The 122,016-nt window shown below is 40.3% G+C and overlaps 6 protein-coding genes and 1 long non-coding RNA gene across 7 annotated transcripts; 3 read left to right on the forward strand and 4 right to left on the reverse strand.

Moving 5' to 3' along the window:
• The first annotated feature begins 4,533 nt into the window (after positions 1-4,533).
• On the forward strand, positions 4,534-19,618 carry LOC119496152 (NACHT, LRR and PYD domains-containing protein 12-like). The gene is made up of 7 exons (XM_037783263.1): positions 4,534-6,084; positions 7,821-7,994; positions 10,504-10,677; positions 11,453-11,626; positions 12,505-12,678; positions 16,395-16,568; positions 17,886-19,618. Exons 1-7 carry the CDS (start codon positions 4,733-4,735, stop codon positions 17,893-17,895), a joined length of 2,232 nt encoding a protein of 743 aa, XP_037639191.1. The 5' UTR covers positions 4,534-4,732; the 3' UTR covers positions 17,896-19,618.
• Positions 19,619-22,831: 3,213 nt separating this feature from the next.
• On the reverse strand, positions 22,832-26,920 carry LOC119496153. The gene is made up of 4 exons (XR_005208657.1): positions 26,909-26,920; positions 26,508-26,681; positions 25,114-25,122; positions 22,832-22,842 (listed from the first exon to the last, which is right to left on the reverse strand). It is a non-coding gene; the product is annotated as an uncharacterized LOC119496153 (long non-coding RNA).
• On the reverse strand, positions 26,917-45,335 carry LOC119496151 (NLR family CARD domain-containing protein 3-like; the record flags this gene model as incomplete). The annotated part of the gene is made up of 8 exons (XM_037783262.1): positions 45,300-45,335; positions 44,814-44,963; positions 42,534-42,625; positions 36,423-38,214; positions 34,390-34,566; positions 28,775-28,948; positions 27,734-27,907; positions 26,917-27,082 (listed from the first exon to the last, which is right to left on the reverse strand). Coding segments are annotated over exons 2-8 (2,706 nt in total), but the record flags the coding sequence as incomplete, so codon positions are not given.
• A 4,965-nt stretch (positions 45,336-50,300) lies between these two features.
• LOC119495909 (zinc finger protein SNAI2-like) lies at positions 50,301-56,684 on the forward strand. The gene is made up of 3 exons (XM_037782823.1): positions 50,301-50,494; positions 54,589-55,281; positions 56,236-56,684. Exons 1-3 carry the CDS (start codon positions 50,416-50,418, stop codon positions 56,412-56,414), a joined length of 951 nt encoding a protein of 316 aa, XP_037638751.1. The 5' UTR covers positions 50,301-50,415; the 3' UTR covers positions 56,415-56,684.
• Positions 56,685-71,225: 14,541 nt separating this feature from the next.
• On the reverse strand, positions 71,226-80,048 carry LOC119495864 (E3 ubiquitin-protein ligase RNF166). Its single transcript, XM_037782756.1, has 6 exons — positions 79,264-80,048; positions 77,728-77,884; positions 76,620-76,732; positions 76,259-76,373; positions 73,310-73,417; positions 71,226-72,631 (listed from the first exon to the last, which is right to left on the reverse strand). Exons 1-6 carry the CDS (start codon positions 79,467-79,469, stop codon positions 72,566-72,568), a joined length of 765 nt encoding a protein of 254 aa, XP_037638684.1. The 5' UTR covers positions 79,470-80,048; the 3' UTR covers positions 71,226-72,565.
• A 2,979-nt stretch (positions 80,049-83,027) lies between these two features.
• ctu2 (cytosolic thiouridylase subunit 2 homolog (S. pombe)) lies at positions 83,028-99,952 on the forward strand. Its single transcript, XM_037782755.1, has 16 exons — positions 83,028-83,419; positions 84,976-85,050; positions 86,099-86,177; positions 86,340-86,399; positions 87,455-87,515; positions 87,628-87,737; positions 88,566-88,807; positions 90,831-90,966; positions 91,158-91,289; positions 92,561-92,652; positions 92,864-92,952; positions 94,666-94,764; positions 95,109-95,217; positions 97,370-97,436; positions 97,699-97,757; positions 98,912-99,952. The coding sequence occupies exons 1-16, from the start codon at positions 83,364-83,366 to the stop codon at positions 98,970-98,972; spliced, it is 1,527 nt and encodes a 508-aa protein (XP_037638683.1). The 5' UTR covers positions 83,028-83,363; the 3' UTR covers positions 98,973-99,952.
• A 2,646-nt stretch (positions 99,953-102,598) lies between these two features.
• On the reverse strand, positions 102,599-116,299 carry kcnk18 (potassium channel, subfamily K, member 18). Its single transcript, XM_037781356.1, has 3 exons — positions 115,853-116,299; positions 114,867-115,010; positions 102,599-103,844 (listed from the first exon to the last, which is right to left on the reverse strand). Exons 1-3 carry the CDS (start codon positions 116,076-116,078, stop codon positions 103,012-103,014), a joined length of 1,203 nt encoding a protein of 400 aa, XP_037637284.1. The 5' UTR covers positions 116,079-116,299; the 3' UTR covers positions 102,599-103,011.
• Between the last annotated feature and the right edge of the window lie 5,717 nt (positions 116,300-122,016).

The raw sequence follows: 122,016 nt of genomic DNA on the forward strand, positions 1-122,016 counted from the left end.
TGTAAAAGAAAACAGAACAGAAAAAATACTTAAGTTTTATACTAAATAGATTTATTTTCATAATTTAAACATAAAGCTGAGATCTCTCCATTCCTACACCACCATGTTCTTGTTTGGTTGGCTTCGGCTATGTTTCTAGATTAGGTTTTACACTCTTCATTCACCACACAACCACTCATCCATCAGCTGACAAACTGATAACACTGATTCACACACCTCATCACCTCACTATGGTTTTTTGGTTATTGTATGTTTAATAATAAACTTGTACACCTTTCAGTTTAAATCCGTGTCTCTGCCGTCTCTTGTCATGGCTCATGAGCCGGGTCATGACACTCATAAACACATCACACACACACACACACACAGACACACAGATAAACTCAACTGACTTCCTGTAAAAGGAGAGGGGAGGAGCAACACTGACAAGGTGATCCAGGTACATGAGAACAGGGAGGAAACATTTTGAGTCAACAAAGCAGAAGGATGAAGACTGAAGACTGAAGCAGGTTGAGTGTTAATCCAACATTTTATTATTTTACTGTCAAAGTCTCTAAGTCAGTTTTCTCCCTGTGGACTGAAATGTTAGAATGAATAGTTTGATTCATCTGTGAACACAAAGTCATGACTGGCTGAATAATATTCATTAAACCTGCTGTAACCCAAGAAAACAAGCAGAGATTTAAACTGACAACTGACTGTTATACTCTAAACTGTGTGTGTGTGTGTGTGTGTGTGTGTGTGTGTGTTTGTTAAGTTCTGTTATCTCAGTCTTGCATGTGACTCTTGAACAAACTTGTTTGTCTTGATTCTTGTGTTCTGACTTCAGATCAGAAGATAAGTGATTGTGTGGAGGAAGAGGAGGACAGAGCAGAGTCTCTAGTCTCTGAAAGCAATATCAAGACTACATGGAAAATTATTAATCAGTTGCTTCAAAGAAAAAAGACCTCCCTAAAATTTCCTTCAACCTTTACAGATGTAAAATCCAGAAGAAGATGAGTGATTGTATGGAGGAAGAGGAGGACAGAGCAGAGTCTCCAGTCTCTGGCTGTCTGTCTGTGAAGAGTGACCGGTCTAAAAAATATTTTCTGGACTTCAGTAATGAACCTGGCCCCTCCGACACAAAGTAAGAGCCTGTTTTTACTGTAAGCTGACTTCGTGGACGATGATGCATTGAGACTAAAAGATTTATATTCCTGATGCAGAACTATTAGTGCAGATACTCTTTCAACCTAAGATGGATCACAAACAGACGCACAAATCATTTCACGTGAGATTTTTAATGACACTTGCCTTACATGATAAATCATGTAACAATGTCTATTTATTATGTATTTCTCTTTTTATCTATTTTATTGCTATTTATTATTTTTGTATTAACGTATCTGCTGTCCTTTAACAACCTCTGTTTGTCAATTTTACTGATCTGTGCTTGACATAACATTTTGGATGTTGTCTGTGTGTTTGTGATGGGGTAAGCTGTGAATGAATTGCCCTTCTTGAGATCAATAAAGTTGTCTGAATCTGAATCTGAATCTGAATCTACTGATGGTATTTCTGGAGCAAAATACCTGAGAACCTCCATTTTACAATTTACACTTAAAGAAAACATTCATATAAGTCTTACTTACTTGTTTTAATAATAGTCTCAGTAACACTTTAGAGCTTATAAATAAGGAAAACAAAACGTGCAATATTCTTGGGGATTTCAATATTAACCTCTTTAAAAGTGAAACACATTCTCCAACAGAAGATTTTCTAAACAATTTATATGCCAGTTATTTTTATCCCACTATTAGCAAACCTACCAGGGTAACAGACAAACCTGCTACTCTAATTGATAACATATTATGTAATACTCTTAATTATGAAATTAAGTCAGGAATTTTATTCACAGATATATCCGATCATTTTCCAATTTTTCCAATTGTTTCTTTAGATAGACACAAGTCAAAAAACAAGAACTCTGTGGTCACTTGTAGAAATTTCAACCAAAGTAAAAATCCAAAGAAATGTTGGAGAAAGTTTCCTTTGAAAAGGTATATAGGGAGAGCAATGCAAACTCAGCTTATCAAGAGTTTATGGAAATATTTAATTCAATATTCACTAAAAGTGTTCCACTGGTTACATGCTCTGTTGATACCGGAAAAAAATATAATAACCCTTGGTTTTCTACTGGATTGAAAAAGTCCTCCATATTCAAAAACAAACTCTACAGAAAATATATCTCATCGCCAACTCCATTAAATTTAACTACTTAGAAATCTTATAAAAAACAAATACATTCATATCCTTAGAGCAGACAAGAAAAGGTTCTTCAGTGAACAGTTTACAAAATCTGAAAGCAATATCAAGACTACATGGAAAATTATTAATCAGTTGCTTCAAAGAAAAAAGACCTCCCTAAAATTTCCTTCAACCTTTACAGATGTAAAATCCAGAAGAAGATGAGTGATTGTGTGGAGGAAGAGGAGGACAGAGCAGAGTCTCCAGTCTCTGGCTGTCTGTCTGTGAAGAGTGACCGCTCTAAAAAATATTTTCTGGACCTCAATAATGAACCTGGCCCCTCCGACACAAAGTAAGAGACTGTTTTTACTGTAAGCTGACTTCGATTCTCTGCACCACATATTGTTTCTGAAGGTCGAGAACAAACTTCTCTGGTGAAAAAGTGAAAAAATCTGCTGAGAAAAGAAATTGCATGAAATGGTCAAATGTAGATTTGTACAACTTCTGTTACATACAGAAGGTTACTTCATACCTTCATTTGATAGTTGACAGTAGGAAGTGGCAGAAAACATTGACATTAAAAAGAGGAACACCAAGGACACCACTGTTACATGCTGTGTGTCTTAGACTGCTGGTTTACCACAATATTTAGACCATTACAGTTACAGTTTACAGTTAAAATAAAGGAAAATGTTCATTACAGACTGAATGCTGAATTCAAACAGAAAAGTAACAACACTTTAATTCTTCCCTGTGACCATCTGAGCTTCAGTGTCGGCCAAGTCTTGATATTTTTCAAGAACAATCAACAAATCATTTTAGTTATAAAGTAATGTCTCCACAGAGAGAAGAAGAGGAGTCATGCTTCTGTGGAGGAGCTGATGTCCAGATCCAGAACAAGACCTGGACTTCAGAGAGCCAGTCAGACCAACACTGTACAAAGTAAGACTGTAGATTTGTCTGATGATGTTTTCATGTCTGGAAACAGGACTTATTGTTTTAATACACTGACTATTGTTATGACAACCATTTAAGATCTTCTCCATCATACATATCTGCTCTGTATCACTTGTACTTTAGTCTCCTTTGAGAGAAAATCGGAACCCAAAAGAAATAATTATATGTTTTTATGTTTTGTTTTTATGATAGCACTCCGTCTTTGCATTAACTAATCAGAATGATGTTTGTTTTCCATCTGCATAGATTAAGGTGGAGAATTATTAAACTCTGTGTAAAGCAACAACATCACTGTTCTATCATAGACAGACAGTCACACTGACTAACAGCCAGACAGCAGCGTGAGACACAAAAAGAGCCACAGACTTTGAACAACAGCCCACATTAGCTTTCCTACTAAAGTCTCCTTGTCTAACTTACAAACACACGTCTTGTCCTGCAGAGCGACATGTTGAACAAGCGACCAAACAAACACCCACTGAGGAAAGGTGCACTGCTATGAAGCCCTGAATACATACACTTCCACTACAGGAAAAACCGAGCTGAGCTGTAGTCACATCAGAGGTTGATTTAGTTAGTGATGAAAACTCAACATTTCCTTCTGCTTCAAATAATAGTCCTCCACCAGCGGGGGGCTTTTATTTTGAAGCAGCTATAGGAAACACAGTGTATTCTTCAACGAGATTCACGGTTCTTTGTTAGAGGTGCTACTCAGTAAATACAGTTCTACACAACAAGACATGAACATATTCTGCATTATTTGATCAGTTTTGTATTACAGGGAGGATGGAACAGCCACAGTGAGCTGTTTAGATGAAGAGCTGCTGGCGAGCATCTGAGGCTCTACCTCCTCTGCTGTCAGTCAAACATGTACACCAACACACAGTCAGAGGCTGAGAGAAAAATGAGCATTTCTGATGTTTCTCTTAAAAAATAATAACTATTAACAATAAATCTAAAAATCACGTTGACGTTAGTTCTGACTTCAAGAAGGGAAGATGACTTTGTAACCTTTACTTCTTTATAGGTTGTTATATTGATGATTTTCATATTGGCAATGGAAATAACAAGTTTCTGTGTTTTGTCTCAAACTTGTCTCTCTCTTTCAGCAGATAGTGGTCTGCAGGAGGTTTTAGATGAACATAAGATCAGTCTGAGGAGGAGATGTGAAAGTGTGACTGAAGGAACTGATGCAACAGGAAGTGGAACCCTCCTCAACAGGATCTACACTGAGCTCTACATCACAGAGGGACAGAGTGAAGAGGTTAATACCCAACATGAGGTGTGGCAGCTTGAGACAGCTTCCAAGAAGAAGACCCTCCATGACACTCCAATCAAGTGCCACGACATCTTTAAAGCCTTACCTGACCAACAGGGACACATCAGAGTCGTTCTGACGAACGGTGTCGCTGGCATTGGAAAAACCTTCTCAGTGCAGAAGTTCACTCTGGACTGGGCAGAGAGGAAGGAAAACCAAGATGTAAGTCTGGTGATTCTGCTTTCGTTCAGGGAGCTGAACTTGATCAGAGATGAGCAGTACAGTCTTCTCATGCTGCTCCATGTTTTCCATCCAACATTACAGAAGGTCACAGCAGAGAAGCTTGCTGTGTGTAAAGTTCTGTTCATCTTTGACGGCCTGGATGAAAGCAGACTTTCACTGGATTTCCACAACAACGAGGTTGTGTCTGATGTCACCCAGAAGTCATCAGTCAACGTGCTGTTGACAAACCTCATCCAGGGGAATCTGCTTCCCTCAGCTCTCGTCTGGATAACTTCCCGACCTGCAGCAGCCAATCAGATTCCTCCTGCATGTGTTGACAGGGTAACAGAAGTACGAGGCTTCACTGACGCCCAGAAGGAGGAGTACTTCAGGAGGAGAGTCAGTGATGAAAAGCTGTCCAGCAGAATCATCTCACACATTAAGACATCCAGGAGCCTCCACATCATGTGTCTAATCCCAGTCTTCTGCTGGATCACTGCTACAGTTCTGGACCACATGTTGACTACAGACCAGAGAGGAGAGCTGCCCAAGACCCTGACCGACATGTACTCACACTTCCTCTTGGTTCAGACAAAAAGGAAGAAGCAGAAGTACGGTGAGGGACATGAGACGAGTCCACAGGAACTGACGGAGGCTGACAGAGAAGTTCTTCTGAAGCTGGGGAGGCTGGCGTTTGAACATCTGGAAAAAGGAGACATCATGTTCTACCAAGAAGACCTGGAGCGGTGTGGTCTTGATGTCACAGAGGCCTTGGTGTACTCAGGAGTTTGTACAGAGATCTCCAAAAGAGAGTGTGTGATCTTCCAGAAAACAGTCTACTGCTTTGTTCATCTGAGCATTCAGGAGTTTCTGGCTGCAGTCTACATGTTCAACTGTTACACAAACAGCAACACAGAGGTACTGGAGGACTTCCTGGGTAAAAAATATGTTCATTCAACCCTGGATGTCTTCCTGATGGGAGCCATGATGAAATCCCTTGAAAGTAAAAACGGCCACCTGGACCTGTTTTTTCGCTTCCTTCATGGCCTCTCTCTGGAGTCCAACCAGAGGCTCTTAGGAGGTCTGCTGGGTCAGACAGACAACAGTCCAGAAATCATCCAGAGAGCCATCAACAACCTGAAGGAGATGAACGTGTATAAAACCTCTCCTGACAGAAGCATCAACATCTTCCACTGTCTGATGGAAATGAACGACCACTCAGTACATCAGGAGATCCAAGAGTTCCTGAAGTCAGAGAACAGATCAGAGAAGAAACTCTCTGAGATCCACTGCTCAGCTCTGGCCTACATGCTGCAGATGTCAGAGGAGGTTCTGGATGAGTTGGACCTGAAGAAGTACAACACAACAGACGAGGGACGACGTAGACTGATTCCAGCTGTGAGGAACTGCAGAAAAGCTCTGTAAGTCCAGTTGTGATTAACTTTATAGATCAGTGTAGATTACTAGTTTGGTTCTTCAAATATACACATTATAAATTATTCTTAAAATGTAATATTCTTATAAGTGTTCCACGTGTTTATTACATAAATATGTCAGTTGTATTTTGTCACAGAGGTTTTTGAGCTGTTTCAAATGCTGAGTGCAAAAATGTTTCAGTAGGTTGTGTTTCTAGCTGTCAAGTTAATGAACACACTTATTCTATTTATTTCTAACAATTGCTACATTTTACAGTTTTTTCTTATTTATCTTTTGTGGTGATGGAGACGACATGTGAACCTGGTAAAACAAATGAAAAAAACAAAAGATCAGCTGGCTGGTGGAGTGCTCGGTCTAACCGTAGTAACGGCAGAAGAACATTTTGCTGATCCGGCGGGGAGTCGGGGCGGTCCTGGGATCAGAACCCTGGTGCTGGGGTTTGCTTTCAATAGGCCTTGCACCACATTACACGTTACCTTGTGTGTTTTTGGGATCATCTTGCGTTGGCTTCAAATGAAAAATGTTGCCACATTGCCGCTGTTTTAGTTTTCTTTGAGACCAGCTCTGCCATGTCTCGTCTCGTCACCCCAAAAAACACATGAACTTCCTAGTAAACAAACCTCTTCTTGTTTATCAACCAACATAATATCATAATATTACGTTAATCACGTTGTCATATTGCTTATTAGAAATGCAATACAGGCTGGATTTAACACTGTGACTCTGTCAGCACAGGTTGTTGATGTAGGCTACTTTTTAATTTAATTAGAACGTGTCATAATGACAAATGTGGGTTCTGCCGCTTAGCATAAATCAAACCGGTTTAAGCTCATACACCGGACCGGACCGGCAAAACCGAAAATCAACCCAACTCTAGCATAAGCCACCGTAAACTACCGGTCATACGAGACAAATATTGTCGTTGTAAAACCCCTGAGTGTGTTGAATCGAGCAATGGTACATTTTATTGCTTTCCTTTTATTCTGTTACTCACAGAATGACACTCAAGGGTTTCTCTCTCTTGTTGGTAAAGAGAAGAGTAGTAGCAGGAAATACACAGCTTCCACCAATAACAGCGGTCTGATGAATATATAACAGCAGAATGGTAAAATTCCGACTTTTTAAGAGATCTTATACACACCAAAGATCAATGTTATGTTTTCAATGCTGATACACTGATAACATCTTTCTGATGACATTATGTTGAAAATTATGCAACCTTATTGGTTCGTTAATTGTGTTTGTGAGCTGAATACATTTGATGCTCAGAAAAGAGCGTTAATGACAAAACACCATGCAGTCATCAGAATATCTAATTGTATGAATGTTTAATTATGTACAGGTCTAATATTACTATGCAATTTGTTTAATTTCTCTACCATGTGGCAGCAGTCACTGAATTTTCCCATTTATGGATGTGAACCTGACAGCAGCAGGAAGCTAGCAAAGAGAGGTCAGTTTTAATGTGCTTTTCTAATCAAGAAGGCCTCATGCTAACTTTGTGGAGACAGACCTGGGACCAGATCACACTGACAGACTGGATATTAGGGAAGCCTCAATATAACTCCATTTTCTCTCTCTTCATCTGCAAGATTAAAGAAAAACAAAGATTAAAAGTCTGTATCAATCTGCAAATCAAAAGTGTTTAGTCATGAGATTAAGTAAATATAAACTGTCCTCTTTCATCATAACATATTTTGTAATTTTTGTGTCATGACAGACTTTCTGGCTGTGGACTCTCAGATACTCACTGTGAAGTTGTGGCCTCAGCTCTGAAGTCCAACCCCTCCCATCTGAGAGAGCTGGACCTGAGTTCCAACTACCTGCAGGATTCAGGAGTGAAGCTGCTATCTTCTGGACTGGAGAGTCCAAACTGTAGACTGGAGACTCTGAGGTCAGTTCACCGACTGTAGCTTATGTAGTTTGTACACACACTCTCTATGCACTGGCTCTGATCCAGATGGCTCTAGAAAAGGACATTCACGTTTTCACGTCGGCCACCATAGCTCTCCAACACACTTGGCACACAAGAGAGGCTTCAGTTGGTTGCAATCTCCTTATGTCACTGCTATATATTGCCAGATCCTACACACTGGACCTTTAACCACAGACCTTATTTCAGGCATCTACCTAAAAACCCATTCAAAAAACCCATTGACTTCCAGATGAGGGAATAGGAAGTGCTAAAATGCTAACTCATTTCTGGGTTTTAGGACTCATTCCTGTAGTGCTCTATTTGAACATGTCTAAAGGTGCAGCACTCTTCAACAAACACGTATTGCACCAACTAAAAATGGCAGTAGGCAGTATATTTTTGGCATCATTGGGCAAAAAAATCCTTAATAACCTTTCAGCATATAGTAATTCAAGTGTTCTGAGAGATAACTAGACTTCTGCACCTCCTCATGGTTCTGTTTTCAGGCTTTAAAAAATCTAGATTAGATCAGATTTTACAATGGCTGCCGTGTCACAAACTTTCTCATTCTGAAAACATTTGAGGAGAGGAATAGGCATTACAGTAACAGAATATTGATTCATATTTGATCAACGCTGCCTATTTTGACCGTTTGGTCGGAGTTCGCGAGTGATTGATAGCCGGCTCTCATAGACACCAGCTGGACAGCAGACCTCAGTTCAGATCTGACTGCTTGCTTTCCTCCGGTCTGTGAAATCTTGCAGATGCCGGAGGACACCGGAGGACACAGAGGCACATGATTTTTTTCAGGTTACCTGTTTCATGTACTACTGTCACGATATAGCAACCGTTTTATAAAAATAAATATACATATTTGTTTCAATCTCGCCTACTTCAGCTTTAAAGGCACATAAGTGATGCTTATGAACGACACCATCAAATTAGAGGTTTCTATGGTTATAAGTTATTCCCACATTCTGTTTGACAGCAGATCTAACTGGGCTCTGTTTTCATGTCAGCATTGTCCTTTTCGTTATTGTCACATTTAGATTGCAACAAAAAACAAATAAATATTATGCATCAGAAACATCTTTGCGGGTTAATATTATTTTCAAGTCTATCTGAGTACAATACTCACATGTTCATACTGTACTTACATTCAAAGAGTTATTGATGTCTGTCATCATTCCTTCTGTCCGTGAAGCAATCCCTGTATAACCTGAGTGTTAGGAGATGAGTATTTAATCCACAGTCTTGTTCTGTGTAAAATGACCTGGAAAGTTGATCTTAAACTAATCGGAGGCTTCAGCAGTCTGAGTTATATGCATTATTATTATGATATGAATTAATATTAATATTACGATATGTTTTTACCAAATATCTCGATATCGATATGCGACAGTATTATAGGATTGACCATTGGTGCTTTCAGAAAATATTTACACAATGACATTTTTGATAAATAATCATCAGTAATGTGAATATAATGACTAAGTGTAAATGACAAATAATAGAACAACTAGAACAGTCTGGTAAGTTCAGAAAATTACATCACTTTACTGTAATGTAGCCTTTAAAACCAGGACGGGACGACCCTTATGCCATATCACAATATTCATTCATATATCCAGAAGATCAATTGCGTTAATGCATTAAAGAAATTAGTGGTGTTAAAGCGATTTTGCGTTAACGCGTTATTAAGGCATTAACTTTGACAGCCCTAGATATTCCGATATCCAAAATCTTAGACAATATATAGTCTCATATCACGATATCAATATAATAAGGATATATTGCCCAGCCCTAGTACAGTATGTATCCAGTAAGTATGTTGTGTTTCCTTGTTGAGCTGCAGGAGGAATAGTAACTCAAAGAGGGAATTTGGTACTAAACAGTCTGTAACTTTGGTTAACACTCACTTGATTTGTCTGACTCAGACTGCTGAATATTCATATTAGTTTGAGTTGAACTTATGAAGTCATTTCTCACAGTGTAGTTGTGTTATGAAGGGACCACTTCACAGGAGGAATGATTACTGCCACCAATAACTCTTTTGATGTACATAAAACATGTGGCTGTTGTTTTAAGACACACTTGAACGAATGTGGACCTTTCCTGTAAATGACATAAACCTACTAAGCTACCAGATAGAGTAAGAAGAAGGCCATGTAATGAATGAAATAATGAAGTCCAACAAATCTGATTTGATATTGATCCTCTAATTCCAGACTTGACAGAGATCAGCAGCATGTAATTGATGTGTGTTGACATGAATAGGTGTATGAATGTTGTGGTGACATTTGAATGATGTCTGTAGAAAGCTGACATTATGATGATCCATAATAACACAATGACAAAGTCACTCTACTAATTTTAGGGAAAAGATCATTGATTAGGACATAGTAATGTTGAGCTACACATTTAAAACCTGAACACATCTGACTGGATTATAAAGTGATTTTATCTTCATCATTTATTCTTTATTCAGATTGAGTTACTGCAGTTTGTCAGAGATCAGCTGTGCTTCTCTGGCCTCAGCTCTGAAGTCCAACCCCTCCCAACTGAGAGAGCTGGATCTGAGTGACAACAACCTGCAGGATTCAGGAGTGAAGCTCCTGTGTGGTTTTCTGGAGAGTCCACACTGTAAACTGGAGACTCTGAGGTCAGTTCACTGACTCTCTGTTACTATTATAGATCTTATATGGTTAATGAACAATTGAACCTAATTGATTTACAAACATAACTTACATCCATAAAGTTGTTAATATCCTTTTCGTTATATTTTCATGTTTCTTGAACTAAATTTAGTCTGCAGTCACAAAAGACTTGTGTTTCTTAAATAAACTGTAGAAAATGTCCACTGTTAGTTGTTAAAGTAAATTAATGTTGATCATTTTTGGTATATGGTCACATCTGGATACAGAAGATCCTCTGAACTAATACTTGTTTTAAATTAATCAAGTTCACTTCACGAACTAGAAATATTTCTTTGGTTTCTGTTAATTGCATTGTGTTTTCCAAAATAATGTCTGCTCAATGATATTGATCCTTCAGAAAACACACACACACACACACACACACACACACACACACAAACACACAAACACACACACACACACACACAGAAAATGCAGCTGTTTAAAGGATCAATATAGTATTGATCCTCTAATTCTTGACTTGACTGAGATCAGCAGCATGTAATTGATGTGAGTTGACATGAATTGGTGTATGAATGTTGTGGTGACATTTGGAAGATGTCTGTAGAAGGCTGACATGATGATCCTCCACAATAACACAAAGACAAAGTCACTCTACTCATTTTAGGGAAAAGCTCACTGATCAGGACATAGTAATGTTGAGCTACACATTTAAAACCTGAACACATCTGATTGGATTATAAAGTGATTTTTAATCTTCATCATTTATTCTTTATTCAGATTGAGGGGCTGCAGTTTGTCAGATATCAGCTGTGCTTCTCTGGCCTCAGCTCTGAAGTCCAACCCCTCCCATCTGAGAGAGCTGGAGCTGAGGGGAAACAAGTTGCAGGATTCAGGAGTGAAGTTGCTGTGTGGTTTTCTGGAGAGTCCACACTGTAGACTGGAGACTCTGAGGTTAGACACCATTTTTCACTTCTGTACTGATATTAATATGATGTGAAAGTTGTGGTGACACTAAAGTGCAGACATAAGGCTGATATTATACTGATCCACACTGAGTATCTTAAGGCTTAAGTACATTTTCTTCTTCAGTGGTTTAGACCATTGACTGTGGCAGAGCAATGTTGAGCTACACATTTAAAACCTTAATATGTCACAACACTTGACTTTCATCATGTTTCTTTTTTTTTTTTTTTTTTTTTTTATGAAATTAGGAAAATAAATAAGTATGAAGAATAAATAAATAATCTCTATTTCAGCTATCAGACAATAACAAATATATTCAGTATTTGTTTTTTTCTATAAATTTTATGACGCTATATGATGTTTATACTGACTGAATAGTTTAAACTGAAAATGCTTTGATTTTATGACTCCACTATTCCTAAAATATATATTGTAGATGTCTTATCTCATATATCTTTTGTTCACATTTCTCCAAAATCCACCCTGACATATTTGACATCTTTAGAAACTTTGAGATCTTGAGTTGAATCTTGAATCAATTTCTGTGGGTTTTTATTTGTGTTCAGCTGCACAACATGAGTTTGTATAGATGGATCCACTGGTGGGGGCTGTCAGAGTTTAAGAGGTGAAGTCACGTCTTTATTGAAGTAGCAGCATGTTGTCATTAGTATTAGTGAGAGCTCTGTTTCACTTTTTGTATTTTACAGTTTTTAACCTGCATCCTGTTGGCTTCAGATGTTTGGAGTTTACATTTTCTAAACTTCTACGTTCTAAACCTTCTTCAGCTCTGAACAGATTATTAAACATTGAATGATTTGAAGCAGGAACGTTGTCTTCTAAAGTTACATCATTTATTCTTTATTCAGATTGAGGAGCTGCAGTTTGTCAGAGATCAGCTGCGCTTCTCTGGCCTCAGCTCTGAAGTCCAACCCCTCCCAACTGAGAGAGCTGGATCTGAGTGACAACAACCTACAGGATTCAGGAGTAAAGCTCCTGTGTGGTTTTCTGGAGAGTCCACACTGTAGACTGGAGACTCTGAGGTCAGTTCACTGACTCTCTGTTACTATTATAGATCTTATATGTTTAATGAATAATTGAACCTAATTGATTTACAAACATAACTTACATCCATAAAGTTGTTAATATCCTTTTCGTTATATTTTCATGTTTCTTGAACTAAATTTAGTCTGCAGTCACAAAAGACTTGTGTTTCTTAAAGAAACTGTAGAAAATGTTCACTGTTAGTTGCTAAAGTAAATTAATGTTGATCATTGTTGGTAAATGATCACATCTGGATACAGAAGATCCTTTGAACTAATATTCAGGGTTCCTACGCAGTATGGAGAAGTATGGAGAAGTATGGAATTTGATTTTAGTAATTTCCAGGTCTGGATAAGTATGGAAAAAAGAAAAGAGAGAATGGAAAAACATTTCTGTTTCCTGACTGTTGCCCCTATTCTGTTTTCTAAAATATAAAATTCAGAATTTCTAAAAAGAAATAGATCATACAAGCAGAGTGTTTTTCATGGTGTTTGGAGCAGCCAGTGCAGCCACAATGTTTACTACTGAGTGAGAGAGCTTGGGCCAGAGTGAGCTTGATGTCGTTGAAAGCAAACACAAGAAGTAGGCTATGACTGAACGCACACTCCTACAGAGCTGCCTCTACGCCTGTACGTCACAGTCAGGGCCGGCCCCTCCATATAGGCCAACTAGGCAACTGCCTAGGGCGGACCTTTGGCAGCGAAATGTGGGCCAACTATTCATCATGAGCTAAATAATAATATAATAATAAAAAGTAACCGGTAACTGCAGGCAGACGGCACAGAGCAGAACTCTGCCTGTCAGACTGTGACAATCTAATACTTTACATATTGAGGGGGGGTACGAGCGGCCCCTGCTAATTTGGGCTTATCCTCGTTTTGGCTGAAATCTGACTGGCTCAGTCATTTACATCATGAACGTGATGAACTGTGACCAGTGTTCCAGCTGGCCTGGCCTGGCTTGGGGGCGAAGCACTGTAGTCTTGTCACAGCGTCCTCTGAACCCCGAATCACAAAGTCAAATATGGTCAAAGAAATCTACAGAGAAGTCTTGAAATTTGAGTCAGGAAAAGTCTGGAATTTTTAAATGGAAAATGTGTAGGAACCCTGAATATTTGTTCTAAATTGATCAAGTTTACTTCATGAAGTAGAAATATTTCTCTGGTTTCTGTTTGTTTCAACGTGCTCCACAAATAATATCTGATCATTGATATTCATCCTTCAGCACACACACATAGATGAACACAGAGATCAGCAGCATGTTATTGATGTGTGTTGACATGAACAGGTGTATGAATGTTGGGGTGACATTTGGATGATGTCTGTAGAAGGCTGACATTATGATGATCCACAATAACACAATGATAAAGTCACTCTACTCATTTTAGGGAAAAGCTCACTGATTAGGAAATAGTAATGTTGAGCTACAGATTTGAAACCTGAATACATCTGATTGGATTATAAAGTGATTTATATCTTCATCATTTATTCTTTATTCAGATTGAGGGGCTGCAGTTTGTCAGAGATCAGCTGTGCTTCTCTGGTCTCAGCTCTGAAGTCCAACCCCTCCCATCTGAGAGAGCTGGAGCTGAGTTACAACAGCCTGAAGGATTCAGGAGTGAAGCTGCTGTCTGGTTTTCAGGAGAGTCCACACTGTAGACTGGAGACTCTGAGGTCAGACACCATTTTTACCTCCACCAAGGCCAAAGGCCTTTGAAGGAGGTTATGTTTTCACCGGCATTAGTTTGTTGGTTTGTCCGTTTGGAGGATTACTCCAAAAGTCCAATATGGATTTGAATGACATGTTTTGGAGGGGTGGGATGTGGCATAATGAACAATCCATTTGATTTTGGTGGCGATCCAGGTCATGATCCGGCTTCGGGAATTTATTTTATTAACTCCGCTCAGCCTGTGCATTAACACCACAGGCTTTAAGATATGTGCAGTGTAACTGATGACGCGACGTACATGAACCCTGCCTTGGCGGAGGTCTGCGCTCTCCGAATGCACTTCTAGTTTACTTTTGTTTTGAGATTAATATGATGTGAAAGTTGTGGTGACACTAAACTGCAGACATAAGGCTGATATTATACTGATCCACACTGAGTATCTTAATGCTAAAGTACATTTTATTCTTCAGTGGTTTAGTCCAATGACTGTGGCAGAGCAATGTTGAGCTACACATTTAAAACTTCAATATATCACAACTCTTGACTTTCATCATGTTTCTTTTTTTTTTTTGAAGAAGAAGAAATTAGGAAAATAAATAAGTATGAAGAATAAATAAATAATCACTATTTAAGCTATCAGACAATAAAAAATATATTCAGTATTTTTTTTTTTTTTAAATGTTATGATGCTATGTGATGCTTTTACTGACTGAATAGTTTAAACTGAAGATGCTTTGATGTTATGACTCCACTATTGCTAAAATATATATTTTTGATATCTTATCTTATATATCTTTTGTTCACATTTCTCCAAAATCCATCCTGACATATTTGACATCTTCGGAAACTTTGAGATCTTAAGTTGAATCTTGAATCAATTTCTGTGGGTTTTTATTTATGTTTGGCTGCACAACATGAGTTTGTGTAAATGGAACCGCTGGTTGAGCTGTCAGAGTTTAAGAGGTGAAGTCACTACATCTTTATTGAAGTAGCAGCACGTTTTCATTAATATTATTGAGAGCTCTGTTTCACTTTTTGTATTTTGCAGTTTTTAACCTGCATCCTGTTGGCTTCAGGTGTTTGGAGTTTGCATTTTCTGAACTTCTACGTTCTAAACCTTCTTCAGCTCTGAACAGATTATTAATCATTGAATGATTTCAAGCAGGAACATTGTTTACTAAAGTTACATCATTTATTCTTTATTCAGATTGAGGAGCTGCAGTTTGACAGAGATCAGCTGCGCTTCTCTGGCCTCAGCTCTGAAGTCCAACCCTTCCCATCTGAGAGAGCTGGAGCTGAGTGGAAACAAGCTGCAGGATTCAGGAGTGAAGCTCCTGTGTGGTTTTCTGGAGAGTCCACACTGTAGACTGGAGACTCTGAGGTCAGTTCACTGACTCTCTGTTACTATTATAGATCTTATATATTTAATGAACAATTGAACCTGTTTTATGTACAAACATAACTTACATCCATAAAGTTGTTGATTTCCTTTTCTTCATATTTTCGTGTTTCTTTAACTAAATTTAGTCTGCAGTCACAAAAGACTTGTGTTTCTTAAAGAAACTGTAGAAAACGTCCACTGTTAGTTGATAAAGTAAATTAATGTTGATCATTTTTGGTATATGGTCACATCTGGATACAGAAGATCCTCTGAACTAATATCTGTTTTACATTGATCAAGTTTACTTCATGAAGTAGAAATATTTCTCTGGTTTCTGTTCGTTTCAACCTGTTCCACAAGTAATGTCTGATCATTGATATTGATCCTTCAGCACACACACATAGATGAACACAGAGATCAGCAGCATGTTATTGATGTGTGTTGACAAGAATAGGTGTATGAATGTTGTGGTGACATTTGTACTGATATGTAGAAGGCTGACATTATGATGATCCACAATAACACAATGACAAAGTCACTCTACTCATTTTAGGGAAACGCTCATTGATTAGGACATAGTAATGTTGAGCTACACATTTAAAACTTGAACACATCTGATTGGGTTATAAAGTGATTTTTATCTTCATCATTTATTCTTTTTTCAGATTAAGTTACTGCAGTTTGTCAGAGATCAGCTGTGCTTCTCTGGCCTCAGCTCTGATGTCCAACCCATCCCATCTGGGAGAGCTGGAGCTGAGAGTAAACGACCTGAAGGATTCAGGTGTGAAGCTGCTGTCTGATCTTGAGGACAGTCCAAACTGTAGACTGGAGACTCTGGAGTAAGTAGACAGTCGGAGTCAGTCCATGCTGGTTTCAGCGGTATTATTGTGATGTGTTTCCTCAGTTAAGCTGTGAGAGGAGAACGGTGACACAGAGAGAGAGAACAGTCAGCCAATCAGATCAGCCAGAAGCTTGTTATGATCATGTGTTAGAGTTGATGTGAAGAAGATGTTGTTGTTGTGTCCATGTCTCCAGGAAATAAAGCTGGAATACAGCTGACAGCATCACAACATGTAAACAGACAGTGGTCCTCACCCATCAAACTGTCGTACAATCAAATCTGATCAGAAAGTCTTTGTTCTCTCATTGATCAGTTCATCTTTGTCACAGCTCTGAGATCAGTCTGACTGAAGCCTCAAATCACTGGCTGTTATTTCATAGAAACATGGTTACATTTAGTAACCATAGTGTGGTCTTTATACAGACCAGAACCTCTGCTGAGGTTTGTAATTCAAATGTCACTGAGACACTGCTTTTTTAACATCGTTGAACCCTAACAGTAATAAATCCATCATAAAAGTGAGCAGTGAATATCTCTCTGATTCTGCAGTAATGATGCGTTTAGGACTCTCAGCAGTTTATTTCCACTGTGTACTTCAGTGAAATCTAGCTCTAGCTCAGTGTGTTTACTCCAATACGTTAACATGAGAGGTGAAAGGAAGCTGGCTATGCTACACAGACTGAAGTCCCTGCTGCTCTTTATACTGGATGTTTTATTTCTATTTTACCTTTATTTAACCAGATAAGTCAACTGAGAACCAATTCTCATTTACAATGATGACCTGGCCAAGAGGCAGTGACAGAAGGCAAGGCCATACAAGATATTAGATCATAGAACATAACAATTAGTGCAATAAAACATTAGACAAAATTAAAACATGAAAACATCACAATATGTACGGTATATACAACAATAGAAATATATATATGTGCTGTGTTCCAGAGAGGCAAATTCAGAAGGTACAGTGATCAAAAACTATCTCTTGTAATGAGTTTGTAAAGGAGGGTAATGGGATGAGGGTGTGGAGTTTTAGCGTCTTTTGTAACTCGTTCCAGTCACTAGGAGCAGCAAACTGGAATGAGTGATGACCAAAAGAGGTGAGGACTTTAGGAGGTACCATACTGAGGAATTTTCTAGAACATAAATTGCGGTTACTGTTGGAGATATTAAGTAGTGAGCGGAGATATGGAGGTTGGTTTTGCCAATGATAGTTTTATAAATGAACTGTGTGCTGCATCACTGACTGACGGCTGATGAAGGGAGTCTCTGTAAACACTGATTCATGACTTCTGTTCTCTTCTTCTTCTCTCATCAGATGGAGGTGATCTCTGTCAGAGTCTGAGTAATCAGAAAAGTGGATGTGTTGAGAGGATCAGCTGTGTCCTGATGATCCATAGAGGTTCACCACCTAGACCTGCATTTTATTTTGTCTTTTTTTTTATTCATTCATATATTCTGAACCCAAAATGCCTCTGCAGATCAGATCAGTTCAGTTCGTGACAACATAACTGTAGATTAACACATTTAAATAGATCTTTCTGCTTTGCTTTGTCATGCAGCTCCACCCTTTGGAACGGTGGAGTTTTGCTGTTTATTTCCACATATTTTTAAATAACAGTGGAAGTTAATAAAGTTACCCTATTATAACCAAGCCCTCGGGAAGTGCGCCAGGCTTTGATGCCTATTTTCGTAGTGGCCAAATGGTGGATAATCATGTACATACAGGAAAATTCCAGTTTTATGTGTGACTCTGCTAGTTTTCACGTTACATGACTGAACATAAAGTCACCCGTGGAGCTTTTTTCCCCTCAGAAATCAATGTTGAAGCGGTCGATATCACCACCATTCATGTTCTGTTGTTCCTGCTGGAGCTGCTTTCTGCCAGCAGATGTCACCATTCCCTCTGTTTTACCACAAAGGTGGTTTATCTGAATGGATGCAGTGATCACTGAACTGATGATGTGAATGCTTTCTTTCTGACTGACTTGGTTTTGTAAAGGTTAAGTGTCATCATAATGTAGTTAAACATGATTTAAAATGATGGAACTGGATTTGAAATTAAACTTGGGCTCAAGGATGAACTGATTAGAGTTTGGTGGTCAAAGGTTAGAGGTCATTGTGACCTCACAAAACACATTTCTGGCCATAACTCAGGAATTCATATGCTAATTATGACAATTTCACACAAATGTTTATTATGATAAAAATGATGAAGTGATGACATTTTGGACATAAATGGATGTAAACTGCAACTTGACTGGTTAGCGGAGGCAGACAACTGTGAGGCAGTAATTGTAGTTTTTTCTTTTTGAAGAGAAGATAAGTTTATTTATTTCATCTATGTTTAAGTATTTTGAGGTAACTCATTTTAAAATAAGTTAGCTAACTGCGATATTAACAAAGAAATGTAGCTAACGTTAGTGTTAACGGTCACTATTCAACAACTGTTTTGGACAGAACCTCTTTAACATCTCACACAATAAATAAAAGTTCACAGTGATCCTCAGCAGGGAGAGAAAACTGCATGTTCACATGTTATAATAATTGCAGGATTATATTCTAGTATACTTTACAGTTCCAGTAGCTACAGTTTGTTCCTCTCATGTCTTACCTTTAAACTCAAGTCACAGAGCTAAGCAGACTATTTTCTGATAAAGTCCTTCATCACCAACACTTGGAACTGTTTTGAAGACTCCACAAAGACTCTTCTGAACATCTGTTACAAAATAAAAACTGATTTAAATCAGTTTACCAAGTTGTGATTGTATTTCCAAATCCAGGTTACTGGAAACGGCACGTCCTTGCTCTTTTTTGTAAAACACAAGCAAATCTTTCACACCTTTTGTATGATATTGGAATTGTGTATTGGAAGAAACATCAATATAAACAAATGTAACTCATATGATAATATAATACATTTTAAAATTGTGCTTTACATTGTACTAATTGAGCAATAAATATGTGTAATTTCTGGCTACCATCTGTGTTTGGATCATGAAAAAGAGTTGCACAGTTGCAACTCAGGAAAATGGCTGAAATTATTTTTTTTTATTGTGCAACAGACAGAATTATTTTTCATCCAGATATTCAGAATAATTTGATTTGTATAAGTCTGTAAAAGAAAACAGATCAGAAAAAATACTTAAGTTTTAAACTAAATAGATTTATTTACATAATTTAAACATAAAGCTGAGATCTCTCCATTCCAACACAACTTTCAGTTTAAATCCGTGTCTCTGTCGTCTCTTGTCATGGCTCATGAGCCGGGTCATGGCACTCATAAACACATCACACACACACACGACCGCACACAAACACGCACACACGCACACACGCACACACACACACACACACACACACACACACACACACTGACGCATGCACGCACGCACGCACGCACGCACACACGCACGCACGCACACACACACACACGCACACGCACACGCACACGCACGCACGCACACACACACACACACACACACACACACACACACACACACACTCGACTTGCTGTAAAAGGAGAGGTGGAGGAGCAACACTTAGCAGGTGAACCCCGACTCTTAAAGTGTTAAATGACTCCATTTCGAGTCGACAGAGCAGAAGGAGGCTGAAGCAGGGTGAGTATTAATCCAACATTTTATTATTTTACTGTCAAAGTCTCTAAGTCAGTTTTCTCCCTGTGGACTGTAGAAGAAAGAAATGTTAGAATGAACTCAACTCAAACCATCCAGCAATCACCTGGTTAGTTGTCTTTAAATCTCTGCTTGTTTTCTTGGGTTACGGTAGGTTTAATGAATATTATTCAGCCAGTCATGATTTTGTGTTCACAGATGAATCAAACTGTTGAGTTCATTCCAACATTTCTCTCCTCTACAGTCCACAGGGAGAAAACTGCGTAGAGACTTTCATAGTAAAATAATAAAATGTTGGATTTACACTCACTCTGCTTCAGTCTTCAGTCTTCAGGTTTCCTCCTTCTGCTTTGTTGACTCCAAATGGATTTTGAACTAACTGAACACTTTCGCTTTCAGGGTTTCCTCCCTGTTCTCATGTGCTTGCATAACATGTCAGTGTGGCTCCTCCCCTCTCCATTTACAGGAAATCTTTGACCTTAGAGTTTATCTACGAGAGTTTGTGTGTGTGTTGCTCACACAAATCATGTTTTTAACACGGTGTGTTTTGGAATCTCTTTTTGCTTGAACAGAAATATGAGTTTTGGTCAAATGTTATCTAATTTTTATGTTTAAATTATGTCAATATATCAGTCTAGTTAAATGTGCTTTTATATCTTTTTTTTTCCAGAATTATATGACTAAGATTTTTCTGAACATCTAAGATAAGATAAGATATTCCTTTATTAGTCCCACAGTGGGGAAATGTGCAGTGTACAGCAGCAAAGGGGATAGTGCAAAAACAGGAAGCATCAGTAAAAACAAAAAGCAAGATGCAACACAGTAAAAAATAAACAAAACAAAAGTGAAACAAAATATGAACAATTTAAATAGAAGGAAATACAAAAATATGAACGATATAAACAGTATTGATTATTGCATAACTGAGAAATGTAATTTCCCCTGAAAATATTGCACAGTCGGTGTACAGTATAGTGCAGTTATTGTCAGTTTTTAGTGTGTATGTGGTCTACTGGGAGCAGTGCTGGTTGTGGAGTCTGACAGCTGCAAATAGGAAGGACCGGGGATAGCGCTCCTTCACACACTTCGGGTGGAGCAGCTTGTCCCTGAAGGAGCTCTCCAGTGCTGAGATGGTGTCCTGCATGGGGTGGAGTCGTTACCCATCATGGATGACAGCTCAGCCATCATCCTCCTCTCTCCCATCACCTCCACTGGGTCCAGGGGGCATCCCAGGACAGAGCTGGCCTTCCTGATCACTCTATCCAGTCTCTTCCTGTCCGCAGCTGAGACGCTGCTGCCCCAGCAGACCAGTGTTTAGCAATGCAGACGAACTGCAATGCTAAACACAAAAAAGAGACAGACAAACAGATAGAGTAGTATTTGGGTGAAATAAAACTAACAGTTGTTAGACATAAAGTAGTATTTGGGTGGAATAAACCTTTAAAACTACAAGTCGTTAGACATAAAGCAGTATTTTGGTGGAATAAACCTTTAAAACTTCAGGTCTAGAGAGAGCTCCATCAGGCATAAGGTTTAAGGAGACCTGGCAGGTAAGAAGGGGGCGTGTCCATTTACAGTTTAAAGTGAAAGTCAATGAAGGGAAGCTAAAACTGGCGTAATATGCCTTTTTTACAGCAGCCATTTTGACATGTCATTGGAGAGTAATCACAGATGTAATTAATAACATTATTATGGCCCTGATCCATTGAAGCCCTGCAGTAGAGCATGCTGGCTCACTGAAACGGCTGTGACACAGTAAATAGTGTGTGTGTGTGTGTGTGTGTGTGTACTCACACGGATCAGCCCCTTAACTTGATGTGTTTATGAGTGTCATGACCCGGCTCATGAGCCATGACAAGAGACGGCAGTGACACGGATTTAAACTGAAAGGTGTACAAGTTTATTATTAAACATACAATAACCAAAAAACCATAGTGAGGTGATGAGGTGTGTGAATCAGTGTTATCAGTTTGTCAGCAGATGGATGAGTGGTTGTGTGGTGAATGAAGGGTGTAAAACCTAATCTAGAAACATAGCTGAAGCCAACCAAACAAGAATATGTAAATAAATCTATTTAGTATAAAGCTTGATTTTTTTCTGTTCTGTTTTCTTTTACAGACTTATACAAATAAAATTATTCTAAAGATCTGGATGAAAAATAATTCTGTCTGTTGCACAATAAAAAAATATTTCAGCCATTTTCCTGAGTTGCAACTGTGCAACTCTTTTTCATAATCAAAACACAGATAGAAGCCAGAAATGACACATATTTATTGCTCAATTAGTACAATGTGAAGCACAATTTTAAAATGTATTATATTATCATTTGAGTTACATTTGTTTATATTGATATTTCTTCCAATACACAATTCCAATATCATACAAAAGGTGTGAACGCAGCTTGTGTTTTACAAAAACGAGCAAGGACATGCCGTTTCCAGCAACCTGGATTTGGAAATACAATCACAACTTGGTAAACTGATTAAAATTTGTTTTGTTTTGCAACAGATGTTCAGAAGATTCTTTATGGAGTCTTCAAAACAGCTCCAAGTGTTGCTGAAGAAGGATTTTATCTGAAGATAGTCTGCGTAGCTCTGTGACTTGAGTTTAAAGGTAAGACATGAGAGGCACAAACTGAAGCTACCGGGACTGTAAAGTATACTAGAATATACTCCTGCTCTTATTATAACATGTGGACATGCAGTTTTCTCTCCCTGCGTAGGAACACTGTGGACTTTTATTTATTGTGTGAGATGTTAAAGAGGTTCTGTCAAAGACAGTTGCTGAATACTAATATGACAAAATACCTGCAGTCTCATGTTTACTACAATGATGAGTTCACTGTCCAGTGCAGTAACAGATATTTGTTCATCTTAAAATGTGGACAGAAAACCACAGAAACATGTTTAAGTTTTAAACAATGCAAGTGACCGTTAACGTTATTTCTTTGTTAATATCGCTTAGTTAGCTAAATCATTTTAAAATTAGTTAACTCACAATACTTAAACATAGATGAAATAAATAAAATTGTTTTCTCTTCAAAAAGAAAAAAAAACAAGAATTACCGCCTCACAGTTTCATGCCTCCCCGAACCAGTCAAGCTACAGTTTACATCCATGTCTGTCCAAAATGTCATCACTTCATCATCTTATCATAATAAACATTTGTGTGATTGTCATAATTAGCATATTAATTCTTGAGTTATGGCCAAAAATGTGTTTTGTGAGGTCGCAGTGACCTATGACCACCAAACTCTAATCACTTTATCCTTAACTCCAAGCGGGTGATTCCATCATTTTAAATCAAGTTTAACTACATTATGATGACACTTAACCTTTACAAAACCAAGTCAGTCAGAAAGAAAGCATTCACATCATCAGTTCAGTGATCACTGCATCCATTCAGATGAACCACCTTTATGATAAAACAGAGGAAATGGTGACATCTGCTGGCAGAAAGCAGCTCCTGCAGGAACAACAGAACATGAACGGTGTTGATGATAACCGCTTCAACACTGATTTCTGAGGGGAAAAAGCTCCACGGGCGACTTTATGTGTCTGTGTTCAGTCATGTAATGTTAAAACTAGCAGAGTCAACCATGAAACTGGAATTTTCCTGTATGTACATGATTAGTGAATATAAAATCTAGAGTATGCATGTTAATCAGTTCTGTTTGTTTATTTTACACCAAACATTATATAAAATATGAAAGTGCTGACTTTCCACCAAAATCCAGACGTAATCTGTTTTTAGTCAGTTGAGAAACTTAAGTGAAGCCTCGACTGAATTAAGATTTTAGCTAATTATTTCTGTTTGTTACAAGCAAATATTTATCTTTGATAATATGAGAAATGGCACGTATTAGTCTTATGAGAGTTGCTCAGTGGAGCATGAAACCAAAATGGCTCGACTGCCGAGTGATGAAGTACCCGGATCATCCGGTGATCTTCCTCATCCATTGGGCCCATAGAGCAGGCGCAAAAGTGTTTCCTATAACTCCGCCTCCCAGCCTTCATTCCAGCCTTGGTCTGGGTCTCATTCACACATTCACATTCAGCTATTAGTGCATTTTCAACTTTTAGGACCTAATGATTTAAATAAGGGCTATTAGAGTGTTCACACTGGGAAGTTGATTTACCTAAAAAAGAAAATATCCACTGAGTTACAGACGTCTCTTTCCCACTGTCAGTCTATGGGAAAAAGTATTTTTGGGCCCAATAGCATCAAGTGACGGACACAGAAGTTGTAGTACCGCCGTTTGACCACTATGAAAATGGGCATCAAAGCCCGGCGCTCTTCCTGGGGGCTTGGTTTTAAAAGGGTAACTTCATTACCTTCTACTGTTATTTAGAAATATGTGGAAATAAACAGCAAAACTCCACCGTTCCACAGGGTGGAGCTGCAACACAAAGCAAAGCAGAAAGATCTATTTAAATGTGTTAATCTACAGTTATGTTGTCATAAACTGAACTGATCTGAGGTGGCTGTTGCTCAGAGGGTAGAGCAGGTTGTCCACGAATCGGAAGGTTTGTGGTTTGATCCCCGACTGCTCCGAGTCACATGTTGAGTGTGTGAATGAGTATTTAGATTAGATTAAATCCTGATGGGCAAAGTTGGCACTTTAGCAGCCTCTGCCATCAGTGTATGAATGTGTGTGTGAATGGGTGAATTCTGACATGTAGTGTGAAGAGCTTTGAGCAGTCGGAAGACTAGAAAAGCGCTATATAAATGCAAGTCCGTTTACCATTTACCATCTGCAGAGGCATTTTGGGTTCAGAATATATGAATGAATAAAAAAAAAAAAGACAAAATAAAATCCAGGTCCAGGTGGTGAACCTCTGTGGATCATCAGGACACAGCTGATCCTCTCAACACATCCACTTTTCTGATCACTCAGACTCTGACAGAGACCACCTTAATCTGAAGAGAGAAGAAGACAACAGAAGTCATGAATCAGTGTTTACAGAGACTCCCTTCATCAGCTGTCAGTCAGTGATACAGCACACAGTTCATTTATAAAACTATCATTAGAAAAAAAACCTCCATATCTCCGCTGACTACTCAATATCTGCAACAGTAACAGCAATTTATGTTCTAGCAAATTCATCAGTATGGTCGTTTCTAAAGTCCTCACCTCCTTTGGTCGTCACTCATTCCAGTTTGCTGCTCCTAGTGACTGGAACAAGTTACAAAAGACGCTAAAACTCCACACCCTCATCCCGTTACCCTCCTTTAATAACTTATTACAAGCGATAGTTTCTGATCACTGAATTGGTGAATCACTGAATCACTGATTTCTGAATTTGCCTCCCTGGAACACAGCACATATATATATTTCTATTGTTGTATACTGTATATATTGTGATGTTTTCATGTTTTAATTTTGTCTAATGTTTTATTTCACTAATCGTTATGTTCTATGATCTAATATCTTGTATGGCCTTGCCTTCTGTTGCTGCCTCTTGGCCAGGTCGTCATTGTAAATGAGAATTGGTCCTCAGTTGACATATCTGGTTAAATAAAGGTAAAATAGAAATAAAACATCCAGTATAAAGAGCAGCAGGGACTTCAGTCTGTGTAGCGTAGCCTTAGAGCTTCCTTTCAGCTCTCATGTTAATATATTGGCGTGAACACACTGAGCTCAGCACTCACAGACCTGTGGAGATTTTGAGCATCAAGTCTGTAGATTTCACTGAATTACCCAGTGGAAATAAACTGCTGAGAGTGCTGAATGCATCATTACTGAAGAATCAGAGAGATATTCACTGCTCACTTTAATGATGGATTTATTGCTGTTAGGGTTCAAAGATGTTAAAAAACAGTGTCTCAGTGACATTTAAATTACAAATGATTCCTGGTCTTCAACAGAGGTTCTGGTCTGTATAAAGACAACATCATGGTTACTAAATGTAACGATGGTTCTATGAAATAAGAGCCAGTGATTTGAGGCTTGAGTCAGACTGATCTCAGAGCTGTGACAAAGATGAACTGATCAATGAGAGAACAAAGACTTTCTGATCAGATTTGATGGTACGACAGTTTGATGTATGAGGACCACTGTCTCTATACATGTTGTGATGCTGTCAGCTGTAATCCAGCTTTATTTCCTGGAGACTTGAACACAACAACAACATCTTCTTCACATCAACTCTAACACATGATCACAACAAGCTTCTGGCTGATGTGATTGGCTGACTGTTCTCTCTCTCTCTGTGTCACCGTTCTCCTCTCACAGCTTAACTGAGGAAACACATCACAACAATACTGCTGAAACCAGCATGGACCTACTCTGACTGTTTACTGACCTCAGAGTCTCCAGTCCACAGTGTCGACTTTCCAGAAAACCAGACAGCAGCTGTACTCCTGAATCCTTCAGCTTGTTTCCTCTCAGATCCAGCTCTCTCAGATGGGAGGGGTTGGAATTCAGAGCTGAGGCCAGAGAAGCACAGCTGATCTCTGACAACCAGCAGTAACTCAATCTGAATAAAGAATAAATTATGTAACTTAAGAAGACAACGTTACTGCTTGAAATCATTCAATGATTAATGATCTGTTCAGAGCTGAAGAAGGTTAAGAAGGTAGAAGTTTAGAAAATGTAAGCTCCAAACAACTGAAGCCAACAGGATGCCTTATGTCTGTAGTTAAGTGTCACCACAAATTTCACATCATATTAATTTCAGTACAGAATTAAAAAATGGTGTCTGACCTCAGAGTCTCCATTCTACAGTGTGGACTCTCCAGAAAACCACACAGGAGCTTCACTCCTGAATCCTGCAGCTTGTTGAGGCTCAGCTCCAGCTCTCTCAGATGGGAGGGGTTGGACTTCAGAGCTGAGGCCAGAGAAGCACAGCTGATCTCTGACAAACTGCAGCTCCACAATCTGAATAAAGATGAATGAAGATAAAAATCACTTTATAATCCAGTCAGATGTGTTCAAATTTTAAATGTGTAGCTCAACATTACTATGTCCTAATCAGTGATCTTTTCCCCAAAATGAATAGAGTGACTTTGTCATTGTGTTATTGTGGATCATCATAATGTCAGCCTTCTACAGACATCCTCCAAATGTCACCACAACATTCATACACCTATTCATGTCAACACACATCAATAACATGCTGCTAATCTCTGTGTGTGTGCTGAAGGATCAATATCAATGATCAGACATTATTTGTGGAACACGTTGAAACAAACAGAAACCAGAGAAATATTTCTACTTCATGAAGTAAACTTGATCAATATAAAACCAATATTAGTTCAGAGGATCTTCTGTATCCAGATGTGAACATTTACCAAAAATGATATATATTAATTTACTTTAACAACCTAACAGTGGACATTTTCTACAGTTTCTTTAAGAAACACAAGTCTTTTGTGACTGCAGAGTAAATTTAGTTCAAGAAACATGAAAATATGAAGAAAAGGACATTAACAACTTTATGGATGTAAGTTATGTTTGTACTTAAATTAGGTTAAATTGTTCATTAAACATATATGATCCATAATAGTAACAGAGAATCAGTGAACTGACCTCAGAGTTTCCAGTCTACAGTGTTGACTCTCCAGAAAACCACACAGGAGCTTCAATCCTGAATCCTGCAGGTTGTTGTCATTCAGATCCAGCTCTGTCAAATGGGAGGGGTTGGACTTCAGAGCTGAGGCCAGAGAAGCACAGCTGATCTCTGACAAACTGCATCGCCACAATCTGAATATGAATAAATTATGTAACTTTAGAAGACAACGTTCCTGCTTGAAATCATTCAATGATTAACAATCTGTTCAGAGCTGAAGAAGGTTTAGAACATAGACGTTTAGAAAATGTAAACTCCAAACACCTGAAGCCAACAGGATGCAGGTTAAAAACTGTAAAATACAAAAAGTGAAGCAGAGCTCTTATTAATATTAATGACAACGTGCTGCTACTTCAATAAAGACGTAGTGACTTCACCTCTTAAACTCTGACAGCTCCACCACTGGATCCATCTATACAAACTCATGTTGTGCAGCCAAACACAAATAAAAACCACAGAAATTGATTCAAGATTCAACTCAAGATCTCAAAGTTTCCAAAGATGTCAAATATGTCAGGATAGATTTTGGGGAAATGTGAACAAAAGACATATAAGATAAGATATCTACAACATATATTTTAGCAATAGTGGAGTCATAAAATCAAAGCATCTTCAGTTTAAACTATTCAGTAAGTACAAGCATCATATATCTTCATAAAATGTATATATTAAACAACTACTGAATATATTTGTTATTGTGTGATAGCTGAAATAGAGATTATTTATTTATTCTTCATACTTATGTATTTTTTACTATCATTTCTTGGAAAAAAAGAAACATGATGAAAGTCAAGAGTTTTGATATATTAAGGTTTTAAATGTGTAGCTCAACATTGCTCTGCCACAGTCAATGGACTAAACCACTGAAGAAGAAAATGTACTTCAGCATTAACATACTCAGTGTGGATCAGTATAATATCAGCCTTATGTCTGCAGTTTAGTGTGACCACAACTTTCACATCATATTAATCTCAGTACAGAAGTAGAATATCGTGTCTGACCTCAGAGTCTCCAGTCTACAGTGTGGACTCTCCAGAAAACCACACAGGAGCTTCACTCCTGAATCCTGCAGCTTGTTGTCAGTCAGCTCCAGCTCTCTCAGATGGGAGGGGTTGGACTTCAGAGCTGAGGCCAGAGAAGCACAGCTGATCTCTGACAAACTGCAGTCCCTCAATCTGAATAAAGAATAAATGATGAAGATAAAAATCACTTTATAATCCAGTCAGATGTGTTCAGGTTTTAAATGTTTAGCTCAACATTACTATATCCTAATCAATGAGCTTTTCCCTAAAATGAGTAGAGTGACTTTGTCATTGTGTTATTGTTGATCATCATAAGGTCAGCCTTCTACAGATTTCATCCAAATGTCACCACAACATTCTTACACCTATTCATGTCAACACACATCAATAACATGCTGCTGATCTCAGTCAAGTCTGGATTTAGAGGATCAATATTATATTGATCCTATACACAGCTGCATTTGGTGTGTGTGTGTGTGTGTGTGTGTGTGTGTGTGTCTTCTGGAGGATCAATATTAATGATCAGACATTATTTGTGAATACACATTGAAATTAACCAAAACCTAAAAAAATTCTACTTCATGAAGTAAACTTGATCAATGTAAAACAAATATTAAGTCTTTTGTGACTGCAGACTAAATTTAGTTCAAGAAACATGAACATATGAAGATAAGGACATTAACAACTTTATCAGTGTAAGTTATGTTTGTACATAAATTAGGTTCAATTGTTAATTAAACATATACGATCTATAATAGTAACAGAGAGTCAGTGAACTGACCTCAGAGTCTCCAGTCTACAGTGTGGACTCTCCAGAAAACCACACAGGAGCTTCACATCTGAAACCTGCAGCTTGTTTCCTCTCAGATCCAGCTCTCTCAGATGGGAAGGGTTAGACTTCAGAGCTGAGGCCAGAGAAGCACAGCTGATCTCTGACAAACTGCAGCCATACAATCTGAATAAAGAATAAATTATGTAACTTTAGAAGACAATGTTCCTGCTTGAAATCATTCAATGTTTAATAATCTGTTCAGAGTTGAAGAAGGTTTAGAACGTAGAAGTTTAGAAAATGTAAACTCCAAACACCTGAAGCCAACAGGATGCAGGTTAAAAACTGTAAAATACAAAAAGTGAAACAGAGCTCTCATTAATATGACAACGTGCTGCTACTTCAATAAAGACGTAGTGACTTCACCTCTTAAACTCTGACAGCTCCACCAGAGGATCCATCTATACAAATCATGTTCCCTATCGTATCGAGACTTTCTCTCCAGCCTACATATTCCATATGTATGGGGAGTGACCCCTCCGGGGTCAGGTGACATGGATACTGATATGTTACTGTTGTGTGAGAGTGCACATAAAGGAGGCAGCGATTCGGCTTAACGATGTAGTAACATAGTCTGTTTATTTCTCAGAACGGAGTTCACACATACTAGGGTCCATGTAACATCCTCTGCTGTAACCTCACTATAATTCCACTTTACAGAACAGATACTTATTTAAGACACAACGGCATTGCCGGCCACGCCTAGACGCGAGTCTATAAACGCATGCGTTGGCGTGGGATCATTGCCATTTTGATCTCCACGGAGCACGTAAGCTGTGTCTACACGCTGTAGTAGCAGAAAGCAGAGATTGTTAAGAGAGGTTTCGAATCCCTCTCCCGAAAGCAAGCCCAGCACACAGGGCCAGGCGGCCAGCCTTCTGCCGCCTCTTCTTCGGAGCGAGCAGGCGGAGAACAGGAGAGTGATTCTGGTGGCCCCAAACTGGCCCCACATGACATGGTTTTCCGACATTCCACCTCTCCTGCACGGAGCTTCATGGGAGCTTTCAGTCAGGAGAAACCTGCTGTCTCGGGCAGGGAGGTCACTGTTCCACCCCTTCCCCCAGGGTCTCAAGCTCTGGGGGCTGCTATTAAGGCTGCTCGGGTTGGGGAACTCAGACTCCCAGAGAGCTGGTGTGTTCTGATCTCACAGTTCCTCAAGGGGGCTCATAGGCTTACAGCTCGTAGTAGAGGGCCAGCTTTGCCCCTCTGGGATTTGGATCGTGTCCTGGGGTCATTGCAGCGCCCCCCTTTTGAGCCTATTGCATCTGCAGAGCTGAAATTGCTGTCACTTAAAACAGCCTTCCTTCTGGTAGTGACCTCTGTGAAGAGAGTAGGGGAGCTGCAGGCTCTATCTATTCATCATAGCTGCTGCAGGTTTCTGCCAGATGGTGCGGGGGTGATCCTTCGCCCTAATCCGGCTTTCCTCACTAAAATACTCTCGGAAATGCACATGAGCCAGTCAGTTGAGCTTCGTCCTTTCTACTCCCCTCAAGAGTGGGAGGGAGCCGACCGACAACAGTCGACACTATGCCCGGTTAGGACCCCGGCGATGTACGTAAAACGAACGCAGGTGTTTAGACAAACGGACAAGTTGTTTATTTATTTCAAACCGGAGTGCTTGGGTAGGCCACCATCGAAGTCAAGGTTGTCACGCTGGGTTGTTGAGACAATCCAACAGGCTTATTAGGAGACGGATGGGCCGTTGCCACCAGAGGTGCATGCGCACTTGACACGAGGTGTAGCGACCTCACGGGCACTGTGGCAGGGTGCCTCTCTAGACGAGATTTGCACGGCAGCCACATAGTCAGTTCCATCAACCTTCACCAGATTGTACCGCTTCAATGTTGCAGTCGGAACCTCCTTTGGTGAGTTGGTGCTAGGTGCAACCCGGATGTGACTTGATCTTACCTGCCCATAGGGCTGGGCCTCTTTATCAGGTCCCCATTTTGGGGTGATAAGTGTCTCCCCTCAGTCAGCGTTTTGGCAGAGCATTTTGGCAAATTTTTCTTGGGCACAACCCACATAATCAGTTGTGCTGCTCATCCCACAAATGCATGATCCTTACAAGTTGGACATCATTGCGAAGGTAAATAAACAGGCTTTCCAATGATGTAAAATACAATGCCAATTAGCATTGTAACAACAGAGAAATAATCAACCAAACACAAGTTTCCGAACTTTTGTTTTTCCAGTATATTTGTTATTGTCTGTTAGCTGAAATAGAGATTATTTATTTATTCTTCATACTTACATTTTTCTTATTATCATTTCTTGGAAAAAAAGAAACATGATGAAAGTCAAGTATTGTGATATATTATGGTTTTAAATGTGTAGCTCAACATTGCTCTGCCACAGTCAATGGACTGTAATAATATCAGCCTTATGTCTGCGGTTTAGTGTCACCACAACTTTCACATCATTTTAATCTCAGCACAGAAGTAAAGAATGGTGTCTGACCTCAGAGTCTCCAGTCTACAGTGTGGACTCTCCAGAAAACCACACAGGAGCTTCACTCCTGAATCCTGCAGGTTGTTTCCACTCAGCTCCAGCTCTCTCAGATGGGAGGGGTTGGACTTCAGAGCTGAGGCCAGAGAAGCACAGCTGATCTCTGACAAACTGCAGCGCCATAATCTGAATAAAGAATAAATGATGAAGATAAAAATCACTTTATAATCCAATCAGATGTGTTCAGGTTTTAAATGTGTAGCTCAACATTACTATGTCCTAACCAATGATCTTTTCCCTAAAATGAGTAGAATGACTTTGTCATTGTGTTATTGTGGATCATCATAATGTCAGCCTTCTACAGATACCATCCAAATGTCACCACAGCATTCATACACCTATTCATGTCAACACACATCAATTACATGCTGCTGATCTCAGTCAAGTCGGGAATTAAAGGATCAATATCAAATCAGACTTGTTGGACTTTTCATTTATTACGTGGCCTTCTTCTGACTCTATCTGGTAGCTTAGTAGGTTTATGCAATTTACAGGAAAGGTCCATATTCGTTCAAGTGTGTCTGTACATTAAAAGTTATTGGTGGCAGTAATCATTCCTCCTTTGAAGTGGTCCCTTCATAACACAACTACACTCTAAGAAATTACTTCATAAGTTCAACTCAAACTAATATGAAGATTCAGCAGTCTGAGTCAGACAAATCAAGTGAGTGTTTACCAAAGTTACAGACTGTTTAGTACCAAATACCTTCTTTGAGTTACTATTTCTCCTGCAGCTCAACAAGGAAACTGTCAAACACAACATACTTATTGGATACATACTAGGGCTGGGCAATATATCCATATTATATCGATATGAGACTAGATATCGTCCTAGATTTTGGATAAGGTAATATCTATGTCTGTCAAAGTTAATGCTTGTCAGGAAGGAGGTTAAATACTTCTGACCTCAAGATATGTGAATGAAATTCGGTTCTATGTGTACCTACGAGTCTCCCCTTTACAGACATGCCCACTTTATGATAATCACATGCAGATTGGGGCAAGTCATAGTCAAGTCAGCACACTAACACACTGACAGCTGTTGTTGCCTGTTGGGCTACAGTTTGCCATGTTATGATTTGAGCATATTTGTTATGCTAAATAAAGTACCTGTGAGGGTTTTTGGACAATATTTGTCATTGTTTGGTGTTGTTGATTGATTTCCAATAATAAATATATACATACATTTGCATAAAGCAGCATATTTGCCCACTCCCATGTTAATAAGAGGACTTGAGAAAACTCCGTTTAAGGTACATTTTGAACAGATAAAAAAAATGTGTGATTAATTTGAGATTAATCATGGACAATCATGCGATTAATTGTGATTAAATATTTTAATTGATTGACAGCCCTAGTAATATCATGATATGGCATAAGTGTTGTTTTCTCCTGGTTTTAAAGGCTACATTACAGTAAAGTGTAGCTGTTGTATCTGTTTTATTATTTGTCATTATTGGACGGCAGCCACATGTAGACTCGCTTTAGTCATTACATCTTTATCACTTTAAAAGAAAATGTTACACAGAACAAGACTGTGGATTTAGTCCTCATCTTGTAACACTCAGGTTATACAGGGATTGCTTCACAGACAGAAGGAATGATGACAGACATCAATAACTCTTTGAATGTAAATATGAACATGTGAGTATTGTATTGAGATAGACTTGAAAAAAATATGAACCTGCAAAGATGTTTCTGATGCAGAATATTTATTTGTTTTTTGTTGCAATCTAAATGTCTGTGGCATCAAATGATTTGACAATGCTGACATGAAAACAGAGCACAGTTAAATCTGCTGTCAAAAAGGCCGATGGAATAACTTAGAACCGTAGAAACCTCTAATTTGATGGTGTCGTTCATAATCATCACTTATGTGGTTTTAAGTTGGTGCAATACGTGTTTGTTGAAGAGTGCTGCACTTTTAGACATGTTCAAATAGAGCACTACAGGAATGAGTCCTAAAACCCAGAAATGAGTCAGCATTTTAGCACTTCCGGTTCCCTCGTCTGGAAGTCAATAGATTTTTTTAATGGGTTTTTAGTTAGATGCCAGGTCCAGTGTGTAGGATCTGGCGGTATATAGCGGTGACGTAAAGAGATTGCAAACAACTGAAGCCTCTCCTGTGTGCAGAGCGTGTTGGAGAGCTACAGTGGCCGACACGAAAACGTGTCCCTTTCTAAAGCCATCTGGAGCAGAGCCAGTACATAGAGAGTGTGTGTACACACTACTATACATAAGCTACAGTCAGTGAACTGACCTCAGAGTCTCCAGTCTACAGTTTGGACTCTCCAGTCCAGCAGACAGCAGCTTCATTGCTGAATCCTGCAGGTCATAGTTTTCACTCATGTCCAGCTCTCTCAGATGGGAGGGGTTGGACTTCAGAGCTGAGGCCACAACTTCACAGAGAGTATCTGAGATCCGACAGCCAGAAAGTCTGTCATGACACAAAAATTACAAAATATGTTATTATGAAAGAGGACAGTTCATATTTACTTCATGCATTTGATGACTAAACAGTTTGATACATACTTCTTTGATTAACATTTACTCTTCACATAAGTGGTTCATCTAATCTCATCTCACTGTTTGACATAAAACAATAATTCTCATCACTCTCTCTCAACCCGCAAGACTTTTAATCTTTGTTTTTCTATAATCTTGCAGATGAAGAGAGAGAAAATTTAGTTATATTGAGGCTTCCATAATGTCCAGTCTGTCAGTGTGATCTGATCCCAGGTCTGTCTCCACAAAGTTAGCATGAGGCCTTTTTGATTAGAAAAACACATTAAAACTCAGTGAATAAGTAATAATAATAATACAGTTGAGAAAGATGACCTCTCTTTGCTAGCTACCTGCTGCTGTCAGGTTCACGTCCATAAATGGGAAAATTCAGTGACTGCTGCCAAACGGTAGAGAAATTAAACAAATCGCATAATAATATTAGACCTGTACATAATTAAACATTCATATAATTAGATATTTTGATGACTGCATGGCGTTTTGTCATTAACACTCTTTTCTGAGCATCAAACGTATTCAGCTCACAAACACAATTAACGAACCAATAGGGTTGCATTATTTTCAACATAATATCATCAGAAAGATGTTATCAGTGTATCAGCATTAAAAACATAACATTGATCTTTGGTGTGTATGAGATCTCTTAAAAAGTCTGAATTCTACCATTCTGCTGTTATATATGCATCAGACCTCTGTTATTGGCGGAAGCTGTGTATTTCCTGCAACTACTCTTCTCTACACCAACAAGAGAGAGAAACACTTGAGTTTCCTTCTGTGAGTAACAGAATAAAAGGAAAAGGAAAAAAAGGAAAGCAATAAAATGCACCATTGCTTGATTCAACACACTCGACAATCTTTGTCTCGTATGACGAGTAGTTTATGGTGGCTAATGCTAGAGTTGGGTCGATTTTTGGTTTTGCCGGTCCGGTCCGGTGTACGAGCTTAAACCGGTTTGATTTTATGCTAACCGGCAGAACCGACATTTGTCATTATGACACGTTCTGGCAAATTAAAAGCAGCCTACATCAACAACCTGTGCCGACAGAATCACAGTGCTAAATCCAGCCTGTATTGCATTACTAATAAGCAATATGGCAACATGATTAACGTAATATTATGATATTATGTTGGTTTATAAACAAGAAGAGGTTTGTTTCTTAGGAAGTTCATGTGTTTTTTGGGGTGACGAGATGAGACATGGCAGAGCTGGTCTCAAAGAAAACTAAAACTGCGGCAATGTGGCAACATATTGGATTTGAAGCCAATGAAAGAGATGAGCCCAAAAACACACAAGGTAACGTGTAATGTGGTGCAAGGCCTATTGAAAGCAATACCCAGCACCAGGGCTCTGATCCCAGGACCGCCCCGACTCCCTGCTGGATCAGCAAACGTTCTGTTAGACCCAGCGCTCCACCAGCCAGCTGATCTTTTGTTTTTTTCATTTGTTTTACCAGGTTCACATGTCGTCTCCATCACCCAAAAAGATAAATAAGAAAAAACTGTAAAATGTAACAATTATTAGAAATAAATAGTATATGTATGTTTATTAACTTGACAGCTAGAAACAGAACCAACTGAAACATTTTTTAACTCAACATTTGAAACAGCTCAAAAACATCTGTGACAAAATACAACTGACATATTTATGTAATAAACATGTGGAACACTTATAAGAATATTATATTTTAAGAATAATTTATAGTTTGTATATTTGAAGAACTAAACTAGTAAACTACACTGATCTATAAAGTTAATCACAACTGGACTTACAGAGCTTTTCTGCAGTTCCTCACAGCTGGAATCAGTCTCCTTCGTCCCTCGTCTGTTGTGTTGTACTTTTTCAGGTCCAACTCATCCAGAACCTCCTCTGACATCTGCAGCATGTAGGCCAGAGCTGAGCAGTGGATCTCAGAGAGTTTCTTCTCTGATCTGTTCTCTGACTTCAGGAACTCATGGATCTCCTGATGTACTGAGTGGTCGTTCATCTCCATCAGACAGTGGAAGATGTTGATGCTTCTGTCAGGAGAGGTTTTATATATGTTCATTTCCTTCAGGTTGTTGATGGCTCTATGGATGATTTTTGGACTGTTGTCTGTCTGACCTAGCAGACCTCCTAATAGACTCTGGTTGGACTCCAGAGAGAGGCCATGAAGGAAGCGAACAAACAGGTCCAGGTGGCCATTTTTACTTTCAAAGGATTTCATCATGGCTCTCCTCAGGAAGACATCCAGGGTTGAATGAACATATTCTTCTCCAAGGAAGTCCTCGAGTACCTCTGTGTTGCTGTTTGTGTAACAGTTGAACATGTAGACTGCAGCCAGAAACTCCTGAATGCTCAGGTGAACAAAGCAGTAGACTGTTTTCTGGAAGATCACACACTCTCTTTTGAAGATCTCTGTACAAACTCCTGAGTACACCAAGGCCTCTGTGACATCAAGACCACACCGCTCCAGGTCTTCTTGGTAGAACGTGATGTTTCCTTTCTCCAGATGTTCAAACGCCAGCCTCCCCAGCTTCAGAAGAACTTCCCTGTCATCCTTCATCAGCTCCTGTGGACTCGTCTCATGTCCCTCACCATACTTCTGCTTCTTCCTCTTTGTCTGAACCACCAGGAAGTGTGAGTACATGTCGGTCAGGGTCTTGGGCAGCTCTCCTCTCTGGTCTGTAGTCAACATGTGGTCCAGAACTGTAGCAGTGATCCAGCAGAAGACTGGGATTAGACACATGATGTGGAGGCTCCTGGATGTCTTGATGTGTGAAATGATTCTGCTGGACAGCTTTTCATCACTGACTCTCCACCTGAAGTACTCCTCCTTCTGGGCGTCAGTGAAGCCTCGTACTTCTGTTAACCTGTCAACACATGCAAGAGGGATCTGATTGGCCGCTGCAGGTCGGGAAGTTATCCAGACGAGAGCTGAGGGAAGCAGATTCCCCTGGATGAGGTTTGTCAACAGCACGTTGACTGATGACTTCTGGGTGACATCAGACACAACCTCGTTGTTGTGGAAATCCAGTGAAAGTCTGCTTTCATCCAGGCCATCAAAGATGAACAGAACTTTACAGTCAGCGAGCTTCTCTGCTGTGACCTTCTGTAATGTTGGATGGAAAACATGGAGCAGCATGAGAAGACTGTACTGCTCATCTCTGATCAAGTTCAGCTCCCTGAACGAAAGCAGAATCACCAGAATGACATCTTGGTTTTCCAAGCCTTCTGCCCAGTCCAGAGTGAACTTCTGCACTGAGAAGGTTTTTCCAATGCCAGCGACGCCGTTCGTCAGAACGACTCTGATGTGTCCCTGTTGGTCAGGTAATGCTTTAAAGATGTCGTTGCACTTGATTGGAGTGTCATGGAGGGTCTTCTTCTTGGAAGCTGTCTCAAGCTGCCACACCTCATGTTGGGTATTAACCTCTTCACTCTGTCCCTCTGTGATGTAGAGCTCAGTGTAGATCCTGTTGAGGAGGGTTCTACTTCCTGTTTCATCAGTTTCTCCAGTCACACATTCACATATCCTCCTCAGACTGATCTTATGTTCATCTACAACCTCCTGCAGACCACTATCTGCTGAAAGAGAGAGACAAGTTTGAGACAAAACACAGAAACTTATTATTTTCATTGCCAATATGAAAATAATCAATATAACAACCTATAAAGAAGTAAAGGTTATAAAGTCATCATCCCTTCTTGAAGTCAAAACTAACGTCAACGTGATTTTTACATTTATTGTTTATAGTTATTATTTTTTAAGAGAAACTTCAGAAATGCTAATTTTCTCTCAGCCTCTGACTGTGTCTTGGTGCACATGTTTGATTGACAGCAGAGGAGGCGGAACCTCAGCTGCTTGCCAGCAGCTCTTCATCTAAACAGCTCACTGTGGCTGTTCCTACCTCCCTGTAAAATTTAAAACTGATCACATAATGCAGAATATGTGTCTTGTTGACAAATATACTGTATTTCCTATAGCTCCTTCAAAATAAAAGCCCCTTACTGGTGGAGGACTATTATGTGAAACAGAAGGAAATGTTGAGTTTTCAGCAGTAAATAAATTCGTTTTTTTCCTGCAGTAGAAGTGCTTGTATTCATGGCGTGGCACAACGCCGAACAGAAAACAGGAAAAGACAAAGTAAACAAATGTGCTGAAATCTGAAACTTACAAACTGAGTGCAGACAGTGTTTTTTTAGCAGAGGAACGTAAGCTATGTCCATAACTATGGATCTATGAGACCGAACGAAGACCGTCACCACGGTTTTCACCTTTAATGAAGCCATCCTTCTTCCTATCTGTGAGACCATAATATCAACAAAGTCATGGGACTCACCTTAAGAGGCTGGCCCGTAAGCTAAAAAGCATCCGGAAACCGGGCCTCTTCTTCCTGCCTCGAACGCCTCAGCCCATTCCAAGGGACAAGAGATGGTGACGGTCATCGTTCGGTCTCATTGATCCATAGTTATGGACATAACTTACAATCTATTTCGACCTCACTCTCTGACCGTCACCATGGTCTTCACCTTGGATGAGTAATATCAACATTGTCGCAAGGAACCGAAGATTCCACCACCTCGCTAACATGCTCGGCAGCCGACATACGAACTGTGGAGCCGATTGCCGCGGATGTCACATTGCCCCTATAAAACCTTGCAAAAGTGCATGGAGTACGCCCCACTACATAACTCAAATCTATTTATTTATTTCAGTTCATCTAAATCACCACTCCTGTATGCGCATGTACGAGGGGAAAAAGAAAACTTAACTTGCAAAACAGCTGAAAGAACTAAATATGTAATTGCTTTCCATAATGTTCCAAGAGGAAAATAATACTGCCACAGGCTACTCATCCAAATGCCAACAGGCTATGGGAGTAATCAACAGCAGGTGATATCACTTATCTTACCTGCAACAAACAGAAAGTTACTTACAGGTATCACAACAGCAGCGGGGATAACTCTAAAGCACCCCGCTGACAAAAACGACAAAATACAGAAATCACAGGAAAAACCACACAAATCCTCAGGGACACAAGGTTCCTCTACAATAAAGTGACGGATTATTGGCTTCTTGACATACCTACCGGTCTCAGATGAGGCGAGAAAGGCAAAGAGGAAGAGGCATGGTTTCCGGATGCTTTATAGCCTACGGGCAAGCCTCTTAAGGTCAGTCACATGACTTTGTTGATATTATGGTCTCGCAGATAGGAAGACAGATGGCTTCATTCAAGGTGAAGACCGTGGTGACGGTCAGAGTGAGGTCGAAATAGATTTGAAGTGACAGGACCCTGTTAAACATCTAATCTAACCAATGTTGATATTAGTTTTTTTATCACAACACTTTTTAAGATGTTTAAAGTGCTGCAACTGACTAGCTAATTAGCACTCTACTGTAGCCTGAAAACTGATGTTAGCAGTGCAACTTTCCTCAGTGGATGTTTTTTTGGTCGCTTGTTCAACATGTCGCTCTGCAGGACAAGACGTGTGTTTGTAAGTTAGAGAAGGAGACTTTAGCAGGAAATAATGTGGGCTGTTGTTCAAGTCTTTGGCTCTTGTAGCGAATGATGACTGAAAGATGAAGAATATGAAATGTGATAATGAAAACAATGACCATCTATATCTTAATTCTTAAACTTCTTCCAGAAACTGCTTACATGACCCCTAAGGCCCTCATGGAGTTGACAAACCCTCAATTTATGACCCAAGCTGTGTTTTTCTCTGAGTTACGGGTCAAAGGTCAAGCTGGGTTTTTCCCTGAAACTCAGAGAAGCGATGAAGACACCAGATACATTGAATATAAAAAAGTAGGCTGTTGATCAAGTTTTATTCAGTGGTTTATGTATATCCTGAGTGTTTGATGTCTATTTGTAGCAGATGAAGCCCAGACGTCAAATATGGAAGAATTGATTGTGTGAAACAAATTAACTAGTATTAATCCTGCGAAATAAGTTTAACTGAAAGAATCCGTATAGTTGTCAGATGGGAGGAGAATGCTCTTTCCTGTCAACTAAACGCTGCACCCCTTTCTTAACTGAGAAGAAGAAGAAGTCAGCTAGTCTTGGTGGGTCTTCCGCTCTGGGAGCTGTGTCCCTAAGCCTTTCCCCCCCTCCCTTGAGCATCTCATGCCAGGGAAGGAGGGGGGTGAATGAGAAAAGAACACGACCAGGGACACACGCTGCCCGCCGTCCTGAGGACCGGAGGCCCAGCCTCTCAGGCCAGGCTGAGATCGGCATCCTGAAAAGAGAATCTGGACCTTCTCACATGCTCCAATATGGCTAAAGAACTTTGAATCCTGCCATGCCGAACCATCTCTTTTGCTGCTCTATTGCCGAGCTGCTATGCCCTGAGGACTGAAACAGCCAGCTGCTGAGACCTGAAGCAGCCCTACTGTATCCACGATGTATTGGTGGTACCAGCCAGTGTGAAGAAAAGAGACTTTAAAGAAAGACCTTAAGAGATGCTGCACCAGACAGAGAGAGACGGAGAAGGAAAAATGCATCAAGGTAACGTGCCAGCCGACCATATCCGAGGATGCCCGAGGACGCCAAAGAGAGCCACTGAAGAACAGAAACGAATCAATCCGGGTCGCACAAATTGGATCCAAAAGATCCAAAGTGCCGTGTTCCTGACAGAATCTGCCAATGCTCTACTCCAAACAGCACAACCCTCATCCACCAGCCTTCTCAGTGAGGTTGATGTATAGATGCATTTTCAGAGGACAAACAGTTTGATGACTGGACTAATAAACAACTTTATAGTCAATTAATAAATAAGGTCAGTTTACAAAAATGGATAATCAATGTTAAACGCAAGAAGAATTAGGAAATCCATCTGTAAATTTTAAACTTGAATTAGACCACGCCTACATTTACAGGATGAAACTGCTTCTCAGTCTTCCCTGGTGCTTCTTAAACTCTCTGCTGCTGAATGGTACATTAATATCAAAACAAAATTTAGTTGATAAGCAAATGTCAAAATCCAATCAGAGGGATATTATTCACTGAATTGACCTGGTCACATTTAATTTGTTTCTATCCGTGAATGTTCATCATTGTATTCCCTGTATTCCTTTAATTATCCTTTATTCATTTTATTCCTTTTTCCATTTGTTTTATCATTTATTCAATTATATTCTGTTAGTAGTTTAGTCATGTAATTAGTCAAATAAACACTTCATCTGATAAAGAACGTGGTTACTTGATTTTGTGTGAGTATGTAAACAATTCAAATCACTGTTCACTATGCCCAAGAACTCTGTAGCAACCCTGAGATTATGAGACTCAATTGATTGATATCAAATTGTGAATATTTCCCTGTTTTTATAAAACTGGGTAAAGTATGATATTAAAAGTAATTGTGTGTGATATTTGAAGCTGAGTGTCACCACTCTCATTCACCTTTTATGACAATTCATGGGTTAATGATTAATCATTTTGGGTTATTAATTATGGATACATATTTTGATATCGATTAATGATTGATTATTAATCTGCTCTATGCAATAACGCTACAAAACGCTACACTCTTGTTGTGTCTCAGGCTGCTGTCTGGCTGTTAGTCAGTGTGTCTGTCTGTCTGTGATAGAACAGTGATGTTGTTGCTTTACACAGAGTTTAATAGTTCTCCATTTTCATCTATGCAGATGGAAAACAAACATCATTCTGATTGTTGGTTAATGCAAAGATGGAGTGCTATCATAGAAACAAAACATAGAAATATAAAATTATTTCTTTTGGGTTCAGATTTTCTCTCAAAGGAGACTAAAGTACAAGTGATACAGAGCAGATATGTATGATGGAGAAGATCTTAAACAGTTGTCACAACAATAGTCAGTGTATTCAAATAACAAGTCCTGTTTCCAGACATGAAGACATCATCAGACCGATCTACAGTCTTACTTTGTACAGCGCTGGTCTGGCTGGCTGTCTGCAGTCCAGGTCTTGTTCTGGACATCAGCTCCTCCACAGAAGCATGACTCCTCTTCTTCTCTCTGTGGAGACATTACTTTATAACTAAAATGATTTGTTGATTGTTGTTGAAAAATATCAAGACTTGGCCGACACTGAAGCTCAGATGGTCACAGGGAAGAGTTAAAGTGTTGTTACTTTTCTGTTTGAATTCAGCATTCAGTCTGTAATGAGTGATCTGGCTGAACTTTGTGTATTAAAGAAGAATAACGGCCATTTATAAAACATTAATATTATTTTGGAGGCTAAATAACTATATAAACTATATAACTATATAAACAAACTGCAACTTGCTCATGTACGCACATATTGAGAGGATGCCCCGGGAAACCACAAGGTGGCAGCGTCATCACGGTAAACAGTGACTGCCTGTCAGTGATGATATGAATGGAGTATAGAATTTAAACAACATTTGCAATATAAATAAACATGCTGTCACTTTCTGAATCTATTTTATGTGTTAACAATAAACACTTATAAGACAGGGAAACTGCGCCATACCTTTCTGACTGCTTTAGTTTTCTAGTAGTTATAGTTAATGTAAGTGCTGTCCATTGGAACGGAGTAATCCATGACAGGATTTGGGCAGCAGCTAGCTTGTAGTTTCCACAGTGATGAACAGGTCACCAGTAAGGTATCTCGGACTTTTCCCATCTGCGCTCTACTTGGTCAACAAAAGTCTAGGACTGTATCTATGGAATTAGTTATAGCTAATGTTATTTTACTATCTAACTAGTTATAGCTACCAATATGCCGTGCCTGTTACTAGCATGGTCACTATCCGCAGGATGACCGTCACAACATGCAGTGGACGTTTCAATGGACAGCACTTGCATAAACTATAATTACTGGAAGACGAAAGGTAAGTCAGAAAGGTAAGAGACAGTTTCCCTGTTTTATATGTGTTTATTGTTAACACAGAAAATAAATTCAGAAAGAGACAGCCTCCATTATATTGCAAATGTTCAGCAGATGGATTTATTAGTAGTTTAGCTTTTGAAATCATGCTTAAATCATCTGCTGGTGGTTGGTTCGCTTGCTTTCACACCAGAAACGAAACGCATCAGAGTTTGGTTGGAAGCGGACCGAGACCCACCTTTTAAGGTGGACCAGAGTTTGGTTGTTTGGTCTTCACCAGAGTTTGAATGAGTTTTCACACCAGCCCAAACACACCGTACTAACCGGGCAAACGGACCTGAGTTCGTTTTAACCAGACCAAATGGGTTATGAGTGAAAGCAACCTTAGCGACCTGTTTCGCTAGCAACAGAGTAAATAGAGAGATAGGAAAAAAAGCATAACAAACTGTAATCCACTCACGGGAGCAATCGATGATGATTTCCTCCTTTAGTTGGTCATATATCATGGCTAGTTAGCAATACAACCCAAAGTTCTACCAAAGTTCAGTTTGACTTTTAACTGTGATTAGAAGTTACTGGTGACCCAGACCTTTGTCCAGCGATATCTCTGTCAATTTTACTGCTAATGAAAGTATTCTGCAACATTTTGGAATATTTAGCGTCTATTTTGCGGCCATTTTGAAAAATGTCTGGCAAATTTGCAGTGCCCCGATACCTACATCTTTTCATAACATATAAACCTACATCTGTACCAAATTTGTTGCTTCTATCGCAAAATGCACGATTGTTACAAATATTTCAGCTTATCTGCCCCGCTATCACCCTGCCTCAGTCTACAGTTTTCCTCCTTCTGCTCTGTTATTCATTTACAGGAAAACTTTGACCTTAGAGTTTATCTATGAGGGCGTGTGTGTGTTGCACACACAAATCAGCTTTTTAACACGGTGTGTTCATGAGAATCTCTTTTGGCTTGAACAGGTTGAATTAAAATGAGTTTTGGTCAAATGTTATCTAATTTTTCTGTTTAAATCAATTTGGCTAAAAGCTAATGTGCTTTATTTCTGTTTGTTTGTTTTTTTCAGACTTATATGACTAAGATTCTTCTCAACATCTGAAAGAAAAAACTATTGTCTGTTGCATAATGAAAAATAATTTAAGCTATTTTCCTGAGTTGCAACTCTTTTTAATAATCCAAATATAGATGGTAGCCAGAAATGACACATGTTCTTGCTCAATTAGTACAACATGAAGCTGCATTTTTGAGGAATATAAATCTTTTAGCAGAACGTTTTGTCTTCATCCTCAATGCATCATCGTCCACAAGGTCAGCTTACAGTAAAAACAGTCTCTTACTTTGACTCTGAGGGTCGAGGTTCATTACTGAGGAATGGAGGATGATCTTTGGACTCGTCACTCTTCATAGACAGACAGCTAGAGACTGGAGACTCTGCTCTGTCCTCCTCTTCCTCCACACAATCACTCATCTTCTGATCTGAAGTCAGTTTGAGAGGTAAAACAGGAACATTGATTGTGAGTTCAGATCATTTAAAGGAAACAAGTTTGTTCAACAGTCACAGGCAAGACTGAGAAAACAGGAAGTAACACACAGTATAATAAAACCATCCAGCATTCACCTGGTCAGTTGTCTTTAAATCTCTGCTTGTTTTCTTGGGTTACGGCAGGTTTAATGAATATTATTCAGCCAATCATGACTTTGTGTTCACAGATGAATCAAACTGTTAAGTTCATTCTAACATTTCTTTCTTCTACAGTCCACAGGGAGAAAACTGACTCAGAGACTTTGACAGTGAAATAATGAAATGTTGGATTAACACTCACCCTGCGTCAGTCTTCAGTCTTCATCCTTCTGCTTTGTCGACTCCAAATGGAGTCATTGAACACGTAAAGGGTCAGGGTTCCCTTCCTGTTCATGTACCTTGATCACCTGGTCAGTGAGGCTCCTCCCCTCTCCATTTACAGGAAGTCAGAGGAGTTTATCTGTGTGTGTGTGTGTGTGTGTGTGTGTGTGTGTGCGTGTGTGTTTGTGTGTATGTGTCTGTGCTCACACGGATCAGTTTTTTAACTTGATGTGTTTATGAGTATCATGACCCGGCTCATGAGCCATGACAAGAGACGGCAGAGACACGGATTTAAACTGAAAGGTGTACAAATTTATTATTAAACATACAATAACCAAAAAACCATAGTGAGGTGATGAGGTGTGTGAATCAGTGTTATCAGTTTGTCAGCAGATGGATGAGTGGTTGTGTGGTGAATGAAGGGTATAAAACCTAATCTAGTAATATAGCCGAAGCAAACCAAACAAGAACATGGTGGTGTAGGATCTCAACTTCATGTTTAAATTATGTAAATAAATCTATTTAGTATAAAACTTGATTTTTTTCTGTTCTGTTTTCTTTTAAAGACTTATACAAATAAAATTCTTCTGAAGATCTGGATGAAAAATTGTCTGTTGCACAATAAAAAACAATTTCAGCCATCTTACTGAGTTGCAACTGTGCAACTCTTTTTCATAATCCAAACACAGATGGTAGCCAGAAATGACACACCTTCATTGCTCAATTAGAACAATGTGAAGCACAATTTTAAAATGTATTATATTATCATGTGAGTTATATTTGTTTATATTGATGTTTATTCCAATGTACAATTCCAATATCATACAAAAGGTGTGAACGTTTTGCTTGTGTTTTACAAAAAAAAGCAAAGGCGAGCCGTTTCCAGCAACCTGGATTTGGAAATACAATCACAACTTCGTAAACTGATTGAAATCATTTTTTTTTTTTTTACCTTTATTTATTCAGGGGGAGGTTCACTGAGAGCAATGCTCTCAGTTTCAGGAACACCCTGATCACATTCACACAGTGACAAATACCACCTGGAAGCTGCCCAATACACCCCGCAGTCAAAACAGTTCCAAGTGTTGCTGAAGAAGGATTATATCTGAAGATAGTCAGCTCAGCTCTGTGACTTGAGTTTAAAGGTAAGACATGAAAGGTACAAACTGTAGCTACTGGGACTGTAAAGTATACTAGAATATACTCCTGCAATTATTATAACATGTGAACATGCAGTTTTCTCTCCCTGCTGAGGATCACTGTGAACCTTTATTTATTGTGTGAGATGTTAAAGAGGTTCTGTCAAAGACAGTTGTTGAATACTAATATGACAAAATACCTGCAGTCTCATGTTTACTACAATGATGAGTTCACTGTCCAGTGCAGTAACAGATATTTGTTCATCTTAAAATGTGGACAGAAAACCACAGAAACATGTTTATGTTTTAAAAAATGCAAGTGACCGTTAACACTAACGTTAGCTGCATTTCTTTGTTGATATCGCAAAGTTAGCTTACTTATTTTAAAATTAGTTACCTCAAAATACTTAAAGATAGATGAAATAAATAAATAAATAAACTTGTTTTCTCTTCAAAAAGAAAAAACGAGAATTACCGCCTCACAGTTTTATGCCTCCCGAACCAGTCAAGTTGCAGTTTACATCCATGTCTGTCCAAAATGTCATCACTTCATAATTTTATCATAATAAACATTTGTGTGAAATTGTCATAATTAGCTATACATTCTTGTGTCATGGCCAAAATTGTGCTGTGTGAGGTCACAGTGACCTTTGACCTTTGACCACCAAACTCTAATCAGGTCATACTTGAGTTAATTTCAAATCCAGTTCCATAATTTTAAATCAAGTTTAACTACATTATGATGACACTTAACCTTTACAAAACCAAGTCAGTCAGAAAGAAAGCATTCACATCATCAGTTCAGTGTTCACTGCATCCATTCAGATGAACCACCTTTGTGGTAAAATAGAGGGAATGGTGACACCTGCTGGCAGAAAGCAGCTCCAGCAGGAACAACAGAACATGAATGGTGGTGATAACGACCGCTTCAACACTGATTTCTGAGGGGAAAAAGCTCCAACAGGTGACTTTATGTGTCTGTGTTCAGTCATGGAATGTGAAAACTAGCAGAGTCACACATAAAACTGGAATTGTCCTGTATGTACATGATTAGTGGATATACAATCTAGAGTATGCATGTTAATCAGTTCTGTTTGTTTATTTTACATCAAACATTATATAAAATATGAAGGTGCTGACTTTCCACCAAAATCCAGACGTAATCTGTTTGTAGTCAATTGAGAAACTTAAGTGAAGCCTCGACTGAATTCAGTTTTTATCTAATTATTTCTGTTGTTACAAGCAAATATTTATCTTTGATAATATGATTTACCTAAAAAAAATAATCCTCTGAGTTACAGACGTCTCTTTCCCGATGTAAGTCTATGGGAAAAAGTCTTTTTGGGCCCAATGGCATCACATGACCGACACGGATGTTGTAGTACCGCCATTTGGCCACTACGAAAATGGGCATCAAAGCCCTGCGCACTTCCTGGGGGCTTGGTTTTAACAGGGTAACTTTATAAACTTCCACTGTTATTTAGAAACATGTGGAAATAAACAGCAAAACTCCATCGTTCCACAGGGGGGAGCCGCAACAGAAAGCAAAGCAGAAAGATCTATTTAAATGTGTTAATCTACAGTTATGTTGTCATAAACTGAACTGATCTGCAGAGGCGTTTTGGGTTCAGAATATATGAATGAATAAAAAAAAAAAGACAAAATAAAATCCAGGTCCAGGTGGTGAACCTCTATGGATCATCAGGACTGATACTGTCAACACATCCACTTTTCTGATCACTCACTCTGACAGAGACCACTTCCATCTGATGAAAGAAGAAGAAGACAACAGAAGTCATGAATCAGTGTTTACAGAGACTCCCTTCATCCGCTGTCAGTCAGTGATGCAGCACACAGTTCATTTATAAAACTATCATTGGCAAAACCGACCTCCATATCTCCGCTCACTACTCAATATCTGCAACAGTAACCTCAATTTATGTTCTAGAAAATTCATTAGTATGGTTGTTCCTAAAGTCCTCATCTCTTTTGGTCGTCACTCATTCCAGTTTGCTGCTCCTAGTGACTGGAACGAGTTACCAAAGGCGCTAAATCTCCACACCCTCATCCCGTTATCCCGATCAAATACACTTATAAAATGGGTGGAATTAGAAATAAAGACCTGTTTCCACTCTAAGTATAGGTATGACTTTTTGATGACATACTATACTATGACCTTTTTATGACATTTTTAAGGCATACTATACTATGATTTTTTATGACATACTATACTTTGACATTTTTATGGCATACTCTATTTGATTTTTTATGACATTTTTATGACATACTATACTATGATTTTTTTATGACATACTTTACTATGACTTCTTATGACTTTTCTATGACATACTATACTTTGATTTTTTTATGATCTACTATACGATGACTTTTAGGACCCTTTTATGACATACTATATTACGACTTTTTATGACTTTTTTATGACATAAAATAAATGGAAACATAAAATAAAAAGTTATAGTATAGTCTGTCAATAAAAATGTCGTAGCATATTGTAAATTTCATAGTTTGGTTCTGTTTGTGGTTATAGGCTACTGTTTGAAAAGTTAAGCCGTGGACACACATGGAACATCAGTAGCATGTGGCGGCTGCGTTACCTGTTGTTTTTTATTTCGGCGTCCGTGTTAACAGGTTAGAGCATCCACACTGCCCGCGTCTCAGCTGCGTCTCTTCTAGAGAGTAGAGGTCTCGCCTATTTTTGACGCGTGCCGTGCGCGTCTCACAGCAGCAACAGACAGTGAAGGTGATCTATTGACTGTATATTGACATCATATCAGCTACATTACTACAGTTTCAATGTCTAGACATCTGTAGAATATATCACAGACAGTGAAGGTGATCTAGTGACTGTATATTGACATCATACCAGCAAGACTTTACTACTGTTTTGATGTCTATCCGGAGAATATGTTACGGAGATGAAAAAAAGTAAAGACTTATTTTTAAATCACTTCCTGCTTTCATTTCGAAATAAAAGCTCTCAAGCGTTTTTTCTGTGGACAGAATTCCTTCATTCGTTTACACAAGGCTTTTATTCTGAAATATGTGCCGGACAGTGTTCTAGAACATAGAGTGACTTGGAGAGCTCCATGAATGAATATAGTACGGAGTTTTAATTGTGGATTATTACTATTATTTACAAATTACCACACGTTTCATTACCTTTCTCTGTCTAAAATAAATATAAATTATATTTATAATGAAATGAAATGGCCATTAAAAGGCAAACTCTATGTAGAAAGAAAGGGCTGACAGCAGCAGCAGACACGCAGCAGACATGCAGCTGGTGTGAACACCCACAGCATGTATCACGCAGCCACCACGCGCTCTTGACGTTCCATGTGTGTCCCGGGCTTTATGCTGATTTTAGGCCTATAGCCAAACTACTTATTTTTCTCATTCATATTAAAGGCAGAAATACAAGATCATCTTTGGTAATCTGTCTCTCTGATTCATTCATGAAATCATTTTGTGCTGTTGTGTTTTATGTTGAGACTGTGCAGAGATGGTAAGACCTCTAGGCTTATCAGCTGAGGCGCTGCTGGGTGAGTGTGTGCCTCAAGCCCCCCAGTAGTGTGAAGTGTTTCCGTCCCTGTATAGTGGGCTGCTGTCACCATTCATACACCTGTTTTGTAGGGGTATGTTGATTGACACGCAGAGCCCGCCCCCTGCACTTATCCTTTCACTGGAATTGGTTTGACACTGGTGTGTATGGAAATTCCCCCGCGCAACCCTTGGCTCGCACCTGACTAGCGGGAGAATGCGCGAGGCCACAGCGCTCTCTCTCTCTGTCTCTGTCTCTCTCTCTCTCTCTCTCTCTCTCTCTCTCTCTCTCTCTCTCTCTCTCTCTCTCTCACCAGCCCGACCCGCCGTCAGCGTCTTCCGTTCGGACCCCGTCTCTCCACAGCAGCTCCCGTAGAGAGGAGAGAGGGCGACAACATGCCGCGGTCCTTCTTGGTGAAGAAACATCACAGCGCTAAGAGAGCAAACTATGGCAGACTGAAGTCCCAGCCTGAGGGTAAGACTCTTTCTACTGGCCACATTGACCTGCATGAAAAATAATTAGAGGGGAAAGTAACAAAGTAGTCCATTACAAGTGAACTTTAGAGGCACGGACTGCAGTATAATTACAAAATAGAAACATTCAAATAGTCTCAAGTGGCCTACTAGAAGGGAAATAATGACTGTTTGTTCTGTTCTTAACAGGAGATAGACAGTTACCTAGAAGCTGACATAGAAACTGATATAAACAGTAGCCCACATTATGGAGGACCAGAAGAGTCACATAAATAGTAATCAAGCATTTAATTGATTAATAACTAATTGTACAATAAAAATAGGTATTAATGAATTTGTTTACAAATGTATTAATTAATCTATGACAAAAAATATTATTATTATGATTATCATTATTATTATTAGTAGTAGCAGTAGCAGTAGAATTAGTATTATTATTATTTTTTGGCATTGCAAATAGGGGGAAACAATAAAATGCTTAACTTGAAACATATTAAGTAAAGTCCAGTCACTAAAATGTACTTAAATATTAAAATTAAATTACTCATTTTGGAGCTGGGCATGTTCAATTATTGACATATTATTTATAAAGAGTCTCTTCTTGTAGTATGGAGGACCACGAGAGTCACGTAAATAGTAATAAAGCATTTAATTGATTAATAACTAATTGTACAATAACAACAAAATAATTAATTATTTGACATTTTAAAGGACAATAGAAAGACGAATTATAAAAAATAATTTACAAATGAAATATTAATCCATCAATAAATAGTTCAAACTAAAAAGGGATTTACAAAAATACCATAAAACAGTCAATAATATACATAATTTAAAAATACATTAATTAAATCATAAATAAATAATGGAATTTAAAATTCTATTTAAAAAGAGAAATAAATAATTGGATGCACAAATTAAATTCAGATTCAGAATAAAATTCAATTCACAGGTTTTATTCAGACATTTAAAAGGGCAACTTCTTTTCCCATTTGCATTAGTATTTCTCTCAATTTCATTATTTATTTATGAATTCATTTTAATGTATTTTTAAAGGATGTACTTATTGACTGTTATATGGTGTTTTTGTAAATCCCATTTTAATTTGAACTATTTATTGATGGATTAATATATCATTTGTAAATTATTTTTATAACTCTTCTTTTTATTGCTCATTAAAATGTCAAATTATTAATGACTTTGTAATTTAGTCTATTTATTCATAGATTAATAAATAAATTTGTAAACAAACTTATTAATGCCTATTTCTATTGTACAATTAGTTATTATTCAATTAAATGCTTTATTACTATTTATGTGACTTTCGTGGTCCTCCGTACTACATAAAGAGATAATATGTCAATTATTGAACACGCCCAGCTCCAGACTGAGTAATTTAATTTTGATATTTAAGTACATTTTAGTGATTGGACTTTACTTAATATGTTTCAAGTAAAGCATTTTAATGTTTCCCCCTATTTGCAATGCCAAAATATAATAATAATAGTAATTATACTACTACTACTACTACTACTAATAATAATAATAATAATAATAATAGTAATACTAATAATATTGTTTTAGCCTAACATAGATGTTATATAGAGTAGCACTTTTTTGTTGTCCTAGATGTTCAATGAATGACAATCATTAGAGATTAAAAACATCCTCTTCTTGACCAAAATGTTTGAGGTTAGAAGTTTATGTTTTACAGTATTTAAAGACTTTGGAGAGGTCATATTTATCCTTCTAAATTTAAACCAGCACAACCTTTCTGTTTTAGCTCTTTACAATATGATGTAAGGAAAATAACGCTGCATAAAGGGACACAGCAGTTTTGTCTGGCCACAAACAAAAATGTAGTTTTGTGTTTAGCAGGTGCAAAATCCCCAGGTCCTTGAGAGACCAGAAGGGCCCCATTAAGCAGCCTCAAGAGCCTATGTAGCGGCCATCCAGGCTCCTCCTGACAAATCCCTCCTTAAACCTTTGTATTTGTTCCAATATAGCCCTTAAAGCAAGCTCGAGCCTACTCCCCTCCCTATCCCACTGTATTGATGAATTTCCATTACTGCCATCAGAATTGTGCCAAGGAAGAAGAGCTGGTAATGAGACTGAAATCCTATTTAATTTAAAGGAAAATATACAGCGATGTAAGCTGTACAAACTTGGCACACTTGGTTTATTTTTTGGCTTGAAAGCACCACAGACGGTGACTTCCTGCACGTTGTCAAAGACTGTATCACAGTGATTGTATTATGGCATGTGCGTGTTCTTAAACTCCCTATTTGTATGAAAAATAGTCTTGTTTTGAGTATAGATACAATCATCAATAGTATCCATACTGGATTATACCTTGAGACCGCCCGGCTATAAAACAGAAGCCGCTTTTCATCCGTCAGCAGACTAATTTGCCTAATCTCCGTCGCAATGGGCTGAAGGAACTTTTTGAGTTCCTTGAAAAGTTAGTTCCTGGGACTAAAAGTCCCAAATGAACTTTGGGTGCAAACTCGGCGTTAGTGTTGCAGTCTTTGCTTCTCTGCTGCTGGTGTGTGCAGTGATCACCTTATTGGTTCAGAGGATTGAAACGTTTTGGTATCTCCCACCTCAGTAATATTTACTAAAAGTTCTATACTCAGCTAACATGCTTCATCAGTACAGGTTTAATCAGATTTGATTGACAGCGGCCTGACTATGTGAGGAAATACAGAAATCTCCCATGTGAAGTCACCCTAAATTGTTCTAACTTTTCCAAGAAATGTGTTCATTTAGGAAGCTGATTGAGGAAATAGGTCGTCAGGGCCTTTAAGATTAAATCCAGTTTAGGGTTAAGGACAATTCATATTTACTCTATTTTATATAGACACTGCCTGTAGGAATGTGTGCACTCAAATAATTTTATGATTTAAAAGGGGAATTATGAATTATTATTGTGCACAGCTCAAAAAAATAATTATTTGTCCAGCAACATAACTCACATTAGAGTATGTAAAATAATAGTTAATCAGTCCTCGTTATGGGTCACACAAGAGAGGTCAATTAGAATTATGATTATTCATCTTAATTATGATTTTTCAAGGGTAAAGGTCCACCAGCCTCTCAGTCCCACTATAACCAGTCCTCTCTGTCTCTCTGTCCCATTATAACCAGTTCACTTAGCCTCTCTGTCCCACTATAGCCAGTCCACTCAGCCTCTCTGTCCCACTATAACCAGTCCACTCAGCCTTCAGCCTCTTTGTCCCACTATAACCAGTCCACTAAGCCTCTATGTCCCACTATAACCAGTCCACTAAGCCTCTCTGTCCCACTGTAACCAGTCCACTCAGTCTCTCTATCCCACTATAACCAGTCCACTCAGTCTCTCTGTCCCACTATAACCAGTCCACTCAGCCTCTCTGTCCCACTATAACCAGTCCACTCAGCCTCTCTGTCCCAGTATAACCAGTCCACTCAGTCTCTCTGTCCCAGTATAACCAGTCCACTCAGTCTCTCTGTCCCACTATAACCAGTCCACTCAGCCTCTCTGTCCCACTATTACCAGTCCACTCAGTCTCTCTGTCCCAGTACAACCAGTCCACTCAGTCTCTCTGTCCCACTATAACCAGTCCACTCAGCCTCTCTGTCCCACTATTACCAGTCCACTCAGTCTCTCTGTCCCACTATAACCAGTCCACTCAGCCTCTCTGTCCCACTATTACCAGTCCACTCAGTCTCTCTGTCCCAGTATAACCAGTCCACTCAGTCTCTCTGTCCCACTATAACCAGTCCACTCAGCCTCTCTGTCCCACTATTACCAGTCCACTCAGTCTCTCTGTCCCAGTACAACCAGTCCACTCAGTCTCTCTGTCCCACTATAACCAGTCCACTCAGCCTCTCTGTCCCACTATTACCAGTCCACTCAGCCTCTCTGTCCCACTATTACCAGTCCACTCAGCCTCTCGGTCCCACTATAACCATTTTTCATGTATTGCATGGAAGCTTTAGAAAGGAAAAACATCTTAATCCACACTTTAACTGTAGAAATATCACCACGGTAAACTGTAGCATTAATGATATAGGGGATAATAAGCCAGATGTGTGGATGTGTCTGTTCCACAGAGGCCCCCTGCAGCAACCATGAAGACTCTGTGCTGCACAACGGCTTCCCCCCTCACCATCATTGTCCTGGCCCAAGCCCATGGCTGCAGCAGAGAGCCCAGTCGCTCTTCTCCTCCTGTCCTCTTTCTTCCAGAGCAGACCGACTGCTTCTTCCATTTTCTCCATACACCTCCCCTCTGTCCTTTCTGGGCCACTCTTCAGAGGCTCGCAGTAGATGCTCCGCAGTTGCCTACAAACCAGCTGAATCCTGTACCAAAGTGAACCTGGGAATCCAGTGTGTCACAGGAGACCACAGGAGGAGACAGAGCCTCGTCCCTTCATCCCTCCCTATCCTGGCCCTCTTTCCAGCCATTCCTCCGGGCAGCAGCAGCAGCAGCAGCAGCAGTAGCAGCAGCAGCAGTAGCAGTAGCAGCAGCAGCAGTAGCAGCAGCAGCAGCAGCCAGGAGAGCTTTGAGTGTTTGGACTGTCATAAAGAGTACTTAAGCTATTCTGGCCTGACCAAACACAAGCAGCTCCGGTGTGAGTGGAGCAGTAAGAAGTACTTCAGCTGCAAGTACTGTGAGAAGGAGTACGTCAGCCTGGGAGCGCTCAAGATGCACATCAGGACACACACACTGCCCTGTGTGTGTAAGCTCTGTGGCAAGGCATTCTCCAGACCCTGGCTGCTTCAGGGACATATACGAACACACACAGGTCAGTGAAACACACACATTCACAACTTAATGGTGCAATGTGTAACAAATAGGGCGCAGCATTTCACATCTACTGCTGGGTCCTTACAATCCAAATTTACAGTCATTGGTTATTTAAAAAACTACTAACTAACAGCAGGGCAAGAATACGCAAACTGCTGAAACTCTGAGAGATGGTCAAAATAACGCTGCTATCTTAAAAACCTTTTTTAAATTTTGCGAATAGTCGTTAAATTATGGAAAAATTGAATAGTTTACGCGAACATTTGTCCCATCTTAAAAAATATATATTTCCCTTGTATTAACCGTTACAGGCGCTGCCTGGTAGTAACGTTACTACCGGTAAAACGTGTGTGGCACATTCAGTTTGGCTCTTTTCTGTCAGCGCAGGGGTGTGTGTGTGTGTGTGTGTGTGTGTGTGTGTGTGTGTGTGCCGCACAAACCCCGTGAAGGAGTGAAGGATTTCTCTTACCTCAAAGGCAGGTTGGTGTCTGGGTAGGTGGTGGAGAAGATGGGGTAGAAGAGTCCGATGTTCGGCTTCTCTTGGATCTGTGTTTTTTTTTGCCGGTCATTGTGCAGATGTTTTCGAAGCAGTCGTCAATGTAGGTTTCCAGTTGGTTCTGTGAGAGGGGTTAGTGGTTTGAATGTCTCTCTACGAGCTGGTTAAATGATGTTTAAACATTGAAATAATTTCCGTTCCTGGTAGCAATAGATCACTGAAATTGGGGCAGCCTCAAATCTGAATCCGGTCGGGAGGAGGGTCGTGATGGAGGGTCGGCTGACACGCGTTGACCCATTCATACAGACCCCCGGCACAGGTTTGACCCGCGTCACTGTGTCTATCTGAATGGGGTTAATGTTCTCGTTATGATTGGTTAGAGGGTTCATGGATTACCAGAATCTAGAAACTACAACCCCGTCATCACTGACGTGAATTTCTGTGTTCCTTCTGCAGGAGAGAAACCATTCTCGTGCCTCCACTGCAGCAGAGCCTTTGCTGACCGATCCAACCTGCGAGCTCATCTCCAAACCCACTCTGAAGTAAAAAAGTACCAGTGTGCGAGCTGCTTCAAGACCTTCTCCAGGATCTCACTGCTAGCCAAGCACCAAGAGGCTGGCTGCCCGCTGTCCTGACAGCCTGTGAACTTTAACCTGCTCCAAAATATTCTTCTGTAGAGTCTCACTGTTGGCGGAACAACAGTGTCATTGGAACAGTCTCGGGAGGTGTGCACAACAAAGCTGTCATGTGATGAAACTTTTATTTGAAGCCTTTTTTTTTTTTCTTCATCAAAACAATTATTTTACAGATGTTTGAAAAAATAGTGTATTGCTACTAACATGTATTTTAAGTGTTCACACTGTTGCACAGATTGAGTCATCATAAATGGAACAGCCACAAATGGATATCAAAGTTCTTTTTGCTCTTATTGTCTGGTAACAGTGATGTTAGAACTGCTCTCAGTGCCCCATGCTACTGACCTCATCTGAGACACACTGATTGTTATCCAACATGCTTGATATTTTGAGTTAGAATTATACTGTGTCTCATCGTTGTCTCCAGCATAGGTTTTGATTTATAGTTAGGTGTCGAATTTGTCTAATTTCTTTAATGCACTAACGCAATCGAACACAATCTTTCAGAGGTTGTAGTGGGCTTAGTTTTAAACTAGAGTGAAGATACTGGCATCATATGAAACTAGAAAACCCAAGGAATGGTATCAACCATGTCATACCAGCTTGTCGCAAAGGCGGTTAAATAACGCTACAAAGTTGCGCCACATTTTGGCGAGCAAAAACTGTCATGGCCAATTTCAAAGGCCAATTTGTCCATTAAAGCTTCGGTAGGCAACAATTTTTTGGCATTATTGGGCAAAAATTCCATAATAACCTTTCAGCATATTGTAATTCAAGAGTTCTGAGAGATGACTAGACTTCTGCACCTCCTCATGGCTCATAAACATATGTACATAGACGCCACATTGGACGCTTCAGCCCATAGCAGCGATTCGTCAACGTGGGCGCCATATTGGACCTGGCAAGACTGGCCTGTAACCCTATACAAGTGAACAGGGCCATTTTTCTGGATAAAAAGCACTATAATGTCGACATTTCTCAACCAATTTCAACGAGTCATTATTATATTAAAGGGTTTATGATCTACGAGGAGTAGAAAAATAAAGTTTTGTCTCCAGTTACTTAGAATCTGGTAGTTGAGCTATAATCGATGCTAGACGCTCAGGAGACGAGTATGTACCGTCGGCTGACATGAATTGAATTACTGACTTGATAGAAAATAATTCATATATCATAAGGAATTGTTAAAACTCACGTTCGTCAAGTATGACTTTGACTTATTTTCCTTGTGTAAGGTTAATACTTGTAGAGAGGTCCCTGTGTAATATAATATAATATAATATAATTAAGTGAAATAATGGTGATAATACAGCAATTATAAAAAACTAAATAATCTAATAACATAATTGTTAACCAAGACATGCCATCAGCTTTATTGTTTGCAATGTTAGACACTTATCGTTTTTAATACATATCGTACATTTCACGTTTCAAACGCGATATCATGTCAGATATGAACATCAATAAGCTAACATTAACTGATATCAAACTGCACAGGTTATCCTTTTTCCCAAGAGTGCGCCACCTAGTCCCGCCCTACTATGCTGTGATTGGCTGGTACTAATTCTAATTCAAAGGAGCTTTATTGGCATGACAGAGCAAAGCAGAATTATTAACATTGACAGATGATTAGCATTAAATATACAATAATGTGCAAATATCAACAATCTTATCAAAATACAATATAATAAAGGCATCAAATAACTTTTTTTTATTGGTGAAGTAACATGACGAAATATAATACATACAGAAAATAACATCTAGCAGGTACAATGATGTATGTGATGATATGGTAAAAGTCCGGGAGTAGAGATTAGATGGGATTAAGTAGGTTATGTTTGGGCATGTGTGTGTGTGTGCATGTTTAGATGTTTGTACAGACAGTGATGTGTATGTACAGTATATGTGGCAGCAATGTCGGGCAACAAAGGGCAACAATATGCAGTTTACTGAAATGATGATCCAAGCTTGGTACTTCAATGCTTACACCTGTAGCATGAGTCTGAGCACCTGTTGTTTGCCCACCAGAATGGCTCTGTTATGATGTAATGGAATGCTATGAACAGTAACTGTCTGTGGAACAAGATCTAAATATTCCCCAACCAGTCAGCCAGGTTCATTTTCGATACACACAGATGCTATTCTGACTCCCTGCAGGCCTATAAATACATGGAACGCTCTTATATTAGGCATGAGAGCAGCTCTCCATCTCAGTGTGTCAGTAATACAAGACAGTGCCGCCGGATTTAGCTGCTGTCAAGACATGAAGCCTATTTTTAGGCTATAATATTAGGCCAACGGATACAGTAAAAAAACGTGTGAGATTATGTTGGTATTTTCCACAGTGAATATGTGAGTGTTTCCATAAAGTCTCCCACCACAGGCCTCTGATGTCCTGCAAATGACACCGCGCTACACTTGCTACCAAGTGATCTGCCAGTGTGTGGAATAGGGTGTGTAGAAGTGTTTGTGTGTGCTAATTAGCTCTGAAGGATGAAGAAGGTCAGAGGCTGTGGTGAAGTCAAACGAGGGGAAGCAGAGGGAACATTTAAGGTTGTGTTTAAGGCTTTATGAGTCAAGGTGACATGAATGCTAACCAATTAAAATTACATTTGCTTTGAATGCAAATTCAAGGTGTGTGGCTATGCAAGGCCATGGCTGGCATTTATTTCTTTTTTAATGATCGTTGATTTTTGCCAGGTCAAAAAAATGTTTTTGCCACGTTGAGATCTGACGAGGAAATACCAAGCACCGCCCACCAGCCGGAGCACAGCCAATCGGAACGCTTTTTCTCTCTGAAATGACCTGTGATTGGTCAAAGTCTACCCGTCACAGGCTAGATTTTTGAAAAACAGAGCCGTAGGAGGTGCAGAAGTCTAGTTATCCATCAGAACACTTGAATTACAATATGCTGAAAGGTTATTATGGAATTTTTGCCCAATTATGCCAAAAACCTTCTGCCTACTGAAGCTAGAAAAAGCGCAATCTGCTCTGATTGGTCAGCGTTTTCTGGTCTTTTGCATCTGCGCTGTGGCTGTCTTCGCAGCGTCACTGCAGCCAGGGATTCATTGGATGTGCCAACAACACAGAGTTTAGCAGCACTTCTACCAGTGACTGTATAGGTGTGACATCACAACCTTACGGCTCGTTTAAAAGCACAGTTCCTGAATACGGGCTGTGTGCATTTTTCCGTGGATTGAGCATTTTTATACTTTCACAGTATTAGTATTTACAGTATTTATAAAGCACCTGGACCTGCTTGATGTCCTAATGCTTCACATAAAATATGATCCCAACTGGCCTGATGGTGGCGCTATAACTTTACACCGTAAGTCCGATTGACTTGAAATTTGACTCACATGTCCGACTCCAGATGTGCTCTACAAAAAAGCCTGAAGAACCGCTAAAATCTGCCTGACTAGATTTTCCTCCATTTTTAATTTTCTGAAAAACACATTTATGACAACTCCTCTTAAACCGTATGTCCGATTGCTTTCAAATTTTCTGGGGTTCATTACTGGACTAAGCTTATCAAAATGTATTAAAAGCTTGTTCATATCTCATTGTGATTTAAGGATGAACTTCAAAAGGGCGTGGTTTAGCACATAAATAGACCAAAGTCAGCAAACTTCGGGCCAATCATCACAAAACTGGCAGGATATGTCCACAAGAGTACCTGAAACATACCCTGAAAGTTTCATTAAAATCGACCAGAATGGGCGTGGCATAACACAAATCAGACTATAAATCAGAAATTGTTTGTCCAATCAATACAAAACTCGCAGGATATGTGAAACAATGTTGAACCATGTGTGTAAATCAGTTTGAAACAGCAAAGTTGGTCATAAATCAATGACAGTTTGCCCAAACATCATCGAGCTTGCTGGATATGTTTAATTAAGCTGCTGAAACTACCCAAAATTCCAAGAAATATGACCGGCAGGACTTTGAGTATGCAATTACTGAACGGCTGCATACATTGTAATGATGAAACAAGAGTGTGATTGGAACCGCAAGGGTTGCGAGTGTCCGCACTGCCAATTTTTCTCCACACATCTACTGTAGCATCACGTTCCTGTCACTTTCACACTCACTGTGTTTGGAGTTAAAAAGATATAGGTACACTTTTTAATCCTCCAGGTACACACAAAATATGCAACAGCTCAGCCATTTATCTAAGCATACATATGGTAAAAATATAGTATCACATGACATCTTATTGTATTCCACACGGTGCATATCCCACAATGCTATCATCAGTGCGTGACATCATAAATTTATATGAGTAATACATGAGAAGAGAATGAGTGGTTTGTTATGGTGGTGGAGAGCTGGATATATCTGTGCACTTGCTGTGGAAAAGCAGCTCAGTGAGATGCTAACATTTCCAACTATGCCAAACCAAGTCATTACACCCCCGCCTCTTTTTCCACCACGACTGGAAGAGTGTTTGTGTGTGTGTGTGTGCGTGTGTGTGTGTGTGTGTGTGTGTGTGTTTGTGTTTGCAGTCATCTCTGTAGATATTGTGAGCACCTCAGACAGATATCCCAAATCCTGGACAAATAGAACCAAAGCTATACCTGCATAGAGATAGACCACTAGATGTGTGAAACCAACCCATTAAAGCTGCATTATCTGATTTTTGGCCACTTGGGGGAAGCTGAACAAGATGATAACACATAACTTATTAACATAACTTTGTTATAAAAGCAAAGTCTTGTACCGTACATTAAAGCTTCAGTAGGCAGAATTTTTTTTGGCATCATTGGGCGAAAATTCCATAATAACCTTTCAGCATATTGTAATTCAAGAGTTCTGAGAGAAAACTAGACTTCTGCACCTCCTCATGGCTCTGTTTACAGGCTTTAAAAAATCTAGCCCGTGACGGGAGACTTTGGCCAATCACAGGTCATTTCAGAGAGAGAGCATTCCTATTGAGCGTCTCTATTGGCTGTGCTCCGGCTGGTGGGCGGTGCTTTGTATTTCCTCATCTGATCTCAACATGGCTGCCGGGTCACAAACTTTCTTATTTTACAGCTAAACAGTACACTACAAGATGATTCTGAAAACATTTGAGGAGAGAAATAAGCATTACAGTAACAGAATATTGATTCATATTTTATCAGCGCGGCCTAGTTTGACTGTTTGGTCGGAGTTTGCGAGTGATTAACAGCCGGCTCTCATTGACTGCTTGTTTTCCTCTGGTCTGTGAAATCCTGCAGATACCGTTAGGAACACCGGAGGATACCGGAGGAATCAGAATACCTGTCTCATGCACAACTGTCAGGATATAGTGACCGTTTTATAAAAACATACTTTTCAATCTGTCAGTGTTGCTGACTTGGCGCCTTTCTCACTAGATATAGGAACTTTTTTTATTTATTTAAAAAAAGATCCCCATTAGCTGATGCCAATGGCACCAGCTAGTCTTCTGAGTTCCGAAATCCAGTACATCATATTTATCATACACATACTTTATACAACATCACATTTGTGTTTCCCTATGTTCAACATATAATCACCTCTAACTACATTATATTAAGAAAGCGGTCATTCAAATTTCCTCAACATTCATTAATTTACATCTTTTATGACTAAGGAGCCTCAAGGTCCATTATCAGGGAAAAAGAACCAAAAACAAATATGACCAACACTGGACTATTGATCAGCAGCTTAAGTAATGTATTCTTAGATGGTATTTGAATGAGGATTTGTTAGAGGATTGACGGATGTAAAGAGGGCAGCTATTCCAGTGATAGATGGCACGATAAATGTCTTTTTTAAGGCATTCGATTTTGGGCGAGGTAACATGATTTGGCCATCACCTGCTGTTCTAGTGGCTGTGAAAGTCACTACATCTGGTAATCTGGGGTTTAGTGGAATAAATGCCGTTACTAAAGAATGTAACTGTGTTTAAGGCGAGTCTCTGCTCTACTGGTAACCATGAGAGTTTACGATGCTAACTGTCTGTGTTTGTTCTTATGGGGCAATGTAAGACTAGTCTTGCAGCTCTATTTTGGGTAATTTGCAATTTCCTCAGTACACTTTTTGATGACGAAGACCATACAAGTGAGCAATAGTACAGGTGGCTTATATTTAAAGATTTAACTACTTGCCCCAGAATGTGTGCTGGATCATAAGGAAGGCGTTTTCTTGCCATGGAGATGCCATTTCACATTTTCCTAACAATCGTGTCAGTGTGCTCTACCCATGAACATTGACTATTATTAATCCCAGTGACCTTACCCACCTGTTGTATAGGTTATTTAGTTTTATCCAATCAAAGACGAAGACTTTGCGGGAACTCCAAGGAGCTCCTTCGCAGGGCTTCCGTACGGCAGGTTTTCGGCTGTCTGTGCACATCCAACATTTTCTAACTATGCAGATGGGTGGAGAACTTGGAGGAGCCTTGAGAATGTTGGTTTACCACAAGGAGAAACCTACACAGAGTATAAAAGAGCCAAACGTTTTATATTTAACTTCCAATAAACTTGCATGTTTGCCGTGTAGCGGATTGCTTTTAGGCCCAGTATGGAAAGGAGGAATGATGTCAGCGACTTATGAGTCTTTCAACGTACATATACAGTATATTGCATGTGAGTATTGTTTTGAGATAGTCTGGTGGCCTTTGCATCAGGTGTGGTTAAGAATGTCTGTGATCCATGTAGAAAGCCTCTGCCTTTAAAGATCATCAGTTACAGTTTCACAAAATATTAAATGCAACAACACAAAAACAAGAATTAAAAGGAGATTATTTACAATTCTTGGGGAAACATGTTCAACTGAAGAGTTGAGAAAGAAGCAGAAAAACAGGGAGTACACAAAATAAGAATCTACAAATCTGGCTACAGAGGTAAGAAGGTAACAAACATTTATAAAAGATTGCTATTATAACATGAATATAAAAACAATGAACAAAACAAACAATTGTGTTTGTGGGGAGCTGAAATCTATACTCAAATATAAAAGAATGGCTTTCATTTATTTGAAAGATTTCCATTTTTATATTTTAAGCAAGATTTACAATTTTATTAAGAGGAATACTGACACAAGAACAAATATTTGAGTTTAGAGAATAATCGTTTTACAGTTCATATTTGTTTTTCTCAACTTTTCAATAATTGGCCAGATTAAAAATAAAAAATCGGAATCCTGAAATTGAAGACAGAATTCTTATTTTCTTAAGAATTCCTCTAAAGGTGTGTTCAGACTGAACCTGATGCTAATTTTAGAGGTGGTGCATGCAAAGATGTGAGAATGCACAGAAAGATTCAATTTCATGATTTATAATCATGAATGTACAGAGACAAGGAACATGTCTGGTGAAAAATTACAGAAAGAATTGAATCCTAGTGAATTTTCATCACAAAATATGTCTCTAATTTTAAGACCGCATAGGGGGACATCTGGGTGGATGGATTGGTAAAAAAAAACAACACAGGACTTTTGCCCAGGAGACCGCTGTTCGTGTCCTGTGTGAAACCACAAGTCAACGTTGACTTATTTTATTTTAGGTCCATAATGTAAATAATGTAGGCCTAATAAATATTCTTATTTTAAGCCAAAGCATGATGTTTTACTAAACCTAACCAAGTAGTTTTGGTGCATTTTTGTTTTGTTTCAATTAACAATGTTAAAGCTCCAGTAGGCAGTGTATTTTTGGCATCATTGGGCAAAAATTCCATAATAACTTTTCAGCATTTTGTAATTCAAGTTTTCTGAGAGAAAACTAGACTTCTGATCCTCCTCATAGCTCTGTTTTCAGCCTTTAAAAAAATCAAGCCCGTGACGGGCCTGGTGGGCGGTGCTTGGTATTTCTTCAACAGCTCTCAACATGGCTGCCGGGTTACAGACCTTCTCATTTTACGGATAAACAGATAGACGGAAGCTGGACGGCAGACTCCAGATCAGCTCTGACTGCTTGTTTTCCACCGGTCTGTGAAATCTTGCATATGCCGTTAGGAGCACCTGAGGACACTGGAGGACACCGGAGGACACAGAGGCACATGAGTTTTCTTTCAGATTACCTGTCTCATGCACGACTGTCAGGATATAGTGACCGTTTAATAAAAATAACTTATTTTTAATCATATTTGCTCCATTTCTACCCACTGCCGCTTTAACTTGTTTAAAACTGCGACCGTAATCCGGGCGAAAATACGTTTCCCTCGAAACATAATTGAGAATGCAGTTTAACTGTATTGGGAACGTAATTCTGATGGATTTTTTTGACATTAAACAGAAGCTAAATCATCACACAAACACAGCACAGGCATGCTGCCATGCTAGCTAGTTACAGCTAATGTCAGCAAAATAAAGTGTGCAAAAACAATTTGGGACAATAATGTGAAGAAAAATCAGCTTCATGTCCAGTCGAACACACCTTTAATTCTACTTTCATTCGGACAGAACTTTGAGATAACGCTGCGTTTGTCACAATAACCAGTTTCAGCAATGACATCAACATCTACACTCTTTTTCTATAAGTTCACATTCTATGTATAATTTGGATTGTCTATACTGTAGTTTTATTTTGTTGGTTATCCTGTACACACAACATCTATTTCCTGTCTGTCCTTCCAGGGAGAGGAATCCCTCCTCTGTTGTTCTTCCTGAGCTTTCTTCCATTTTTTCCCCGTTAAATGTTTGTTGGGGAGTTTTTCCTTCATCTGAATCGAGGGTCGAAGGACAGAGGGTGTCGTATGCTGTACCGATTGAAAAGTCCCCTTGAGGGAAATGTGTGATCGTGATATTGCTAATAAAATTGACTTGACTGTAAGTTCTGATATATCTGACACGGCACTTAAAAAAATAAAGTAAAACCAAACCAACATGGACCCCTCATGTCGTTTCAAGGTAATTAAACCCAATTTTATTTAGCTAAATCTATATCGTTGTCAATGCAAAGTATTTTTAACCCTTACACGACATCAGTTGACGTGGATAAACACGGGAATCTTTCCCATCATTCATCACACAAGTTCTTTTTCTTCACATGGACTCAGTAGAACTGGTCCTTTACACTGTTTTTTTTAATGGTGGGTGCATGTCAGTGTCTGGTGTTGCATAAAGAGCATTCTCAGTCAATTCAAATGATTTTGACCACAAAAAACATTATTGGAATTAAAAAAAATGGCACATGCTATCCATTTAAAGGAAGTCACCAAATATTTGAATGTTTTGTCACTAACAAAACTACTGGTACATTTTCTATCAAATAAGTCTGAACCCCTGACACCGTTTACAATTTACAAAACCTTTGTCTTTTAACAAAACACTTATTCTGCAAACTCAATTGCAAAATCATTAAACAACAGTTAAGATTATACAAATAAAACTTCCAACTATTGTTCAAAATCTGGAAAAAGAAATTAAAGTGCAAATGATGAACGCATCCTTCTGTGGTAACATTACCCAACTTCCCTCTTCTGTTTCCTCCACAACCTGCCTCCTTAGAAAGCATGTGTATATGTGTATATGTGTGTTGGTTTCAGTATGGCTCTCTATGCTCAGCATGTCTGGAGAAGGACTGCCATCTATTGGTTACACGATGGCAAACATCTGTGTTCACCAGTCCCATTCTCTTCTGTCCTGTACACATTTCCTGTGTGTGCATGAGTGTTAACAGCAATTCGAGTTTGTAAATCAACTCCATTGTCCCTGAAAGCTTGCAGACACATATCTGATGATGAGTCCAATAGTTTGAAACGGAAACATTTTCCAAAAATATATCTTTTTATACTCGTCTATATCTTGGCCGATGGATCGTAAAAATATTCTTTGTGTTGAGAGTTGAAGAAGCAGATAGCAATAAAATTCAGAGGTTTGACCTCCATCCAGCACTTTCATCCTTTCTAGTTTGTTTCCAACTAATATCTGTGGATCATTGTGGAAGAAAAAAAATGTTGATAAGTGCAAATATTCACATGAAAAAAAAAACCTTGCTTTGAGGGGTGATTTGGTGTTAATGTCAACATTAATATACTATGAAGCTCACAATGGGGTTGTTGGCATTGTGAGCTGTTATTATGGATGTTCCGAAGTGTGTGGTCTCTTTAGGTCTCTCCTGTTGCCTTCAGTGCAACGGGGATGGACAGTGATAGATAAGCTACGGCTAATGTTGTTTCAGACGTCAGCCTGGAGAGCTTCCGTTTTGGTGTTACCATGTCAGATTTATGACTATAATACCAATTTATCATCGAAATATTTGGAAGAAGTTCAACATCACAGTAAACAGGCACCCGATTCGAATGTTATCAGTCCATTACATAGGCAATATCAGTCACTATAAGCACCATACATATGGGTCAATTGGGGCCTATTTGTTTTTTCATCATTAAATTCATTTCTGGAAATGCGATAAATCAAATGTGTAGATTTCAAATATTGTCAGTTTAGAAGCTCCACAGACCAAACCCCGCCGACCTCCCTCTGGTTGTCTGGCGGAGGAGCAGAGCACAGTGGGGCTTGCTGGAGGCTGCTTAGCGGCTGTGGGATGGAGCCAGGCAGCTGAGAGTCAAGCAAGGGCCCACACAGCATGTTGGAGAACCAGAGGGAAGAGCGGAGGACCGTGTCAGCCAATTACACTGTTATCAGGATATTAAATAGGCGTTATCAGTCGTAATAGGCCCCATAGATGTGGGTCAATAAGGACCTACTAAACCCACTAGTAGGTTTTATCATCTGTTCACATGGTAGATCACTGAAAGAAGGTATAAAAGAACACGACAGCGACCTCTTGCGACTGTAGTAATTATGACAGTAGCATAAGGGTTGGAGGTCGGGAACAATGGATGGTACACAAAACACAGGTTTTTCACCCATGACACCGAAGTTTGCATCCTGTGTGAAACCAACAATGTGTAGTTGTCTTCATAGTTATTTTAACAAAACACAAACTTAACTAAGTTAACTTACTTTTGTTGCCTAAATCTAATGAAGTTGTAGTTTTATTGCCTAAACCTAAAGAAGTTGTAGTTTTGTTGCCTAAACCTAAACGAGCCTTTTTGTTTGTGTTCAAAACGTGACGTTTCATTCCGTTTTAAATGTTAAAACATGTTGCCTTTTAGTTTCACTTTCACAATGTAGTAGGCGCCTAAGTCACCTAATGACCCACATCTATGGAGCTTATCGCGACTAATAACGCCTATTTAATGACCTGATAACAATCGAATCAGGTGACCATGTCCACGACTGAGTGCCCGCTATAGGCTGTCCTCCAGTGTCCACGCACCCCTGGATGTGGAGCCTCTGACATGCTTTGCAGACCCTGCCTCTCCAGCACCGGTAAAGTCTCCAAATAAAACATACACAAAGAGTTTATTTTAGACTTATCTATCAGACACAGATTTAATAATAATTTTGCCAAATACGCCTAAATACGTTAATATGGGAATTTGTAATAATAATAATCAAACTTATTATTATACTTATTTTTATTATATATTTACAAATACTTTTAAATACATATATTTGTGGGTATCTATTACATGTACTTAAAACAATAAATATTTGTGTGTGCATCAGAAATGTATTTGTGAACGATATTTTTCTACATATAGATTTCTATACAATGATAACTATTTCTGGGTGATTTGAAAAATATTTTTGTGGAGAAAGTCATTTATTTATAAATCACAAAATACATTTGTGAATTCTTCCGTGTGCATTCATCAATACTGAGACTGATCTGACTCCATAAAGAGCGAGTGAGCGAGACAGGCGGCTGACGGACGGACGCCTTTAGTTTCGCATTAAAAATAGTGAGCGAGGTGGGTTGTCCCTCTAACAGCCAACGCAGCTACGGATATCATTAACCTCATCACAGTTCAGTTCACTTTAATACACATTTTTAATACACATTTTTAATACACATTTTCTCAGAAATGTGTATTTTGTTTCTGAAGTGGTTTATTTAACAAATTCCATTTTGGTGTGCATACAAAATAACAATAAATTAAAAGAAGATTGAATAAATTTAAATACGAAATCTCTAGCTTATAGGAATTCAAAGCCCTGTATAATATATTCCTATTCATACTGTATATGGTAGTTGAGTAACTAAACAGTGATCTTATTTTAGATTAACATTGCTGTATAATATTTTTAAAAATACTGCTATGATCTTTCTGTCAGTATCATATTTATACCTCATTATCTTCAAATGTATCATAATATGTAACATACATTCTGTTGTAGCTACTCAACACTGCATTTATATTTTTCTCAGTATATTACAGGGACAACTGTCAGTCTGTGCGTCTTGTCTAAATAATAGAGAATGTCTGCCAGGTGTCTTGTCTGTCGCATGTGTAGTGTCAAACTTGAACAGTGCAGGCAGAATATTCATAACACAGCAGCCAGTGTGGCAGTGTGGAGCAGCACAAACACGTTCTGCAGGTTACTGCAGTTAAACTAGAAGGCCAGATAATGGGAGGAGAATGTTAAATTGGAGTTTCAGTAGCATCCCAGCGCAGAGCTCCAGGCTCAAGCACCTCCGGCACTGGGACCAATTTCCATCGCCAGGACCCAACATGTGGTGGCTGCTCCTCTTCTATTTTTGAGAGGCAAGAGGTAAATCAAAATATATATATAAAAAAATGGGTAATTGGTTGAAATAAACCATTACAAAATCTCAATATCATTGATACAAATATTTTTTTCTCTTCATTGGAAAAAATCCATTATTTAAATTATGATTTCAATGCTTCTACAGCGACACCTGAAAGCGGTGGTTGGGGCAAGGGAGGCCGGGGTCCTGCTGTCCTCCCTTGAGGCCGGACCCCCATTTTTTTCATGCTAATCTGTGATTGGCCAAAATATGTAAAATGACGCTCCAAGGGAGGACATCCTCCCTTAGGTCATTACCAATCAACAAACAGAAGAATGCATTATTGATGTTGCGTTGGTCCAATGATGAGTCCAAAGTTTCCCTTTTTTTTCGGGTCGCTGCACGCCACTGTAGCTCCGCCGTGAGTCAGCCTGGACAGCCACGTGAGGGTCGAGGCGCTGCCTGTCTGTGCAGCAGCTGCAGGAACCCGCCGGTGAGTGGATGGAGAGCTTCGCCCTACCAGGGCAGAGCCTTGTGCCACGTCGTCAGCTATGCGGGCTGGACCCACAGCGGGACTCAATTCGCGAGACCACGGCAGCGTGCAGCAGCGGCCCGACGCACTGCTGCACTCCGCTCAACCGGGACTGGATCCCGGTGAAGGCAACGGACTGTTACAGGCAGCAGTTTACAGACAGGCTTCTAGCGACCCGTTACGCCCACGAGTTTCATTCTCATCCTGAGACCGCAGTGATTGTTTATAAGAAATCTTGTAAGCCATCGTTTTACTGCTTAGTTTTTTTTGTTTTACATAAAAAAGTAGAGATAAGCAGCCAACTAGTGTAGAAATAATAGTAATAATAATAGTAATCATTTTATTCATATAGCACTTGTCAAACAAAAGTGCAAAGTGCTTTTCAGATTAAAACATTTACAGAATAGAAATTTTAAAATCGGAATCCTATGTAAGCCGCCTCTATAACATGACAAAAATTAGGAACATGAGAGCACATCAAGCAGCACTGAGTCCATCCATTAAATTAAGGTGTAGGTGCAAAATACGAGAAATTACTAAATAACATAATACCACGACGTTGTGTGGGCTGGTTTTCTTCCCGTCCACCACTGGTTATCACATACAGTATGTTAACATGGAATACTGCGTGCGTTTATCACGCTTCCTTCTCAATAAATAATGTTTACCCGACACTGAATTATATTGCGCAATGTATTGTTTGGTTATTGGTGGCTTATTCAAACTAATGAACACACGCTAACGCATCCTGATGATCGTACACAATTTCAGACGTCACTTCCTTCTCCAAGCTCAGGACAGGAAAGGGTCTGACGTAGGAGGTGGGCCTGAGCCTGGAGCTCTGCAGCTGGACCCTTCTCTGTAATTTTAGCCTCTCCGTGCATGATGTTCTGGCACCGTCTAGGGGGGGATCCTTACCTCTAACCGAAGAACCATGAACGATAGGGGAGGCTGTGGCTCTGGGGTTAGATCGGGTCGTTCTTTAATCACAAGGTTGGTGGTTCGATCCCCGGCTCCTCCTGTCCGCATGTCAAAGTATCTTTGAATCGAGACACTGAACCCCAAGTTGCTCCCCGGGCGCTTTACAGCAGCCCACTGCTCCTAATATAATGCTTAGGATGGGTTAAATGCAGAGGTCGAATTTTACTACATTGTGTATATATAATTGTATGTGACGATATAAATAAAGTTTCCTAGTTTTTTAGTTTAGTTTACGTCAGAGGATGTCAAGGACAGTACCATTGAAAGTATTTCTTTTTTGTCTGCCACTCAGAAATTGTATCTGCCGCTTTTGAAATCTCTGCACTAAATGAAGGAATAACATTTTAGATCTGGTGTCATTCAATGTTCGATATATTTTGCCTAAAAAAAACACTGTATGCATGGAGTTTGAATTACACCGTAGCCTCCGGGGGAGCCCTATTTTTCGGGGGTGGGAAGGTACTGTACACAGTACTGTACTTTGTTATTGTCATTTATAGTGTTTTTTTTTGCATAAAAACACACAATTCAAATGATTATGATTATTTAAATAGTTGCTATTTAAAATATATCTTGGCATCAGTAGTTTTAATTATGTATTATAAGCCGCTTAGAGTTAGTGTTTCTTGCCAAAAACTACATTTTACGAGATTATATTTCAACAAATCATGATAACGTTGTAATTCACCTTCGCCCAATTTCATTCGCTCATTTTGTGGAACCTCCGTTAACGTTAGTAGCTCTGTTATTTAACCAAGCAGGACTGTGCTGCCCACCGGCTCCTAACAGCTAACGTTACTAACTCTTCTCCTGCGGATTTCAACACGGATTTGTTGTTTACAGTGAACCATTATCAGGGGAAATATGAGGTGCGTCCCCTCAGGTTTAGTAGTGCGGTGCTGTTGAGTGCTTTTTTCCTCTCTCTTTTTTTCCAAACAAACTGAAACATGATACAGTGTGCGTATACGTCATTGTGTATGCATAACTGTCGGAAAGCATCAGTAAGAGGAATCTATATGTCACGGAGGCATGAGATGCCAAGGAATCAGACAACTAGGAACCCGTTCTCCACTCCCATCTACTCCTTTTCCCTGCCTGCCAAAGTGGCGGATGACCTGACGATTCCACCCGCCGCTGCCAACAATTCACATTTGGCGGGTGCTAAATTTCAGACCCTGATCGCAGGTGTAATCGTGCAACCGCACTTCAAACAGCTCAGTCAACAAGTCATCTTGAACTTCGCACAGAGCAAGAGCGACAGGATGAACTCTTCTGTTGTGTGTATGGTCAACAAGCCCGTGTTTCTAACTCGTGTGATTTTGTTTGTCTAGCAAGTGCAAAATACGACACACCGACTCCGGAGCAGTTTTGTGGAGATGAATAGAGGAGCTGTTTATCTTTGCAAAATTCGTCCTAATCAGCTCTTGTGTGCTAGCCGCTGCTACTGTTAACTCATCCAATAAGTGAATTTGCCCGTTCGCCACAGACCAACCTGTAGAATAAGTTACTCACAGTGAGTACCAGCAATCGGGATTTCCTAGCAAGTGACAAGTGGCCACTGATGAGGTTTTTTAGAGTTAGCAGGCTTCAGGATGTTTCACACTCACACACACAAAGACATGTTTCCATGGAGGTAGCCCTTCATGCTGTGGTGGTCCAGATGGCAGCTGTCAGGTGAACTGAAGCTGTGAGTGGATGGACTGTTTCTAAGCTGGTGAAACAGTTGGTGTTTTTACCGTTTCAGCTCATCTTGATACAGTCCCTGGATCCATTTCAATCCGAACCGGATGTTTTGTCTTTAAATCATCAAATCAAATGAAGCAGTGAAAATACATCCAAATTGCTTTCATTTTGTAGTGTAGCAAACTGTCCTGCTACACCAGGGGAAAAAAGAAAAGAAAAAGGAAGTGAGGTCATCACCGAAGCTGGCTGGACTTCTCCGTGGTGTGAATCTCCGTGGAGACTGCGTGAACCCGGCTGGGTCGGGTGGATGATACCTTCTGAGAAACAGCAGCAGTGCAGACGGACGAGGGGCGACCGCGGTCATGGTGGAGTCGGTGCTAACGGTGAGAGGGTGGTTGTGGTGTGTCAGTTTTCAGCCAGTGACAGAGCCAGAGCTGCCTGCAGTGCTGCTTCTTCATCAATGCTGTAGTCCTGACAAAAAAACAACAACAGCTACTAGTCACTGCAAACCACACAATGCAACCCTAGTCTAGTAAAACCATCCATTATTTCATATTTATTTGAGTCATTTCCTGACTATGTTGATTAGCCACAGTTTGACAAATTTTATTAAGTTTATAAATAACTTAATTTTGTGAAAAAAAAGAAACAAGGTTGTTGCTAAAACAGGAATATAACGTATGTCTATAGTAGAAGCTGCAGGTCAAAGGTCATCCTTCAAGCTGCAGAGAGGGGGGCTTTAAGGAGGCTGATCCATGGGAAATGTATATTTATTTGTCCAAAATAAATGTAATTTTACCATGAACCATAGGAGCACTTTTTACTGAAGCCTGTGGTCAACAACCCTCAACTCCCCCAATTCAGGGTCTGTTGTGAAGTGGGTTGACTCACAATGAAAGATCTGAATGATGTGCCACCCTGGTAGCATAATGGTTATCTCAGTATCACGATAGAATCCGTCTCGTCAGGCTTCAAATAACATGCTTGTGACCAATCCTTGTCCTGTGAGCAGCTACTGGCAGCTACGGGTGGTATGTGGTTAGCTTTAGGTGTGTGTGTGTAACAACATGGAGAGGCGACTGTTCGTTCTGAACAAATACAACGAATAATATTTAAAAAGACAAAACATCAGGACGGCACTGGACTTACAACAAAGGTGTCATAAGAGAACTTGTGTCTGTGAAGGAGATGCTGGAGGAAGTTGGAGCTCTTGTAGCTGGGGTCTCCCCACGGCATGGCTGAACATACCGGACACACCTGGAGATACACAAACACACGGCTTAGTTTAAGTCAGGTTACTATCACGTGCATCATGTGTGTACAGACTCTGAACTGAAGAGAACAGCGGCGCTTTGACATTACTGTTGAAAGATAAAAACCTCCATCACAGCCGTGTTAACCCCTGTGGGCCTCGTTTGGTCCTGCACCTCATGGATCCATACTCACTACTACCGTGCATGTAGTATCTGTAAAGTATGCTGCTGAACTCTTTCAGACAGTCACAGTCTAGTTGTACACAGTCACTGAGCTTCATCTACTGGCAGAACGAGAGGGTTAAAGTGCACAGTGACATGAGTAAGAAGTAAATGTTCTCTCATTTTTCTACTCTCCCTCTTATTTCTCTCCACCTTTTAAAGTTAATTTTTACTCGTGTGCGCCTTCGCTGGAGAGCAGATTTTGTTAATTATTATAGCTCTACCATTTATATTGAAAATGATAACAGAAGCAGCAGGTTAAACCACTGTTCATTTAACTTGGTTGAATTTTATCTTTCGTTAAATATTGCACTGCCTTGTATCTTGAGAACTGAAGCAGCGGGTTCTGAAGTTGCAATTTTTATTACTTTCTAATAAAAGGTGGATGTATTTGCCATTAATCGTTGTGTTTACTTGTTTAAATCCATAATTAATTCATCCCTTCATTCCCTTACAAGAACATTTTTGAGGAATCCTGACCTGCACTGTCCAGTATCAGCTATTTATTTCACAGTCACACTGATTGAATTTTTGGTAAAAAAAAAAAAGTTACTGTATCAATTTCAAATCATTGAATCGTATCATATTGTACCGCTCTAGATGAGCCAAATATCGTCCTTGAATCGTATCTGAACCATGCAAAGTGATACGTATCGTATCGTTGTAGAAACATATAGTTACACCCCTTCGTAGGGCCCAATGAAATCCATTTTAATTATTGTCCAGATTCCGATTTATGTTTTTTCCCATTTTAATTTTGTGCTGTAATGTTAAAAAAAAACGTTATTTTCCTCATACTATCTGCCTGAATATACCTGTTTTCACCCTCTGTCTGAAACACTCCGTTTTAGCGCATTTCAACGGAATTGCAATAGAATTGCGTTGCTAGGCAACAGCTTGGGTCCATGTCTACTTCCTGTCAGCTGATGTTAGTTACATACACAGCAACAGGAAATAAACTGGGACACATTTAGAATGTCTATATTTAAAACCGTGTAATGGTCTAAATATTGTAGATTTGTGACATCACAAAGGGACAGAAATCCTAACGGCTCGTTTTAAAAACAAAATTTCTGAGTACGGGCTGTGTGTATTTCTCCGTATTTTGAGCGTTTTCATAGTTTAACAGTATTTATATATCACTTAAACCGGCTTTATAATATAAAGACATGAAAATCTCACTTTTTACAATATGGGACCTTTAAGAACATTTAGTCATCAGAAAGAGTGTTTAATCATGTGGTGGATGAATACAATTTCAACAATTCAAGAAAATATTTAAAATTCCATGAACATCAATGAACTTGATGTAACACCTACATTGCTCTATTTTTTATAAAAGAAAGTGCTTTAATACTCTTACAAAGTAGCAGTCGTTTTGATTATCGCTCTGCTCTAAATTTAGCTGTTAGTATTGAATTCCTGTGTTTTGGATGACTTAGCCGTCTCAGAGGGCCTCTTCAGCACGACGTGTGTGTTCGGTGAAACACCAACACAGAGAGCAGAGGACAGAAGCAGCGTGCCTGTAAATAACACCAAAACAAAGCAGCATAGTTTGTTTTCTCTTCATTCGCCTTAGGCTCTGTGAAAACAATGCTTATGATGGTAGAGAAAACCCTGATTTTTATAAATTGCATCCACATTTTCGGCAAATTCCTTAGATATTACGCGTTTTACGGTTGATTACATTTTTATTACCAAATTCCACAATTCCATCCGTGTTTTTTCCGCATCGCGGAAATCATAGGGCCCCCAAACAAAGGTCCGGGTTCGGACTCAAACTAGTGGTCAGCACCTTAAAGCTGCAGTGGGTAGAAATGGAGCAAATATGATTAAAAAAAGTTATTTTTATAAAACGGTCACTATATCCTGACAGTAGTGCATGAGACAGGTAATGGTAATGTGTCCTCCGGTGCTCCTAATAGAGAGCCTAAGTCCCGCCCCTTCCGGTTGACCCCATGGGACCTTATTTTGGAAAAAATATGAACGGCAGTCAACGGAGAGGGAAAAATAATTTTTTGATCCTGTTTGAATTGCGCCATGAATCTCTATGGCATCTGCAGGATTGCACAGACTGGAGGAAAACAACCAGTCAGAGCTGATCTGAAGTCTGCCGCCCAGCTGCTGTCTATGAGAGCCGGCTGTCAATCACTCGCAAACTCCGACCAAACGGTCAAACTAGGCAGCGCTGATCAAATATGAATCAATATTCTGTTACTGTAATGCCTATATTTCTCTCCTGAAATGTTATCAGAAACATCTTGTAGTGTTCTGTTTAGCTGTAAAATGAAAGAAAGTTTGTGACCCGGCAGCCATGTTGAGATCTCTTGAGGAAATACCAAGCACCGCCCACCAGCCGGAGCACTTCTCCGCCAAAAATATACTGCCTACTGCAACTTTAAACCCCACCAGGGTAGCCCTCTTCACCTTTTCTTGGATTTGTGGGAAGTCGGCTGCATACCGCACTGTTGTTTGAACATCAATAACATTAGATTACAATGTTACAGTTCTTGAGAACCTCAAATGGGCTTCTTAAAATGTTCATGCAGTACAAAATGCTCTTTCTTGGAAGCACTCGGTGGTGATTTAGGATCACCTGTAGACAATGTAATCTCTCACTTACCACTTTATTAGGGTCATTACGGTGGTTGTCCATACAGTGCTTCACCAGTTCCTGCTGGTCCAGGTTTCTGGCCCCACAGAACGGACACGCAAATGTTGACCGGTTTGGAATATTGCTGCATAAGGAAGGACACACATACACATAGAGACACGTACACATAGAGACATGGATTATCACAAGCTTGTAGTAACTAATTCAATCCTGCCAACAACCAAGAACAAACAATAATCATTTTGTTTGAATACAACAGCGTACAGCTCCAATGATGTCTATGAAAATAATTGGAAAGTGCTATGTGAACATACATTGTTTCTGCATGGAAACTGCATTAAGTCAGAGGACGTGGTCAGAGTGTGTGTACCTTGGTATAGGTTGGGAGGTGGGTACCACAGGGACAAACTTAGGACAGTTGGCTATCTGCTCCTGTACTTTAGAACAGGAAGCAATGTGGGACCTCATCTTTAACAGAGCCACCTGGGAACACACACAGACAGACAGACAGACAGACAGACAGACAGACAGACAGAGACACACACACACACACACACACACACACACACACAATGTTAGGACTGTATATCAATAACAACTAGATGATTGCATTGCTTGCAGAAAATGCATGTGGATGCTGACAGTTGAAATTAATTACAAAAGCATTGCTGGAAATACAGAAATCTCAAAGTGCAAATGTGGAATAGACTTCCAGAAAGTAGTTTTGGGTGGAATAAACCTTTAACACTATAAGTTGTTAGACAGAGACTAGTCTTTGGGAAGAATGAACTTTTATTTTGAAAAATTAGGTCCATCCCTAGTTTCCTGTTAACATACAGTGAGAGTTTGGGGGCTTTTATTTTTTTTAAAACAAGCCTCACTCTTTACAGACATGCCCACTTTCATAGTCAAGACAGCACACTGACAGCTGTTGTTGCCTGTTATGATTTGAGCATATTTTTTAATGCTAAATGCAGTACCTGTGAGGGTTTCTGGACAATATTTGTCATTGTTTTGTGTTTGTTAATTGATTTCCAATAAGAAATATAAATGTAAATTTGCATAAAGCTGCATATTTGCTCACTCCCATGTTGATAAATACTTGACAATACCTTCTGTTACTTTATGTCAATCAGTAATATGTGTTTATATTTGGTAAATTTGTTTTGTCAATAACTTCTTCTTGAGATGTAATGTTATGTTATTATTTGGTTACGTTTATTTTCTGTTTAGTGCTTTTTGCTATTAATTTGTTTCCTTAAATGTTTTGCACTTCAGGGCACACAGCGCTGTAAAATAAATAACTTCACTGTATATGCTGCAAAAATAAAAGGTATCTTCATATGAATGCATTTCACTTGTACCAGACAGTCACAATATGATGATTTACATATGTACCAAATAATAAACATACACCCATTATGGAAAGTTGCACCTCTGATTTTCTAACACGAGTAATGAGTGTGGTCAGTATCTACCTTCTTGTTACAGCCCCTGCAGGGTGCTTTGTAAGAGGCCAGCTGCTTCTCCACACTGGAGGAGCGCTCCACCTTCTTGGGGTCAAAGGGCACACGACAGAGAGGGCAGAGGGGCGAGGTCACCTGAAGACACGGCTGCAGACACTCCCCACAGAACCTGAAACAGCAGACAACAGTTGACAGGGGAGAAAAGGTTCAGTCGTTGCTCAAGGGAACCACAGTGATGGTAAGAAGAAGACGAAGAAGAAGAAGAAGAAGAAGAAGAAGAAGAAGTAGAAGAAGAAGAAGAAGAAGAAGAAGAAGAAGAAGAAGAAGAAGAAGAAGAAGAAGAAGAAGAAGAAGAAGAAGAAGAAGAAAGGCACTTTATTAATCCCCGAGGGGAAATTAAATTTTTTCACTCTGTTATATTTTACATATTACATAGTACACACAGGCCCGAAATACACACACATGCACAAACAGGACCTACATGCATTAATGGAGAGATGTCAGAGTTGGGGGTTTGGTTCCTTGCTCAAGGGCACCTCGGCAGTGCCCAAGAGGCAAACTGGCATCTCACCAACGACCAGTTCACACTCAGTACTTCGTTCATGCGGGGACTTGAACCGGAGACCCTCTGGTTCCCAAGCCAAATCCCCCAAATGAGGTAGTGGTACACAGTATTAACATAACTACCACAGTGGTAGTTATGTTAATGTTGTGTTCGTCAGTGGTATGTAGTAGGCGGTTTCGAATACAGCCTTTGCTTCCATACTCTTTGTAAAAATGGCCGCCGCTCTGACCATCCTGCTGTTGATTTGAATGGGAGTGTCTGTTCTACTCCTATGCTAATTCTACTGTTTCATCATACAGAATAATAAATTATGAAAATTTGATTTTGAAATTATAAATCAGTTAAAAAAAAAAAAAGCTGCAGTGACTGGTGCACTTATGGAGAAGTTATGAACAGTTCTGAAAGATAGAGTCTGAGTGAAAACCATGAAGAGAACAACTAATAATCTATGTGTAAAGCTGAACACCTACTGGAAACGTGTAGCCACACCAATACTGGCTTCTTGAGGTCGATATTGATAATTGAAAGTTTTTTTTTTTTTTTTTTTTTAAATAAACATTGTTTAGAAACAGTGTTCACATAAATTCACATATCAACGAATTCTGTAAAAACGTGTCCTCTCTGATGGACAAACCAGGATATTGGGACACTGTCTCTAAACTACCTCAAACCCAGTTTGGCATTTTTTTTTTGTAAACTGTTTTCATAACCTGAGTATCAATATCATAATGATGGATGGATTGAGTCAGTCAACGTGTGTGATGATGACAGTATCATCGCCCAGTGATGCTGCTGACAGATGTTTTAACTTAATGCTGCTGATCCAGGTTGGCTGTTACAAACAGAAAACACATGATATGTAAACCGAGGCTGTCTGCTTCTATACAACACCGTCTGTTAACGCTACTGCACACACACACGCACACACACACACACACACACACACAATAACATCCTCAAACAACAACAAGGAGCTACTTTACGTGTGAGCACAGCTGGCGATGCTGACGGGTTTATGGTAGACCTCCAGGCAGATGGGACAAGAGAACTGGCTCTCGATGCCCTCCGCCGGGGCTGTCAGCGAGCCGCTGCCGGACCCGGACCCGGAGCCGGGCTGCTGCTGCTGCTGCTGCTGCTGCTGGCGGAGCTGCGTGCTCGCCGAGACAAAGCTCCGAAACATCGCCATCATGGAGCCGGAGAGAATCCGCTATTGTCGACAATGAGCTCTCCGCCAGAGAGAGAGAGAGGAAGCTGTCCCTAACTGTTGTCAACTAGTGCGTCAGCCGCACAGCAGTGTGAATATAAAGCCGTACAACCATAGCGGCTGTCCAGACTCAGCACAACAACAATATGTTCAGTAAACAGAAGCAGTACTTTCCCTCCCGTCTGGAGGAGACATGCCGGAGAAGTAAACATTGGGAACAGCGCCCGTCAGCGGGAGTCACAGCGCCGTGCTGCCGGGATGACCTGGATAAAAACAGCGATCTATAGACTGCTGGAGGACCGGTAGACCGGGAGGAGGACGGCTACACCGGGAGACAGTCGGTTGTCAGATCAGCGCTGTTTGGGACGATGCCTGCGCGCTTTGCATTGTGGACGTTGCAGTCCGTCTTTTCACTGGACGTGCTGCTCTCTGCGTTCCTTCAGAACTGCAATCCCCAGAGAGGCCGGTCCAGAGGTGTAGGCCACCACAGATATAGAGTTCAACTACCCCAGGGCCAGGGCTCAGCAACCTTTACTATCAAAACAGACATTTTAGGCAAAAAACTAAATAAAAAATCTGTCTAGAGCCACAAAACATTTGAGCATTGTGATGAAGGTGACACAGTTTATAGTCTTAGTATATAGTATATAAGTCTAATGCAGTGAGGGCCAAAATGCAAATGTACTACAGAGTATTAGGGCCACATTGAGGGGAAAAAACATCTGAGATTTCCAGAATAAAGTCATATCTTTACAAGAAAAAAGTAGTAATATTACGAGAATAAAGTCATAACTTTATGAGAAAAAAGTAGTAATATTACGAGAATAAAGTCATAACTTTACGAAAAAAAGTCGTAATATTACAAGAATAAAGCATAACATTACGAGAAAAAAGTCGTAATATAACAAGAATCAAGTCATAACTTTACGAGAAAAAATTAAATAATACGTAAAATTACTACTTTATAATATTATGACTTTATTCTCGTAATATTATGACTTTATTCTCAAAATCCCTTCGTACATTAGACCTACAACAATGATAAATAAAAATGAAAATGTAAATAAAAAACAGTTATCCATTTCCATTTTTAAAAATCCACAGGGAACCCCTGGAGAGGAGCTAAAGAGCCGCATGTGGCTCCGGAGTCACAACATTGATTGAAACACCATAAGTCAAATGATACATCTGCCCCCAGGTGAAGGAGCGATTGTAACAGCATATGGGGCAACTGAAACAATACAAGTAATACCTTCATATAAATACCAAGGACCACAATAAACTACCAAGAATATGTATAGATTGATAGATAGATAGATAGATAGATAGATAGATAAAACAATTTATTACACAGCTGTGTTGAATACTCGATTCTGATTGGTCAATCACGGCGTTCTGCAGTCTGTTATTTCTTTATAACAGACCGTTGCTATGTATAACAGACCGTTGCTATGGGCGCAGTTCTGATGTCAGACTCTGGCGGACCATTATTGTGTCAAAATATTGATTTCTTCAGTAAGTAGCCATGTAATAAGTAAGGGATAATGTACAGCTAGCCGGTCATTGTTGTGAAAGAATCCCCTTCAGGGCGATGAGAGACAGCAGCATCGCCCTGTCCGGGATTCTTTCACAACAATGACCGGCTAACTGTACATTATCCCTTACTTATTACACGGCTGTGTTGAATACTTGATTCTGATTGGTCAATTACAGCGTTCTGCGGGGTCTGTAATTTCTGTATAGCAAACCGTTGCTATGTATAACAGACCGTTGCTATGGGCACAGCTCTGATGTCGGTCTCTGGCGGACCGTTATTGTGTCAAAATGTTGATTTCTTCAGTAAGTAGCTGTGTAATAAGCGGGATAATGTACAGCTAGCGGGTCATCGTTGTGAAAGAATCTTCTTTTACAACAATGACCAGCTCGCTGTACATTATCACTTACTTAATATCCATTGGAAAACCAAATAATTTCATACCTCAAACAAAAAAAAGTCTTGGCAGAAAAACTTTGATACCAGTTTGTCCTTTGGCAGGAATCATCACAGAGAATGCTCGTAATGCATTTCATGGTTCTGTCTTGTTTCTGATTGGTGCAATTTGAGATGTTTGAGATTAATATTATTATTTTAATCATTCTTATTTGGTATGTCTTGTGTTGATAGAGGCTCTGGTTTTTAATCCCGCTCCATACCAGCTGGTGGCGGTGACGCACCTAAAACATCAGGAAGAAGAGCGTCTAAATCATCAAGCACTCACAAGCATATGGATCTGGTAGCTCATCAGTCAGAACAGATATCATCAATGAAATACTCCTCATAATGTATAGGATGGAAATGAAAGGCACATTTAAACGATTCCTCTGGGTTCCTGCTCATGTTGGTGTGGAGGGAAATGATCAAGTAGATAAGATCTGGCCAAACAAACACTCAGAATTAAGAATATAGATTTACAAGTTCCATTAAGTAAAGCTGAGGCTAATTTAATCAGGACATTTGCTCAAACAGTATGGCAGCAGTACTGGGATGATCAGGAAACTGGAAGGCATCTGTACAATATACAAAAACATGTCGGGGTAGGGAGAAAGGTGGGAAGAAGATGTCATTACTTGACTAAGAATAGGACATACAGGTCTCAACCACACATTATATAGAATAGGCAAGCACCCAACTGGGAAATGCACACACTGTAACCAACCAGAAACTGTTGAACTTGTACTGCTACACTGCAGGAATAACACTATCCAGAGGAATCACCTTTTTCAGTCACTAAGGAAGGCAAAACATCCGGGCTTTTCATTGTCAGGTCTCTTGGGGAATACTATGACGGAGAATTAGGGCCACATTGAGGAGGGGGGGGGGGAATCTGAGATTTCGAGAATAAAGTCATAATATTACGAGAATAAAGTCGTAATTTAATGAGAATAAAAGTCGTAATAGTACGAGAATAAAATCACAACTTTACGAGAATAAAATCACAACTTTACGAGAAAAAAAGTCGTAATATTACGAGAATAAAGTCATAACTTTACGAGAAAAAAAATCGTAATATTATGAGAACTAAAAGTTCACTCGGAGAGTGCAGACCTCCGTCAAGGGAGGTTTCACGTACCAAAGTATAACTTCACAAGATGCTCGACGTTCCTCATTTTCACATAGGCGGCACGCTGCTCTGTTTCCCCTCTAAAATAACACATAAAATTACTACTTTATAATATTATGACTTTATTCTCACAATACTACGACTTTGTTTCTTGTAAACTTATGACTTTATTCTCATAATATTATGATTTTACTTTTTTCTCGTAAACTTGTGACTTTATTCTCGTAATATTATGACTTTACTCCGTTGTAGAATACAGCAGCTAACATATACTGTGAAATTATTAAGTTTTAAAGAGAAACTGATTTATTTAAACGAATCTAGTTTTCCTCTTTAGTTTGTTGTTGTTCTTGTTGTTTCTGCACAATCTCGTGCTCCATACTCCAGTAGTCCAGCTGGTGGCAGTAATGCACCTATAAGCTGGTTTGTCCACCGCCAATAAACACCAAAGAAGAAGAAGAAGTTACGTCATTAAAAAGAGACACATGCCTGTCTTGCCTCCTGCTCACAGTTGTTACTAAAATAAAGTTAATAGAGTAATTAAATATATAAAACTGCATCATAGTGTAACATATAGTAAGAACGCGATCTCACCGCTGCTTCCAGTGAGTTAGTGAAGACCTGCTGCGAGTACAAAGATCTGATGTTGTAGAAGTTCAAAGTTAGACTCAAGTCCTGCTGACAGATCATCATCTCTGCTCAACTCCTCACTGCCATTAGAGTCACGTTAGATTCACGTTAGACCGCCTTGAATTAGCTCGTTAGTCATCTGTTCCCGATGTGCCAGGTGGATGAAGACTACCATGGTCCTCTGCAGCGGGTGGAGGTGCCCAGGTAGGTTTATGGTGCTGCTGTATATTGATAATGTGCTGGCACGTTGCGCCATATTTCAGTCTGTCCCAGTTAAATGCATCATCTCGTTAGCTAATCGTCTTCACAGAGAGTCTCGTGTTTATCAGCAGCAGTGCAAAAATGTCAAAGATAATTTCAAAGATTTAGTTGTCAACACTGCTCTGTTAGTAACGTTAGCTGGTAGTTAGTATTTCACTCAGTTAAAGGGGACATATCAGGCTCATCTTCAGGTTCATACTTGTATTTTGGGCTTCTACTAGAACATGTTTATATGCTTTAAAGGTCGCATATTGTAAAAAGTGAGATTTCCATATCTCTTATATTATAAAGCAGGTTTAAGTGATTATATAAATACTGTGAAAGTATCAAAACACTCAATCCATGTAGAAATACACACAGCAAGTATTCAGAAACTGTGCGTTTGAAACAAGCCGTTAGGATTTCTGTACATTTGTGATGTCACAAATATACAATATTTAGACCATTACATGGTTTTAAACGGAAACATTCTAAGTGTGTCCCATTTTATTTCCTGTTGCAGTGAATGTGAATGACATCAGCTGACAGGATGTAAACATGGACCCAAACTGTTTCCTGGGAACGCAATTCCATTGCCATTCCGTTGAAATGTGCTAAAACAGAGTGTTTCAGACAGAGGGTAAATACAGGTATATTCAGACAGACAGTATGAGAAAAATAATATGTTTTTTGAACATTACAGCATGTAAACATGTTCTAGTAGAAACACAAAATACAAACATGAACCTGAAAATGAGCATGATATGTCCCCTTTAAGGTTCAAACAACACATTATTTTTCTCATGAGAAATGCTCCGTTTCAGCGCATTTCAATGGAATGGCAACGGAACTGCGTTGCTAGGAAACAGCTTGGGTCTATGTTTACTTCCTGTCAACTGATGTCATTCACATCCACTGCAACAGGAAATAAACTGGGATACATTTAGAATGTTTACGTTTAATACCGTGTAATGGACTAAATATTGTATATTTGTGACATCACAAATGTACAGAAATCCTAACGGCTTGTTTCAAACGCACAGTTTCTGAATACTTGCTGTGTGTATTTCTACATGGATTGAGTGTTTTGATACTTTCACAGTATTTATATAATCACTTAAGCCTGCTTTATAATATAAGAGATATGGAAATCTCACTTTTTACAATATGGGACCTTTAAGAACAGCCATGCCTTGTTGGTTTATAACACTGGCTATGTTTGCTAGTAGGTATCTGGGCTCAACCAGACTAGCTGTCATTACAGCTGGATTAGCAACCAGGTAAAATGTGCAACTGCCCCAGGAACCAAGACCCCCAAGTTCTGTTCACTCATGGACTGTATATAGGGGAGAACGGGGACAATTGTAACATCTCAAATATCTCTAATCAGAAATTAGACGAAACCATAAAACTCATTATGCACATGATCTGTGATCTGTGACAGCACATACATGTGTCGTAAAATATGAATCCATGCACACTGTCAGTTTAAAATGTTTATTGTTCCTCCTTTTTATTAGTGTTTCTAAGAAATGTGTGAAATGCAAAGAAGGGACTGCCGCTGTGGTCATCAGAGCAGGAGACACATACTGCAGGTAAGACACGTCAAATTCTCAGAATTTTGTCTCGAAAACTGAATTTTTGACACTAGCTTGAAATCTGCCTCTACATGCAACCCTGGCGATAAGTGATGGTGTGATGTCGTAGTGTGACGTCATAGTAGTAGTTTCCGCTGGGCAGTAAGATCACCAAGATAGTGACTTGTCTTTGGTGTCTAAGGTTGGGAGTTCGAGACCCGGTTGTGGCAGAATGAACATGCTAACGCTTTAAAGGATTAAGGATGATGGACCGTCCCGTACTTCTGATCTGTCTTCCTCCTCTTCCTTTTTCCTTCCTCCTCAGAGACCCACAGCTGCACAGCATCTATAATTATTATTATTTAATAATAAACATCTTGATTGTACCACATGCAATCCCACATATGACTGTATTGTAAGATTACTTGTAAAGTTCCAATTAAAGGAACTTTGAAAGAACCAATCAACGTTGTGTGGAACGCGTCGAGTTGCGCCTACATTTATTAAACAACAACACGGAGGCTCCGTAGTCCGAACCAAGATGGCAAATTGTATTACTTCTTTCAACCTTGATAAAGGCAGCACATACCAGATCCACAGGGGTGTGAAAAACGGTATTATATTGATTCTTTGGACAATGATGCGATATTTGCTGATGTCATTATCACAAAGTCTGCTACGATACGATTTTGGGCCTACGATCGATATGAGATGATATCATATGCACATTTACCACGATTGGTTACATTTATAGTAACTCACAAAAAGCAACTTAATTATGATTTTGAGCTCTTCCGAATATTTAAATGGAAAACAATGTATTCTTTTTAATTAATAGAATAAATATAAAGTGGGAATTTCAAAATAAAGGTTTGTCTTAAAGATGACGATATGTATTGATATTTTCACCTTGCCATCGATGATATTGGATCGTTGATCATTGAATCGTTAGCACTCCTAAGCCACACCTTCCATTCTTACCTTTCACAATAAAAGCCCTGGATATTCGCAGGCAAGTATTTCACATTTTCATGTTGTTCATTCATCATGTCTCTGTCTGTGTCAGGGGCTGTTTCAAGGAATACTTCATCCATAAGTTCAGGGCCGTGCTGGGCAAAAACAGGGTCATTTTCCCTGGAGAGAAGGTAAGCTGTGTGCTTTATTATCTGAATAATAACTTGATTAACAAAATTGCAAAATGAATTTGACTGCAGTTCATCTTCTGAATTTGTTAAACACACATATAATAATCAGCGTGAAGTGAAAAAGGTGTGATGCATATTTTTGAGTGACTTCTGTGGTTGTAGGTGCTGCTGGCTGTATCTGGAGGTCCTTCTTCCTGCTCAATGCTCAGTCAAGTCCAAGAGGTTTGTCTTTCAGTCCATCTGTCTCTACTCTAAAGTGCTACTATCATATAATGTTACTATCAAACAAATGATCCCAGTGTGTTGGTAGGTTGCCCTGCTGCGTTCACACGGGATCAGGCGTTGGTAGTGATTCGTCGCAGGGTTGTGCGGAGGTCTGGGGTCCGAGTCACTTTAATGTCCCATTAACTGCGACGATTAATGTCTTTTGTTCCCTCATGGCCGGGTTGTACAGCTCCGGATCGCCGGTGACATGATTGGCCACCGCAGCATGACGTCGGCTTGCGTTTCTCCAAAAAAGTTGATTCTGTTTCTACTTTTCTGACGCAGGCAGCTGCGGGTTTTTTTTCGGCACCCCCTTTTGGCAACCGCAGCCCAAACACACTACCCTAACTTTCGCTGCACTGATCTGATCTGGTGTGAATGCAACCAAAACCCAACACCGCCCACTGGCTGGAGCAAACTTTCTCATTTTACAGCTAAACGGTACAAAATAATATATTTCTGAAAACAATTTGAGGCAAGAAATAGGCATTAAAGTATCAGTCTTGATTCGTATTTGATCAGCGCTGCCTAGTTTCACAGTTTGAAAGGAGTTTGTGAGTTTCACGAGCAGTGATTGACAGCTGCTCTAGAGACTCCTTGGCTCTGAGGGTTGTTTTCTTTCGTTGCGGTGAAATTGCAAATTCTATTAGGAACACAGGAGGACACAGAGAAACAGTGTTTGTTTTTTCACAGGTTATCCGTCTCATGCATTGCGTTTTAGAATAGAATAGCTTTAAGCTTTAATGAGTATGGTGTCGGAACCGCGTGATTAACTGACACATAATAGCTTGTAGCTGCAGATTTAGGGATGTGATGGTGAGGAAATTTTCCCACCGGTTAATAAACTTGTGACTTGGCTTTCCCCCTTTCCCGGAACATTAAATGATTTAAAGGCTACTTAGAATTTCTGATATATAGATATTCTGTATGACCCTGTGGATACAATACAACCTTGTTTCCTTGTCTTTGTTTATATGTCATTAATGCAAATGCAAACCTTTGCTTCCTCCCAGGGTTTGAGTCAGAACGCTCACAAGAAGTTGCGATTCTTACCTGGCATCGTCTTCATTGACGGTAAATTAAATTGAGTGTAAAAAATGTTCATGCATGCCAGGAGGACTTTTGTGATTTCTGAAATTATTCGTGCCAAAACATTTTTCTAATGATTGTGTGTCTTTGTTCCCAGAGGGTGGTGCTGTAGGTCAGTCTGCGGAGGAGAGACGGAAGACGGTGGCCGAGCTGCAGGCTGTGTTCGAAGCTTCTGGTTTCCCCTTCCACATGGTGGCTCTGGAACAGGTCAGTGTGAACTAGGGATGTTAATAATTAACCGTTTAAAAGAAATGTTAAAAATGAAATAAAAAGATGAGCAAATCTCAGAGGAGTAGCTTTTCAGTTTAAGGAGAAAAGCTGGTCCACCTTAACAGCTCACCTTAAGAGAGTCTGAGCCGGTGGGGAAGGATACAGGAAGTTGGCTCAGGTCTTGAGCTGAGGAGTTGTAGCATTTATTCACCAACAAATAAACTGTACACACACTGTCTGCTACGTTCACTAACTAACTGGTGTGGTGGAGACTTTTACTGGGAAGTGGCTGCATGTGTCCTCGACAATACACGCAGCATCGTGGCTGCTAAAGTAACTCACCCGGACGAGTGAACTGGGGACTCAGTTGTCTGTTGTGCTCATACGCTGCAGCTGGCGCACCACTGAATGCAACGCACTAATCTTGATGGTTATAACGGTTAATGATCGGTTAACAAGGGTCGGTTATCGGTTGGGGAAAAAAAAATGTCCAGAAATTAGCATCCCTAGTGTGGACGCAGGAGGGAATGCCGTGTGTTTACAAACATCAACCGACAAATGTATCATATTATACCTTTTAACGTGAACAGAACTAGCTAGCTAGTGCTGTCGTAAGCTGTTAATGGCACCTGGCACTCTTCCACAGCTCCACCCTCTCGTTCATATATGGTCACTTCTGGTTTAAAAAAAATGGCGACGGCCAAAATGCCAAACTCAAGGCTTCAAAATTGTCGTCCACAAACCAGCGGGTCCCACGTCCAACTTCAGGACAAGCTACAACAGATCAAATGTATTATTGAATGTGTCCCATAACCTCCCCCTCAGGTTCTGGACCTTCCCAGTTCAGTTGTGGTGACGGCCCCTTCGCCTTCAGAGCGAACAGCCTGCTCCTACAAAGCAGCCGTGGATCAGTTCATTCAGAGCGACAGCAGAGGCTGTTCAACACCACGGGAACAGGAGGAGACATCCACGCCTGACGTCCAGGAGTCCCACACACAGCTACTGCAGCAGCTGATCGGCTCTGCTAAGACGCTGACGGCCAGAGAAGACCTGCTGAACATATTAAGGTCAGATAGAGGAGTGCATGCTCTCAGTCTCGGTGCCTCAACCACAGCACTTGACTCCCCATCTTAACCAGGGATGTTCATCTGGGATAATAACACCACCATCAATAATTGAAGATGAAACAATGACTCTCATTCATTTTGTACTTACTGTACTTCTAGATGACCCTCGTGGCCATTTTCCAAGTGGTGTGTTCTTTCCACAGATACACACGTAGGCAAAATTGTTGGTACCCTTCCGTTAAAGAAAGAAAAACCCACAATGGTCACTGAAATAACTTGAAAATGACAAAAGTAATAATAAATAAAAATTTACTGAAAATTAACTAATGAAAATCAGCTATTGTTTTTGAATTGTGGTTCAACAGAATCATTTTAAAAAACAAACTAATGAAACTGGCCTCAACAAAAATGATGGTACCCTTAACTTAATATTAAGTTGTACAACCTTTCGAGGCACTCAATTCAATCGAGTGATTTCTGTAACTCTCAATGAGACTTCTGCACCTGTCGACAGGTATTTTGGCCCACTCCTCGTGAGCAAACTGCTCCAGCTGTCTCAGGTTTGAAGGGTGCCTTCTCCGAATGCATGTTTCAGCTCCTTCCACAGATGTTCAATAGGATTTAGATCAGTGCTCATAGAAGGCCACTTCAGAATAGTCCAATGTTTTGTTCTTAGCCATTCTTGGGTGTTTTTAGCTGTGTTTTGGGTCATTATCCTGTTGGAGGACCCATGACCTGCAACTGAGACCAAGCTTTCTGACACTGGGCAGCACATTTCGCTCCAGAATGCCTTGATAGTCTTGAGATTTCATTGTACCCTGCACAGATTCAAGACACCCTGTGCCAGATGCAGCAAAGCAGCCCCATAACATAACCGAGCCTCCTCCATGTTTCACATTAGGTACAGTGTTCTTTTCTTTGGATGCTTCATTTTTGCGTCTGTGAACATAGAGCTGATGTGACTTGCCAAAAAGCTCCAGTTTTGTCTCATCTGTCCAAAGGACATTCTCCCAGAAGCTTTGTGGCTTGTCAATATGCATTTTGGAAAATTCCAGTCTCGCTTTTTTATGATTTGGTGTCCTCCTCGGTTGTCTTCCATTAAGTCCACTTTGGCTCAAACAGTGACGGATGGTGCGATCTGACACTGATGTACCTTGACCTTGGAGTTCACCTCTAATCTCTTTGAAAGTTGTTCTGGGCTCTTTGGTTACCATTCGTATTATCCGTCTCTTCAATTTGTCATCAATTTTCCTCTTGCGGCCACGTCCAGGGAGGTTGGCTACAGTCCCATGGACCTTAAACTTCTGAATAATATGTGCAGCTGTAGTCACAGGAACGTCAAGCTGCTTGGAGATGGTCTTATAGCCTTTACCTTTAACATGAAGGTCTATAATGTTCTTTCTGATCTCCTGAGACAACTCTCTCCTTAGCTTTCTGTGGTCCATGTTCAGTATGGTACACACCATGATACCAAACAGCACAGTGACTTCTTTTGACCCTTTAAATAGGCAGACTGACTGATTACAAGTTTGAAGATACCTGTGATGCTATTTACAGGACACACCTTAGTTTAATATGTCCCTATGGTCACATTATTTTACATCTTTTCTAGGGGTACCATCATTTTTGTCCAGGCCAGTTTCATTAGTTTGTTTTTTAAAATGATTCTGTTGAACCACAATTCAAAAACAATAGCTGATTTTCATTAGTTAATTTTCAGTGAATTTTTATTTATTATTACTTTTGCCAGTTTCAAGTTATTTCAGTGACCATTGTGGGTTTTTCTTTCTTTAATGGAAGGGTACCAACAATTTTGCCTACGTGTGTATTTGCTTCTTCCTGAAACGAAACCACACGGTCACTACCGAGTGCTTGGATGCAAACGGGTGGCCAAAGAGAGGAACTGTGGTTGGGGTGCAGAGAGAATATAGTATACATTTGGCATTCACCTTACCAATGACAATTATGATGTTGATTAAAACACAAAATAAAATGTGTCCTCCATCGTGTCTTCTCCTCCAAGGCAGCATCTGCTGGTGCACACAGCTCGGTCCGAAGGCTACAGCAAACTGATACTGGGAGACAACTGCACCAGACTGGCCGTTAAACTGCTCACCAGCATATCGCTGGGCAGAGGAGCTCAGCTGGCTCAGGACACGGTGCGTATGCGCACAAACGATAGACAGCGAGGGAATGTTGCATTTTTACTATAGAGTCACATTCAGCCTACAAATCCAGAGTGTTTGCCTTCCCCCTTTTTTTTTATAGTGTTTCAGATTATATTAGATTTGAAATCGGACTGAAAAAAATACTGTTAATATTGTATTTCTGTGTTTTTTTGTGTTGACAGGGTTTCTCAGACTCCAGATATGGTGACATCATGTTAGTGAGGCCAATGAGGGACTACTCCGCTAAAGAAATAGCTTACTACAACCATATGTTCAGCGTGCCCTCTGTCTTCATGCCAAGCCTGGGCACTAAGGTAAGATCAAGTACTCAAGTCATTTTTATTATTATTAATGTAGCACAATATCACAAATGAAATGAAACAAGTATGTAAAAAGGACTTGCTAATGGTGGTCACTTGTAAAACCTCATTAGTTCACCTTTTAGAATAGTAAATAATAGAATAATTCCATACTATTTCTGAAAAATGCCCCCTCAAACCCCCAAAAGTCTGACACTCACAGTTTTCACATGACACCTTTTACCTATTCCCAAGAAACCACTGTTGCATGTCGGTGACTGGTATTCATTCATTATGAAATCCGTAGACAACTACAGACTGTGTAGGAGGAACATGGACACGGTGTCTGTGATGTCACTTCTAGATTTGGCAGTTTCTGGAGTCAAAAACATCCGTGATTCCTCTAAGGAGCTGAGGTGCAGCAAAAGGCAGTCACCTGTCAGTTAGCCAATCAGGCAAACATAGTGTTCATTAAAAGGTAAACTTCCTGTAGCCTGACATCGCCCTACCAAGTTGCAAATGCGAAATAGTCTGGAACCTCTCCGGTCATTTTCAATTTCCAAGGGGCGTTACAATATCAACAATTCATCAAGATTAGTTTTTTCCACTCAAAAAGTGCAGTATTTGGAAAGGAACACGGTTGGATTTCTGTGCCACTGTGTTATTTAAAAATAATGAATAAATATAAAACACATTACTGGGATTGGGCTGTTGCCCCTCGTCAAGTGGATTGATCGCGTCTGAAACTCTTGCCCGTCTCCCTCCACGCCGCTACCGGGGGTGAGAGAGCGAGGAGTCCAGTGCGCCGTTCGTCTGCATGCGGGCCATGGATGTGTGCTCACGCTGCAGAGGGCAGAGCAGGCAAGCTGGCGGCACATGTCTGGAGAGTAAACCGGAGTAACGTTCAACATTTCTTGACTAATAAAACCGCTAAAAAACACTTTCATATAACGTTTGTCGTCCTTAAATACAAGGTGCAAATCCTTACCATCGATACAAATCGATTTTTGCGTTTCAAATCGATTTTATATCGGTATACGTCTCCCGTGAAGGACAACTTGCCGAGTACCTATCGATGTATTTGGATCGTAGGAATATAAATCGATACGTCGATGTCGTAGATAAATTACGCCCCCAGTTGGTATTTAGTGGCACACAGTGGGCGATACGGTGTTAAAGTTTGTGTAATCTTACAGACATAAATGTGTATGAACAAGTCTACTGTGATTCCATAAACGTGTCGACTTGACTGCTGCGTTTAGTGAATGTTTGTGTCTGTCCCACAGACAAAAGACACGTCCAGCATCCAGCGTCTGACAGAGAGCTTTGTCATCAAACTGCAGGCAGACTTCCCCTCTACTGTCAGCACCATCTACAGGTCAGTAGGAGACCACAGACATCATGTACATACACTTACTATTCTGCAGAAAGTACTCAGTGGATAATAGAGGCTGGACATTTGGAAAAAAACGTATGTACTACAGCCTGCTTTTTTTCTAATTATTAGCAAGATATGATCAATTTAGCATTTCCCAGCTTTGGAAGCACACCACCAGGTCTTTAAAAAGCTGCTGCTGTGTGTGTTGTAGGACCAGTGAGAAGCTGCAGAAGAGCTCCTCCACAGCTGACCAATGTGACCGATGCCTGCTCTGTATGTGCGCCCTGGACAGTGCTGTTGGTGAGTGATGTATTGGAATGACTGGCTTATAGACTGGTACAAGAAAAAGGAGTTGAGTTCACTATGCCATTACAGTAAAACATGGTTGTGAACTTGACTCGTGAGCTCATAGTTTAGAGAGACATAACACCATTCAACACAGCAATAATGAAACCATCATATAAATAAAACAAATTCAAATACACAAAATACCATTCATTTAAAATATAAGTTAAAAACAAGGCCGTGTATTTCAAGAATCTGGTGATACATTACGTATCATGATACAGGGGTTACGATTCAATACATTGCAATACTGTAAACAAGCCGATATACTGTATATTGCGTTTTGTTTTTTTCAATAACATTTTCGGAAAACTGTCATATTATAAAGAACATGCCACCATGTGCATAAAATCTGTTTTATGCAATCAGAATAGTGGGATCTGCATTGCATTTATCAAACATGTATAACAACCGACATCGTAGCACTACTCTTTGTGCAATCTGAGCCACTGTCTGCCACAAATCTATGCATGTAAAATATTAATTAAAAATCGATGCAGTGCTTTTGAGAATTGATACAGTATCACAAAACATAGTATCGCGATACTCAAGTGTATTGATATTTTGATGTACCTGTAAGTACCAGAGCTTTAAAGGTATAATATGCAACAATTTCCTAAAAAATAAACAATGTATAGACTGATATCAAAATAATCCCTCTCAATCATCACTATGCCCCATCAGCAGTGTGTGGTGCTGTCTGTTTCTACAGAGACCCTGCAGCCCTCTGCCTGGATTTTCTCTTTTCTTCTTGTTTCACTGTGTACGGGACGTTTCTGGGCGTCAGCAAACAGCCTTTCGGCCCACGCCAATAACAACGCGTAGGGTGTGCAGCCCGTTCAGGTGGTCAAATACCACCGTTTTGTCACACCAAAGGCACAAGCATTATACATCGATGGCCATAATTCCCCCCCCCTCCTCTATTTGACGGATGAGAACGGGTGTGTTACATCGCTGTGATGTTCCCCTGCTCCTCCGTCTCTCCTCTGCTGTGCAGTGGCTGTTGTGTGCTGCTATCGTGTGCTTTCCCGACACAGTACTGCACATAACAAGCAAGTTTGTAAAATAGCTAGTGGGCTCCCTTTGCAGTGGACACCTATAGATATATATACAGCACCCCACATGAAAGGTTTGCTGGGGGGATTTGGCAGCATTTAGCGATGTGGTTGCAGATTGCAACCAACTGAATACCCCTCCACTCACGCCTCCCTTTCCAAGACTGCGGTAACGTGAGTCCCAGAGTGCAAAACCGTGGTAACACCGTCCTTACCCTATAACACTACTTTAGGAGCATTGGAAGTCAAACGGGGGCTGGCGGTACCACGGTTTAGCACTCTGCGGCTCACGTTACCGCATTTTCACAAGTGTGTCAGAGAACTACGCTGGCCTTCAGGTAACGTAAAAACGCGTAAGGCTCTGGCTAGAGCCAGTGTTTGGTTTGTCCGTTCTGGGCTACTGTAGAAACATGACGGTATCCGTGAAGAGGACCCGCTCCCTATGTAGATATGAAGGACTCAGTCTAAGCCAACGAAAACACAACTATTCTTAGTTTCAGGTGATTATACACTAATGAAAACATAGTTATGAATACTGTATTCCATTTCTGCCGATAGATCCCCCGGAACTCTGCACCCTCCAATGAGTCTTTCTTCCTTTTTTTTTCTTCAGAGAATTCTTCAGCCTTCAAGGCCACACTGATCTCAGAGCAGCTCTCCCAGACTAAATCTCCAGGAGCTACCAGTGCTGAGATCCCAAGACAAAACCCAGGTACAGTATAAGGGTATAGGTGTGGTATCCTTTTTCCAACAGGATGTGGAGAAAGTTAAGAAATACGAGCAAATGTTACCAGCACGGTGAGAGAGATCAGCATTAAAGCTTCTTTCGAGGCCTCGGCCTGTCGGTTATTATACTTGTATTGTATTTCAGCGCCGTGTTTACGTATAGCGGCGCATCTAAAAGGTTGGTATGTGGCACTGGGCTTCTCCAGCTGAGGTCACATGATACACCTGCTAAAATACAATATACACCAGGTAGTACAGTAAAAAGTCCACGACTGAATTTCTACACTTCGTTAGGCGTTAATATCAGTTTTTTCTGTGTTCTCATTAAAGCTCCCGCGGAGCCAGAATCGACTGCTCTCACTGGACAGCGCTGCTCCTCTGGTGGAGGAGAGAATTGTGGGAAAGCAGCAGGCGGTGGAGGCTGCTGTTCGTCTGCCAAGTAGGTGTCCTGTGATTTATTGATAATCTAATCAGGGATCAAACCGACACTTAAAGAGGACCTTTGGGATTTTTTTCAACCCGGACCCTATTTTCCCATGTTTTTATGCGTCCGGCCACGCCTGTTTACAGCCGTGCTCTTTGGTGGATTATGTTTTTGCTGAATTACAGGAGATGCTCGAACAGATTCAGAAAAAAATGGCGAATCTAACGTTATCGGTACATTTGATCGGTAATTAGAGCCACGCTGTTATTTCCTTGTTTTCTTTTAACGGAGTTCTGCTGATACAGACACCAGCTCAGAGCGAGACTGTGCAGCCGGTGAGCAGTTTATGACCTTGCCAGCTCTGGGCTTGGCCCCCTTCTCATCTATCACCTCTCAAAGGTTAGATGAGGCTGTCTTGAAAACTATTGTCTTGCTCAAGGACACAAAGACTTGTGACCGGAGGAGCCAGGTATCGAATCACACCGACCTTTCGATTGGTGGACGACCTGCTCTACCCTCTGAGCCACAGCCGTCCCAAGGTGTACACTGCCGCTATAAGGCGGTGGGGGGGTGTTACAGTGGGGAGACATGCCTTAGTGTCTCAGGTCATTAAAGGAGCGTACCGCCTGCGACCGGGCAGGACTCTCAGAGCTCCATCGGGGGATCTCCCTTTCGTGCTAGGATCCCTGACTCAAGACCTGAAGTTAACTGGAGCAATTTGTGGTTAAGTATCTCTCGTTCAAGGACACTTCGACATGTGGACCGAAGGAGCTGGGGATCGAACCGCCGACCTTCCGGTTGGTGGGCCGATTGTCTGAGCCACAGCCGCCCCCTGTCTGTAAGTGGGGAATGTTTGAGGTGGAAGGCTGATAACACAAGCGTGTGTCTCTCTGGCTAAATCCCTCATAGTTGCCTAAAGCGGTAAACCCCTCAGACTGTAAACTAAGTGGTTGGGATCAGCACGTTTCAACTCGATCCGGCTCTCCCACAAGGGGAAGTAGGCCTTCTTACTTTGTGTCCAGTGAGGGCACTAAGAGCTTATATGGTGCTCACACTCTCAGTTATTTTTGCTTGTTTCAGTGCTGAAAGGTTGGGGCTCCCTGTGTCTCAATAGTGTTTATCCCATTGGAAATGTTAACACTATCTCTGGGGCTTATTCCAGGCAGAAGCTCACAGTTTCTGGTAATCTGGTAGCCCCCTCTCCACCAGAAGTGTTGCCACTTCCTTGGCCGCTTTTAAAAAGGGGTTCTCCTTTCAGAAATCTGTGCGGCACCAACACGGAGTGCTCCCTGCACATTTTCCAGATTTTCCAGGGCCAATGTGGCATCATGGTACCATGGAGTTCTGCCGTTCTGCTCTCAGCTGTTCGGCGAGGGAGCGCGGTCTTCTGTTCCTTGCGATGCTGATGGTCCTAGTCGTCCAAAGTAAAGACCGTGGTGACGGTCTGAGTGAGGTCGAAATAGATTGTAAGTTATGACAATAACTATGGATCTATGAGACCAAACGATGGCTGAGGTGAACAGACAAGGGGAGGAGGAGGCGGGTTTACCTGGGTGCTTTCACAGGGCGGCGAGCCAAGCCTCCTGAGGTCAGTCACATGACTGTTGATATATGGTATCGAGGATAGGCAGATGACGGCATCAATCAAGGTAAAGACCGCGGTGACGGTCATCGTTCGGTCTCACTAGTTATAGTCATAACTTACGGTCTTCAATGGTTATAGATCAGAACCGCTGGTGCTGCTCTGGACCTCTGGTCTGCTAACGTCAGCATGCTAACATGCTGTGTTTTAGCAAGTTTAACGTGTTAGCATGCTAACAGTTGCCAGTCAGCAGTAAACACAAAATCTGAGTCTCATGGTGATGTCATTAATTTTTATAATTTTGTCTCCTCTCTTTGTGTTATTTAATTGTGTTTTCTGGGCGTAATGTAAAAGAGGCTTAAACATACGCTGCTTAAATGACTAAATGAATCCTACTCTCTGTTTCATGTCAGACTAGGCTACATGTGTTGTTATACCCCCGCTACAACGTAGTCGGGGGTATGTAGCACTACACATGTCCGTCCTTCCGTCCGTCCGTTCGCGTGTCACACTTCCGTTTTCCAAGCAGTGAGCGGGGGGGTATGTGAGCCATGTTCACTTTTGCCTTGTTGTTATACACTACAGGATACCAGAGACGACCGATCTGAAGAGCCTGTTGTGTTACAGCTGTCAGCTGACCGTCAAAGACATGGTGAGTGAAACCATGTGCAGGAACATACTGAACTGATGTCGTGATTTTCAAATACAATCCAAGTTTTGTATTTGTAATCCAAAATCGAAACAGATCATGACCTTAAAATTGAGTTTGTCTCATATCGTATGTTGTTTTTTCAAAGAAGCAGTGAAACTAGGACATGCATGTAGGCATTTTTTATTTGTTTCACTGCTACTGATGTCGTCCTCCTCTCCTGTCCTCGCAGCGTGTCCCTTATTTCTTCTGTTTTTTCTTCCAGTCGTCAGTAGAACGTCTCCCGCAGTACATCCTGTCCGAGGCTCAGAGGAGGCAAAGGAGGTGAGGAGGATATTTGGTTCATTTAAAACATCAATTTTTATTGTTGATTCCATGTACAAGAGTCACTTTCAATCTACTTTACATTACTGCTGATCAGTTATGAAACATAAAACTGTGCTTTTCTCATTCTCTTAAAATGCGTTTTTCAGACCTTCTCTGGTCATGTCAGCCCAATATAAATGTATAGGCCGGGGTCTCCAACACCTGCTGTACTGGAACAACCACCGACCCACTTTCTAAAAATGACAAACCATCACGACCCAATTCATAACAGGCCTTATATTTATAAATTCGTGAGAAAAGCCAATTTGTGCGTAAATGAACGTTCCTGACCCTTTTTACTGCCATTTCTGTTTCAGCTCATATTATCTTGAATAGGTAAATACACTGTACGTTTTTTAGCCCATTTCTGACCCCGAATTTTGAGCTGCACGACTCATTTTAGAGTCGTACCGAATTTCAGCTTCGTCAGGCGTTGTTTGCCTTGCAGTGTTCGGGGGGGGGGGGACCGAGTACTGATTAACTCACAGTTGAAGCAGAGCCACGAGCCGATTCCCCAACGTCGGCGCCTTTTTTCTCCTCTTTTTACAGTAATCAGAGCGCAGCTGTCAAGATAACAATGTAGGCTACAAAAGATATAGCTAGTAAAACGTAGCTAGCTTACCTCCAGTTCTCTCTGCAAAATGGACAAGCCATACTGTCCACGTCTTCCTCGCCACAGCAAGTCCATATAACGTTACGCCGGCAATCTCATTCTTTTTATTTCCTCTCATCAGTAAAACAATATGTATCGGAGTTAACAGGCTCTCGTTTCTTTCCTTTCAGTAAAACAATATAAATGTAAATGAGAGAAAATAAATGCATTTAGGCTAAGTCAACGGGCTCTCGTTTATTTCTTCTCATCAGTAAGACAAACAGAATGTACGCTAGCCTTTCATATAACAGATACGGTGTTATAAGTAGGCTACAATTATCAGAACAATAAAGACATTCAGGCTCCCTCAATGTAGCTCAGAGGTGTTCTGCAGATATAAATCTTAAAAGACTAATTCTGCAAAATGATTTGGCGACCCTAATAAAATCTTGTGCAATGACTGTAGATAGACCATCAGGACAGAAATACCACAGTACTGAAGTTGTGTTGTGTTCTGCAGGTCTCAGATGAGAGAGGAGATCAGTGAGTTCCTGCTGGATGGAGGTGATGACGGTGATTAGAGGCAGCAGTGAAGCTGAATTTTCACCTCCAGCAGTCCACTCTGAAGAAATGTACAACACAATTATGCTCATTTCAACCCGGCAGTGGAGTTTATGTAAGGGATAATGTACAGCGAGCCGGTCGGGGATCCTTTCACAACAATGACCCGCTAGCTGTACATTATCCCGCTTATTACACGGCTACTTACTGAAGAAATTAAAAATTTGACACAAAAATGATCCGCCAGAGTCCGACATCAGAACTGCGCCAATAGCAACGGGCTGCTATACATATCAACGGTCTGCTATACATATCAACGATTTGCTATACATATCAACGATTTGTTATACATAGCAACGGTCTGCTATACATATCAACGATTTGCTATACATAGCAACGGTCTGCTATACATAGCAACGATCTGCTATACATAGCAACGGTTTATTATACATAGCAACGGTCTGCTATACATAGCAACAGTCTGTTATACATAGCAACGGTCTGCTATAAAGAAATAACAGACTGCAGAATGCCTTGATTGACCAATCAGAATTAAGTATTTTACTACGCCGTGTAATAACAATGCTTAACAAATATATTGAGATGTATAGAAATTTTACAAAAGCATCCATTATCTCGTTATCCTGTGTAGGCTGCATTTTTTTCTAACATGGCCTAATTAATATATATTCTCTCACACACACACACACACACACACACGGTGGATTGAAAACCAGCACATGTATGAAGCACACATGCGATTAGGTAGTTTGCAGTTAACATTGCAGAAACGGAACATAATGAAAGTATCTATTTTTACTGCTTTCTATGCACAGTTTTACACATTCGTTGATTCATTATCTTGTCCTGTTAGAATTCAAAGGCTGGTATAAACGTGTGTGGTACTTCTAGATAAACAGATGTGTTAATGCTGTTATAATGGAATGTCACATTTTTTATTTAAAGCTGCTTTCAAGCCATTAAAATGCATTTTTTCCTGTTCTGTTGCCGGTTGATTAAAAACACAACATACTACAAAAAGTGCCAATCCATCATGTTCTGGGTGCACTGTGGATGGATATTTAACAAGAGATGAGTTATTCAAACCTGGCCACCAGTTCATTCAAATTAAAGCTGCTTTTAATTGTACAGCTTTAACTTATTAAAGGGTAACTTTGGTATTTTTCAGCCTGGTTTTCCCTGTCTTTGTGTCTAAGTGACTAATGGGGATAATTTGGGGCTGAGATGTAATCGCTGGGGGCAGTTCCAAACCATCAGTGTAGGTTGTTTTTGCCACTGACGGGCTCAGATTATCATGTTACGATTATGATGTTATTGCGTCTAACCAAGTCTCGCACTGAGAAATCTGGCTCTGAAATCTCACGTAGCATCGACATTGTCGAAATGGGCTAAATATTCAGCCGTTACATCTTTTAGATGACACTAAGCGAACACAGCAAACTCTGACAACACTGGCACTCCTCTCCAACTCTCGCGTATCCACCTTTGACACATTAAGTAACTGTTAACAAATGTCTATTGTTAACATTAACTAAGGGTTTACATGTGAATGAAGAAAAGATAATTGTTTATTATAACAGATGTGTGATAATAAAGTCGTGACAGAACGTGTTTGGCGCTTTTGACTCTACAGGGAGATTTGTAATCGAAGGGCGTGGAGTCCAGACATGGTGGTTGGGAGGAGGAGGCTGATGAAGCTGATGAATATGGGCGATGATGGGAAGGTGGAGGGGCGCATGTAACAGCGGCATGAATGTACTAAACTTTAAAGGCAGAGGGAGAATCTCGTTTAACATGGTTACTGTTTTATTCCCTCCTACGTGTCTGCCTAAATTGCTCTTGTTATCTTCACTCTGCTGCTGTTTTGATCTGTTCCACTACTTATTTTATGATCGTAAGGTGTCCTGAAAGGCGCCACCAAATAAATTGTATTATTATTATTATTATTATTATTATTATTATTATTATTATTATTAATAATAAAATAAAGATGAAGGCACCCAGTAATAGATCTATAAAACGTTAATCCGTTAAGAGATTAACATTACTGTCCGATCTCACTGATTTTACTTGACTCGCTCTCTCACACACATACACACAACTCAACTCTCATACACTCGCCAAGCGACTCCCTTTGAATTTGTTGACAAGCTGGTGACGTTAGGGTTATATAATTTAACGTTAGGGTCGTGCCCGCCGTCGGGCGGGGGCAAAGGGTACAGCTGGGGGAGGGCGGGGGGGGGGCGGGGGCATGCAAAGGTCTATGGTTGACCCTTAAATGGGATCAAGAACAACAATTTACTTACAGACCTACAGTATATCACTGCCAATACAAGTTAAATGTATTTACGTGTTAAATAAATGTATTAGTATCATTAAAACAGCTCATACCCTCACCCCCGCTGTTATTGTGAAAATGGTTCGGTCGAAACTGGACCCGGGAAGCAGCGAGGTCCACGCGAGGGGAGGGATGCGCACCGCACAATAGAAATGCGCCAGGAGAGGTCCGACGAAGATCCTTCCACACCGGGCGAGAGGCTGTCATTCACCGACCGACCCCACCCGTAAAAATATTGTTGGTTCATTATGAAATTGTGGCAGGCGTTATTAACGGGAAACACTGGAGCCTGATCCGTGTCCCTCCAGCTGATCGATGAGAGATGACGTTACCTCCAGAGGGTCGGACTCGCACGGATTCAGATGTCCCAAATCATAAATATAAATATGATGTAATGGAACTTCCAACTGTATATGATAAAGTATGATGATAGTGAAGATGAAAATGATAACGCCCCCGGACCTCCCTAGCTGGCTACAAGCTTGCTACTCCATATCCTTGTGGAAAGACCTGATCAGGGGCTCAAAGAATAACAGCCGGGGTACAGAGAGAACAAAGAAAATGAAAGGATCAGAGGGGCAATGACCACATTTCTGGCCAAAGACAAGTGTGAAGAAGCACCAGGTATGACAGGCAAAGCTGAACATACAAAGGTGAGGAGCTAGGCAAGACTAGCAAATAAAACTTGCTAGCGGGTTCATTTTTAAAGTTGGAGTGAAGATACTGGTATCATATAAAAGTGGCCGACCTGGAGTCGGGGTGGATGAGGGGCCCGATTTAGAAAGGCTGTTCCCCTGCCCATAATTCCTAAAGACCTGGTTAGGGTTAACAAATTTAAAATTAACAATAGACTAGGGTGACCAAACATTAACGTCACCAAGCGCTCTGCAGGTGAGGTTTGTTTACAAAGGAAACCTGTTAATATGCAAATGTTGACATTCTAATGTTAGTATAACTGGATAGTGCAAATTAAAAGTAGTAACCGACATTATTTGTACAAAACTAACTCATGAACGTACGTACACTCGAGCACGGGCTTGAAAGCCAAGAGATGGTGACAGAGCTCGCCGAAGCGTGCACGTCTGCTATGTCCTGCAGAACCACTCACATCCAGGTGATATAACTAGTTTTTAGGGAGTCCCGGTGAAGGATACTCTGGTTCCATTCTGCTTCCAGTTGACTATATGCTCGCGTTGACTCCAGAGAATGAAGAAAAGTCAGGTAAAATTGGAGCAAATATGATTAAAAGAGAAATGTATTCATCAAGTTTAAATGAATGAACAAAACTGAATTTAAAAGGAGTTTTATTTGATTTTTCTAGAAGGTAGTAAGAAATCCAGAGTTCTGACTTGTAATCAAATGCAGCACTGTCGTGTCCACCCTCTGTGGTGTTTTAAGGCAGTACAATTGCTAGAGTACCACATAGTAATACTCATTCTTTGGCAAAATACTGCAGCTAGATATGCAGAATTTCAAATTCTTCTTGATATGAATCATTTTGAATATCACCCTCCTTCACTGGGCAAAAGCGTTTGGCACATGCACACTTTTTTTATTTTGCTCATGCTTTTAACTGAACAGCCAGCACAAAGAACACACTGAACAAGTTCCCACAGACTCCTGTTTTGGACCTGTGTCAAAACCAGGACTGTGAGCTTGCACGACTCTTGGGACTTAAGGCAGAGATTCTCTTGGCGACTTCATTCGTCATTCTTTTTATTTCTGAAAGTCTTTCCCCTGCTGATGAACTTGATGCATTGGCGGTAGAAGCTTACTATTCGTGTTTGGCCTAGCTTGAAAGCCATGGACATGATGGCCATGCCGCCAATGAGGAAGAGTGAGGTAAGCATGAAGTACTTAGGGTGTTTGGGTACAATGTCGCCAAAACCGATGGTAGTGAGTGTGATAAAGCAGAAGTAGAAGGGGTCGAAGCCTGTGAATTCTTTTTCCCACAACGGCAGAATCAAACCGCCCAAAAAAATGTAGGCAAACACGATGGAAAGAATCAGTACAAAGGGTACATCCAGCATTTCCATTCCATCCCCTAACCCTGTGAAGTCCCAAATGGCAAATCCTTTGGGTGGCAGTGGCAGTCGGTCTAGCTCTGGGCAGGAGAGGGTTCTGAGCAGTGGGGTCTTTCTGAGTAAATTCTCCCTGGCGAGAATCTTCTCAAAGATCTCTTTGTTGTTTTGGAGCTGGATGGACTTGTGCCGTACATCCGCCTGGGTGCGCAGTACCTGCCGGATGTCGAGGGGTTCACGGACCACAACATCATGGCTGAAAAAAAAGGTACCGTCCTCCAGGGCCAGGTGGCTCGAATCCCTCGCCTTCTTCCGAGCCTTCCATGGTGACCAGGTGTGGGAGCGGGGGTTTTTACAGAGGTCGTGAATGTGCATGTAGGCTCTGGACATCAGCAGGGCGAAGAAGTCTCCCACATCGAGGATGACCAGAAACGTCAGAGGGATGCCCACCATGGCGTACACGACACACGCCACCTTACCAGTCAAGGTAACCGGATAGATCTCCCCATACCCTGCAACAACCAATGGAGAAAATGAACACTTTAGTACTATGAAAGAGGGACAACTGTAGGATTTTAAGACATCTGTGGCTTAGCTTGAGTCCTTGCAGGGGATAAGGACAATCAAGTATTTTTTTTTTTTTTTTTTAGACTGAAAAGAAAAGATTAAATGTACCAAAAATAATATTAAGAATAAATGTAGGCATTAATTAATTGGTAAAATGTGACATAAATTGATATTTGCTTCTTTGTCTATTCACCTTTATATTCATTCTCCATCTATCTACTCTTCTATTTAATCCTCCCTTTTATTTATTATCTTTAAAATGTACTTATTTATTTTTGCATTTATTTTTTAAATTCATTTTTAAATGTATTTATTCATTATTAAATTATGTATTTCCTCATTTCTTCATGATTTTACCCTTTGCATTTCCCCCTGTTTATTTCCCCGGACTTATTTATTTCTGTATATTTTTTCTTACATTTCTATAAACCTTTATACATTTCTTTACACAGTTGGCAATAACCTTCCAAGCATTTAAGTGTGAACGTTAACCTAGCCTTGATGCTAACCGGCACTACGAACAAGAGAGGCCCGGGAGCAGAGCTTTTGTTCCTGTAGTCCAAAGGTAGGCTATCTGGTCCGCGAGTGGATCCCGCAGACCTCTCTCTGGTTCTTTGGTGGAGGAGTCGGGCTTGCCGGAGGCTGCTTAGCGGCTGTGGGATAGAGCCAGGCAGTTGAGATTAAGGCAAGGGCCCGCAGAGCATGTTGGAGAACCAGAGGGAAGGTGGGAGGTCTGCGGGGTCCGTGCCCACAGCTGAGTATCCGCAATCAGCTGTCCTTCAGTGTCCACGCGCCCCTGGATGTGGAGCCTCCAACATGCTTTGCGGGCCCTGCTTCTCACCTGCTACGGCTGCCTCTCCAGCATCGGTAAAACCTCTAGATTTTTTTAAAAATAAAACATACAAAGAGTTTATTTTACACTCAACTATGATAATAGATATGTCTATCCTTGATATATATATATATATATATATATATATATAAACACCAGGTACTGAGAGGATGCCCACCTGATGTAGGCTGCCTGCACATTTACACTCACACACAAATTCATGTTGAAATAATTTTCTCTTCTTTGGTGAGGCAGTTAAAGGGGCATTAATACCAGAGTGGTTGCTAACTAGAGGCTATTGGTAAGTTTACTGGAACAACTGAAGCACTGAGCGGGCCATGGCATGCAGATGAAACTGCCATCAAAACAGTGGGACCAATCACGATAGTTTAGTATAAGCAGATACAGTATAGATATAAGGCGGGGTCAAGCCGCAGAGTATCTGCTCTCTCCTTGGGTGAGAATATGCAACAGCAGGTCAAAGGTACGTAAGGTCAGGGTTAGAGAATGGTCTTGCCCGTCGGAGGGCTCAGTAGATTTATGATAGATTTATGACACCTGCATTAACATGAATACTGGGTTTCCATAGGAATCCTCACCCAATCCAGTATAAGCATGCTAACAGGCAATGCATGCCATGTAAGTCTTAAAATACTTAGAAATGCTACTTTTTCAAACAATATGTACATTCATACAATGGCAGACAACAATGGATCTATATGCCTTGGCGCCTCGTCTTAAACCCTCATAATGCTGGTTGTGCAAGAGATGAATGAAATTCCCAACTAACATGACAACACAGAAGACAATGTGCCTCAAACTTCTAATAAGCTTTTTGTGGTGATGTAAAAAGCATTCTCCTCTAAGAGTGCCCCCTCTTCAGAGAGTTGTGGGCTTCCTGTTGCTGCTAAGCCATTAGCTGGCTTCCCTTCACCACTTAAACACAGTGGTACTTTGAGCTAAATGCTTAGTGCTGACGTCGTCATTACATTCATCTTGAGGGAGACATGAATGTGTTTACAAAATTTCACGACAATCCACCAAATAGTTGTTGAGAGGTTTCTGTCTTAACCAAAGTGGTCAACCAACTGATTGACCAGCATTGCCCTCAGAGCACCGCTAGAGCATGGCAAAAGAAATCAGAGTGGGTAAATACGTGTTCTAATCTCTGTTAATGAAAATGATTATGCTATTGTTATAGTGTTAAAGGGGCAATGTGCACGATATGGCCTGAATTTTTGTTTAAAACATTGAAAAAATGAAATCTGCAAGCAGCGATGAATGCACCTTCCCGCACATCGGGGGTACTGGCGGGACGCCGGTTGACACACCAGTATATTCCAGTGACCATGTTGCTGTATTTTAAGTGTAGACCACACAACAAAAATTTCATGAAAAGCGAATGATGTTTGTCACACATGGCCTACTTCTTGTGGCCAGTAGGTGGCACAGTTACTAAAAGTCAATATTGCTATGTAGATGTCCTCAGGCTGTTATGAAGCAGGTCAAATTTTGGGCATATTTGACCAAGCAGTCGAGTTACAACAGCTTGTTGTATAATGGCGAATCATGTAAATTATAGAATTTAGAAAAAATTTAGAAAAACCTCAAGATTTGAACAAGTTTTCATCACAAAGGTCTTCAGATTGTACTGACCAAATCTGAAGTTGATCGGGTTAAATCGGTAGGAGAAGCGTGTTAAAGTACAGAGCCTGGAAATGGCCAAAAGTTGACAGAAAAATCCCACAAAATTCAAAATGGCCGATTTCCTGATGGGTTTAGAGCATGGCCCCAAGAGACTTTTTTTAAAGTCTACATGTGATACATGTGTCTACCAAATTTCGTACATCTAGGTGAAATGTACTGCGAGGGCTGCTTTGTTGAAATTTTGTAGGGGCCGTTATCGAGCCCCCTTGCCACACCCAAGCACCAAAACGATAGTGAGGCGATAGTGAGTCACTGTAGCTTCCAGTATGCCCTCAGCCCAACATGAGAGGACCAAGAAGTAGAGCTGCACCGAGATGCCAATTTTCGTAGTGGCCAAACGGTGGTACTGCAACTTCCATGTCCGTCACGTGATGCCGTTGGACCCAAAAATACTTTTTCCCATAGACTTACATCGGGAAAGAGACGTCTTTAACTCATGTCACATTACAAAACAGCAGTGTTATTTTCAGTTTCAGCAGTTTAGTTGAGTTTTGCGTATTCTTGCCCTGCTGTCAGTTTTTATATAACTAATTACTGTTCAGTTTAGATTGTATGGACCCAGTAGTAGAGCTGAAATGCTGCCCCCTATTTGTTTGGAGCAGGTGGCTAGACATTATACACTGTGCCATTAACAATGGTGTTTGTCCTGAGGGTAGCACTAGAAAAGGCCATGAGGTCACTAAAATGTGGAAGGGTTATCCCATCACACGAACAAAAATAAATAAATGTGCGGAGAGGGTTTTGTATTTAGAGCCTCCTATTGGGACACAAACTTTACAGGGAAAAAAAGAAAACTCAAATAATTTACAAAAATATGTGTACGTATGTGTGGTGGTGGTGGTGGTGGTGGTGGTGGTGGTGGCGGCGGCGTAGTTGCATTGAGGGAAGGAGATTACCTTCTTGAGACATGAATGTACTTAACAAATTGCATTATTGCATTATGCATTATTAATTGCATTATTGCATTATGCATTATTAATTGCATTTCACCCACTCAGTTTTTATTGTGGAAATTTGAACATGATGTTGATGATACAAGTAAGTGCAGGAGAAAACATTGGGATTAATTTCAGGGGAAGATGAATATCCATACATTGAAGTCCATAACAATCTGTTGAGATGTCTTGCTCTGGAACAAAGTGTTAGACAACAGGCAGACTGCCCAACATCACCATAGTAATCCTTATATTAATGCTATCCCAATATGCCAATATGACAAAGGTGAGGCTACTTCAGGGATGTCAATCAACCAATGAAGCATCACCCTGCAGTGAAATATGTCTTAAGGAATGTTAACCCACCAAAGACAAATTCAATAGTCTGGGTCTTAGAGGGAACTTCTGGTGTCTCAGAATGGTCGAACTTTCAGATACTTTTCCAGCCAATTGTAAATTCTACTTGTTCGAAGAGATTAGAGCATTATGAATGGTCAAAAAAATATATTAATAATAGTTGTAGCCAATTAAAACACTCACAAAAAGCTCACGGTACATGAATATTTTCTTGTTATAAACATAAGAAAACAATATAGTTTCAAAACTGCTACATTCCCAAATGCTGTTTAGTCAGCAGGCCTCCATCAGAGCTGACAACCATGCGTTGAAGCACCCTGCTGCTTATTGCACCTGGTCCACTGTCAGCTGACAGCACGGAGACGCTGACATTCCTTTCCAGAAATATTCACATGTATTCAAGCAGGTCAAGAACAGACACTGGTTTATCACCTGTCACAGGTACTGTAAATACAGTCTGAGACCATGGCCCATGGCTGATCCCTGCTCTGTACTTGGTTGGTATGTGCTAGACTGCTAGACTGCTTGACTGTGGAGGAAGACAAATAACTCTGGATTCAGCTATTAGTGCATTCTACAACTTGTAGGACCTAATGATTTAAATAAGGGCTATTAGAGTGTTCGTACTGAGAAGTTGATTCGTCTCAAAAAAAATATATAACCGCTGAGTTACAGACGTCTTTTTCCCGATTTAAGTCCATGGGAAAAGGTATTTTTTGGGCCCAATGGCATCACGTGACGGACACAGAAGTTGTAGTACCGTCGTTTGGCCACTAGGAAAATTGGCATCTCGGGTGCAGCTCTACTTCTTGGTCTTCTCATGTTGTACTGAGAGCATACTGGAAGCTACAGTGACTCACTATCGCCTCACTATCGGTTTTTTTCTACGAAAATTGGCATCAATGACCGGCGCTCTTCCTGGGGGGCTTGGTATGTCTCCCAGAGCTGCCACCTGCTCTTCCTCCCGGAGAAGTAGTCTCCTGGCTGCAGGGAGGACGAGACAACGGTACGAGTTGTTTTCTCTGTTTCTGCCACTTTGGATTTAATCCAATAAACTAACTATGAAAACGTACACAGACCCTATACCTTCAGCGTGACTGGCAAGCCCTCGGTGCAGCTCTATTTCTTGAGGACTGAGGGCACACTGGACGCTACAGTAACTCATTATTGCCTCTCGAGGAATACATAGATATGGCAAACTTTTTGCCTATTTTGAATACAAATCAGTGGTTGATCCTCTCCCTGGCTGGACGCTGGATGCTGAGCAGTGGATACGCTCTCCTATTCTGCTCGCAACTGCAGCTCCACTGGGACAGTGGCACTGGAAGAGGAAATGAGGAAAAGAGCCATTACTAGGTTCCTGTGGAGTCTCACAGGGGACTTTATAGTTTTCTGATTTTCTGGTTTACAAGAAATCAGGAGATGGTCAATAATGGATCTGCTCATTGGACAGCTACATCATATAACAGCTTTTTTTCATGCTGTAACATCTGCTGATGCATCTAACATGCTACTGTGACAGACCCATATCTCCCCATCCCCATACATCACAGAAAATGCGAGGTTGTCATAACAGCCCTTTACAGCTATTCTCTGACCCATGCGCATGTTTTTCCAAAACTGCGCCAAAACCCTCTCAAAGACAGAAGGAATTTCCTGGATCAATAACTCATAACAGAAACGTTGTTAAAACACAAACGAGGGCTCTTTCTAACTAAAAGGTAGACAATGAGCTACAACCTCATTTTTATCAAAATGAGCCTTCCTCCGACGTCCTGGAAACATAACAGCGGTCTCTATGTGCAGCCGGCTGTGAGATGAGTGGTCAGGGACCGTCTACAAAGTGCAACGCCGAAAAGAGAAAAATATTTCAGTATTATACAGTGTAGTACCACCAAAACTACTTCACACATCAATGGTCTCCTCATAGTCATACTACAACACTTAAGCCTGGAGCACACAGCCCGCTTCATGCTCGCGTGACGGCAATGTCGCGTGTTGTTTTTTATTTCGGCGTCCATGTTAACAGGTTAGAGTGGACACACTGCCCGCATGAGACGCACGTCAGACGCGCGTCAGACGCACGTCAGACGCGCGTCTATTTTATAGAATAGAAGGCTCGCCTATTTTACACGCGAGCCGCTTACCTCTCGGCTGCGTCTCCCAGCAGCAACAGACAGTGAAGGTGATCTATTGACAGTATATGAACATCATACCAGCAAGATTACTACAGTTTCCATGTCTAGACATCTGTAGAATATGTCACTGACCATCAATATTTTACACTTCCTCTCTAGATTTCAAAATAAAAGGCCTCTAGCATTTTTAGTGCACAGAATCATGCATTCGTTAACACAATGCTTTTATTCTGAAATACTCTAAATAAAGCAGTGGTCTGCTTGCAGGTTTCCATCAAGTTAATATAGTACAGGCTTTTAATTTTGTAAACACTGTAGTAGTCATAGTAGAAACCCTACATATGCTATAAATATAATAGACTGGGTTAATAGGTTATAAGAACATCAGGTGATGGGCAGTATTTTTCCGATGCGCTCTCTCTCTCTCTCTCTCCCTCTCTCTCTCTCTCTCTCTCTCTCTCTCTCTCTCTCAACAAACACCACGTAACTTTATTGTTCTTTCTTTTAGAGGTGTTATTTAATTTTTTTAAAGATATTTAATAATAATTTTCGTTTTCTAAAGGTTAACAAATAACGAAACAGTTTATTTTGCTTTGTTTTATAATAATAAAAAAAAAAACACTTTACTTATATTTATCATTCTGAAATACTTCAGGTGTTTTTCTCCAACAAGGCGCAGTTCAGCAACAAGGTGGTGAAAAGCTCCAAGTTGCCTGAGATGTCGGAACATCAGCATTTATAATGTAAATTGCTGTCCCGCCCAGATGTAAATTAAGTCGTTTTCGATAAAAGCCGCAACCTGGAATGCTGTAGAACAGGAACCCGAAACCCCCTGGAAATGTTGTTTAAAACTGTGCCAGTCAAAGTGAAGAGGGATTGCTGTAGGCTCTCTCTTACTACTAATGTATTTATTTATTTTTTTGTATTAATATATAGCCCACAGAAATCCCTCTTCACTGTCAATGAAGAGGGATTTATATATATATATATATATATAGCCCATAGAAATCCCTCTTCACTGTCAGGGAAGAGGGATTTATTTATATATATATATATATATATATATATATAGCCCATAGAAATCCCTCTTCACTGTCAATGAAGAGGGATTTATTTATATATATATATATATAGCCCATAGAAATCCCTCTTCACTGTCAGTGAAGAGGGATTTATTTATATATATATATATATATATATATATATATATATATGTATAGCCCATAGAAATCCCTCTTCACTGACAGAAAAGAGGGATTTATATGGGCTATATATTAATATTTATGTATGAATTTATTTGCTTGTTTTTAATAATATTTACAAATTACCACACAGTTCTTACCCTTTTTTGTCTTAAATAAATATAAATCACATTTATTATGAAGTTAAATGGCCATTAAAAGGCAAACTCTATGTAGAAAGAAAGGGCTGTCAGCAACAGCAAAAACACAGCTGACAGGTAGCTAAGACGCTCCCGAGACGTGGGTAACTCGCGTCTAGTGTGAACACCCTAGGTGGGCATGACGCGGCCACGACGTGACGCTGCCGTCAGGCGAGCCTGAAGTGCGCTGTGTGGCCCGGGCGTAAAATATTGATGGTCAGTGACATATTCTACAGATGTCTAGACATGGAAACTGTAGTAATCTTGCTGGTATGATGTTCATATACTGTCAATAGATCACCTTCACTGTCTGTTGCTGCTGGGAGACGCAGCCGAGAGGTAAGCGGCTCGCGTGTAAAATAGGCGAGCCTTCTATTCTATAAAATAGACGCGCGTCTGACGCGCGTCTGACGTGCGTCTCATGCGGGCAGTGTGTCCACTCTAACCTGTTAACATGGACGCCGAAATAAAAAACAACACGCGACGTTGCTGTCACGCGAGCATGAAGCGCACTGTGTGCTCCAGGCTTTAGTTTGTAAAAAATGTGATTTTTCATAACTTTGGTGAATTTTTAATTTGAAAAATATTCAATAACTTCACTATTATAAAGTGTAGTGCCACCAAAATGTAATCACACATTAATGGTCTCTTCCTGGTTATACTACAATTGGTTTAGTTTATACATAAGTTTGCGCACTACAATGGTCTTCATGGCAACGGTAAAAAGAAAAAATTTCAAGTAGTATCTCAAGTATTGATTCAAAAGAATTATGCAAAATCATATTTTTCCAAACTAAGTGTTGTGATGTGTGAAGTAATTTTGATGGTACTACACTGTATAATATGGAAGTTATTGAATATTTTTGTGGCAACTCTTTTCGGCGTTGCTCTTTGTAGACGGTTTCTGTCCACTCGTCTCACAGCCGGCTGCACATAGAGACCGATGTTACGGCTCGTTGTGATTAAAATGAGGTTGTAGCTCATTGTCTACCTTACTACGGTTAGAAAGAGCCGTTGTTTTTGTTTAAACAACATTTCTGTTATGAGTTATTGATCCAGGAAGTTTGAATCTGTCAATATCTTTCCAACTTTACCGAAGTCAAAGACATGACTGTCAGGAATGATTGGAGGAAGTGCCCTATGAAGTAACTCCGAGTTAATAAAATGTTCTCCTAGGGTTCTATGGGGGCTCCGTACAAGTGTTCTTCAGCAAATGGACGATAAATTGGCAGCATAATGTTTAGCAAACCCAAACAAAAACGCGGCGCTCAAAAGAGGAAGGATAGAAGAGAACAGGATAAGTTTACTGCTGAACTGATGAAAATAGATACGTTTTTTTTAATAATACTTTATCGAATGCTAGCAGCAATCTTGACGTGCAGCCGGAGGCTTACGTTAACACACCATTGCCATGTAGCTCCATAAGTGAAGCAGCTGTTTTGGCTCAGCCGCGACCCCCTTCTCCAGCTGAGCAGAAGGAGTGTTCCCTGTCACCGCGGCCTCAGGGGAGGTCCTACAAAGATTCCCCCCACAGATAGGGGGACTCTATGACTCAAGAAGAAATAAACAATGCTCCTTTTTTTTCCTGTTATCTTGGACACCACTCAAGATATTTCCAAAAGAGATCAGCTGTGTATAGATATGTAACCATCCAAAGGGATGCAAACAACATCGCCAAAAAATATCCCGATAAACGAGGATTTCTTGGGTTTCGAGGAAACACATCAGCCTGTGAGCTGCAGAAGAAAAATCCTGGACAGCATAGAGAGTAACGCATTTGACCTGAGCAAATTTCAGGCCAGGAGCATGGAGATGGAGCCGCTTGCCAGATATGTACACTGTGCTGCACACAAACCTCAATCTGACACTGGATGACTGTAAAAAATATAAGCAGAGATTCGCCAATTTGATGATACTGTTGAAGCTCTCAATTTTTCAGCCAAAGTATTAAGAGACGATCACTCCTTTCATCTGAACTCTCAGAGCATGGTAATGTTACCCTGAAACGTCTCTGCCCCACCAGGTGGTCCTCGAGGTATGATGCCCTCGCTTCCCTTAGATACCGGTATGTAGATATCATGAAAGCTCTAACTAAAATCGCCCTCGTCAGTGAAAAGAGGGGAGGAACGGGATGAAGCTACAGCCCTCTAAAAAAAACAAATGGAAAAGTTGTCCTTCATTTTTCTAGTCGTACAACAAACAAAAATACTGGAAAACGTTAATGCGGTGTCAAAGAAGTTGCAGGCAAGAGATAGACATCCAGCTGTCGGTCTCCTCCAAAACACATCCAAGCCCTATCTGCATACTGAAGTGACTTTGACCGGGTCAAGCGTACCGCTCAGAAATCGTGCGGGGAGATGGGGAGCATAGAGATTTAAATCAATACAAATTTCAGATGTTTGATAGTTGGAGAGATGAGGCTGTGGTGGTGCTTTGAATCCAGGGCAGGCTATCAGATTAACGTTGATGAATGTGGTTGCCGGTCTGTGGTGCTGATCAGACTGGTATGTAGGATGGCAGATGCTTCGTCGGCCTCTCTGTGGTGACGGAGCATCGTCTGCTTTGCAATTGTCTGAGTTGAGTGGCTGTGTGTGTCCGTGCGTAAGCGCGAGAGTGCGCTCATGTTTGGGGCAAGGGAGGACTGACTGACTGAGTCACTGACTGACTGACTGACTGACTGACTGAGTCACTAACTGACTGAGTTACTGACTGACTGACTGACTGAGTTACTGACTGACTGACTGACTGACTGACTGACTGACTTCAAACGTTTGGTAACTAATTAGAGACAAAAGTTAAGTTATACTCCAAAACCAACTCATCTAAATGAAGCAAGTTTGTTGAAGACTAGATGAAATATGTACCGAAAGACACACATATACACACACACACACACACACACACACGTCTTAACCAGCACAAATGTTCCTACATTGTGACAGAAAAGGATATACGAAGAGTGAAAATTGCACAAGTTTAAGAGAAATTTCTAATCCAGCTTTTAGGTCAGTTTTGGGCCCAATTCCAACCCGGCCCCTATACACCCTCTCCCTATACCAACTTTCACTCCGTTCACACGCAGGGTCCACCATATTAAGTGCCATCCCAAACCAGTCAGCGGGGAGTGGAAGTGCAACGCCGTTTTGTGTTCGTCATGGAACACGCTCTGCTCAAACTAAGATAGACCTTTAATTTATTCTACTTTATTGTCACACAGATGTCCACAACTCAAAGTAAACAGATTGTATTTAGGATCATATATCACCTTGTTCAGTCTAGAAAGTGGTAGACATGTTCATTTCATTGTAGTGTTGTGTGTATTTACAGTATATATATATAAACAGTATATATAGGGTGTGTAGGGGACAGATTGGAATTGGGCTGTAGAAGACAAGGAAAAAGAAGCGCTGATCTGTTGTCAGGTTTCATATGGACAGCTGGACAGCCGCTCCTGTCACTTTAAAGCTCCCAGAGATTCCAATAAGAACATGTCAAGAACATTTTCCTATAGTTTTGATGACAAAATGTGTCTATCTGCAAATTCAGCGGTTCCCTTTTAACTGTCAATATATATGAGCCACCAGCCAGCAGCAGCTCTGCTCATCCTGTTCACTCACCAACTGTAGTGAACACAGTGCAGCAGAAGAACATGGAGCCAAAGAAGTCCCATCTGTCAGGTCTCTGGAACCACACCGACTTGAACCCATGCATCACATCCTCCACCTCCCGCACTATGTCTTTATGTGTGCATGAGGCGTTATCTGAAGATAAAGAAGGAGATGTTTAGATATTGTTGAGCAACATTTTAAAGATGGTACACTGTAAACAATTGCTGTTAATTTACAGCAGGATTTCAACAGTATTAACCTGTTGTGGCTAAAAACAGTGCTTTACTGTTAATACAAAAGAAAACCTGTTAAATTACGCTGATAGGCCATTTTTTAACTGAACTATAATGCATTCTTAAAAAACATCACTTTACTGCTGATCAACTGTCTAAAGTATCATCAGTAACAGTTTCATGCAGTATTTTTTTAATTCTGGGACCTGATCTGCTCATGTGAGGTTTGTACATTATACATGATTGTAAAATCAGTGAATGAGCTTTATTGTTCTTCACTCACATGTTGTTATGGTTTGCATTCTGTGCTTGTAGCCAGCTATAGACAGACATTTTGGGAAAAGTGTCAACAAGTCTATTATAGTCTTTTTCCTAACAAGTGCCTTTAATTGTATTTAGTGTGACTATTCCTATGTCCTGTAACCTGCTAAGTCTATTCATCTAGGGCAAAAAAATAATGTTTATTAAAATGTATGTAAAAAATAAATAGTGCATTAAAACAAACCAGTAAGATAATGTAAAAGAAACGTGAAAAACAGCTATATAATGTATCTTTAAACAGTAAATTACCTGTAAAATACTGTGAAATGAATACAAGAAAACAGTTCAAACTGTTTTTCTCATTAACAGTACAAAGCTGTAAATTTCAGAGACAGTATAATAATGTTAATTTTACAGTAACATAAAGGCAACCCTGCTGTCAGTTCTTTACTGTTATTTTACTGGGAAATTCTTAACAGTGTGTTAGTAGTGGCCACTTACTGGTGTGATTCCGGACGGCGTTGACAATCAGTCCCAGGAAGTCGTGGTACTCCTCTTGCTGAAGAGTTGACGCGCTGCCTCCTTCGATGTACTCGAACATGAGCCCACCGAGCGCTGCGTACGCGACCAGAGACAGACACAGCAGAAGATGAGGAAAGAGACGATATAAACGCGTAGCGCATTTTCTGAACTCGGCTTTAACGCTTCTTCCTTTCTTCACCGACATCTTCTTCTTCTTCTTCTTCTTCTTCTTCTTCTTCTTCTTCTTCCTCCTCCTCTTCTCTCTTCAGTCCGTGTGGAGAGCGTCTGTGCGTCCGTCAGCTCGGCGTTCCGCTCCAGCAGTGTGCGCGGAGGCTGCTGAGGCAGCAGACGCACCACGTCCTCCAGACGCTCATCACAAACAGTGCGCTGAGGCTCCGCGGGGAGTCCCAGATGGACTCTATTAGTATTAGTCTCTGACTGCCTGCATGGTCCAGAAGGAGCCTCACAGACACTCTGACAAACATCATTAGACCAACAGTAGGGTGATTACTTTTATCTCAAAATAAAGAACAAAAAAGTGAAGAACCAAATACAGCATTCAAAATCCCAATTCAAGTAAAGTACAGAAGTATTATCAGGAGAGGCAAAGGGGCCAATGACAGGAGAAAAAGAGTCTGTGCTTTACACAGACAGAGGATGGATTCATATGGAGAGGGATATCTGGATATGATGGATGTTTGACCTCTTCAGGTGCTCTGAGGCTTATTTAAATACAACCGTCTGATGCCTCATTGGTGGAATTATACAGCTAAAATGTTGTGGAGTACAAAGTACAATATTTTCTTCTGAAATGTAGTAGAAATATAATGTACCATAAAATGGAAATACTCAATTAAAGTACAAGTTACTCAAAACTGTACTTAAAGTGGTAATCTGGAAGATCTTGGAAGTCCATTTTATGAAGTATACTAAAGTAAAGTTCAAGTATATTTCCCCCAAGTATACTTAATGTAGTAAGTATACTAATATCAATGTACTAGTATATTTGTAAGTTTACTACTTCAATACTTCTTGGGACTAAATTGGCCCACTTTTTGGTTTATAAAAGTACACTTCTAAGTATACTATAAATGTAAGAATAGTAAACTTTACCAGTTTACATCTAAGTTTTATTTTGTTCTAAGCTATACTATAAGTATGTGTTTTTCTTGCATGCCTCCACGGTGAACGGAGAATTAAAAAAACATACAAAATTCTTGAAGATTAGAGATGATTTAGAAACTCTCACACACTTAAATAAGCTACTCTATCAAAAAGTAAGCACAACTACAAGCCAAGTATTCTTTTCTGTATAGCCTATGAGGCAATAACACTTAATTATACTTTTATAAACTATATCTTGATCAAAAGATTAAGTACAAGCCAAGTATACTTAAACTTTTTCTGTATACTTCTAACTGTCATAAGCTAAGTCCGTCACCCTACACCGACCTACCTCAAATACTCAGACGACACAGCCATTCTTGCCCTACTCACAGACATCAACTCTGCCCTGGACTATGACAACACAGTTGCTCACTTCACTCAGTGGTGAGAGGACAACCATCTTCACCTCAACGTCAGCAAAGCAAAGGAAATACTAATCGATCCCACCTCACCTCAGCACCCTGTTATCATCAACGCCCAAACAGTTGAAGTAGTCGACAGCTTCAAATACCTGGGAGTGACTCTGGACAATACACTCAGGTTTGACCAGGATACCAATGACATTCAAAAAAGGAGCCACCACCGTAAACTTAAAGTCTGTGTAAAGCGAAAATAAATATGCATTCTGGGTTTTATCGCCCACAGAAAAATGTGTTATTAACCACCCAGACAAATTTGAATGATTAAAAAAGTCTCCAAGTATATAAAATTAGCTTTCAAAATCATGGAAAAATCATCAGTATTCTCTGCTCTGAGGCGCTGGGGGTTGGTCGCTGAAGGCGCTGAAACCTGAAACCTCTCTTCATTCATCCATGGCTGGAACCACACCCACAAGCGGGGAAGGTGCAGCCTGTCAGGATTCCCTCAGTAGCGGCGATTGAAGAGCGAAGAGCCCAACGCTGAATCGCCGTCCGCTGGGCGGAGTGGGGAAATGTAGCGTACGGAAGACCGCTTGCCCGGTGTCGCTCGGGGGGGGGGGTCTGAGACCTTCTGATTGAGGCTCAGCCCGTGGACGGTGTGAGGCCGGTAACGGTCCCCGTTGCGCAGTCTGCCCGGGGGATTCAACTTTTACAAGTTTACAGAAAAATAATAAATATACAGTGCCGTGAAAAAGTATTTGCCCCCTTCTTGATTTCTTATTTTTTTGCATATTTGTCACACTTAAATGTTTCAGATCATCAAACAAATTTTAATATTAGACAAAAATAACCCAAGTAAACACAAAATGCAGTTTTTAAATGATGATTTAATTTATTAGGGGAAAAAAGATATCCAAACCTACCTGTCCCTATGTGAAAAAGTAATTGCCCCCTAAACCTAATAACTGGTTGCGCCACCCTTGGCGGCAATAACTGCAATCAAGCGGTTGCGATAACTGGCAATGAGTCTTTCACATCGCTGTGGAGGAATTTTGGCCCATTCGTCTTTACAGAATTGTTTTAATTCAGCCACACTGGAGGGTTTTCGAGCATGAACGGCCTGTTTAAGGTCATGCCACAGCATCTCAATCGGATTTAAATCCGGACTTTGACTAGGCCACTCCAAAACCTTCATTTTGTTTTTTTTAAGCCATTCGGAGGTGGACTTGCTGGTGTGTTTCGGATCACTGTCCTGCTGCATAACCCAAGTGCGCTTGAGCTTGAGGTCACGAACTGATGGCCGGACATTCTCCTTCAGGATTTTCTGGTAGAGAGCAGAATTCATGGTTCCATCAATTATGGTCATCCAGGTCCTGAAGCAGCAAAGCAGCCCCAGACCATCACACTACCACCACCATGTTTGACTGTTGGTATGATGTTCTTTTTATGAAATGCTGTGTTAGTTTTATGCCAGATGTAACGGGACGCACACCTTCCAAAAAGTTCAACTTTTGTCTCATCAGTCCACAGAATATTTCACCAAAAGTCTTGGGGATCATCAAGATGTTTTTTGGCAAAAGTGAGACGAGCCTTTGTGTTCTTTTTGGTCAGCAGTGGTTTTTGCCTTGGAACTCTCCCATGGATGCCATTTTTGCCCAGTCTCTTTCTTATTGTTGAATCGTGAACACTGACCTTAATTGAGGCAAGTGAGGCCTGCAGTTCTTTAGATGTTGTTCTGGGTTCTTTTGTGACCTCCTGGATGAGTCGTCGATGCGCTCTTGGAGTAATTTTGGTAGGCTGGCCACTCCTGGGAAGGTTCACCACTGTTCCAAGCTTTCTCCATTTGTGGATAATGGCTCTCACTGTGGTTTGCTGGAGTCCCAAAGCCTTAGAAATGGCTCTGTAACCCTTTCCAGACTGATAGATGTCAATGACTTTGTTTCTCATCTGTTCTTGAATTTCTTTCGATCGCGGCATGATGTGCTGCTTTTTTGAGATCTTTTAGCCTACTTCACTTTGTCAGACAGGTTCTATTTAAGGGATTTCTTGATTGAACAGGTCTGGCCTGGGTGTGGCTAGTGAAATTGAACTCAGCTTTCCCAAACATGTGGTTGATCACAGTTAATTCATGATTTAACAAGGGGGGGGGGGGCAATTACTTTTTCACATAGGGCCAGGTAGGTTTGGATGGCTTTTTCCCTTAATAAATGAAATAATTATTTAAAAACTGCATTTTGTGTTTACTTGGGTTATCTTTGTCTTACATTAAAATGTGTTTAATGATCTGAAACATTTAAGTGTGACAAATATGCAAAAAAATAAGAAATCAGGAAGGGGGCAGATACTTTTTCACGGCACTGTACATAGGACATGGGATGGATTACAGTCATAAAAACACAATACAAAAACAGTGATCAACGTGCGAATGCCCAACATGGGGCTCGAATACACAACCCTATAGAGTATAAGTTTCATGCTCTACCGACTGAGCTAGCCAAGATAACCCTTGATATTTGAATGGGTTTCTGTTTTGGCTTTCCAAAACCAGGTTTGTGGAGACGGGTGGGGTTATGTTAAGGATGGCTCCACTGCGTCATCGAGCCATGATTTCAGCCCCGCCTTAAAAAATCCTTAACACAAAACTGGCGAAAAACAGTTAAACGGTCTAACTCCACAATCCAGTATGTTCACAGTCTTTGCACATGTTTTCAGTAATAATTTTCCAACATTTATAATGTGTTTAGAAACAAATCTCTGAATTTCCTTTACACGGCCTTTAAAGGACTTTATGTTGCCCCCCATCTCCTCCTTCTGCTGTACCAGAGCATTATCCAGCCAATCCTACTCTACTGTTCCACCTGCTTTTGTAACATGTTATCCGTCACTAACCGGGCAAAACTCACACGCGTAACCAACACTGCTGCCAGGATAATTGGTCTCCCGACACCCAACCTCACAGAGCTAAACAACAAAGCTATTGCACGCATTGCAATCTCAATAGCACAGGACATCACACACCCACTCAATCACCACCTCACCACAATGCCCCGCCCCGGGCACTGGTACAGAAAACTGAGGTGCAATAGGGCTCGCTCGATACCGGCAATCATAGCCTCCATAAACAACAAGCGTCATTGAATAGGCCTGAGTGTGTACTGCTGTCTGTCATTTTCTGTTGTTATCACTGTTGTATTGCTATGCTGTGTTACTGTGTGTGTTGGTGTCTGACAAGTACAGTGCTGTGGAAAAGAATTTCCCCTTGTGGGACAATAAAGTCTAAAGTCTTAAAGTATATTTTGTTAAGTATATCTCTTATAAGTACATAAAAAGTAAACTGAAAGTATACTCTCTCATTTTAAATTTAATAGGAGTATGCCAATAGCACACTTGAATAAACGTCTTTTTGGTGAGGGTATAGCTGCAGAGAGGTAACACAATGGTGACTGAGCCTATGGCCCACTGATGGAAGTATTACAATGTTCATATACCTGGGTGTCTGTGGTGATATTCCCAGAAAATAAAGGCTGTTGTATACACACACAAAAAAATGGAACTATGATCACAATTCTGAAAACCTGAAGCTCATGCACATAGAAATAGATTTTTCCTATTCTATTTCTAAGCTCATATAACGACAACAAGACTCCAGATTGCTAAACTCCGTGCACAACTCTTATTGTTTTCACTCACATATAAATTCTAAATCAACCAGATTGACATGTTAAGGACAGTAAATGTACTTTGCACCACTGCTGAAAGCCTTAAATCAGCTTGATCCACTTTTCTTTTGGAGGACCGACTCACTGCAACAGCATTTATGCCCCTTTAATCTCTGAAAACAAATGGCCTTGTCCTCCGTCAAGCACCCACGACAGGTGCTGCAGAATTTCTATATTTAGTGAACCATGTGAGGGCAACTGTGAGTCAGAGAGCCCATCGGGGCCCCTTTCTGTAAATACTTTGTGACCATTTAACGTGCCGAGGCATTCAAAGTTAACTTGGAACTAGGTGAAGTTGCCTAGTTACTTCGGCACTAAAGGCAGTTTATCATTTTGGCTTGATTTTGTGGTCTGACACTATCATGAGAGTCCTGATGGATGTTTTATAAACCGGCACTGAGAGGGTGTGATCAAACCACAGTCGCAGCAATGACCAATACTGAACCAACGCCTCTCTTCATTCATTACACGGATCAATTAAGGCCTAAAGGAGAAAAAACATACTTATATGGATGTAATTGCTTTTTTTTTGTAATACCTTAGACCAGGGGTTCTCAACCTTTTGCAACTGAAGGCCCACTTGTGATTGTCAAAACATTTCCGAGGACCACCTTCCCAAATAAATGAGTAAAAAACCTAACATGTTTATACAACAAATAATAAACTGGGCTGTAGATATGTGTTATGCCACTGTCAGCTGTGATGACCAAAATACATATTCTGCTTACCCTCAGTGAGACACTTGGGCTTGCCTCTGGGAAATAATGAGATCAAGTCGTGGTGGGATGGGTGAGAGGCTGACACGCAGAGTAGCATTCAAAGTTGCTTTCAGTTTGTTCCTTGCCTTTGATTTTGTGACAGTCACAATGGAAAACCCTGACTCACATAAATAGGTGGT

This window comes from Sebastes umbrosus, chromosome 10 (genome assembly GCF_015220745.1).
Source record: "Sebastes umbrosus isolate fSebUmb1 chromosome 10, fSebUmb1.pri, whole genome shotgun sequence".
Classification (NCBI taxonomy): Eukaryota; Metazoa; Chordata; class Actinopteri; order Perciformes; family Sebastidae; genus Sebastes; species Sebastes umbrosus.

What these genes read in the sequence shown, in the direction of transcription:
- LOC119496152 (XM_037783263.1), top strand. Translation starts at nt 4,733, where the DNA reads ATGCTGCTCCATGTTTTCCATCCAACATTACAGAAGGTCACAGCAGAG. An exon ending in TGTAAACTGGAGACTCTGAG is followed by an intron (nt 10,678 to 11,452) that starts GTCAGTTCACTG and finishes TTCTTTATTCAG; the next exon opens with ATTGAGGGGCTGCAGTTTGT. An exon ending in TGTAGACTGGAGACTCTGAG is followed by an intron (nt 12,679 to 16,394) that starts GTCAGTTCACTG and finishes TTCTTTTTTCAG; the next exon opens with ATTAAGTTACTGCAGTTTGT.
- LOC119495909 (XM_037782823.1), top strand. Translation starts at nt 50,416, where the DNA reads ATGCCGCGGTCCTTCTTGGTGAAGAAACATCACAGCGCTAAGAGAGCA. An exon ending in ACTGAAGTCCCAGCCTGAGG is followed by an intron (nt 50,495 to 54,588) that starts GTAAGACTCTTT and finishes TCTGTTCCACAG; the next exon opens with AGGCCCCCTGCAGCAACCAT. An exon ending in ACATATACGAACACACACAG is followed by an intron (nt 55,282 to 56,235) that starts GTCAGTGAAACA and finishes TTCCTTCTGCAG; the next exon opens with GAGAGAAACCATTCTCGTGC.
- LOC119495864 (XM_037782756.1), bottom strand. Translation starts at nt 79,469, where the DNA reads ATGATGGCGATGTTTCGGAGCTTTGTCTCGGCGAGCACGCAGCTCCGC. An exon ending in ACCTCCCAACCTATACCAAG is followed by an intron (nt 76,374 to 76,619) that starts GTACACACACTC and finishes TTCCTTATGCAG; the next exon opens with CAATATTCCAAACCGGTCAA. An exon ending in TCTCTTATGACACCTTTGTT is followed by an intron (nt 72,632 to 73,309) that starts GTAAGTCCAGTG and finishes TTTTTTTGTCAG; the next exon opens with GACTACAGCATTGATGAAGA.
- ctu2 (XM_037782755.1), top strand. Translation starts at nt 83,364, where the DNA reads ATGTGCCAGGTGGATGAAGACTACCATGGTCCTCTGCAGCGGGTGGAG. An exon ending in TGGCATCGTCTTCATTGACG is followed by an intron (nt 87,516 to 87,627) that starts GTAAATTAAATT and finishes CTTTGTTCCCAG; the next exon opens with AGGGTGGTGCTGTAGGTCAG. An exon ending in CTCAGCTGGCTCAGGACACG is followed by an intron (nt 90,967 to 91,157) that starts GTGCGTATGCGC and finishes TTGTGTTGACAG; the next exon opens with GGTTTCTCAGACTCCAGATA.
- kcnk18 (XM_037781356.1), bottom strand. Translation starts at nt 116,078, where the DNA reads ATGTCGGTGAAGAAAGGAAGAAGCGTTAAAGCCGAGTTCAGAAAATGC. An exon ending in CGCCGTCCGGAATCACACCA is followed by an intron (nt 115,011 to 115,852) that starts GTAAGTGGCCAC and finishes CTTTATCTTCAG; the next exon opens with ATAACGCCTCATGCACACAT. An exon ending in CACTGTGTTCACTACAGTTG is followed by an intron (nt 103,845 to 114,866) that starts GTGAGTGAACAG and finishes TGGTTGTTGCAG; the next exon opens with GGTATGGGGAGATCTATCCG.